The following is a 141,554-nucleotide window of genomic DNA, read 5'->3' as shown; positions in this document are numbered from 1 at the left end:
TTCTTTTTCTCTCCCCTTTGTAATGCATCAGCGCTTCCCAGAAGTTTTCTTCTCCTCGTGGGCGACCAGCTTCCACCAAGACACCAGGGTGTTTCTTACTCAGGGCTTCCAGTCAGCGCTGCTTCCACTTCCCCTGCCTCCCTGCGATGCCTCAACAGCCCCACCAGCTCCCTCCCGGTCGCTCGCTGATCCCAGCCACCACTTTCCCCCCAGCACCTCCTTCCGCCTTTCCCCTCAGCCCTTTCCCAGCGATTCCTCTCCCCCCCGCCCCGGTGCTGCCAGCCCCAGCTGTGCTGCTCCTTCCTCGACCCTTTCAGCAGCTTTCTGTTTTCCTTTTCTTCAGCTGCTCCTTCCAGGGGACATCTCTCCATTCACCCTTTGCCCCAGGGCTCCTCCTACCCCACCAGCCTTGTGCGCTGCCAACCATCAGTCCTCAAATTTTCCAGCCTCACCCCCACCGATGCCCCCCAGCCTTTAACCACCTCAGACCTCCCACAAACCAGCCAGGCTCTGTATCTGGCCAAGATCTCCAGGGCTTTCCAGGCTCCTGTGGGGGGGCCAGGAGGAGGGGGCATAGGGAAAGGCACGGGGAAGGACACAGGCAGGCGAGTGCCAGTGCTGGCTCACCCACTTACTGTGGGACTGTCGCAGCTCTGCTGAGCAGCAGGGCTTTTGCCAGAACTGCAGCCTCAAAGCAAATCTGTTTTTTCAACACATTCCTTAAAAATAAACACAGGATTGCACTTTTCGTTCCATTTATTTATTGTTGTTCTTTGAACAGCGGGTTGGAAACAGATTGTGAGAGAAACACTCACACACTTCAGTGAAATGACTCTGCTCCACCACACCATCACCCGCTCTGTCATTGGGACCCCGCAGCTGTCCACAGCAGATCACCGGGTGTGAATCACAGGAGTCACCAGCTGGGAGGGTGACACACGTCCCTCTGCACCACTAGCGCCTGGGAGGTGGGCAGGGAGCAGGGAGCATGCCGTGGGTGCAGCGGAACCACACATTCTCCTCTGATGCACTCCAAGCCAACTGCTCACAAGATGGGATAACACTGCAACATGGCACAGCCAGGCTCTGGTGACCTTGCACATCATCTGTCAAGCACCAAGGTACCCAGATCTTCCTAAGAAGCTGAACAGCAGGAACTATCGATCATCTATTGCTTGCCAGCTTTTTGCAGCAGAAACCAGTACAGCAGGTGGCTGCAAGGCAGGACTTTATTAATCATGTTTTCCTTGAGAAATTTCCATATTTTTGATAGGGACCTCAGATGTTGACCTTTCTGTAAGTTTATACTCAGGAACCACTTGGCTTTACTCCTTTGGAGTGTGATATCGGAGTGATTTAAAGCACTGCTGGGCAGGAGCACAGACTCTGCAAAGACTCTGCTCTGTAGAAACCCTGTTGGGCTAGGAGCTGGGAACATTGTTCTCCCAGGGGACTTGATCGGGATGCTGCAGTCCTCCAACCAGCCCAAAGCCTTGTGCTTTCCAGGAGCAGGAGCTTGGGTCGGGAGGCTTCACTTGAAGCTTTAATGGAAAGCAGAATTTGTAATGGTGCTGTGCCACGAGTGCTTCATTAGTGGGAACAGCCAGCCCTGGCTCACAGACACAGGTATCCCTATGCCACTCACAGACTTTATCTCTTGTCATTCCAAACTCTTTTCAGTGTCTCACATGGAAAACAAACCTAAAAGACAGATATATTTTTCCTCCAGTTTGGGACCCTCAATTTTTGCCAAGTTTAAGCCAAGTTTAAAGAAATTGCCACGTCTGACACCTGCACAGCTAAGTGAGAGCTTGCTCTCAATAATAACCACCTTTCAAGTCAAGATGTTAACAAATATAAAATATGGGCCAGACACCATGAGGCAGATACCTTGGCTGCTCTGAGCCAGTGCAGAGAAGACACCCAGCTGAGGCCTTTGCGCAAAGGGAATTTGCCTTCACAACAATGATAATTGCTCTTTGATGGACTTATGTAATTATGAGACTTTTGAATCTGGTCTTGTTTACACCCAGTGCAAATCAGGAAGAAAAAAATTCATCATATGTGGCAGTGTGTACTTAATTGCTTATAAATCCTGGACTAGCTATTTCCTCACTTTACTCTATTTTTGTTTTCTTTTCTTAAATAAACCTGCCATAAGAATGAAAGAAAGGAAAATACAAAACAGGGCTGAAGTGGTTTTTAGTGGCTCACTCCGACCTGAATGACTTTCTTAAGGGTTAGATTTCCTGCCTTAACAAAAACCAGGAAAGACAAAATTAACCCCTTCCTCTGAAAAAAAATCCCTGTTTGCACTCCTGCCACAATGTCATTGTAAGGGTAATAATAGAAACAAGAGCGTGAAGCGTGGGGGTGGGAGGTGGTGCTTTGATTTGAGCAGATGGGACCCACTGCCAGCATTGGTCCCCCTTTATCCCCTGGGCTTTACAGTTCCCACGTTGCTCTGCCAAAATACCTACAAGTCCATAACAACACAAGAGCCCGGTGAGTGTGAGCCCTCGCTCGTGGCATTAGGGACTTCTTGGGAAAATGACTTCATGGCAATTTCATCATGTCACGGCTGAGTGTGTTGTCTTTGTCTCAGCGGGACCAGAGACCTGTCTGGCTTTCTCCAGGGACCTTGGGTCTTCCAGAGCAGCCTGGTTGATGTTTATCTCAGAAGGTAACACAGCGCTGCAGACAGCTTCTGCATGGCCTGACTGATGCCAATTTGTTAGCAACTGGGTGACAAGCATAGATAAACCCTGGCCTGGAACTGGCCCATTGCACAAACCCAGTAATACTGGTTATTCAGGCTTTTTAACTAGTCACTCATGGCCAAAATCAGTCCGGAACCGCTCCAGCAAAGCCAGAATTACAGCACCATTGGACCTGACTGGAGCTCGGGTCTTGCTGCCTTCAGTGCAAGCTTTGTCTGAATAAAGATACAAAGGCTCAAGCCTCAACACTTGAGACACAGAACAAAAATGCATGTGGGAACATTTGGAAACAGCGCTGGATGCATTTCTTCAGCATGTGTAACATTTTCTCCGAATTCAGTTTCACAACCCAGCATTTCCTTTTGTAAATATTTGGACAGATTTTATAGAGACACAGATTCACAAGAAACAGATGAAAACAGAAATGAAAGGGGGGTGTCAGAAAAGGAAGGGAGGAAGGGAGGAAGGAAGAAAGGAAGGAAGGAAGGAAGAAAGGAAGAAAGAAAGAAAAAGAAAGAAAAAGAAAGAGAAAGAAAGAAAGAAAGAAAGAAAGAAAGAAAGAAAGAAAGAAAGAAAGAAAGAAAGAAAGAAAGAAAGAAAGAAAGAAAGAAAGAAAGAAAGAAAGAAAGAAAGAAAGAAAGAAAGAAAGAAAGAAAGAAAGAAAAAAAGATTCAGCGATGAAAGAAATATCCCAGATACAAACAATGTAGAATCACTGATGACTCATACTACAACAAAACCATTATTTTTTATGCATTTAAATCCTGAGATTTAACCCCTTTTTGCCAGGGTTTGGCTGAGCCCAGACTGCCTCAGATTCTTCATGTTGGAGGTGATGAGGTGGGGGAATGGAGAGGCAGAAGGGTCAGTCCTGACAGCACGAAAACCAGCTCTGGGCTGGGCTCTCACTCCTGGAAAGACAGGCTAGAAATGCTGATGTGGCCTTAGTTCTGTGTGCCATGTCCAACGTGTTCCTGCTTCTTGCTGAGTTGGTGTAGTGGCTCAGGTGTTTCAACCGCAGACACATCCTGGATACAGATACACACCAAGGAACAAGGAAAGCCCCGTTCTCCCAGCCCTACCTAAGGACATCTCAGCTCACAGCTTGCCTGCCTGCCTGTCCCAGACTGCTCGCTGCCTCCTGCTCCCCGGCCGTGGGACAACAGGCCCTGGCAGCTGTGGGTGCCTTTCCTGCACACGCAGGGACCATGGTGGTCACTCCTTGGACTCTGTGCTCCTCACCGCCACCTTTTCTCTGCTATATTTTTAATGAAGACCCATGAGCTCCCCGTCACTTTGTGATGCCACAGGCAGCACGTCACTCGCTGCCGGCTCCAAAATGTGACAGCCCCCACAGCCAGCCCCACGCCACAGCTGGGGGCTTGACACCAGCTCTGCATCTGACACTCAGTCCCATGACCCCCGGCGCCCAGACAGCATGCCTGGCACCATACGACCCCGTACATGTGTGTGTGCCTGTCACAAGGCCCGACAAATGGCATCCCATGGCCAGAAACCCAAGTCATTTGAGAAGTCTGCAACATGGACGGTCCTTCAGCATAAATTTGCAAGTGGCTCCATGTCTGCTTGAGCAGCTAATGCAAGTCAGGAGTTCTGCTTTCTCTTCCAGTGACTCACCGAGCTGCCTCAGGCAAGTTGCTTAGTGCTGCGTTTTAACATGATTATAGGCATTAGCCAGCCAGTCTGGGATACCATGGATTTGATATTCAAAATCATTACATACCTGCCTCCAAAGGAAAATCTCTGGGAATTAGTGGCACTGATACAGTTCACGGCACTAGGATCAGCTTAGTAGGGCAAATGGTTTAGGCAATTTAATCTTACATTTAATTGCCTCTATTAATCTGCTATGAATCATGCCATGGACTAGGCATAAGGGTATTTATTCAATAAAATCGCTGTATTTTTAAAGTTCTCATATTTCAAGATGAAAGGTATTAGATATGGAATAAAATATACTTATGGGAAATTATTCTTCCTACTGCTTCAACGTGTATTTTCTCAATAACATCCTCTAATGGCTAGTATGGTAAGGCAAGGCTTCCGTGGGAGGAGGGTGAATCTGAATAGAAAACAAATGACGTACCTCACACCAAGAAGCAGGGAGAGGCGTGCTCTCCTATCCAGAAACATGAGAGCTGGGTTTATTGCTAGTCATGTGATGTTAGTGCTTGCTGGGTGCAGTGAGGATGTATGAGCTTCATATTCCCAGAACCATCAGCTCTCATAAAGATTGAGATAAGAGCTGCGGGGGCACGGCCATTTGCAGGTTGTTCTTCTGTTCTTATCTTTACAGAGAGATGAAGGCGTCCTAAACGTGCATGACACATAGCAACCAGCAGAAAGGTGGAGGGGCTGATTGGGAGCCATGGATTTCTCCTGCTTGCACCCATTAGGATGGAGCAGGGCTGGAAGGGGTACGGTTGGAGCCTGGCATCTTGTTACCTGTCCCAGAGGGACTGCAAACTTGTTCACCATTAGCTATAGCCACATCTCTTCCCACCAGCTTGTGGTTGCGAGGGTCAGCACAAACAGCTACAGTGGGATTTCCCCAGCGTAAAGACCCGGTCTGTGAAAGAGTTTCATAGTAACTGCTGCCTACTGAAGGATTGCTATGGGTGGGTGTAGGCAGCATGGAATAGTTTAGGTCTGTGAAGGCTAGAAAGCTGCGGAGGTGATGGGAAGGTACTTCTGCCTCCTTGGGAAGTCCCGTGCTAAGGGCTGGAATCAAGGGCCCAGAAGTCAGGACGTCCTGGTGTACACACTGCTCATCTGCACCGTTTCACCCACCCAACAGCTCTAAATCTGTCTCACCATCTGATGGTGCTGAGAGGGGTTTTTCACTGAGGGGACAGAAGGGGAGGGTGTACCAGCAAAAGCGATTGTCGAATGTCTGAAATAACGTGAGGTTTCTGTTATCAAAAGACAGAATTCCCTCATTCTTGAGCTGTGGAGAAACCCAAAAGGGACACCCGAGAGGATGTAAAAAAAAACCAAAGCAACTTTTAAGGGAAGCAAAGCACAAAGGAATTCCAAGATGTCACACTGCACGCACTCCATCCGAGTTCCGTGTTATTCACCTACCTCTTTCTGCGCTTTCTTAGTATGAGCTTCCAAGGTGTTTATAGACGTCTTTGGATTTCGTTTGTAACTGTTAAAAAATACCCCCGTATTGGTAAATACAGAACTGCTTATTCATTTTCTGCTGTGCAGTTTGTTAAAATATTTGCAATATGACATGATTCTCTCATGTGATAGAGTGAGGTGATGTTTGTGTGTAATAGTGGTTAGTGAAAACACTGTATTAGTCATAGGAGAGAATAACACTTGACTGTTGAATATGAAAAACTTTAGGCTGTGGAAAAAGCCAAACTTCGTCCCACTGTGTTGTTTTCAAAAGTATATGAGAACATACGGAGCAGAGTGACTCACAGTGTAGTGTCCTCTGTCACCTCGAGCGGGACAGGACACAATATCCAGGAGAGGGATGTAATGACCCTTAACATCCATTTCATAGATGATCTTTGTCTATGAAATGCCTTTTCCTGGTCACCCATGACTTGTCCACATTGCTCATGCCCCATTTGACGTGATAAAAATCAGCGCTGAGCTGATCTCATTGCCTCGCTGTGAAACCTTCAGGTGAGTCTAGCAAGGATTCATGCTGTCCTTCTCCGAAGCGCTGGACAAACTGTTTCTTGATGGGGATGAATGAGGAGTGAAGTCATACAGCAGTGCTGGCTCAAACGAATTTGCCCAAACATGGGACGTTTCTCCCGGCGGTGGCCACACGCGTGGCCAGACGCCCTGCGGCTCTTGGAGCCCGTCGCAAGCTGTGATTTCACCTCGGGCGCCACACGAAATGCTGAGCACTGTTTAGATAGAGGCCCAACTGAAGGGATGCTTCTTACATGAATACACTTCTTAGAGAGTTGCTTTTTACAGTGGCTGTGGTGTAAAGACCTCACTTCCCAATAAAGGGAGAAGGCATCCCATAAAAGCTGCGGGATGAGGGGACCCCTACCATGGAAGGGGTTGAATGTTGAGGAAAGACTTTCCTTCAAGTAGATGTTCCTGGATGGCACAAGCAGCTGGACAGACCCATGATGGACGGGGACCCTGCCGAACCCCCACCCAGCTCAAGAGCTGGGGAACCTTGGGTCTGATGAGGGGCTGTATTGGCAGTGACAGGGGGAAGGCAGAGACACTCTCGGGTGTTAAACTGATCTATTACCCCAAGGTTAGGCTGCGAAGCTCTGTGTCTCAGATGGAAAGTGAAGACACGAGTCTGGGTGTTTTCCCAAGGCCACCACAAAGATTTCCTTATGTTCTTATATATCTTATGGCCATCTCTCAGAACAGCTCTTGTGTGTAATCAGGTAAATCAGTAACGAAGCCAGCCACCCCCCCCTACCAATTAAGTGGCAGACGAGTTACAACCAAATCAACTTTCAGAAAAAAAAATTAGAATTTAATAGCTAAATTAAATATTTTTGGTTTTAAACAAGCAAAAAAGAAGATCATTATACTGGAGTTATATTTAAACACAACCTCTCACTTGAACACTCAGAATCTCAAAACTATGTGAAATATGAGCCAGGGGCTGAATTTCTCGGCTTGGGCTCTGACCAATTTAATAATTCAAGGTATTTTCTTTCTTTTTTATCCCTCTATCCAGTTCAGGTTTACTTCACATGCCAGGTCCACCAGTGGGATATGTCACATCACTCAGCAATCACTTTGCTTTTCTCAGCGCTCATTGTTTCTTTCTTGAAAAAGAAGAACAAGAAGTGAAATTAGCTAAAGGAATCGGGCATATTCTCAGATGGTAAATACAAGAGGAGCATGAATCATCCTCTTATAGAAATGACGAGAGAGGATGGAAAAGGTAGCGGTTTGGGAGAAGCAAGTTATGTTCTACATGGCTGATTCAGCTCTCTGGACTGAAAATGAATCATCAGAATATTTAAATCATATTACCAGTATTAACACACACAAAACCCCCAAGTTCAGGAAACCTTTGTTATGAAACAAATTTGATAACGGCTTTAAAAAAAAAAAAGAACAAAAGGACAGTTTCCTAAAACCTGTGTACTCACTGAGCTCTGCTCTGTGTCCCAGGAGTTTGCTGCAGTTGCAATCGCAGTGCTGTAGCCCCAGCAGAGCACTGTGGAGCCTTACAAACCCAAATCCCCCAGAAAAAACCAACCGAACAAAAAGACTCTCCTTTACCCTCTAGAGCTTTTCCACTTCAAGAGTGACCTGAGGTTTTTAAAACAAAGGAATTACCCACCAGAGAGTACACGTCAAATAATTCATTACTCCTGAGGAGCATCCCGTTAGCTCAGGGTACACGCTGTGTTGGAGACCTGAGTAGGAGGTTTGACATGGAGAGCACAGCTCTTCTCATCTAAATGTACCTGAGCCCAAGTTAATGAAGCTGTAATACATCAGAGATAACAGGCAGAGATAACAGAAAGGTTAAAGGATGGTTTAAAATCCCTTCATTTTCCTTCCTCCACTCTGGCTCAGTTTAGCTCAGCTGGGATGAAAAAGGGACCCATGTGTCCAGAGATGTTTTCCTTCGCATAGGAAAGGCAGTCACGGCCAGGGTATAGCACAGCAAAGCAAACAACAAGACTCCTTTACGTAATGAGTTGCAAAGCTTTTGTAGGGAACTATCTTGTTCCTATGAGATACATCTGTATCTTCCATACAAATTTGTCTCATTAAAGCTCTCAATACCATCATCGATGTGTCTGTTCAGTAGCCGGAGTCCACAGGGGGATCAAAAAGAGGTAGAAATCCATCTCCGACTGATTTTTTGGGGTGTGTTTTTTGTCCAAATTTTTCAGCTTCCTTCTCAAATCTCCCATTTAGTGTTTCAGCACTGACACTAAGGAATGAAAGCTTTCAGTCTCTGCTAGCAAGCAAGGACCAAAACGAAGATTAGCCAAAATCCTGACAGCCTATTTTTAACAAAAGCTGTTTCAAGAAAAGAATGTATATTCCTGAAGTAAACATGGACAGGAAAGGCAGAAAGGGAGAATGACAGGCAGGGAGACAAACGCTTCTTCGCAAAGAAGCCTTTGAAACATCTGGAATGTTGCAGAAAGGTTATTTACCAGGAACGTCAGCCAGTCCCAGCGCAGATGGTTCCCATTAGTGCAAGATCAAGAGACCAGCAAGGCTAAAAATATGTGTTTGCTTTTTTAGAAACTGGTCTTCGTTTTCAGTGCTGTAAAAATAATATTCACTCTTACGCAATTTCTGTAACTTAGAAATATTTTCTTGGAATATTGTTTGGCATGCTGGCTGGGTTGCAGGCTCCGTGCCATTGCTGTTGCCAACAGCCCTTCCCCCTGAGGACTTTGTGATGCGTCTTTTACTTAGAAATAGGAGGATGGCACGTTACACTGAAACCAATGACTTCTCTTTACAAAGTGCCAGTCACAAAATACCCGAGTTGTTGCTCTGGGCCAGGCTCCTGCCTGGTGTAAACATGCACAGCTCCCCCAGCACCCAGCAGAGCAGCGTACAGAGCCATCGTGGGACCACAGGCACCACAGAGCCAGAGACCAGCTCTCCTGCCATACCAAGCAGCGCAGTTGGGGAGGGTTGGGTGTGAAGTGCTGGTAGTATTCCTGGTAAATTTGGGAACAGTGGATTAGAGTCAATAGAAAAATGTTGATTTACAGGAGGCAGGAGTCTGGCTCAGTTGGAAGGAGAGCAGGCAGCTACAGGAACAGATCCTTGCCTCTGTGAGTCTAAGTGGATGTGAGAGGTTCTGATTGCTGCTGGCATTGCTTACAAGGCACATGGTCACCTACCCAGAAATACACCAGCCTTGGAGGCATTTGGGTCTTTAAAAAGTAAAGCAGATCTAGCATTACCCATAATAACCCATTTTATGCTGAAAGCCCTGATGGTCAACCAGCAGTGTCCAGCTCCATCCAGAGCACAGGGAGAGAAAAATACCATTCCACGGGGAAAGGACCAAAGGTTCTCATTGCCACCACTGCTTTTGCAGCTTCAGTTCAGACTTTGAAACCAAGTCAAAGTTTAGCCTTCTCCCTCTTAGGGTAACGTTGGCACCTGTCACCTCCAAAAGCAATGCATGGTGTGGTGAGAAGTGTGGCTCAGTGGTGTGTGGTGGAGGCACCGTGGGCCACTATAATAACATAAGAAGAGCAAGCAGAGAAATGCTGCCCTGACTGCACCTATTTGAATGCCCTGTCACATTCCTCACTGCTGGCTTAGCTCGGCTATTGAGAGCTCACAGCTTAGAGAAGAAACATGCCCACGGTCTGCACAGCAAGTAGAAGTGGACTTCTGGTCTCCTCTCCTCTCCCTTTCCTCTCTCTCCTCTTCCCTTCACACCTCTATGCTCAACAGCCCACTGGTACACGGAACCCTGATCGACACTGCAGCCCTCTAAGGAAAGGGAAATCTTTCTAGTGAACCATGTTACTATGTCTTTAAGAAAACTTCAGTATTTGCTGTCACAGAGGGAAGCCTCACTGAATAGATGGGGTTTATTTCCTTTTACACACTTTTCTTGTCAAGGTATTGCCTTTCCAATCATAAAACACGCTTGTGCTTTGCTGCCTCAGCATGGGGTTAGCCCAGTGTAAGGAGGAAGGGAAGGGAAATATGAATGTGGTCTAATGAACAATTCTTAACTGAAAGAGTTGAACTCTCAGCAGAAATAATGAAGGAAACTGTTCACGTCGTTCCTGTGGAACCCAACTGAAAAACAGGGTTTGGAAGAATGCATTTGATAAAGTGTTTCCCACTGTCAGTGGTCTTCCAGTGGTAAGCAACCCTAAGCAGAAGAAAAGCAACAGGAATGAGTTTGGTTTACTGGAACTTGCTACTAAAGTCAATGTTTTCGGTTGGGAAAGAGAATTTCAGAGAGTGTCTAAGCAGGAGCAGCAGCACAGCCTGTCCACCAGCCCTCTCTGCCATCTGTATTGTGTTCTGTCCACAACTGACAGCAGACCCACAGGAGCCCACAGGAGCCCGGACACCTCAACTGTGACCTGATGGCTCAGAAACCTTCTCCAACAAGCCAGCAACTTTCAGTCTGCACACTGGGCCGCTCACAAAGCATCACCTGCTGATGTCTGAGGTAGGGTATTGCCAGGGATCCAGGCAAATGAACGAGCCAGTAAATCACAGTCATTGCCCAAAGACTTTTAAGCCAGGGTTCAGCAAGGTAGTGTGACAATCAGCAAAAAGGCTAATCGGATATTAGCTGAGTGCACTGTTGGTTCATTTTGAATCATTTCCGTTTTGTCGTTTGTTTTTTTACGGTCAGTGCTGACAAAAAAACCTAATGCTTCAAAGGGGAAATGTGTGATCAGTATTTGTCTCATAGAAACTTTAATATGTGGAAGATGATTTCTCGGAGAGGCCAGCTGCTGAGTGAGATGCTGTTCGGATCTTTCCTCTCAGACAGGTAATCTACAAAAATGAGTTTGTGGGTATTTATTAGGGGGTTGTTGCTGTCTTTTTTTTTTTTTTTTTTTTTCCTTGAGTGGGACAGCAGAAAAAGCACCCGCTGGTGTCTTTGTGTCAGTGAAGTAACCAAGTCCAAGCAGGCTGTGATGAGAGCAGGGAACTCTCTTGTCTCCTTAAGAAAAACCAGAGGCAGCCTCAGCAGGCAGAGGGAGGCAAACCTGCCACTGCCCATGCTGAACCTCCTGCGCAGAGAAAGCATTTGAGAGTGTGGGGATGATTTATGGAGCCTTTCAACAGCATCAAATTCACCACGGGAAAAGAACAGCAGCAGATGCAAAAACACCCGCAGAAGAGTGGTGCAGAATGAGTAAATAACCCCCAAAATACTCAGGGACAAATCCCGAGTCCTCTCATACACAGAACTGTTTCTTTTTGAACCCAGCACTAACCATTTCTTGCAATAACATCAGCCCTCCTCACCCAGCCCCCAGCCAGGGCCACGCACCCTTCAGCAGGGCTGTCAGCTTGGCAAGTGGGCGACCTTCTGTGTAATGTATAATTCAAGTATCCAATACACAAATGATTGCAGCAGAGTCAGAGAACATGCAAATTATGTCCCACATCCTGCTGTTAGTCATCCTCTGGGGGGAACTCACCCCTACAAAGCCAGTATCCCAGAACACACTGTATGTTTGCTAATCCTCACTTTCTAAATGTTTCAACAGCAGCAGAAATCTCACAGCTCTTGAAAATGACTGTAACTGAAAACTGCTGGAGTAAAATACTCAGTTCTTTCCCTAAAAATAGCAAATGAATTATCTGTATTTCATTTTCCTGCTGCATAACAATTAGAGGTATTACTTTAAAATATGATAGCTAGTTACACAGAATCTTTCATCAAAGGGGATCAAAGCACTTTGCATATTAATTAAATCTCAAAATAAGACTCTGAGCTGAGCTTTATTATAGGAGATAGTGAGTTCTAGGGATTCAGATGGGTGAGAGGAAATCAGGACACCGGTGATTTGCTGCCCGTGACTTGCTACATAACCTTGCACAAGCCCTTCAGATCCTCTGTGCCTCAGTTTCTCTGTCTGTATGAAAGGGACAGTTATATTTAACTTTGTTTTCAAAGGCTGAAAAAAATATAATCTTCTGGCAAAAGTGATGCTTGATGGTTTATGTGGCAATTACAGTGCCAGGGCATTATGCGTAGGTAGATACAGAGATGAGCTGAAAGACGTGCCCTCTGACTGCCAGGCAGCTTCCCTCTGCGGGTGAGGGCTAATTCAGGGGTGCCAACAGCACTCCTCCTCCTTTTTCTTCCCAGTGCTCCTGAAGGCAGAATGGAGGGCTTGCCCCAGGCCACCTGAGCAGCACTTGCTGTCACATCCCCCAGCATCTCGCAGCCGCTTCCACTGTGACCTTCTAAGATCTACTGTTTCTGTTGTTGATTCAATGCAGTCTGAGGATAAGATTGTCAAGGTTTTCAGGAGCTACCAACAGGAATTAGGTAATAAGTTTCCTTTAAAAATTTGTTCACAAGTAATCTACTGACTCAGGCTTCACCCGTGCTGCCCTGCAAGTGCTCTTTGCGCTCAAGAAACCTTCTTCCCTTTCAGGAGAGATCGGAGGAGTAGGTCCTGCTTGTTTCTTGGTGTAGCTGGAGCAGAGCTCTTCATGAGGAATGGATCTAGAATCAATCTATAGCATTATAGTCATCCCATTTTACAACTTATTAACAGAGTCTTATAAAAACAATAATCAATAGCAAATACCTTGAGCAAAGGTTATTTTCAGTTGTTTAAACAAGTTACGTAGAGTGATAAATGCACCTATGACTAAACCTGAATAGCCCAATGTCACGAGTCCAATGATAAACTGATGAAAATCAGCAACAGAAAATGACCCCAAGAGTCAGAGAGGATGGGCCAGGCAGCATTTGCTTCTTCATTATCAAATACGTGAAGAGTAAACTAAAACGTGCACTCAGTCCAGCTGCAGGTGAGTACGTGATGAGACAGGAGTGAGCGGAAGTACATTCTAATCCCAAATTATAGGGCAAATACCAACTTCCATTTGCCTTTTAGCAGATGAATGAATATTTTTGAGTGATACCTGAGTGCACTGAGATGTGTTGAATTTTGTTTGCTCTCACACACCAGTGTTCTTGGTCCACATGTTGGGAACGGTCTGTCCTGCTATTGCCAAAGCCTATCGATCTTCTCTAATGACTTACTGCAATTAAACTAGGTTTCCCCTGCAACAGCAAAGAAGGTGTTTATGTAGATGTGCCAGTGCACTGAGAAGCTCTGTGGTCTTTTGGAAACCAGAATGGCCCGTACAGCAGCTGGGAGGAAGGGGAATGCAGCTGGTCCCATTTTACTGTGGGAGAAATGGAGCCAGCAGAAGCTGAACGGCTGGGGAGAAGAGTGGCGGTCTGGGGTGATACCAGCCTTTGTGCCAGCGCTCCCCCACAGGGCTGCCTTTCTTCTGTTCCACCTGAAGCAGTGTGGCATTGCAGGGCCAACAGAAAAGCCACAAACGCCATTGTGGCCTCGCTGCAGTTAAGTTTGGTAATTGGCAGGAAGCCACTTCCCCAGACAACATCTGTGCACCGTTGTGGCAGGTGCTATCTGCCATGTTTCTAGAGAATCCCTCAGTAATATGCTCTTCCAGACCCCCAGTCCCTTCTGGAAGCAAAGGAGATATATTCTGTGTTCCCATCTATTACCGGTGTGATGCGACAGGGGCCTCTCCCCGTCCTGTCTCATCCTCATGCAAACAAGGTACAGGATGATGGGCAAAAGTAGAAGCCTCCTGGGCTGCTCGGTTGCCACTGCCACCACTGTCAGCACTTGACAGAGTTGCACTGAGATTTGGCTTGCTAATGTCTGAGAAGTTGAGATGAGAACGATTATGGAAATCAGAGACAGAAGTCTGGGACAAATGCTGCTGGATTGCTTCTTATGGTGCATGTTCTCATCTGCAGTCCTTTGTAATTGCAAAAAATGGTGCCTTGCAGATACCTTGAAGAGACTGGAGACAGACATATGCATCTCATCATCAGGAAGTCTGTCTTGATAGTCAGCCAAGATCCAAGGGGAGCGTGCATTATTTATTATTATCATCATCTCTGCAACTAACCTAATTTCCCTAGAGATTTGACTCCAGTATAAATGCATGAAGCCATATCCTAGGGTTGTTCCTCCATTTTTGTTAACTGCACTGTCATACAAGTTCCCCCCACCTTCTCTGGGAACTTTCTGCATAAAGAATGGGTTAGACAATGACAAAAGTCTTCAGGACACTGCCCTATCTTCTTTATTGCAAGCTGCACTTGAAAGCCATACGATAGGAAAGCAAAAACTGGATGCACAGCCAAGTGTCTGCAGAGGCTGCATGACTACCTGGCTCCTGCGGGCATCAAGTTTACTGGTGAAAAGCAGAACAGCAGAAAATCAATAGCAACAAGCAATGCTGCTTTACTGTGCCAACACTGAATTACAATCCCAGAGATTTTTACATATTGCATGTGCAGGAACATGATGTCGACACCACTGTGCTGCAACAGGAAGCAGAAGATAAGACTTGGTGAACCACCAGCTCTTCCTGAGCACTGGCCTGTCACTATGTTTTTTGTTTATGCTATGCTTTACAAAGCAGAGATCACCAATACAAATGACCTTTTTGGCAACTTTACCCTTTTTTTTCTCTCACAAGCTGGTTTTAAGCTATTGTCAAACACCTGCTATTTGTAAACGCTTCCCTAATTTTTAGCAAGGGGCATGTACACAAATGCAACAGTGTCTGTGGTTTGCGGCGTACGGTCACGATGTAGAACTTCTGTCCCTTGATGGGTTGACAAAGAGGAATCAGAAAACGAAAAAAAAAAGTGCTAGTCATAATTAGTAGGCATTTCAGAAGGTATTTCTGGAGAAGTGATTTATCCTACAGATTCCTAGGCCACCTTTGCAATTGCCGGATGACTATGCAAATATTAGCAGCGACATGACAACAAATGACATTACCCCACGTATGGAAATGAAACAAAATCTAAATTTACCAACTCTTCGTTTTCATTATTCATCTAAGCCCAATCACAAACACTGGGAAATCTCACTGTAAAACCCAGCCAGGGCTTGTTTTTTCTAAACTGAAAATCTGGGGGCTGTTTCCATACTCTGGCAACAACCTGAAATTAGCTCACAGCGCTGCTGGTATTCTCTCATCCATGGCAGCTGAACTGAAACATCTGAGTTTCTGAGGCACTGATGCTTGGCAGCGCAGAGAACGATGCCCCATGACGAGCACGGCCAGATCCTCCGCGCTGCTCTCCGACAGGAACAGAAGCCGGCACAATGGAGCCACTGATTAAGGAGAACAATCATGGAGGATTTCCTATTATTCCAAGCTTCAGAGGGAAACAGTAAGCAACGTAAAGGAAATGAGGGCATTTGCTCACAGTGAAAAGGTCAGCCAACCACAATTTTCAGCTTTGATATACATGCAACATTTTACCTCCCATTTTTATCACAAATTATAGCTTCCCAAGGTCTTCAGGAAGTCCACGGAGAGATTGTAAGGTTATTGGGTGTTGTGAGAATGGAGCTAACTCTGATTTACAAACTCATCATTGCAGCATATCCACTTTTGTCTAATGCAGAACAAGGCAACATCCTTTTGCATCTTCATCATAGAGTTTTAAATAACAGCTTCTGTCAGTATCAGAGAGATTCAGGCCTCCCCCCTCAAAACACCCCTCAAAGCCCTTTTAACAGATACAACAAGGATAGGCAACAGCTGGTACCCTCCTGTGAACTGCAGACTACGTTGCAACTCCACACAGATCCTGCCATCAATCATAGTTAACTAGCAGTGACTGTAAGCACAGCAAAATCCTTGATACAAAATATTGTTGCATTAGGAAGAACAAAAAAAAAGGTACAGGACTCCTGGGTTGCATCCACAATACTTCCATTGTTTCCCTATCACAACTTAATCTTTCCCCAACCTTAGTTTCCCTGTTTATAAAACAGAAATAAAAACATCCAGCTTTGTCATGGGCCAGCGTGAGGACTGGTGAATCTTCACTGTGTCTGCAAGATCACCAAATTAGTGTCACCCAAACAAAAGGACTATTTCTATTACTGCAGTGGTATCAATGGGATTTGTAGCATTTCACTTTTGTCCCAGCCTCCTCAGCTCTCACACTGCTCTGAAAAACCTCAGGATGCAGGTGTAAGGGGAGTTCTGTGGGGTTTTAGCTAGGGAAACACACAGCACACAAAGAGTGAAACCATGGTGCTACTGGAGTTAATGGGAATATTCACAGCACAGAGTACAAACCAGCTCCTTTCACAGCATCTACTGCATCTCACGGAATCTCGCTGAGACATAACTAAAATACCAACTGAAAAACACTTCCAAACACTACCTCAGGACTAGGCTGGTAGGACAAAATTTCAGCCTATGGTACTTGAATGCATAATGAAAAATCCATTAGTGACTCACTTTTTCTAAGGATAGAAAGAAGCATATACCTTGTGAGTCAGCTTTCTGCTGAGAAAAAAAGTCCTACCTTCAATGGACCAGGAGACACACCATTGAAAAAAGTGTAATTATCAGCTATTACATTGTGGGACAGAATGGAGAACAGGCGATGAGAAGAGAAAAACTATATGAAGGACTTGGCTCATGGAGGAACTCTCAGCATCATAAGACCGACCTTTTAAGCTCAGTAGGAAATGAGAGTCACATCAATTCATCACCTGCCTGGGAAGTTTACTGCAGACTTCTCTGGAAGTCAAAGCACACATTAATTCTGTGGCTGCAACGCTAACAAGAGTAGGGTTAAAATAGGTAGGACTGGTTACCACAGACAGATGTCTGAATCAATCAGAAAAGGAAAAAATGAGACAAAGGTAAATAAACGAAATGTACTGAGCATTGTCAAGTGAGGGTAACTGTCACGGGTGAGAAAAAAATTGTCAGATAATATCTACAGATAAAGGAAAGAATCATATGTAAGAAGAAACATGCTGAATTCTGAGAAAAAGTCATGTGGGCTCTGAAGGGATCGGAGGGAAGTTACTTGCATCTGTCTGAAGAGAATTACATAGCGTAAATAAAGGGAGTCACTCTTCTATGTGCTCTGGGTAGATTCAGGGTAGATTTTTTTTTCCATCTCTCATTTCAGCTCCTAAGTCGTTACTCAAACACAACTCCCACTGGAGTCAATTAAATCCTCCCTCTGATTTTAAACAACATAACTAACGCAAGGCAAATCCTTTCTAGTTTGTCAACTTTTTCCATACCTTTTGGCTCTCCACTGTTATCTGCAGTAGCCAGACTGTGCTGTATCTGCTAGCAGTACACATGCACAAGCATCATGGCACCCAAGAAATAAGATAGCTAAGGAGATCCAGATTTTGGAGGCTGGCATGCTTCTCTCTCATACTAGTTTTACGCTAGATTAATTCCATTGTCTCCAGCAAATTTCAGCGTGATTTTTGTGTGGGTGAGTCAGAGAATTTGGCCCTCCACCTGGAATAATATTTGCTGTGGCTTTGGATAGACACGATTCAACTGCACTGCTTTTTCACGCTTCCACTCCTCCTCGTTGCTCTCGCCGAGGATACGCTGCCTACGCCAGGCCATTAGGAGAGCACATGCAGTATTATGCCACCGAGCAGCAGGACTTCTTCTTGCGCTTTGGATAAGCTAAACAAGTTTATTAGCTATGTCACAGATGACCCATAAATCTTACTAAAAGTGATTAACTCCCAGAGCATCGCCTAAATTCACTACTTCCCCCTTATCTGGCTCCCCCTCAAAAATTTACAGTCAGTGACAAGAGGCTCGATCACTTATGCAACAGCAAAAAGTAACGGCAAACTTTCTCCAGGCAGTGTTGCTGGGAAGGAACCTTCAGCCTGATGTTCCGGGGGTTTCACATTCAGATTCACTCCCAGTTGTGACCTATTGGCCTCTCCGGGGGAACCACACCTATGTTACCCCATTTCCCTGCCCTGCCTCAAAGACAGAAGGGGACATGGGAACGCAACGTCACTGACGTGAACTTTACGTGGCCTCATTGGTACAACGGAACGCAACAGAAGAGGTTCCTCATTTACATAAAGCTCCAGTTGTGAGTCATCTGAATCTTCTGCAGCTCCAACTTGTCGCTGTGACGAGTCTCCGGATGGCGAGTGATCATACTGTACTGTTCGTCAGTCATATGCTCACAACCGCCTGCCCGGCTGTTCCAGTGCCTGCAGTGGGGAAAGAGAAAAGTGTAAAATGTGCACAGAAAATTTCCCCACAGTGTGGGAAAGCTGTGGGCCCAGCTTCTCAGGCAGTGGAAGGGAGCTGCTCAGTTAATTGTTAACCCACATTATCACAAGCCAATGTCTCGACTCTAAGCCTTTGCTAGCTACAGTTGAATGTCCATCACATCTCTGTTCTCCTGGAGAAAAGTATTATATTAATTAACACAATGATTTATACGATTTCCCATGCAGAAAACTAAAGCCAGAGGGCTTCCTGCTCAGAACTGCTTAGAAAACCTCCTGCAAAGCTGGGAAGATAACTGAGGGATGTTGTCCCGTACAATAAACCAGCAGATACCAAATCAAGAGCATCTTTCTCCATGTCAACACAAGAGGCAACACATCTACAACAGTGGGACTAAGTGTAGCTCCACTGAGACAAAAGTGGCTTTCAACCTTTTTAAGCTTTCAAGTTTTATTCTCAAGGAGTTGAACTCTCTGGACACACTATATTCTCCATTGAAGGAGGTTACTGCTCTGAACTGCCTCTGGAGGAAACCTTTCCCTGCACATAGGGTTGAGAGGGAATCTAGGAAAGTTAGTTTGATTAGGCTAACATTAGACTTTGTAAATGGGCTTGTAATGGAAGTTTTCACCCTCCTTACACTGTTCATGCTACTGTCACTAGCAAAAAGCATCCACTGATACGGAAAAAAGGCAGCAGGGAAATTCCATTGAAATAAGTAGAATTGGAAACTTCTCCCTTTTTTCGCACAGGGTTGTTCCCATGAAGACTTCAGGGAAGAGTGTATGAGTAAGAAGATGAGGAAGGGGCAGGGAAACACCAAGTATTTTGAGTGTACATCCTCAAAGACTGGGTAAAATTTGAAAATAGTTACTGGAGAATGGAAATGTTTGGGAAAGAGAATGGAACAGAGTGAAACACAAACGATGAGAGACTCACGTTTCAGTGCTGGAAAATTTCATGATGAACTGGGACAGTCATCTCTGTGTTTGTTATACCCATGCTACAGAGCAAACCAAAAGGGAAGGGGCTAAATATCGTACCACTGAACACAACCTAATACACCAACATTTATTAACTTGGGGACAATACTGTGATAACCAAAACCTGTATATAAATTTCAGAGTCAGCACAGGCCAAAGAATTGCCCTGGACATTATCATTTTGACAACCAATATTGCAAGCATAAAATATGAATTTCAGGAGAACAGAATATGGATGTTTTCTAGGCCGTGTCTTACTCATAGAACCTCATCAAATGCCTGATGTCACGCAATCACAATCTGCCCATGTCTCTGACATATTCCTTTTAGTAGCCTCTGACACCGGAGATGAAAGCACACAGACATCTTTCTTTGCACCATAGGATGCAGCAGTGCCAAACTACATTAACATATGGCAGCTAAGATTAATGTTTGGAAGTAGCCCAGTCTCTGAGTCAGACTGATCCTTTCCGTTCATAAACTTTAAAATGCCAGGAAAATAGTAAAAAAGTCCAATTAAAATAAACCCCAGCTAACTCCACTGCAGGCGTATCGACATGGCGTGGGGAGAGCAGTATTTTGCTTTTCTTTCACGAGAAGCTTGAGCAAAGAACCTTGAAGTGGTCTCACAGGAGACAGGGTGAAAGGGGTGTCCTTTGGTGAGGGTGAAGTCTGGAGACTGCTAAGCCTGGCTTTCTCTAAAGGCAGGAGGAGTTTTCTGAAAGTGTTTATCTGTTGCTTTATTCAGGTCACTTGAGTGATTTCCGATTCAGTACACTGTCATTTGAAAGGGACCTTTCACTTGAGCTTTGTTTCTGATCAATGAGTTCCCCAGATACATCTGCTCATAGCTTCTGCCGTAGGCTGAAACTTCTTATCCTCATCTCTAATCCCTGTACAAGTCTGCCTGCATATCTGCTCTCATTTATTCCCAATTCCCTTCTGCTGAGCATTCACGTCTCAAGCAGTTTCTCTCTTAATTCTTTTGTATCTTTACACACTTCTTTGTGTGCTCTCTGTATTTACTCTGTCTCATATAAGCTCTCTCCATCTCATATAACCTAGAGCCAAGACTTTGAGATAATCCGGTTTGTTTGGAGTCTATGTTTGGCCAAATGGCAGATTGCTGAAGTCAGCAACAAGAATAGATGCTAGATCAGACTGCAAGCCATCTATAGTTGACTACCCAGAACTAACCCCACTCCAAATCAGAAGCCAGATACTGAAAAATCATACTGTAACAATCAGAAATACCGAGTCCATGAGCTCCAGGTGAAACCAACACAAGGCCAGAGACAGCAACCTCTGGCTTTGTTCATTTAGAGGGTTAATAAAATAGCTTTTTAAATTATTTTCTCTAGTCACACCCTGACTTTAGCACTGAGAAAGTCCCCCAATCCACTGGCCATCATAGTGCTACCAAGCAACCAACCAAGAATGATGAGAACACAAGTGTCATTCACAGCAGAGAGAGCCTGCTAGCAAATCACAGCACCAGCAACTAAAAATCAGTATCTTCACTATGGAAAATATTTAAAAAGGAGTATGTATCTCTTGTCTGAAATTGTCCCACTGGACTTACTCAGCTCCCTGAACACTACACAATGTCTAGAGGAAACCACTGAGAAAGCTGATAAGGCAGCACAGATGAGCATGCCAAAAGTAAGTCAGTGAAGTATTATTCAACATCTCACGCAACAGCAGGTTCTAGTGGCTCAAATGATGGGTGAGAACCTGCTAAGCTGCAGTAGTGTGACTGGCTGCCCACACACTGCTGTGGTAGGATTTGGCAAGTCTTCCAACAAAGCTTCCAGTGCCTTCTTTGCAAAATTCCTCCTTGTCAAGGTTTTGGTTTGGTCAACTTGTTTACTGCTTGAGGGCCTTTGTGATGACCAGTGCTATTAAATCCTCACATACTAATTCTGCTGAAAACACTGGTTTTCATGTATTGTTGGCCACAGAAAAGCCTTCTCTCTTGCTAGACAGAGACCTGAGCATAGCCTGACCTTGCATTTGGATGAGTGAGCTGGCTTCCAGAGCTCATACCTACGAAGGACCTACTCATTCTGAGAAAGTCAGTCTTGATGCAGCAAGCCAGGCACTTAGCATCCCCAGCCCCTACCAAGCTCTCGCACTGACTCCCCACTGAGAGCTTGCTGGTGCAAGGTCTCTGGGAGAGATCCAAAATAGCACTCAGGCACCGAAGTGCAACTTATGCAGACTGCTGGCGCCTGGGCTTGTGAGAGCAACCCAGGAAAGCCTTGCCTCCCCTCCTCAGCAACGTCAGATGCCATAAGTGCCTACAGTTTCTGGCAAAAGCTTCTTTAGGCGCCAAAAGGTCTGGCGCCTTTTAGTGCCCAGCAGCCCCACTGCTCTAGGGGGGGCTGAATGCTGTCACTGACTGCTTGCCTAAATCCAGCCAGCAATTGGGTGGGGGGTTTTGCCAGTAAGGTCTTAAGGACCCAATTTCCTAGGCATGCTGTGACTTAATAGGGCTCAAAGTACCCAGCAGAAGGGAACTGTCAGGGGTGATATGTGCTTATAGATATTTAACTTTGCTAAGTCATAAAACCAGTATCCCAGTCCCAGTATCACATCTGTTTCCCAGATATGAGCCCTAACCAGGCACTCTATTCTGACACAGGAAATCTTGCCCTCCTGGTTACACTGTGGCTTGGTTTTCAGAAGCTGGCCAGGGCACATTTTCCTCCCTTCCCCCAAACACCCTTCCCCTGAACACCCTAAAGTTTCTCACAGCACTACTCCCTGCTTAAAGATCCAGAAACAGCTTTCAGGGCTGTGCTCTTCAGCGTTGTGTCAGTATTTAAGGGAGTTACTCAGCTCCCTGGGGTATTTCCACTGAGAAGACTGATTCAGGTGTCCATGCCAAATATGTTATTTAAACCCAAAAGCAAACACTTTTGGGTCCTGTATCGGAGTTTTACAGTGAGATATTCAGATGTTCCCTTCTCCTAAGTATTTCCTACTGGCTGACGTAGGCATCTCACCACTCAGTGTACTAGCTAAGGGCACTCACTTCAAGTACTCAGGTTTCTAACTATTCCTCTCCAGTACAGGGGGAATTTAAGCATTTAACTTACTAAAGAGCATTATCTCTTTGAGAATTGGTTGCCAAATCCCAATTTGCTGCTAATCCCAAATCTTTTTGAGATTTACCCCTCTGTTTTAGTGTTCAAAGTCCTTTACCACCGGACTTTGTCCTAGTTAACTGTTAACTTGCATTTCCATTGGGCCATGACCTTTCATGTGTTTGCAGTTTCCTGAACTACACTAAACACTAATCGATACAGGGATGCTGCGAAAAGATGAGGTAAACCTGTGACAAGAGCTGAAACTTCTTTGTGGAGTTCATTTCCACAGCGCAAAAGGAAACCAAATACAAAAACATTCTGCTCGCTGTGACTTTCTCACAGCAAATTCCTGGCACCCAAAAGCAAAGCAAAGAAGCAAAGAAAAATCATATTAAAACCAAGGTAAATTTTCTAGGGACTTTAAGAGTGGTAGATTCCCCTTAGCATTGCCCAAAGATGTGTTTGAGTACTGTCACAGGGCAAGAGGCCACGTGGCTGCGCAGAACCCCTTCTCCATACTCAAACATACAGGAGCTGTACACAGCCCTGTGATCTATCAAGTAATCAGATTATTTCTTCTGCATGTTGAGGTGGTGGTTACTATGTCTTCTTAAGGAAAAAGCTCAGGTATTCAATAAAGAAGGACCTTACGCAGTGAATTGCACAGACACTAATTCATCCTATTGTCCATTTAAAGTCCAGTCTCACCATAGTAGATGGACAACACAGCATATGTGATAATGATAAACACATACTATACTCAATAAGACTTAAAGCTTGCTTTTTTGTGTTTCCTGGTATTTGTATTGTACATAGCTTACTAAAAACCCAGGAGGAAGGGCTGAGCTTTCATTACTGATTACACTTAGCACAGCACTTATATTCGAATTCTTCACCAACATGCGCATCCTGTTCCTTGAGAAAGATTTCCTCACATGCTGTTATTTATATTTTTAAATGCTTTATAACATTTTCTCTTCATTCTCTCCAATGTTTTTTCCTTTTCCTGAACGGCAGTTGTGTTTAATGCTTCATGCAGCCAGCGACACACCCTGCAGAATACAACACATAATGAAGTAAACACGCCCTGCAAAGCAATGCGCTCACTTCAGTCCCCAACCCACCCTGACACAAGTGCTGTGAACGCAGGGGTAAAATGTCACAGTGCATACATACCCTGTACACAGCATCCCAAACAAATAAAACCCTCCAGTTCAGCTGGCAGCAAACACACCTCAATAGGAGAAGGGGCATGAGTGAATAAGCACTGCACCTTCCGTAAGTCACTGCACCTTCCCAACCGATGAACAAACCCGAAATGACCTAAACGATGACTGTATGTACCCAACTTTACCTTTAGCAAACAGTGCTGCTCATGACCCAGTCACAGCACTTACAATACATTCCCAAGTGCAAGAGCCGTAGCACAAACCAGAGGGTAGCATAAAACTCAGCCATGGGTAAGGAATCACAAACAAAACAAAAGAGGAAGTCACACATGAGTGTCACAGGATGTTATATTACTAAAACCATGCTGAACTGGTAAGGATCAAGGTTAACTTCCCTGGGAAAGAGGAAATTTTGAGATTACAAAATAGAGATAATCAAAATTATGAAGGATTAATGTAAACCCGCTTAATGTGGAGTTAAAAATAGAGAGTAGTGTATCATCTTGAAATTAGGACTATCTAGGAAACCTGGAGACAAAACATTTTGCCTGTATGAACAAATTTACAGAATGAATACTCAGGAAGATGATTCAAATAAAGTGGGGTTTTGGTCACTTTTTTTTTAACTGGAAGGAGAGACCGGTTTTGTCGCTGTGAGGCATTAGTTAGGAATCCAGATAGAGTCATCAATGATCTGAATTATCTACAAGAAAGTGAACTGGAATGAGGAAAATTATCTCTTTTTTTTTTGTAAGAAAATCACAGGACTGGGAATGAAGGGATTCGCTTGCTAATTTGAGAGCTGAAGCTGGTCTTATTCTGTAGTCTTAGGTGAGTCAGTTCATCCCTCCACTTCAGTTTCTTCATTGATAAAAGAGTTCTGAAAATATTTACTTACTGATTTCAGAGTAGCAGTTCGGCTCAGTTAATGTTGCTAATACAATTTCAAGAGAAACTATAGTTTGAGGGTTACTGTTTTCAGGAAAGTGCTAATTTTCTGCTCACAAGAAAAAGAGTTAACCTTAAGTCAGTTGTCAGTATCAGTTTACTCATTCCAGTTCGAATGATGTGACAACCACCTCGAATAAACCCGTGCTTTTAGTAACCATTCTAATACATGATCTAAGCAGCCGCACCCAGCTGGACCGAGGACAAATTCCTGTTCTTATCTTGGGCTCACTAGAAGCCTTATGTAATTAAACAATATTGTGACAAGGGTCTTATCTCAGCACATTAACAACTTCTTCCCTTGGCAAGGATGTAACTGAGCTGGACCCAATTGGAAAGCTGTCCTGGCCCTGCTCTGAGCCCCTTACTTTCTTCAGAGTTTAACCTTTTCATTGCAAATACAACCTTCCCAATGCGAGCTCTTACTGTGTCATGTTCTTGAGCCTCAAGCTCGCAAAAGGAACAACTCCTCAAGGCCACCTCAGAATTTGTCTACCGTACAAGTGAAGTGCTTTTGTAACCACTTCAGCACCTTCCTGGCTTCTGAGAGCGCTGTTGCCTTTGCACAAGGCAGTTAACAGTAGCTAATGATATCGGGGCCTTGGCAGGAGTCTAAACAAGCACTTGGTTGTGCAACTGGAACTTGATAGGTACTGTTTTGTTTTGTTTTTTCCACTACAGACAGTACCCTCTGGCTATGCCCATGTAATTGGTTTGACCTCATGAGAGATGAGAATTGTCTCATTCATTCCAGTGGGCTGTTCGGTTTTGGAGCACAATGTGAAGTGCAGCAGGATTTCGTGGCTGATCAGTTTTAGCAATCTGCTGAATGTGCTTGCACAATGCATTTGGATGATTAAGATGTCTGAGATCAAAAAAACCCAATTAGGTATTTTTATCTGTTCCCTGGGGGCTTCTGAGGGATTGAGCCTTGTTATCTCATCCCAGGGATTCCTCCAGTTTAGTTCTGGATATGCCCGGGATGGATTATCTCTTGCTTTCAAAGTCTACAGCACTGATTAACAGCTCTGACTCTTTGGTAGTTTTTTCTCTGCTTATTTCAGTTTGAATTTCTTTTATTATCCAGGTATGAGACAGGCTTCTGGGTGAAAGATAAAAATGGAAAGTTGTGAATCTCAAAGTACAGAGATGACAGCAGGGAGAAAGCAAGCTGCAGAATCAATTAGAAAAGCACTATGTTGCACACAGCATATTTAGATTGCTCATTTGCTTCTTTCTCTCGCCCTGTTTTTAGACTTAAAAAGCAAGAGTAGTTGAATTTTGTTCCTGCACTGTAATCTAACATGCACTGTATGTGAGTGACAGCACTTCCCTCTGTAATATAGCAGTGGTCACACTTTTCCTGCTGAAAAAAAGTGCCTGCCTGATGTTATTACCCAGCGACATTATTAAGGGAAGGACCCGGGGTGGTGTATGGAGGAGCACTGCGGGGTGAGCCACGTGCATCCGTTAAACCCAGCAGGGACGCAGTCAAGACAAAAGCATCAGTACTTCAGGCAACACGGCAAGACTGGGGAAAGGTCTCGCCTAAATAATAGGGAGCTGTTTCTTATTTTGATTCTTCAGCCTCCCATAAAACCGTAGAAAGATTTTCAAGAGCAAGTGAAGGACCCACGCTGGCACGAAAGGAGTTTGTCGTCTACGAGGGAGGGGTGCGCACCTCCGCAGTGCAGGGGTGCTCTTCCTTCCTTTGTGGGTAGTTTGAAGCCAGAGACTTTCCCCAGTCTGTCACTGTGGCTTGGCTGCCTCCAGACAAAGACTACGCTGCATCCACAAACATAAGGTGTTATTACCACGACGCTGAGGATGCAAGAGACGCCCAACAAAACCTGAAATGCTGCACCCATGTGAGCCGCCATGCTCTAGCCCGCAGGCCCGGGCAGCCCTGCTGGGTCGGCTGACAGGGGAGCTGCAGAGCAGCTGGCAAAGCCCGACGTGCCTTGCTAACACGGCTGCGGCCAGCCAGCCTCACAGGGCCGAGCCATGGCACCAGAGGCCAGGAGCCCTGTGGCCGTGGGGCAGCAGGTGCTGCCAAGGCCTGGACAGGCGCTGAGGGCATAGAGAGGGTCGGCTGAGGGAGCCACCGGGGCCATGGCGGGCTAAAACAGCCTTCGCGGGGCTCTGGCAGGGCCTGCAGAGCCGCGGGGTGCCGTGGCCATCGAGTGAGCCCCTCCGAGCTGCGGGGTGCCGAGGGGGGACCCTGGGAGGCCGCAGGGTCCCGAGGAACTCTGCGGTCCATGGGGCACTGGCGGGCTGGGGAGCGGCGGGGCGGGTGCGGCGAGCGGGGTGCCGCAGGGGCCGGCCGCAGCCCTCAGCCCCGCCGCCACGGGGTCCGCCGCTCCCGCGGCTGCCCGTAACCCGGCGGCGGAAGCGGCGGCCGGCTCCAGCCGCCCAATGGGCTGGTGCTGCGCGGCGGCGGGACCCGTCACTTCCTGGCCCTGCAGCCGGCGGCATCGAGGCGAGAGCCGGGGCCGGGGGCGGCGGGGCCCGCAGCCTGCCCGGCGCCCGCCACCAACATGCCCTTTGACTTCAGGAGGTGAGTGCGGCCGGGTGAGCCGCCCACCCGCTCCGCGGAGACCGGCCGCGCCCGCTCCTCGGCGCCGCCGCCGCCGTTCGCCGCCCGGCCTCCCCCGGCCCCGCCGCCCCCGGCCGGGTCAGGCAGCGCGGGCGGCGGTGGGTGCCTCCCGGCCGGGAGCAACCGCTTGTGTGAGGCCGGCCCGCAGCAGCGAGGCGTGGGCCGGGCCCGTGACCGGCTGCGGGTGAGGTGAAACCCGAGGGAGGAGGGATGCATAGATAGATGGATGGGCGGGCGGATGGATGGATGGATGGAAGAAGTAGGTCTGGGCAGGGACGTGGGAAACTGGGAGGCTCAGCCCAGGCAGCGGCCGTTGTTATATAACCCTGTTGTGCAAAGCAGAAAGGAGGTGTGTGGAGTTTCGGGCTGCCCCGGGCAGGGCGGGTGGAGCAGCGGGGCCTTGAAGGGACCCCAGCTGGCAGAGCATAGGCCCCTGCAGTCGGTGTTGGACTGAAGGTGCTGGGCCTCCTCTCCCACCGGTCCCAGGGCTCCCGGAGCTGCTTCAGGAGGTCACTCGTTGGCACCTCTGAGGGCTGGGAAACAACTTCGGTGCCTTCACCCTGGGTTTTGGCATTTTGAGCAGGTGTGAGCTGTGGGATTTGGCCTTGCAGCCTGTGGGCACCAGCAGTCAGTTTCAGGTATCAAAACAGAAGCAAAAGAGACCCCTGTGACTCAAATGTTGCTGAACTGGGTGGTGGATCCCTTTTCTTTTTTGAGCTATTCCCAAGCCAAAGATTAGTAACTTTCCAAATTCATAGATGCCATGGGAAAGACACATAGATGAGTCTCCTCATTTAGCTTTTACTAGGGCATTGACATTACAATAAATACATACATGTGTTTTGGGGGAATTGAGATACAGTTGTGGCTTGGAGCTCCTCGTGTAGGACCACCATGTACCACACACTCACACGCCTTTATGTTGGCAGGGAAATGGTGATACTGCAGTTTTTTAGTTCTCCCAAACAAAAGTCGTGTGTTTTACTTTTGCTGTAATTCTAAATCAGGCATCTCATTTGTACAGGCTAACAGGATCTTGTATGTGATCCATGGGGCACTTTTGAACATGGAGGCAGTTGCTTCTGAATGAAAACTTACTGAAGCTGGAAACAGCATCTGCTGGATCATGTGGAATGCGGGGCCCAGAGCCCCGTTTCTGCTTTTGTGTAAAATTTGGTAGAAAAACTCTTTCTCGGCTTTGGATGCATTCTGCCAGCTGCAAATCCCATTGCCATCTATTCTCAGATTTGCACAGTTCATGAACAGTAAGGGATCCTGGGCTGTGTCTGTCACTTTGTATTAGCAGATAAAGAAAATGTTATTTCAGATGTCTTTGAAAGTGTACTTTTTGTTGGGTCTCAGAATGTGCATATGAAAACACTGGCTCACCAAGAGTAATCATCTTAAGAGACAGCACTGGTGCTTCTCTGTGGAATGGAACAAAGACATTCAGTAAAGACTGAGTTGTAGAGTTTGTGTTAATGAGTTACAAAAACAGAGGCATCAGTTCAGATTTGGGTCTTAAAGATTCACAATTGCAAATAACTTCTTTGTCACCCAGATTGGAGGATTAGAAATTGACACTTCAAAGCACCTTCTCAAATAATGTAAAGCTTACTGAAGTTCAGCTTTTCTTCAAAGATGAATTTTTTTTAGGGCTGCAATTGATAACAAGAACTTTTAAAGGTACAGAGAAACTGTTGTTGCACTCAACAAACCACTTTCCTGTTTTAGAAGCATGACAGAGTTCAGGACCAAATTTTTTGCAGAGGTTGGAGCCTGTCTCTTGGCTGTTGTGGGTTTTGTTCACTGTGCAGTCAGTGGAACAAGCTCCGCTGAGGTTGGAAAATTCTACTGTCGGAGGTGAAGTCTGATGCATACATTAAAAAAATGTACAGCTGCTTCCTGACAGCGATAGAACTTACAACACTCTTAGACAAAAAGGTTACCACCTGAAGTAAGTTTCTGAATGAAGAGGTGATATTTTTCCCCAGGTAAAATGCGAGGGTTCTATTTCAGAGATCTCAGCTGGATGTTCTCTTTGGCAGGTACAGTTTGGCATCTTCTCTTTAGCACACTCTTCAAAGTGGGTGTTACGCCTGTGTATGACTACAGGGTTGGATTGTTAGGAAACATTTTAAATTACCCCTGTGTATCTTCTAGAGTACAAAATTCAGAGGCTCCAACTTGAAAGATGTTGTGTTCTTCTGGAGGCCACAGATTCTACAGGTCTCTGTTGTTAATGCACCTGAAAAAACCCACTGTCCTTAACTGCTCTACTAGGGCATTTGGGAAGGCAAGTTCTTTTTTGTTGTTCTTGTAGCCTCCCCTCACATTAAGCTTTTGGTTTTGATATTTTAGATTGGCAGGACATTGACAGCTAGCATGAGTTGTAGAGATGGGCATAGCAGACCAGCTAGAAATCTGGGACTTTGATTGACACCAAGTAACTCTAGAATAGGTTGCCACAGTCTCTTCTGGAGAAGCTAGAGATGCCAATGACAAGTAGTGAAAACAGCCTGTGACCAAAACATCCCCATTCTTCACCAACTAAAAGACAAAGAAAGCATTTACATCCATGTAGTTAAATCTCTCCTTTCTCCTAGACTTATAGGTTCATATTTGGCCAGGCTGAAAAACTTGGAAGTGTTTGAACATGTTTCTTGGAAGTTATCTCCATGGGTCGGAGTCTGAGGCGTATTGGTTGGTATTAGATATGGAAGTACCTTGTTTTGTTACTTGTGCTCTTTTGTACTGTACTTTTTTTTCCTGTAGGACTTTTGTTTTCTCAGCTTATCAATGGTTCTCTTTGCTAATATAAAATGCATTTTATTTTATAAATAAAATAATATTTTCACAGTAAATTAATTTCAAGTGAATAATAATTATTCTGTCCCAAGTATCCTTAGAGTTTTAATAGTGCTTAGTACTTACCTAATGCTTTTCATTTCTCAAAGCATTTCATCTGCACTAATCTCTCTAAGTCCTGCTGTGATGTTGGTAAGGAACCAAGTTTTCAGCTTCCAAATTGGAGCCTTCAGTACAGGTCTGTTCAGTGCATGTCACGAGACACCAGCCCTCCTGCAGAACTACTAAATCAGTCTGTGTTTCCGGAAGGCTTGGTTCTTTCTTATTTTTTAAAACCTATTTGGCTGCAAGACAGATACAGACTTTTTCTTTGTTGCTTCTGCCCTTGGTTTGTTAGAACTTGTGTCAGCAAAGCAGCTTCATACCTGTCCGAGGGGTGATTTTGAGCTGTATCACTGGAGCTGAAAGGGTATTTCCCCTCGAGCCTTTAAGACTTGGTATATCACCTGCGTAATTGCAGCATCTGTGGATGGTTAAAATCATGTTTAGATTAAACTGTAAGCCTGGGTCATCTTGAATGGTGGTTGTGGGCAAGAAGGTCTCTCACATGTTGTTTGATCCGGTTAGCAGGGAGGCTTAGCTTCAGCAGCAAATGCCGGTGCTGGACTTTAGGTTGCTCTGGTGTTGAGAGTTACAGAGGTAAACATGATGTGTCTCCTGTATATTGGACGTGGACATGGTAGCGAGAAACAGGCTGCCCAGAGAGGGGGTGGGTGCCCCATCCCTGGGGGTGTTCACAGCCAGGTTGGATGGGGCCCTGGGCAGCCTTGTGTAGCTCCAGGCCTGGAGGTTGGTGGTCCTGCCTGTGGCAGGGGGGTTGGAGCTCTGTGATCCTTGGGGTCCCTTCCAACCCAGACCATTCTGTGATTCTATGAAACACTGCTGCAAATTCTCTTGAATCTGTTGGCTTCTCTTGGCATCTGCCTATTTGCATGGAAGAGTTACCAATGGCTTTGTAGCAGATACTGAAACTTCTGAACTATTTTGGTGGCTTTAACTACTAAGCTGAGAAAAATGAAAATAAACTGCTCTGAAATCAAGTTTTTGTTCTAGTTTTGGGCAATTTTCAGTTGTGCCCTGGCCATGGGGTTGTTTTTTATAGAATGGCCAATTTTTGGCATAGAATGGACAATATTCATGAATCCTTATTTTTATATTCAATTTAGAGATTCAGAGTTTATTTCTCATGATTAATCATCGTAATGTTTTCATTAGAGATTTTTTTTCATTAGCTTTTTTTTCTGTTTTTGTGGGGGTTTTATGGGTTGATAACTGAATGAAGTAACACGTTTTTTGTACCTGGATTTTGGAGGTCATGGGAAAGGAGCTAGGCTTAGAAGGGATTTAGATTTAAATGCTGATTTAGAGTGGAAGTTCTTTGTGGCAAAGGCTCTTAACCCATCAGCACAGTACAACGGGCCCCCACAGTCAGCTGTTCTTTGGCACATCTGTGATAAATGATACTTTTTATTCTGATTCAGATATAAACAACATTTTTGTTGTTTGGGGACATGGGTATGTCTTTGCTTTGGTTCCCATATGTCTTTTTTTAAATGGAATTGTCCAGTCTTGACCAAAGCCACTGTATTTCCAACCTTTTTGCTTTTAGGAAAAGCAGTATGTTTGGTTTTAATTTAGAGCTAAGACTTGTGATGGCTAATAGGCAAACTGATGTTCGAGACACCTGACCTGGCACAGTTGTGAAACTGGTGATGCAGGCTAATTCAGCAACATCAGGGAGGTCTGTTTGTCCATCTTCAATTTCTGGCCAGATTAGTGAGGGCAAACTGGGTGATTGTTGGTGATTTGGAATCTAAGGAGAAAAATCCTTTCCGAACCAAGCAACCCCTTGGACGACAATTTCTCATTCATTTGTGAGCCTGAGGAAAACAGCTTTATTTTAGCCTTCAGGCTTAAGGAAAGAAGGAACAAAGCTGCCTTTTGCAGTCCTGCCATTCATCTTTTGACAGGTCTGTGAGGGTCACAACTCAAAATCTCTCTGTAACCCCTCAAATCTTACTTCAGCTTGTATGGGATTTGTTTAAACATCGGCCAGTTGCTAAGCAGATGTTGTCACTGCACAATGTTTTGGCACTGCCTAATAAATATAAAATATTAGTGGAAAGGTACATGTTTGCTGGGGGGGGGGGGTGTTACATTTGGAGTCTCAACCAGCTCTGTGTTTCTCATCGGATTGGGGTGCTCAGTACTTCATCTACCTGCTTGCTCTCTCCCAGCACGTTGTTTAAGTAGCTTTATTGACACACACTGGTTCATTTGGCAAAACTACTTGCTGAAGAAATGAGCTCCCAGTACCTCTCCTGCAGAAGGTGCACGGTGCTGATAGCAGCAGGTAGGTGTGTTGGCAAAGGGGACGAGAGAAGAATAAACAGTGAAGGCTGGCTGGTACGTCTTCTACTGATTAGATAGTTGTGTGTAGCAAGCCCTGTACTAAACCTTGCGTGGCCACGCTCCCTTCCACAGCAGAGTTGTGGCACTTGTACAACAATTTTGTCTAAAATCTTAACTGCTGTATGTGATTTGAGCTGGTAGCCATCACTTCCTAAATTCATGTCTACATTTACAGCTAGTGGCTCCAACACTGTTCTGTGTTGGTTGGATAGCTGGCTCTCTACACTTTGCAGGGACTGGCACCTTTTCTCTTTAGCTGCTGAAGCAGTAGCTGACTGCTTGAGAGCCTGGTAACTCTGCAAGTGTATCTTCACCCTGAGCTGCAGCCGCATCTGGCAAGCGTGTTCCACTTCACATTGTGCAATGTCGCTGGTAAACAAGCCTTCCAAGTGGTATTGCTGCCACCTGACGTAATTACCAAAGTTGATTTTGGTGCCAGGCAGTGCCATGACTAACTGTTTCAACAATAGCCCTTTGAGGGCACCTGAGAAATTATTCAGCAGTCACAGCAGCCAGATGTGCAAGCAGAGTTGTACAGATGAGTCTGTTGGTGGTTTTGCTACAAATAACTGATTATACACAGTGTGCATGTGTGCAGATATCTCTTCACAAGTGATTAATACATTCCTTAATACATTATTTATCTTAAAATATAATTGGAGTAGAAAACTTTTCCAGACTTAAATTCAAAAAGATTAAATCTGGCTTAATAGGAAAGTTCTATATTGTTCTTTCTGAACTTTAACTGTCCTCCTTTGTTCGCTCGTTGATGACACAGATGCTTTCTTCATGCCATCATAGTTCATTGCTGTGAAAATGACTGAATCACGCTGTAAACAGAGCTGAAGTATCACCAGTGCGGAGTGAGAAGCCATGGAAGTTGTTGAACTTGTATTTGGAAGCATGCATGTGTATTTTTTAGGCATGTCATTCATAGAGTGGAGGTGGTGAGAAACGAATAATCTAGCAATGAAAGAAGAAATGGTGGATTCATCTGGGTTTTTTTTTACTACTGTCCAAGCACAAGCCCTGAAGTGTTGTCTAGGTATTCCTGGCCCGAGCCAGCTGCTTTCAAAATGGAAAGCTTGTTCTGCCAAAGAATTATTAGCCACAATTTTGCCACAGCCTACAAAATCTTCCTTGTAGTGAAAAGTTGGTGTATTTTAGTACCGTTCATGGGCAACACACACACCAGTAGGGATGGCATTCAGCCAGCCAGTGCCATTGGCTGCAGCTGAACTGGGGGTGTTTGGTTGTTTTTTTAAGAATGTTTCTAAATTAGATGTATCTAGTTTAATCCAAAAAGCTAAAAGGATTGGGATTTAATAGAAGAGCCTTCAAAATGCTGTGGTAATACAGACAAGCATAATACAGGTTAATATTACTACTAACAGGATTTCAGGCAGTCGTGGTTGCTTAGTATTTGTTAAACAGTCATATCCTAAGGCAGATCACCTGCCTCCCTAATTGCTGTCTGTTTCTGTAGACCACTGTCTCTGTGAATACAAGAAGGTTGGAGAGCCTGCTAAAACACCAGTACAGCCAGTAATGTAAATACAACTTTGTTTTTTGGATAAAGGTGAAGTTTCAGAGCCTGACTTGGATTCCATGTCACTCCAAATGAAATGTGACTTGACTAAACTGAAATTGGAATCTGGCAGCTGCATTATAACAAGTTATAGCTGGACTACCAAACACTGATAAACCTGCTTCCCAACTACAGGTTGCAGCTCTGTCTCAGGTCTGTATCAGTCATGTTTTTGTAGAGGGGTGGCATCCATATGGATGTTTCTCGGAAACCAAGTCAAAACCAGGAACTTCACTTGGACGCCAGGTGATGCATCCGAGTTGCCTGCAGATAACAGAGTTATATGCAACTAAAGAATAGGACTGTGTGGTAGAAGCACACACAGAAATCATTGTTTCCTTAGATTAGGATGTAAATAGGAGAACCTGAGCTGGTCACTGAAGGTTTATGAGTATTATCAGGTTAGATACTCAAAAAGTGCAATGTATTTGAATCCCTACTGGATGCTCTGGGAAAGGGTATGGGTTTTGCCCCTAAATCTTGTGTATTAAGAATGGCTTATCTCCTACAGAGGTTGCTTTGGAGGAGAAGGAAGACTTTGTTGTGCACACAGCAGTGAACGCCACTGTCTGCTCTCTCAAGTCAGTGTTCTGCTATTCTTAACTCTTCAGCTCAGGCAAGTAGCGATCCTGTTCTGAGCCTCAGGTACTGATTGGTTTCAAGGGGTCCTTACTTTGTTCTCTCACTTCACGGAGTGGTGGCTGGACAGTTTTTCCTTGGAGTGGTTTTCTTGGCCTCCTCCAGCAGGAGATGGTGAGCCTAGCAGAAGTCTAGGTGTTCCCATTATTGAGATGGAGAAATCTCTGTCTTGCAGTCAGGTGTTGATTGGTCTGTGTGTTTTTTAAGGGAGTCTTAGGAAGATGGAGCTATTTTCTCCCCTCCCCTCCTTTTTTTTTTTTTCTTCTCCAGATCTTACACTTGTTTTTGCTGTTTTGTAAAATTCTCTGATTTGTGTGCTGTCCTTGTGCAGCTGGGACTTGAACCTTTCAGAGAGCAACATCCACAAAAAAAATTTACATGGTTCTGATGCTAAACTAATCTTGCCAGATCTTGTTTCAATTTGTTCAGCAGTACAAGGCAGCAACAAGGTCTTAATATTTTATGATTCCTAGAAGCTATGGGAAAGACTATGATACAGCTATTCTTTTCCATACCAAGTCCTTATTTTGCTCTGAGCTGTGTGTAGGTAATTTCCTGGAAATCACAGCCCAAGATTGAATTTTCTGAGGTGTCTGCTAGGGATCAGGACTTTGTATCTGTGGCTACTGAGGCCAGCAACACCAGCAGTAATGGGAACCAGCAGCTGAAAGGAGTGAGATGGAGCCAGAGGAACGTGGCAGGAGGTAGAGGAACCTTCAGCTGGCAGGTCTTGAACTGGGAAAGGAGAGGTATTCAAGACTGGAGGGCTTGCAAAGGAGGGAATGGGTAAGGGACTGGATAAAGTTTTGGTGTTGGGATGTGTTGGGGATTTGATTCTCTTAACTAAAGGGGGATGCAGGCTCTGGGACAAGAAGGGTTACAGTTTACTTATGACATTTAAGTATCTGGACAGTTTACTTAGTTTGAGGAGCAGCCATATGTGTTTAATCCTGGTCCCTGTTCTCTCTGCCTCCAGTCTGTCTTTCTGATCTCCACAATATGGTACTACCACTCAGAAGTCCAATGGCTCATGGTTTCAGTCCAGCGAAGGGCTGGATCCCTTTAAATACCAGTCTCCCTGCTTGAACATTTTTTCTTCATGACATTTTTCTCCTGTTTTGATGAAGCAGAGTATAGTTTGCTCACTTTATTAAAAATACATTTCTCTTCCATCCTTCATTTTGACACCTGCTTTGCTGCCTAAAAGGAAATAAAATGCTTGCTGGCAAGACTCCACCATTGAGTATCTGAGATTATAAATACTTTCCTCCTCCTAATTACCTTTGAAATGTGTTTGAGCCTAACATTTTATTTTGTAAAGAATGTGTCGTGCTACTTCCTCTCTTCCATTCCTCAGTGCCACCTGAAATAGTTTGCACCTTCAGCGTACTTCAGCAGTAGCAATTGCTGAGTATGCCCAGGCAATAGAGAAACAGCTTCTTATGCACTGAAAGAATAAGAGCATAAAATTTAGACCATGGTTGACAAGAAGGTATTATGCAGGACAACACAATGGAGCCGGGGAGGCTGGCAGAAGGGAGAAAACAGGAGAACTAGCTCCTTGGAAAGAAATCAGTTTAAACAGGAGCAGAATGTATTTATGTTTTGTGTCCTCTTTCTGCAAGCGCTGTGAGGATTCATAGGCTTTTGTCCTAGAAATAAATGGGTTTATTTATTTTTTTTCCTATACAAATCCTGTCTCTGCTAAGTAACTAGCAAAGCAGATGACATAATGCCACAGAGGCTGACGCCTCCAGCGTTCTCTCAGCCCCTTTCCCTAAATGTCCAGTTACCCAAAGGCTGGATTATATAATGAATGACAGTCCTCCTGCCTAACCTTGTTTTCTTGTTCTCAGTACTCCTCCTTGTTTCAGAAACTTCCTCTGTTAGTTTCATTATGTTCTTGGAACTAGAATTAAGAGGGAGGAGCTGGCTGGCAAGGAAACCTATTCCTGCTTTTCACTCCTGGGCTTAAGGAGTGGGGAGCCAGCAGTTCCAAAGAATACCATTTGGAGGGTCACACTCTGAAAACCAGTGTGATGTGAGTGAAGAGTCAGTCATACAGAATTTGGAAATTCTGGTCTTCATCTGCTTGCAGGGCAGATAAACGAACTTAAAACTACATTAGTCCTTCCACCTCCTTGTCTGGTCCTTCGCTTATCAGAGCTTGCTCAAAGTGGTTCAGGGTTAAACAGCTTCCAGTGTAATTGTGAAGCCTTAAGAGGCTGTCCATTAAAGCTCAACTTCTGCAGTATGTGTGTTAATACCCTATTGTCTGTAAATAAGGACTGGCTGATTACTTAATGATGTTTGTATATTATCTGCTGTTACGCAGGTGTTAATCTTATAAAATGTGTTAATAACTGCTTGGTATTTACAAGTATCGGTTTATTAGAGCTGCTTTGAATATGTATTTGCATCTTGAACCCACATTCAGGGCCAAGCTGTGGTAGCTGGATATTCAGTGTTTACTTTCTGCGTGAAACTTAGATTCACAGCATCACATATTTTACTTTCCACAGGCTTCAAAGCTTGTGACCCAATTCACAGATGCATTCCTGGTCAACACTGTTCTTAAATGTGCACTCCAGGCACAACCCTCTTATGAACCAAGGCTTAGGTCCTGCAGCACACATCCAGTTTGTTTTCAGCAGCGCATCTTCCTGGAGCTTTCCCTGTACAGACCTCCAAAGAACTTGGGACTTTGTTCAGTAATATTTCCTATTTTTGCCGAGTTTTGCATCTGCAGATCTTGACATCCCTGATGAAAAGCGGGCAAATGTCACCAGGTGCCACTCTGCAAAATGAAGAAGCTGGAGAAGAAAGATGTGATTGAGTGGAACAGAAATTACACAGTGAGTCAGTGCTGGGAGCGGAACAGAATCCAGGTCTGTTGGCTCCCAATGCTGCATCCCATCTGTGGGATCGCAGTGTGGTTGTCCCAGAAGCTGTCCTGAGGTGCTCTCTGCACATTATGTTCTCATCTGCCTGCAGACAGGAAACAGAAATTTAATTTAAACAAAGAATTAACAATGGCAGAATGGAGCGTTCAGAGTCAGGAGTTCCTGTTCTCTTCCCCTGCTGCTGACTTCTAGCCATTGCTTTCCCACTCTCTAACACAGAGTGATGGATGTCACCTACTGTGGTTGGAAGAAGAGTTACCACTTTTTCCATGCTGGACTGTGTAGGAGCTACTTGTTCTTACAGAGTTGTCAGAGCATGTGCTTGCCTTTGGATGGGAAGAAACCAGCATGATAAAGAAATGAACAAAAGAAAAATTAGCACTTCCTATACATAGACTGAAGAAGGCATTAGAATCAGACACCTCTGCTTCCTTTGGACTGTTTGAGTGAATTCACTGGTAGAAATTCTTTCCTTGACAGATCTATGGAAAAGATTTTTATCCAGAACAAGTAGAGCAAGGACCATATGAAGTTGAAAACGCAGAGGGAGTTGGAAGTCAGTGCTTTTTTAAAGTAAGAGGTTTCACTTAAGAAGGCATGCGGTTCTTGATGTTTCCCCAATTAAAAAGAAGGTAAAATAACCCAAGAGAATTAATTCTGATGGAACTCCTACTCTGTAAATCTTGTCATTTTATTTTAATGCTCTTCCCTGTGTCTCTGAGAGAGACCCTCTTGCATTCTGCCATCGCTCTCAGGGGAACATGGGAGTTCAGATAGCTTCCCTCTCTCTGCTCTCTTACCGAGGGGTTGCATCTTCTCTCAAGCCCATGCTTTCCTAGTTCAGAGACTCTGCTCATTCCTCTCCTCTCTCCCAGGGGAGCCTGATGATGTCCAACCCCTCTCTGAGCCACTAAGCAGAGGGGAGCCTTGCCCCATATGTTCCTTTGTCATCGTTGTCCCAGATACTAGCTGTTCTCCAGGGCCATCATCTTCACTGTTTTGATTATTTCAAATATTCTGTCGTTAGGTGCATGAAATGGGGTAACTGGTCTTTCAGGCCACCTCTGCATACCCTAGGAGTCAGCCTGCTGTTACACTGTTGAATAAAATCAATTCAACAAGTAAAGAGGTTAATCTTTTTCTCTCTGGTTCTGGTCACAGTAGTTCTAGGTGTGGTTTTCACAAGCACGAACAATAAAGTGTGTCGTGTCCCCCCCAACGACTTCAAAAGGGTGCCTGGGATTTTATTTTGCATTATTAGGCAGATGGTCTTTTGTTAATGGAGGGAGCACTGTGTGTGCAAACCTGACTCAGCTGTGCTGTTTGTTCTACCTTTTACATTTCCCTCAGCTTGAACAGTCACGTTGAAAACTAAATGGGTGGGTTTAGATTTATCCATTGTACAGAAGTAACAGCTTTGCTTTTAAGGATCTTACTGCGAGTGTCTGATGTGCTCGGTGGGAAGGGACAGAGACAGAAAGGTACGCTCAGTGTCAGAGGTACCTGCCTGTGTTTGGTGCAGTGAGCCTGCTTGGGTTTTAGTTAAATGACCCCTGGAGAGGTTAAAAGCTACCTGGGGCTGAGTGCCTGGCCACCCGGTGCTTGGCCTGCTCCTCCTGCCCAGCCTTGAGAGGCAGTTAGGCAGCTTTGTTGACAAAGTGGGGATGAATTGTCCCAAAGCCATTATTTGAGATCAGTGACCCAAGGAGACACAGGAACAGTTGCTGCCTGTTACACAACCCTTTTTTTTTTTTTTTTTGTAAGTTCTTAGTTAAGTGATTTGATTTTTTTTTTCTTTAAAATAGTTTGTTCTGTAGCATTGGAGTATTTTATATACCTTTCAAGCTTCTCTTACTTTTTCTAGCACCTTGTAACTTAGAGGGTTTTTTAAATCTTTGTCTCAATTAAAGAGTGGAGAGATAAAGTTGAGGGGTAGCAATTTCTTCCCTTCTTAGTCTGGCAACTACAACCTGAGAGTCTGTTTTACTTCCTATTTGTGTTGAGCAGCGTGGGGGGTGCTAGTTCCTGGGCATTTCAGTGGGTGGCCTCTGTAAGCCAGCTCTTTTGCCGAGTTGCTTCGTAAAACATGTTGGTGAACACAGACCCTGACGTACCTTGAGGTGTTGGGGAGGCAGCCTTCCTGTTGGGCACTTTGTGCTTCTGATTCTGAAACGTTGGTAGGGTGATGGACATCTTTTGCCTGAGCAGTGAGCGCATCACAAAGACGGAGAGGCTCCTTGTCACAAACCAACATGCCTTTGGTGGGAAGGTTTCCCTAGAAATACCACTGGGTACTAAAGGAAGGGTGTTACCCTTTTGCCATTAGCCTCAGCCTGAGTGATCTTGCTCTGGTGACAGTCTCTACACTTTGTATTCACACAGACCATACCCATTATAGCCTTTTTTTCTTCTTCCTCTTTTTTTCCCCTTCTGCCTCTGAGCTACACTGCTTTTGGGGAGCAGAAGGAAGTTTCTGAGGCAGATGTCATGATGAAATCCTGGTGACCCCTTTGTAATATCAACCTCCACTAAAGTTTTCCTGAAGAGAGAAGATGGAATTAATTTGTTCACAGTTGTCTTTGAATGTTAGATGGACTTAATCCAACTTATATTTATTATGGCTGAGTTTCTTCTTGCTTGCTGTGTCTTCCTTTATAAATGATGAAGTATTTTATGCAAAGTAAGTTGCTGGATTCTCAACTGTAAGTGGTGACTCTAAGAGCCTTGATAGCAGCAAGTGTGGAATGAATCATAGTCCATAAACACTTCTGCTCTCTCTGGGGATGTTCCTTCCGGAGGTAGTAGCAGCAGTGATATGAGGAGAGAAAGTTGTGCAGTAGCCCACACTGTGGACTGGTTGAAAACTCTCCAGAGCCATCATTCAAGCTCTTCCAACTCACGTGCACTTAAGCACGTTTCCTGAAGTGGGGTTGAGGTCGCTCATTCTTCTCTCCCCACTTCACATCTGCTTTGGTTTCCTGAACTGCTGATGCACCTCTTCATCGTGAAATGACAGAATCAAAAATAGATGCAGCTATACAAATCTTGTGGGAAGAGCTGGTTGTCTGTCTCTGCATCATATCTATAGCTCCCGTGGGGACCTAAATAAAGGTAACTGAACGAACCATCTCTGATCTCTGAATCATATCTGTAATACAGCAGTAAAGCAGAAGTGTTCGAGGAGGCAGATAGGAAATGGTAAGAGGAAGAATGAAAGTGTGTAGGGTGACGAATCCCAAGGTTATGTCCTTGTCCCCTGGGAAAATGAATCCTTCTCGAAGTCAAGGATGATTTGTCTCTTCATTGGCAACTCGAGAGAAATAGTTAGTTGTCTGGATTCACTGATGCCTACCTGAAGTAATGAAAGAGTCTGGTATAATTCAGAACAATGTGGCCTAAAATGAATTTATTTAGAATGTCTAAATGATAGATGCTTTCAAAGAAGGCACTAGATGTTTTCTAACCTGTTATCAGACAGAGCTGCCTCAAGATGACTCTTATGGAAGATGAAACGGATGCCTGCCTAGGCTTGACTGTCCAAGGTTGGGTTTGGCAGCTGCCTTACTCTTTGTGTACCTTCCACAGTGTGTATAGTTTTCATCAAAAACAGTCTGAGGTGGTTGTTTGGAATGAATATACATTCCTAGAAATGCACCGTGGGGCAGAGGTTTTTTCTATCCATCTGAAAGGAAAAAAACCTCAAGAGAAATAGAGTGCTTTATCTTCTTTTTACAAAAAGCACCCATTTTTGGAAGAATGAGTGTCTTAAAAGCTACTGTGTCTGATCTGCATGGGGTACCTCTGTTGTCTTTCTTGAATGTGGCAAGTTCAGTGTGTTGCGGTAGAAATTCTCCTTTCCCTGTAACTCCATTTACTGGTGAGTATGTAATGAATGGACTTTGTAAGGAACAGTCAAGCTCTTTGTTATGTTAGTCAGGAATTGGCATGTTTGTGGAGAAACACTGACATCAAGCCTTCATGAATTCTTGATATTTGAGGCCTGCAGCCACACTCTGATTCACTTTTCTTTGGTTTGCAAGGAGGGCTTGGCAGATGGGGAAAAAACCCAACTATAGTGCACTTGAACGTGCCTCAGTTTGCAGGAGCTGTGCTACTGGCTGTTAAACTGGGTAAGGGCATTGCCAGCACATGGGCAGAAGCACAAGGGGAAACAAATTTTGAAAGGTTCTTTAACCATCTTGCATTCCCATGTGCAGTGGCAAGGAAGCATTTCTTGCATGAAATAGTTCTTAAAGGGCCAGCCTAATCTTGTTTTGCTTTGTCATGCAGAGAGCTTGGCCCACAAATTCAGTGTTAGCTGGCATGCCAGCTATTAGAGCTTGCTCTCTTGGTATATGAAAGGGTTGGTGGGTTTAGTGTGACACAGCCATGTTTTGGAAAAGGTTCTGAAAAGACAGACTTACTCCTGCTTTCTGATCAACATATTATCTTGGGAGTCAATGAACTGTACTGCAGATACGCAAATACTGTCTAAGAAGAGGGGGTCTCAGAAATTGGAGTGGTACAGCCCACATCAATGCCCCACAGCCTCCCACTGAAGTGCCTGCTGCCACTGGAAATAGTTTCTTTGCTTCTTTGTGCTGTGATTTAAACTTCAGCCCTTGACCAAGGGCTTTTGTTGATGCAGAAAACCATCTGAGCTCAGGAATGGGTCTTATTTTTAATTTCTTCAGACAAAACCTGGCCCTCCATGTCATAGGCCTTTCTCTTTTTCAACCTGCAGCTCCTCTCTTTCCCAGAGCAGTTGGGTTTCTTACCAAGAAACAATTGGGGATAGAGTTTCCACTGAACCAAAAAGCCTTTTGGGGGACAGGCTGTGAGGCATCACCAGTTGGCTTTTTCTTAACTGGGTTTTCCCCTGTATTTTGGAAAAGCAAGGGAGATCTCTGCAACACCCTTTTTCTTGACTTCAGGAGACATTGTGATACCTGATAGACTGTGATGGAGATGCTCCCTACTGAAAATGAATGAGCCCTTCTCCAGCACTAAGTCTCCAACGTGCAGCATGCTGGAATACAAACACACTCCACAGCTCTTCAAATTTCTTATTGCAATAGCAACATGATTTTTACAGTGTTTTTGAAGCTAACCTTTTGTATTTGTATTTGATAATCCTCTAGTGTAGTCAATTCTGCTGTAAAGTTTTCAGTTGTTTGGTTACCTTAATAATGAAGTTACATTTCTGCTGTCAAATGTGGTGTTCTTACAAGTCACCTCAAGTCAGGTTATTTGTTAATGAAGCCAATTGGTTCAGCAGCACCAGGCCACCCCTTTTTACAATCAGATCTCAAAGCTACTGTTGTATAATAAAATTAAGGTAGTTGTTCACTGTGCACTGGACTCCTTATTGTGAGTGAGTAATGTCACCAGGAATTAGTGACCTCAACTTCAAATGTGGTATCTGCTGAAAAATAGATGCCACTTCTAAACGCAGGTTAATAGGGGAGGTGGAGGATCAAGCATGTTTCAACACCCACATTCTTCCATGTGAATCACAGCCATGGACCCTTGCTGCTAAGACAAGATGACATGATGTATTTACACCACCATTGACCTGCTAAAGGTGGAATGTCAGCCACAATACTGATTTTTTTTTTAATTTTTTTAATCATCTTTGACATCAGAAATGTAATTTGCTGTAATGAATGATTGTGTCCCCTAAACACCATCCTGTTTCCATGTGTGCTGCAGAAGCACCTACGATAGAGCCAGTATGCTTCAAAAAGGTGACATGTTTAAATAGGCAATTCTACTGGGGAAAAAATAATCTGCCTGAAGAAAAAAACCTTTTCTTTCTGGTCTGTGAGCAGTAAAGCTGGATTTCTGAATCATCTGTGGAGCTGAGAGGGATGAAAATTAATCTCTCTGCTGCTCACTTATGGTGCCTCTGTTCTGTGACCAAGTGCAGCATGTGAATTTGTTGCTCTTTTCCTTGGCTGCTTGATTAGCTGGAATCCAAAATACAGTCCAGGATCTGCAAACCAATCTTTCCTTTGCCTCTTGGTTAAATGGGTAAGAACAGGCCTTGTAGAAGGGTGTGTGGAAACATCCCACTGCTGCTTGCTCCAGAGTTGTGTTTCAGTGCTCACTGGCAGAGCTAAAATACCTGCTGCCTCTTTGCAGTGACCCCCAGCAGGGAGTCAGGACTGCAGGGAGATGCAGGAGCTGTGTCTGGATGTCTGCCCTAGGGACAGGACATCGCTCCTTCCTTTGTGCCAGGGATGGTGGGCACCCCGCTTGAGCATTGCAACAGGTTCTGCAAACTGGAGGAGGAATCAGTGTTCTTCCTTCTCTGGTATGAACTCCTTTAGGTATCAGTGCTTCCCTTTGCTACAAGACACTCAAATTTAACTACTTTAATTGACTCAAGTTTAACTACTTTAATTGACTCAAGTTCTTTGCTTCTTGCCCTGACAGTTAACAGCATCTTATGAGATGTAAGTGTAGTATTAAAGCTCTTTTTAGACTCCAAACATGTCAGAGATGATTTTTCTGTTTGGGGAGGTGGTAACCTTCAGTGAAATAAAGTATTTATTAGTTCATTTCCTGAAATATTTCAGATCCAGACTTGAAACTGTTCAGGTGTATATAACACATGCCCTGGCAGGACGCCCTGCCATGGCAGCTCCTGCTGAGGGAGTGAGCTCATCCCCGTTCTCAGGGCAGGCATTTGAAGTACTGACTCTAGAAAAAACTTGGGTAGACATTGTCTGCCCTCCCTGCCACCCATCTCGTGCTGTCTGTCAGATAGATTTGGTTGGAGAGTCAGACATCACCTCAGGGCTGATGATGTTGACTTGCTCTGTCCTGTTGGGTTTGCCCTGCACAGCCAGCCTTGGACATGGACAGCCTGTGCTGTCCTGCTTAGCTGGGCACTGCTGCACCTGCCTCTGGCTTGTTAAACACCTTGATGGTTTCTGTGGCTCGGTGAGATCCTGAGAAGTGAATGTGAAGAGCATCTACTCGTGCCCAAAGAAAAAAATAACAATGGCCCATATTAGCCCAGACAGAGCTTGTGACGTCCCTCTGCTACTTACGGCACTAGAAATCTGCCAGTCTTCTGTTTGGCTCCACGGGAGGTGCATCCGCCTGCAATTTTACCTCACTGCCCACTTGTGCAACTACAATGAGACCAAACGTGTAATTTCTGTTTCTGAGATGGCTCTTGCACACCTGTCTGTCAGAGGTCTGCCTCAGACCTGGCTTAATCATGCTAAGCTTTGTGAATTCTCAGCTTGATCCTGTGTAGGAATGAACCTTGTGCTGCTCTTTGCAATGCTGGTTTACCAGTTCATTGACGTTCCTGTAAGGGAGGTGAGAAAGTTTTTTTTTATGTCCTTTCAGCACTGGATTGAGAAAAAAGCATTGCAGCCTTCCCTCCTGTTGGTTATGGATGTTGGTTCCTGTGAGACTGACGTTGCCAAACAGCTTTTCTTTCTTTGTCTGCAGCTATGCTCTCCATTGAAAGAAAACATCATCGCTACACTAGATGTGTCAGGAAATGACTTTGTTATACAGATGACAGCCTAGCTCTATCTTTAGCCTCCTATTCTGGTATTGCAAGGTCCAGCCTTCCTTTTACCAGGATACCTATGACCTGGAGAAAGAATTTTCCTAACAAAAACTTTGTTGCTTCCACTCTGTGACTATGTCACTTGATTGACGTGAAAATATTACTTCACCTCAAAGTCTTGCCTTTCTGACCAAAGGAACAAAGGTGCCAAAAGATAGATATATGTGTGTGTATCTATCTATCTATCTATCTATCTATCTATCTATCTATATGTATATCTATCTATGTATATGTGTGTGTATATATACACATATATATAGCTACATAGATAGTGCTGGTTGTCCTGTGTCTATCTATATATATATGTATGTGTATATATACATATATACACATATATAGATACATAGATAGTGCTGGCTGTCCCGTGGAAACTGTAGGTGTGCATGCTTTGTAAAGCTAAAGTAATGTATCCCTGTGGAAAGCCGGGCAAACTGCAGCAGAGCACTGCAGGTTAAGAGAGTTCACTCAGCGGTTACTGCACGGTGGTGAAAATGCTGTAAATCTACACCCTGGTTTCTCATGGTCATTTTGGATATGACTACAAGACAAAGTGGGTATTCACAGTGTAGTACAGTATGTCTCGCTGTGTTATGAGCTGGCTGGTGTAACCTTTCTGAACATCCAGCCTTCCTCCCGTGTTAGTAAGATCTTCCACTGCTTTGAATGTGCCAGTATCGGAAATCTGTAAGGCAGCTTTTGCAATATGTAAAGCACAAGGTTTGTCTCTGTTCCCAGGGCATAAATACTCTTCTAGGTGACCAATGCCTCAGGAACCTGGAGGCTTATTGGAATTTTTACTACAGGTGCTTGCAGGAACATTTGACCCAAGGGCAGGTAAAACCTGTTCCCCTTTACCATGCATACAACTCTGTGGCCTCCTCCCTCATACATTACAAATCATCTGTGGTGTCTAATCCTCATTCTTTTCTCTTCCCAGGACAGTGTAAGTGATCCCCTGAGATTACTTGAAGCTCCATGACTAGGCAAGGGTGGCAAAAGAGGAGGGATTCGTCTACTGGAGTCTAGAAGTTAATCAGATCTTTTACCCTTAGGTCTAATAAGAGCGGTGGCTTCCACAAACCTCTGATTTCTTGGGACTTAGGGTCCTGTTACAATAACTCTTGTCAACTTCATAGATTTGTTTGAGAAGTTTTCTTGATTTACTTATTTATTAGAATTATACATAATTAATAAGGTCTTCTTTGGTTCCATCCTCTACCTGTTGCTGGGACTTCGTATGTCTTTTCAAGTTGTCATTGAATCCTGTGCAATTTTTATTCGCTTTTCACTCAGAATTTAAATGAGAATTATCAGGATAGCTCTGTTCCCTGGCTGTGCCAGCATCTCCCCCATCATTCTCTTCAAAGTTTGATGTTTTGCCGTCCCAACTTGCCTTTCTCAGAATGTATAACCCCAACTACTAATTAAGTTGTGCTTTCTCAAGCTGTGGCCAGTATCAGATACTTTATGATAAGATGCCTGGTATCCTGAAGAGTATTCTTCCTTTACGAGATACAAAGCCTCCTAATCCAGAGCATGTACTCTAAGAAGATGAATGTTCTCCCAGGACACATGCAAATACTGAGTCCTTTTACTTTTGGCTTGGTCGTCTCTTGGACTTACTGCTATCACGTGCCAGTGCACAAAAAGTAGCCAGCAGTGTTTGTCTCGTATTCCAAACCTGTCTCTTTGCAACCCTTGCTGTTAATGTTAATTGCTTTAATCATTTCAGCATCCCTTTGCTAGCTTAAATACACCTCCCCTTGCTTGCCTTCCCTTCTGCTGCTTGAGTCAGGTTCTGGATGTCATCCTTCAAGCTTCTGCGTTCATCCTTAAGATCTCAGCTGCGCTTTCCTCCTTCCCCCTACCATCCAGTCTGCTCTCGTTGCCTCTTTCGCATATGTTGTCCAGTCTTGAGTCTGTGTCACTCCTTAGTGTCTGTCCTTACCTAAAAATGTGATAATCCTACAAAGCAAAGCTGTTAAAGCTTTACGCAGTCCTCCTGGGTTGTTCTGTACTCTTCTTGTACGTGCCTCTGGACTGTAAGTTCAAGGCTGGGATGCTCTTTGCCTGATGTTCCTTGCCTAGCAAGCTGTGTACGCTCACTGTGCTCAGTCATTAAGTGATACTTAAAGTGCTTTGAGGGCCTTGTGTGACAACTGTTGTGAATACGCTGTACTGTGCTTGTAGTGAGGCTCAAGCCTGTACTTGTAGACCCAAGAGTTCTCAGAACTCCAAGCAACTCAGATCCAGAGACTTGCTTGAAGCCCTTTTTAGATGTGTGTCATGGTAGTGGAAGAGGGAGGGAATGTAATGTTCGGTAGAAGAGATGGGAAGCAGGATAGCACAGAGGGTGGACTGCCTTTTAAAGCCAGGTGATAAATGTGGCTGGGAGCCACTGATCGCTTTTTGTAGTGTCTTTGCCTAATCCGAGCTTACTTACGCCATGTAAAACTTAATTTGTGGGGCTTGGGTGTGATTAAGGTGGCAGTATGAAAGAGAACCCTGCCATGACATCAACTTTCCACTGAGTTATTTTAAAAGCTAGATTTTTTTTAATTTTTATTTTTAGTCCTGTGGTGGGTCATCATTTTAAAGCTAGTAAATACTTCTCATTCTAAGAAGAAACTTCCTTTTATAGTATCCACATGCTGCTGGTTTTACCGAATCCAGCATAGAGCTATTTCCTATTTCTAATCGTTCACTCACAGTCAGCAGCTCTTGTGTGTTCACATGTGTGCTCTCATTTTCTTTCTCTCTCAGCTTTTTTAGACTTGTTGATCTGTTGCTGTGACTTTGACGAGACAACACCAGCTTTCAGCATTTAATAGGCTCTGAGCAGGAGTGATCGGCCACTTCCTCTGCCTGTGAGATCATGATGTCATCAGCTGCTCTGGGTTGCTTTACCATCTGCTGCTGTTGCTTTGGTGTATGTGGAAAGAATGTAAACAACACTTCCCAGATGTTCTCAGGGCAGCTGGACAGCCATAAATGGACTCCTTGCTACAGAAATATTACTGATCTGTTTGGGAGATGGTGATGAATAGAGTCTGAACCATACAGCTCTGTGCACACCCTGTGCAGCACGGGCTGAGTGTATCACAGTGTCTTGTCAGAACAGTTAAGTGGTTACATAGCTTGATGTGATTACACAGGACTAGAGCTGAGCAGGTGAACTATCGTTATATCTGCTCTCCTTCCCTCTTACCCCTCCTTTCTCCAGCTTCAACTCGCACAATCTCAATGTCCTGTTAATCTCATGCAAGGTGAAAGCCGTTTTCTTCAGTCAGGGTGCTTCCGAGTTCTAAGTGATCTCAACAGAAAAGAAAGCTGATCTCATTTTTAAACTCTCAGTGTAATATTTGGTTTAATAGGAACTACTGAATAAACATGGGGTGGTTTATCTTTGTGCAGTGTGGAAGAGGAATTTGGAAGCTGGTGTCTCTCATGCCTCCCCAGGGCTGGAAAAAGCATCAAATCTCACCAACTTGTGGTATATCCAAAAAAAGTCTATTTTGGGGGAGAACCAGTCACTTCCTTCTTTAGGGGGTGTGTGTGTGTGTTTTTAATGCATTAATTAATTTTTATTGAGTGGTGGAAAAACTGATGTCAGGGCTGCATTGCGGCTGGACGTGCAGAAACACAAGGTTGTAGGAAATAATACAGCTAACATCATAAGGGCAGTGAAAGTTTAAACGGGGAGAGTTTAAAATAGCAAAGCTGAGCCATATGGATATTAAAAGATATGACTGAATCAAAACAACGGTCTAATATTAAACTGGATTTTGTTGGGAGGATGGCAAACTCCTGGAGTTAATTGCTGTTGTGTACCCAGTGTCCAAGGGTAGGTTTCTTGTCTCAACACCTTGATTTCGACTTCGGTATTGCCAGGTTTTGGCTATGGCAGGATACAAACTACAAGGGGCAATATGGGTTGTGTCTCACTGTGTTTTTGTCAGGCTTCTTTATTCATGAGTCTGTAAGGTATCTGTTTCCTTTTACGGTGGTCTGTAAACTTGTCTAGCATGACTTCTCTGGCACCTCTCACAGTTCAGATTTCGCAGATCCATGACAGCAAGGCGGAGGGGGGTGGAGGGAAGTACTTTGGAAATTGGAGCCAAGAAGGAGCACAGTTACATAATCATACAAAAGAAAAAGGAAATTTTTTTTGGTGGTGATGGTTTTGTGGGTTTTTTCCTTCTCATATCCTTCTGCAAACTGAAAAAAAATGTTGCTGGAAAGCTGGATGGAAAAACTTCAGCATCATTCATTCCTGTTGGGACATGAAATGTATTGAAATATTCCACCTGTTTTATGGCTGTTGCTTTTCCTCTTTCAGGTTTGACATCTACAGGAAGGTGCCAAAAGACCTTACACAGCCAACCTACACAGGGGCTATTAGTAAGTAACGCTTCTTTGTGATGTCCTTGTATACCCCTGGTCTAAAATTAAAGTTCGTTTGGCTTCTCTGTCTCCAGGGAATTTTGAAAGGGATATTAAACACTGGAAAATATATCCTTTGTTGCTGAGACAGTTCATCTTGCCCTGTCTGTCAGGTCATACTAAACTGCAGAGTAGTTTGCATGGATTTAGAATCCCAACAAGAAAGATTAGTAAAGATATATTGCCATGAAAGGGAACTCCTAAAAGCTGCCACTGAAATACCCACTCTGCCAGCTACTTAAGTAGCTAAAGAGCTTTTTACTACTGTTTTCCCATGAACAGAAGCTGTGAGTGTGCTCCAAACACTGGTGGGGGGATGACTGTGGCCTTTTTAACTTCTTTCTGATGGGCATCCTCCAGTCAGTGTGAAACCCAGTTGGTAACAGTCACAGTAAGTGTCCTCAGGCATTTGCTTGCTGAAGGGCTTGAGGAACCAACTACTGCAAAGAGGGAACCCAGTTTCTGGATCAGTAAGGAGCCGTGTGGGTGGCAATATGCAGTAGCCAGCCGTCAAAGTGATTTGGGAAACACATATTTCTTTCACAACATACTCAGGGGAGTCGTCTCATGTTGTAGGCGGGACCCATGAGCAGGGATCTTATTTTGTTGTTATTTGTTATGTTTTTAGAGAAGAAAAACTGCATGGTCAGAAACCACCGATACCAATCCACTCTCGCTCCCGTGTATCAATACATACAGACTTTGGCTGATGTGAATCTCTTGCCTTGGGGCCCTTTTCCTTCCTTCCTTCTCCTGAGGGAGGCTGTAGGCTGAGTAATGCAATTTCACACAATTATATGCAGTGAGCGCACTGTGCGGAGTGGTAAACATTGATCAGGTTGATCCTGCCAGGCCTGTAATTAGGCGCCTAATGCCGCTTTCCTGTTCCATTGAACAGTGACTTCCTTTGATCACGGAGCTGTGCTCCATTCATCCGTTCTTGTAGATGGGTCAGTAGCCTTGTATGTCATTGCTGACGTGAATGATGTCATATCCCTTGGTGACAGCGGGCATCAAATAGAACTGAGTCAGTAGCAATGAATCAATGGACACAAAGGAAGGCCCTTTGTGAGCTAAAGAAACGCCTCCCTCCTTGCTGTGAGAATGGTCTAAGACTGGAACAGGTTGTCCAGGGTGGTGTGGAGTCTCCAACCTTGAAGAAACTCAAAACAACCTGAGCTGGCCCTGAGCTATCTGCTTGAGCTGACCCTGCTTTGAGCAGAGGAGTTGGACAGGATGATCTGCAGAGATGCCTGCCAGTCTCAACTATTCTGTGCTTCTGTGAAGATAGCACATTACTCTAAATATTTACTTTCACAGAGTCCTTGTCTTCCATGTTCTCCTGAGCACTGAATTACTAGTATGTTGACTCCCTTTTAGGTTTGCTGAAACTGTGAACAAAGGACTCGAATAAAGCTGTTTGCTAATTTAGAGGCGTGTGAGATTTAGTGTTTTGAAAGAACACTTTGAACTTGTTAGTGATCCTGCCTTCTCTTCTGTTTTGGAAACTAAGAGTTCCCACACTATAACTGGGCTCCCTTTGAGAATCTGTCTTGGTATGAATCACCTGCAAAAGGGTATGTTTTAGAAACAAAAAAAAAACATCAAAGGCCATCCAGTGTTGGGCTTTCTGATCTGCAGTAAACAGCTCAAGTGATAAGTCTGTTGTGGGAAGGCTTGAAGGCTGTGACTCTTACTTAAAATTATTAGCTGAGTTATTTCTCTCTATTGTTATTTGCAGCTTCTCAGGCTTTGATTTTCTTCTCAAACTGGTTCTCCTTCTTTTTGTCAGAGTGCTTTTAGACAGGTTGATATAAGGTTTTGAACCACGCAGGCAGCCAACAAACTGGGGTGGCTTTCCAAGGGAGGATTTTGTGTGCAGCTTTCCTAATGGGCTTTCAGTCTGACCAAGCCTGTGACTTGTAATTTGAAAGGCAGTAATCTTCTGTGTTGTAGGAGGCCATGAATGAGACCAGCCCATCACCATGCCAGTGTGAAGCCTGGGAAGGTTGCATGATTTCATGATAAATGCTATAGGGAAGTAAGCTTGTAATAATATTTGGGACCTTGAGGGTAGGGGAAGGTTCTGCCACTGAAAAAATCTTTTAGGATCTAATAGATATGTGAAATGACTATGACTGCAACCATATTTTGGCTTTCTTGAGCCCATAGTAGCCAGCTATTAATTTAAGCCCTTCCCATGTGATTTCTGCTGAAACTTTAGTTCAGTATGGCTTCTGGTGCTGAAGGCTTTCTGGAATAGAGAGATTTACTGCAGGATTCCTTCCTTTGCTTTTGGATTGTAACAAAGGCCTTTTTTTTAAAAAAAAAAGAAAAGTTTGTTTTCTTAGGGAAGAAGGCATAGGTCAGATTACAAAAGAAAAGATGATGAGAGATGGAACCAGCTCTGCTGCTGACCACCAGGACTAAAGCAGTCAGCTCCTCTAAGGAGGAAGCAGCTCAGGAAGTGTGTGTCTTAAGGTATTTTGGTAGAGAAGAGCAGGAGATCTCAAATGCAAGCAAGTCCAGGAGCCAACTGGAGGGTTATCGAGGCTCTCTGTTAGGTATGGGTTTGTAATTTCAAAAGTTGCCATGAACATAAGCATAAGCCAGCGATGTGCCTGCGTGGCTAAGAAGGCCAGTGGCATCCTGGGGTGTATTAGAAGGTGTCAGGTTAGTAGGTCAAGAGAGGTCTTTCTCTCCCTCTACTCTGCCCTGGTGAGACCACACCTGGAATATTGTGTCCAGTTCTGGGCCCCTCAGTTCAAGAAAGACATAGAACTCCTTGAAAGAGTCCAGCACAGGGCCACCAAGATGATTAGGGGAGTGGAACACCATCCTTATGAGGAGAGGCTGAGGGAGCTGGGCCTGTTTAACTTGGAGAAGAGGAGACTGAGGGGTGACCTTATTAATGTTTATAAATATGTGAAGGGCAAGACTCAGGAGGACAGAGCCAGGCTCTTCTCAGTGATGGCAGCAGTAGGACAAGGAGCAATGGGTGCAAGCTGGAGCAGAGGAAGTTCCATGTGAATATAAGGAGAAACTTTGTCACTATGAGGGTGACAGAACACTGGAACAGACTGCCCAGAGAGGTGGTGGAGTCTCCTCTGGAGACACTCAAACCCTACCTGGATGTGTTCCTGTGTGATTTAGTCTGGGTGATCTTGCTCTGGCAGGGAGGTTGGACTAGATGAGCTTTCAAGGTCCCTTCTGACTCCTAACATTCTGTGATTCTGTGAACATGGGATATAAGGTATTTCAGATGTGTGTAGCAGTCTTTCCAGCTACTAAATATCAGTAGGAATGAAGGAACCAAGAACAGTCCACTGATATTTACTGGAGTGAAGTTTGTATAGAACAACAGGCCCACTGCTGTGGACTTCTCTGAAAAGTGTACAGAAGTTACTCATTCCTTTTTCTCTATAAAAATCTTCTTTCAGGCAGCATTATGGTTGCTGTGCCACGTAGCCAGTCATGCCTCTTCCACTAGATACTTGTGCCACTCTTTCCAGACCTTCCCAGCCCTGTGCAGGGTGCCTGCGATGCCAGCACACGGCCATTCTAACAGACCTGCCTAACGTGGTGACAACTTGGCCATGTTTGGGTATGTAGGCAGCAGCAGCACATGCCCTGGCTGGCTGACAGTTGGCATCTGGCTGGACAGGAGCAGTCCTGACTTCTGGAGAGAGGGGCCTGCAAGTCAGACAGCTGCTGTAGCAACGCTGCTATTTAACAGACAGTGTGGATGCATAGTTTGAATGCACATGTTGTATGCACACATGGTAATGTTATCCAGAAATACTCTGTGCAGTTTGGAGGCTGGAGTTTTAAATACACATCAGGAAATATCAAAGTTATGATTCACATGGCATCTGTAACAAGACCCATTCCTTGCACTTCATAGCAGTTTGCTCCATTGAACAATAAATACTATTAGTTTTATGCCTTAATATAGACATGGATCCATGTTCTCAGTCTGTGTGATGTGTTAAACATTTGCTTTTTTTTTTTTCATGTGGGGTGGGGAGGAAGAGTCAGGAATGTACGTAGATGAGGTATGTATCAGGAGGGATGTGTCTGAAAAGGTTAGGTTATCAAAACTTAGTGTAGGAAAAAAAGCCTTGGGAGAATTTCCCATGCTTTTGGGATTACTGGTTAGGCAATAGCAGCATGTTCCAGTGTGTCTGACACCAGCAACCTTTGATACATTGATCATGTTATCATATTAGTGTTTTAAGAAACCTGTCTTAGATGGTCCTTCAAGCTCTGTGGGAACATCATAGTGCTTTTGCAGTTAAGCTAAGCTTTATGCATGAATTGCTTTATTCTGTCTGATCCTAGCCTTTAATCTGCTTTCCCAAATATAATACGTTGTCAAATGTGGGTGGCAGGAACTGCACATTTGCATGGAAGCAAGCAAAGGCCTTCACTGTGAAATCAGTTCTGAAGCACTGTGTGTAAATCCTTACGCTGGGAACGTGGTACATGCCTGCAGCTCCATGCTAAGGAGAGGAGAGCACATTCTGTGTCTGAAAAAACCACCAGCTCAGGAGACAGTTTAATACGTAAGACTGTCACATGCCAAAGACAACCCCCACCCTGACAAGAAGAGCTCAAAACAACAGTGGCCATGCTAGCTAAATCAGTGCAAGTGGCCATGTAGCCAAGTATCCTCTTGCCAGGAGCAGCCAGCAGCAGGTGCCTGAGAAAGAGCATGAGGTCAGGATAAACACATCGCCCGGCATTTGTACATTGGCAGTTCTCAGCTTCTCTGGCCAGAGGTGGTTCCTGTGTATTTAGTAGCCCTCAATAGATTTCTTCTTCAGGCCATGTCTGCTGCCTTCCTGAAATCTTACAGACTTTTTTTAAAAGCATCCCAAACAAGAAAAGCAATTTTTCAGAGTTTAGTGAAGTATTGTGTAAAGGAAAACCTTACCTTGTTTTTCACCTCCCCCTTCCCTCCCATTCCCATATTGGAAGAGAGAGTGAGTGGTTGTTCCCCATTCATCTCCTCCAGGCTGCTCACGTTTTTATACACCCCTCTCATGTCTACCCTCAGTAATCTCTCTTACAGGTTGAAAACTGACTATGTAGTTTGAAGATTGGCAAAAGCATTGAGGAGCTTTGTAAGTCAATCCCTGCCAGGTGTTCCAGGGCATTCTTACAGGAATTTTTACATACAGATTAGTGGAATTTTACTGAACTGCATTTGATAAGTATTGTCACAAGCCTTCACTGCAAGAGCTGGATTGGAAGATGGGCTTGAGGGCACAAATACTTTGTATCCTGGAAAAGAAGATAATTTTAAGATGAAAATCACAAAAGAAGTTAAAAATTGGAAGACAGAGAAAGCTCCAGGAAAGAATTCAGAGTTAGTAATACCAGGCTTGCATAGAAGGGCAGGAGAGCAGAGAGGTCTAGCTGATGCTGTGGAAAGCTTTTACAGGATGAATATGAGAGGGATATGGGGAACCATTAAAGAAGAAAGGGTAGTCTTTGTGTGAAACACTTTCTTCTGCATGCTCCAAAGATCCAAGATCTTCTGTCTCTGCTGTTTGGTGATTAACAGTAAGAAGCACTGGATCAACTGGTCTTGTGCATAGGTTGCTTTTTTGTGCTCTTATGTAGGTGTAAATGTTCTCATAAGAATTTGCTGCTGTGCTTTAAGTTGTCCTTTCTTCTCCCACATGCTGCCTGGTGCACCGTGCCAGTGGTTTAGCTGGGTTATAGCAGTGGTGGTCTTCTGTGTCTTGATAACCAAGTCTTAGAAGCAAGTCTTAGCCATCTGAGGTTTCTCTTCAGAAATTAATATCCCCTCTTCCTTCCCATTTTCCTACTGGTCTTTGATTCTGTTTTTCCCTTCTCTCTTTTTTCATCCTAGCTAATGGATTATTTGGCATCCTTTGTAATCCCTTGCACTTTTCAGAGGGTCAGTAAATTAATCCGCCCTTGAAATGCCTCTGATGAGGAAGGGGAAGCAATGCATTTCTCTTTCCTCAGAACTATAAACTGACTAATCTGAAGAATGAGGCACAAGGCTTTAGGTCACCCAAGGGTCTGTCTTGGTATTTGGCTTAAGTATCTCCCCTTTCTTTCCCTTGCCTGTCACACTGTCTACCAAGGGAGTTTGAGCAGGCTCAATTGTAGGATAAAATTGCTCCCCAGACAGTTGCTGCTTGAACTTCCCAAAGGAACGGGTACTCAGGCTGTGTATGTCATGTGGGATAAAGTTGAGGAACAGAGTTTTTCTTCTGTGTTTCTCAATCCTAATTAGCAGCTATAGTAAAGTGGTCATTTCCAAAGAGTGCTTTGTAACTCTGCTGGTCATTGTAACTGCTGGGATTGAGGGTGAGCCAGACTGGGCTCCTGGTGTCACAGCCCTGGAATAGCATGCCATTTCCTGGTTTACTCTTTCATATAGTGATTCATGATGAACTTGGGTATTTTATTTAATACAAATACACATTGTAGCCCTATCTCTGTAAGTTGGCACATCCTTGTGTACTCCAGTCATCCCTGCTCAGTAGGATTTGCAGCTGTCCTTCCAGCCACTCCTGTGTGGGTCAATGACTCTGTTGCTGCTTCATGAATGTCACTGTACAATGTTTTGAATAGTTTCCTGATGAAGAGTAACCAGTGATATGCCAGTGCCCTCCTTTAACTCTAGATTGGCATTCTTAGGAAAGACATGGGACTTCTTGTCCAGGTTCTCTGCAATTCCTTCACTGGAAAGTTTCCCTCTCTGAAGAGTCAGTGTATCAGCAAATGGAGATATTAGAGAACTATCAGACATTGTCTAGACTAGTCCATTATTGGCATGTCTCTGCTGTACCAGCTGTGTCTGGTGGGTAGTGTAGTCTCTGGGATGTGCTGCTCATAGCCTTAGAACTTGACAAAAACCCAAAATGTTTCCTAACCCTGTATGCTTTGGAAGCAAGGAGATGCTGATTTGTTTTCCTTTCTGGAGGTTTTAGTAGTAGTAAAATTTTATTTGGGGCAAAGGCTCCAAAGAAGTTACATTGTCAAGCAGCTTCATGATGAAGGAAGGAGAGCTGGCAGGCCAACATTTTGTGCCAGAGGTGGAGAATGCAGGAGCCATGGGGAAATGGAAATCATGATGGAAGAGGTGGTCCAAGAATTAGAATACCCAGCAGGGTGTTGGGTATTGACGTGCCACTGGAGTCACTGCTTGATGGCCACATCTGGGTCATTGTGTCTGGTGTTGGTTCTCACATGTGTCTGAGTGCCATATCCATGGGGGGAATGATACACCTGAGTGAAAACAGTTTGTCTTTGTTAGAGGTATGAAACTAACCTTTGCCTCTCCGTGCTTCTTTTCCAGTCTCTGTCTGCTGCTGTCTCTTCATACTGTTCCTCTTCCTGTCTGAGCTCACCGGATTCATAGCCACTGAAATGTAAGTAAAAGTCATGTTTTCCTTTGTTTAAATGCATGTGCATACATGATTCTGTACAGCTTTACTCTGTTTTCTTGGAAAAACGTCCCTGTCATTTCCCTGGGTCAGTTAGTTGTCTAATGGCTTTTGAATTCCTTTTGGTTGAGTCCAAAGTCTCAGTCATTCATTCAGCTTTTTAATTTACTGAAGTATTCTAGGCAAACTTGATTCTGTAATACTTCTGATAGAAAAGACAGTTCCAGACCTGCTTGATCCTTTATTAGCTGCATACTGGAATTCTCTTTTGAGCACAGTGGGTATTTTTCATGTGCCCACAGATCACACCAGTAACTTCTGACCATTCTCAGTTCCCCAGTGGTCAGGCATAAGGTAGTGTGAGTGCTAAGATCACCAGTATCAGTCAGTTGCAGTCTCCCTCTTCCTCCTTAGGCTGTTGATTTCTTACCTGAGGTTTGTTTCTCCTCTCCTCCTGAATAGGCACTTTCCTCTGTACACTTTTGATTCAAAGTAATTCTCAAAAACTAATGTCCTTTTCATCAGTGATACAGTTTGTGCAAATGTGTGGTGCCTACTGGTTGAATGTGATGTGTGATGTGTGCTCTGGGACTGTGCGGTCCCACTGCAGATAGGGTGGGACCTCTGGCAAGATGTTTTCTTCTCCCTTCACTTCCCTGTGGATAAAACGGGTATCACATTCTGCCAGTCTTCTCTGGATGTTTTTGGAGATGCTTTTTGGGAAAATGAATTGCATAAAATACAAGTGATTATTAGTTTAATGTTAAAAATACCATTTTTCAATGCCAGAGCTGAGTCTGTGATACACACAGCTCGCTTTACTCACGCATGAGTTGTATCTTCTTTCTTTTCACCATTTGAGCCTTCCTTGGGAGGTTATTTAACTATTTTTGTGCCTGAAGACGAGTTGTCCCAGGTAACCTCTTTGAGACTTGAATTTGAGCAAAATGGAAGTAATTTCCACTTTAAAAATCTGCTCACAGAACAAGTACTTCAGTTAAGCAGATTTGTTTTTTTTTCCCATTCTCATGTTCCTCCTGCCTTGAAGTAAACTTTTCTTAGTCACTATTAACACAGGTACCTTTGTTTTGGGTTCTAGGAAACATTCTCCATCATCCTACTGATGTGTCAGTGAGCTCACTAGACTGTGATGCACAGTTCCTGGATAGTTAGGAAGGGTGGAACTTTGTCAGACTTACGCGATGGGTCAGATAGCAACGCATGTCACTGCTGGGCAGAAAAGCTCTGAAGCGCATTGGGTCATGGGCTGTGTTTAGATTGACCACATTTTACGTGGCTTCTGTGGCTTTTTCATTGTTTTTCTGCACTCTGACTTGGGTCAAGAATATAATTTGAAGAATAATTTTAACCTTGAGTAATGTTTAACCTTAAGACAGTAGTGTAATCTAACTGTAGCTATTTTTCTTAATGCCCATTGCACGTAGAGATGGTATCTCAGCTTTCTTACTCGCTCCCTTTTTCTTTGAATTCAGTTCTGTGCATTTAGCTTGCAGAATACTAGGCTCACCTTATCAACCCAGTTCTCTCAGGACCTGAGGTTTTTTGGTTTTCTTGTTGTAAAAAATAGAGGAAAGCTAGCCAAATTGCTTCAATTACCCCAGTCCCTTTCCTCTCTCTCCTCTTAGATATCATTTGCTCATCTGGTTTTCTTTTTTCTTTTAGTTAATGCTTTACCAGAGGAATTAGTAATACTTACCTAAATTTCATCCAATTATTTGAGTGCACGTGCCTTTATGTAGCAGTAATTTCCTGATGAGAGATTTTTTTCTGAACAGCAAAATTGTGTGATGCTCTGAGGCCTCCTCACACTTCTTTCTTAACAAGATGATGCATTTTCCGCAAAGATACTGGCGGTGCTCTAAGTCCCTGCAGTCAGCTGACAAGTTTCTCATTAAAACCTCAGAGAGAGATGGTAAACTGCCTTTCCTAGCAGGAACTGTGTGGCGAGGAGGTGTTTGTAAGCAATAATGCAGTAAAATTTTAGAGAGGATGTCATGGAAGACACTGAGACGAATGAATGCAGGAAACTGATTCGTCATGGACCATCCAACACAATAGCTCGGGGTATATGAAAACCTCCTTCTGATGAGTTACAGGTCATCAAAATCTCTTCTGCTGGGAATAGATCACCCATAGTATTTGTGAACAGGCTCCCTCTGCAACAACGGAAATAGTGCAGAAAGTCACACAACAAAAGTGCTTCCCAGTTCAGCAACTTTTTAAGTAGAAGTAAACTTTTCTTTTTCCATTTCTTGCTCATTGCTTTCTCTGCTGGGAAACCCAGTACCCTAACAGTGTTAAAAGATGTTGCTAACCTCTTGTGCTTGCCTTTCAAGTGTGTATTGCTGGCAGTGTGTTGCGAGGCAGTGTAGTCTCGTGGTTCAGAATAAGGGTGCAGAAGTGTGGAGCTCTACGTGTTCTGGAGCAAACAGCTTGAAAAGTCTGTGCCAGCATTTGCACTGGGTGATGGCAAATAACAGGGGAGAGAATCTCTCACGAAGGTACTTTGAGCCTTCTTTGTCCATGAATTTAATACTTTTTGAAGATATGGGAGATTCCTTATGTGCAAACTGTTCAATTCCCATCAGCTTTTATTGCAAACTTCAAGTTTCTTTCGAATTAAGACTCTTCTACAGCAGATGTCTCTGCCAACCTGAAGTTTCTTGGTGTCAGCCAGGATCTGAATGATTGAGTGTGCACTTGGCGTGGGGCAAGCTTTCCTGCTTCACCAGTGCTGACTGTGAGACTGCATCAGTCTTTCTGCTCTTGTGTAATATTGCCCTTAAAGCAGTCATGTGCTTGCCAAAAGCAGGATTGCATGGGGGTAGGTGAGCATTTTTGATGGCCAGGTGAAACTGAGAGCACTTTGGCCTGGTGCCTTACATCAGAGACGTACCAGGTTCACTGATGGGGACTCATGCTTACCTCACAGCCCTGTTATGCCAAGTAATTGTGCGTGGTGTGTGTGCATTGACAGCCTGCTTCAGGGCAAGTCAGCAGCAACCTCAACAGCAGCGGTACCCACAGGACTGTCTAGCTCTCACCAAGAGGAGGTTTCTTTGGTATCTGCATCTGAAGTGAGGGGTTGGTGTGGTTTGTTGAACTCATGCTGTAACGTGATAGAATAAGCTCTGCTCCACACCACACTAACCCTTAATACTTGCCGGCTTCTGCCCACCGTTGGACTTGCTTCTGCATTCATATGACTCTAGCAACTTAAATTCCTGGTATTACTAGAAATCTCAGTTTGGTCACTCTTGCCCAACTTCAAAGCTGTTTTCCCTTGACCAGCCCATTGTTTTAGCATTTGTAGTCTCAACTGCTAAAGACAGTGGCAGAAGGCCAAGAAATTACACCCTCATCTTGAGGATAACAGTCATAACACTATAACCAAACAGATTACCTATGTAGGGAAGATAGTGTGCATAACAGTGGCTGTGTCATAACGTGTGTGAGCGTTTCTAATGAGCAGTGAGATTGCATCCCTGCACAGAGCTTACTTCAGCTAGGAAGTCGAGCTAAGACACCGTGCGCACTGCAGCGGACACGCAGGAAGTTTGTGTGGCGTAGGTAGCACACTGCAGATGCACATCCTATGTTGCTGCTGACCAGCTTCCTGTGTAGATGTGCCCTGAGTAGGGCAGAAAACTCCTAGTTTCTCATCTTCTGGATTTATTTTGGGACCTGAACAAGCAGTCCTCTGAGCAGCCCTGAAGGGAATCAAAGCTTGGTTCTTAGGTGGGGCTATATCCTTTTCAGGAAGAGCATGTGAAGGGCTGGTGAGGGAAGAGGTTTTTCTTTCTTTGCTCAGCTACAACCCATCATTGCAGTTAAAGGGAGGGTGAGTTTAATTCTGGAAACCAAGGATCTTCCTTTTTTCAATTATTATTTTTTTCCTTTCCATCCAGACTTAGAGTGACTGAAGAGTTAACCTAAATCTAGAACCTAGTTCAACCCTCTTAATTCTGTAAAAGACAGATAAAGGAAATGAGGTCCGTGCTCCACATTTGGACTGCTGCAAAACTGACAGCATTGAACACAGTTGTCCCACTGTGCAAATGACTCAAATGGCTCAAGAAGCGAAGCTAAAGTGTTAAATGTGTCTGGCATTTCCTGGGCAGGATTGGCAGTAGGTTAAGAGTTGAGAGTAGATTGAGGGCTAGAAATTGCTTGACATACCTTTAACAGCCTTCCACATTCATCTTGTTGTTATGTTGCAAATCAAGAATGTAGGAATCACCTATCTCTTTTCTAATTATCTCAGATCAGTGCTCGAAGTTAATAGCTGGCGAGATGATAATCCTGCAGTTTTATCACCGTAATTAGGTCATGAATTATGTTCTGTAGGATCAATATGAGTTTTCGAAGTATTCCATCATTAAGAAGGAAAGATGTAATTAACTAAGCTAGTCTGCCTTGAAGTGACAGCCAGGGGAAGGGGTAGGAGGGTATGAATGTGGTACTTGTGGTATGAATGTAGCTGCTCAACAGTCATTGCTCCGCCGCAGCGCGCTGCAGAAAGCACCAGATCACTGGCAGTGTTTTCTTTTTCTTTCTTTTTGTTTAATGAAGTAACAGTCAGTGAACAGGCCAGTGACAAATTTGCCACTTGGAAGGCTGTGCCCCCCCTGTGAGACAATTAATTACTTAAGCAGAATATCTACAATTTCCTAATCATACAGTGTGTTATCTACGGTCCTAATCATGTGATCATTTAAGGTGAGCGGATCATTCTTTGGGGACACGTGATTGCTTTAATCTTTGTAAAATTACCTTGGCCAGTCTGAATATCACACAGCCCATCTCTGATGCCAGACTGGTATCATGTGCAGCACAACTTGATGGTTCATGCAGCCTGTCAGGTACCCTGAATGTGGGAAGAAGCAGAATGCCAGGAGCTACTGAGACCAATGCTGGGTTTTGACATTGGGTTCATTTGCATGCCCGAGACCAATCCTGCAGTGAAGCAGAATTGTTATCATTCCTGCCTTCAGAGGGCTTTTCTCCCTTAGCTCTCCAGGGTACGTGAAATGTGTCTTGTGGCTCTTGGCCCATGAAAATTTCACATAACACCCTGCAGGAACAAGCAGCACCTTCTGTAAGCAGCAGAGTGTGATCCTGGTGCAACAAGTTCTTTCAGCTGGAAACTCTTAACATTGGAGCATCAGCTGTCTGCACTGGGAGTGCGATGCTGCAGCTCCTGTGTTCAGATCCAGGTTCCAGACACAAAGTTGGTGATGCTTCTCCAACTCCACTAGCTCATCCAGTTGAGGCAGATGAAATGCTGGAGCAAGCTAGACCAGCACAGGGAATACAGCCTGGTAGTCAGAGAGGAACAGAGTTGTAATCTTGCTCTCGCTATGGACTGACATTGAGGCAGACACTTTTCTGCAGAAGGATGTAATACTCAGCTGCCTACCTCTCAGGGGTGCTAAGAAGCTTAATTAATGTTTGTGCAGTAACTTGGAGATTACCTAATAAAAGGTGTTAGATATTTGTGAAGTGTTGTTGTGCCACTTGCCCTAATGTACCTGTGTGGGTTAGCAGGAAGCGGAAAGTCGTGTCATGATGTCATTGGCAATTTCTGACTCAAGTCTACATTGACGTCTTTCAAACCCTTCTCCTTCTTCCTGCCTCCTGGAGAACTATAATTCCTTCCTTTCTAGGACAGTGTGTTTTGTGCTTCACAGCTGAGCCAAGACCTAATCTGGCACAAAGACCTTCTCATTGAAGAACTGATTGGGATTCACATTACAAATGGCAGAGCCACAGACATATGCACAATTTATTATGTGCTAGAGATACTGCTGACCTGCTTGTTGTTTCTTCACACACATTGAGAAGAAAATGGGTTGTCTGTCCTATGTTGGGCCTTCTCTGGGCTGGCACAGCTGAGAAGGAGGTAGTGCAGGAATCTCAGCTTTGAATGGTTGTGTTGCTGGAAGGTGGTTGATTAGAGATGAAATGGCAAATGGAGTCAAGACAGTTGAGAAAGTCTTTTAAGAAGTTTTGAGTTCCCTCAAGAAAGAGTAATTATTTTCCCTCTTAGGCTAGGGTCCTGGAGGACCAGAGAGTTGTGAGACGAGGTAAAATGGGGCTTGCCTGGAGTAAGTGGTTGTATCTTGTATATGGCTGATGACTAGGGAGGAAGGTGCCTGGTTGTTTGCTCTGGAAGAGGAAGAAGAAGAGCTAAAACTTGAAGCCAAGACTTGGACAAGGAAGTTTAGAAGGTGCCCAGGCAGCGTGTGAATCTCTGAAAGGTTAACACAGCGTGTCTCCTCTTGTATTCAGAGGGCTGCAGGCTCTTCAGCTGTTGAAGTGCTGAAGTGTCTAATGTTAGTGGCCAGGGCTGCTGACTGGGGAAGTTTTGTTTCTCGGAATCTTAAGTCTAAATGTGTGGGGAACATGTCTGCCTTTCTATGGATAAAATCTTAAAGAGATGCTGAGCCCTCTTGCTGCCATCCCCCCTTTCATTCTCTCACATGCCATTTGCATGAGCTGCAGTCTTAGCCAAGGAGTTCTCCAACTTTTTCTGTGTAATGCTACAAGTTAGTAAGCAAACGGGATAAGGAATGGTGAATGTGAAGCCCAACAGCACTGCTCAGGAATGTGGAGTATTTTGAAGTGGCTCTTTCTAGAAGTGAAGTGGATTCTTTCTGTGTGGATCAGAGCTCCTGCTGCGTGGAGAAACTTTCTGCCCTTTCCTTGAATCAGTGGCATGAGGCCCTGTGGTGGAAAAGATCCACCCTCTCCAGTCCTGTTGCCCTCGTTGTACTTTCAGAGCCCTGCACCTCACCCCTGCTTTATTGTGACACTTTTTTTTCAAATAGTCCTTCACAGCAACCAGTAAAATACCAACCTCTGCATGCTTTGGGCACTCTGAGGAGGTGCATACCATCTGTGAAGTCACTGTACCACCCTATACGCTGCATCTCAAAGCAGCTGCATTTTCAGTGTGTTTCTGCTTGACGTCTAGTTTTATTTCACTGTTAAGCACTGTTACTCCTGATATGATTTATGTTCCAGGAGGGACAGCTATAAATTTCTTCTACTGGAGATGTTATCCCTTCAGGGAGAGTTGCCAGAGGTGGTAAATAGTTCTTTTCTGAACATTAAATAGTGGGAAGGCTGTGTGCAGTTTGGTTTCTTGGCCCAGGGGGGGAAGGATAGCAGGGGAGGCATGAGCACCAGTGCTCTGCCAGCCCCATCCAGACTTAGGTGGAAGTGGTTCATGGGGGAATCCTGGAAGGAAGAGCTTTGACCCTGGAAGTTTCCTTTACTTACAAGGTTTCCAGAATGTATTTGGGGAGTGAAATGTCCAGTTTGTTGAAAATGGTGATGTTTCTTCTGAGGTTTGCCCCAGCAAGCATAGCCTGTGGCATGTAGTCATTGTGCCTTTGGCTCTCCATAGTGAGAGGGAACCTCAGTAACAGCACTAAGGGTGCACAGGGGAGCCCCAATAGGAAACCTTGTTGGGTTTGTTAGCTTGAGCCCTCTGCTGCCATGAGGAGGCTGTGGCCAGAGCTGTGAGGATTCAGCGGGCAGGGTGCTCTACGCAAGGTGCTGTGGTTCCAAGGGAGGGGAAGGAGGAACAAAACGAGCTGTCTGATGTCTAAGGAGCGATAGAGAGGGTTATGAAATTGGGAACATGAGTAGGAGAGGGGCAGAGGGCTAGTTGGTCAAGAGGAGGAGGAGGAAATGGCTGTGAACCTTGCCCAAGGGACAGGTTGGGAACCATTGGTCCAGTGACCGGAGTGCAGAACAGGAAACCAGTTTCCTTTATCTGCCACTAATGGGCTGTGTGACGTGGACAAACTGGCCTACTTCTCTTTGTCTCAGTGATCCAGTCTGCAACTGAGTGACCTCATCGCTTGCCTTCCTATGTAAGAGCTTCCATAGGATCCCCATGCAGTTTATCCTTCGACTTCTACCAGCAGCCACTTCTCTCTCACCCATCGCTGAAAGGTCCATTCGCCTTCGCTTACACACCACCCCTGACCACACGTTTCCTGACAGGTTCAGCACTGGAAATCAGCAAATACAAATACCAACCTCTCCTAGACCTTTCCTCCAGAGAGCTGGGGTGTCCAGCTGCACTGCTCAACCTGACGTGCATCTCTGCCAGCCCTGGTGTGAATGCTCCCTTTTGCCAGCACCGTCAAGATGCCTACAGCAATGGCTGGGCATGGTCCCCATCTCAGACAGCACAGAGCTAGAAAGAAGCCAGGTGCTGTTATGAAACAGGTTGGCTGGCAACTGGGATCTTGATGGGAGGACTTGGGAAGCGCAGAGAGGTGCATTGCTTTGGGGGATTAATGACTCTCCTGGCTGGAGCTGCTCCTCACAACCGTATTTGGACATATGACTTAATCCCGCTCGCTACCCAATCTGCCAGTAATAAACACATAGAAGATTTAATGCATTCCTCCCAGGAGGAGAGAGCTCAGCCAAGAAGCTTCTAACTAGGTCACTGATGAGCAATCTTTCCCCTCCCTCTGTGTCATTTTTATTAATCACTTGAAAAATACGTTGAGTAATGATTGCAAGCAACTTGTCAAGCCAATTAAAAACAGAGAAAGGTAGGGCTGTGAAGCTGAAGACAAATGCTGTGCTGGTTTTAAATGAGTGTCTATAAACCCCACTGACCTGTGAGTAATTACCTCAAAAAAAAATTGGTAGCTCTGTGTTTCTCAGTGTGAAGGCTTGTTTCTTTTGAATCCACAGGGCAAACAGGTCATTATGGGCCAGAGATGTATCACGAGAGCAAAATCACTTTGAATCTCTCTTGTAGCTACTCTTAGTCTGGTTTGCCTATTAGCATATAGACTCTTCAGCAAGGGCTTGTCAAAGGGTTTTGTTCACTTTGAGCATTAAATAAAAATAATACAGAGCACTTACTAGGGAAGAAGGTAATTTATTTTATGTAGCTTGAACATAAGTTCCCATAGCTTTGTAATCAGCCCAACTGGAAGAGAAATTGTGAAATCTTGTGCGATGTGGCTGAACAGTGTTGGACTTTGAGGGAGAAAGAGCTGCTGGGTAACCATGCCGTTTTCTCAGATCTGGGTGGTGGGAGGGTTCCCTGGAGTCTCTAGGGCTGTTCAGCTCAGTCGGCTGTGCTTGCGTTGGGCTTTTTGGTTTATATTTGACATGTCGGATTGTACGTGCCAACAGTAAATATTTATACTCTTGTATTTCTTTTTCTCCATATCTGTATTTTGTCTTTGTGAAATATGTGCCAGCAGCGTGGGTGCTATGAAACAACATTACTCCTTGGGAGACTGTTGCTTAGTGTGTTAGATCCTGCTGTCCAGGATGTTTTTTCCCATCTGTTCCTGGCTCAAATCCTCTTGTCTTCAATTTTAGTCGTTGCTTTTGGTTACCATTCACAGATTGAAATGAGATTAACGAAAGAGATACAAATATGCCACCCTGCCTTCTCTTGCCGCCTCTCTGTCAACTGGGTGGCAATAACAAATGGCTATTAGTTACACAAATAAGCTTTCCTTTGTGATTGCTGAGAGTGTCTTTCTCTAAAACTATGAAATGAGTTGAAAAGCACATGCTTCCCTCTTTCCTAAAAGGAGTAGTGGCAGCCTAGGTATGCAGAGGGCTAGCGTGCTGGGCTGCCACTTCGTCAGCATTAGGCTCTTGTCTTGTGTCACCCCCAGACTCTCACAAAATTGTAGGGGCTGGAAGGGACCTCCAGAGATCATCGAGTCCAGCCCCCCAACTCGAGTTAGGGAAGGGCACAGGAAGCATAAATCACACCAGGAGTTTTGTTTTCTGCTGGTGCAAGGGACTTGTTTAAAGCCTCCTGCACTTGCCCAGCTAGAAGTAAAATTAAGTTGTGATTTGCCCCCATGCAGTTGTGTCACACAGTCAACCCCCCCAGCTTCAAAGTCTCCTTTTTTCCCTTCCCCTGTGTTGTTGTTGTTTTCCCATGGAAAGTAGCTATGTGCCTGAACCCACCTGTGTTTTGTGCCCTCCAGAGTTAATGAGCTCTATGTGGATGACCCAGACAAAGACAGTGGAGGTAAAATAGAAGTGAATCTGAACATCAGTTTGCCAAACCTGCATTGTGAATGTGAGTACCCCTTTTCACTTTGCTTTTTTTTTTTTTGTATTTTAAGTAATAGTTGAAATGAGCCCAACCTGGTACACTGGCCCTTCTTCTGTAACAGGGTGGATGGAGATCCAATTGCCATTGCCAATACCCCATCACTTTCTGTTCCAGGCCAGGATACCTGTTTTCTTGGACCCTGTCCTCACTCTGCAGCCTGTGTTAGTGGCTCACTTACCTCACTGGCTTCTTTCTAAGCCTTGTTTCCTTTCTTCATAGTGACCTTTTTGTCTCTGGGAACAAGGAACCTCCCGAGTATCATTTGTAACTCTGAACAACGTACCAGCTAGTTATTGGCTTCCCACAAATCACCTGCCTTGTCCACCTGTATTTTTTTATTGGCATAATTGAGATGGCAGTCACTGCCAGGGTATGGGAGATTCTATTTGTGTCACATAAACAGTCTGAAAAGTTTGGTTACAAATTTCTTTCTGAAGAGCTGGTATAACAATTAGTATTTGACAAATGACGTTACTACCATGGTCTAGTCAAATGTCAGGAAAAGAAAGAAGTGGATGCTTTTCCTATGCAACCTTCCTGTTATTTCTTTTGTTTTGATTTTTGTCTCCTCCCCTCCTACCCACGCAGTAGTTGGACTGGACATCCAAGATGAAATGGGAAGGCATGAAGTGGGTCATATTGACAACTCGATGAAGATACCTCTCAATAATGGGGATGGCTGCAGGTTTGAGGGCCATTTCAGCATCAACAAGGTGAGTAGGAATGACAGTGTGTGCTGGCTGGGGAAGTGCTGGCAAGATCCATTTGGAAAATGCTCGTGAAAATCTCTGTGGCAGTGTCTCTCCTGTAGAGTCTGAAGCCATGCCCCTAATCAGTGGAAAGGTTAAGGAGTCTCTCGGTGCTGCAGGACAGCGTGGGCAGAGGTTGCTGTGTAGTTAGACCCACAGAAAATATGTTAGATAGGGCTTTTAATTCATTCTCCAGACCAGGTCACAGGGAGAGCACTGCTCAGCAGCAGAGAGCTCTGCGTTGCGGCCAGTGCTGCTTCTTCCAGCACAGCAACCTAATGTTTGGGGGATGTATGAGCTCCCTACAGATGCCGAATGGCTTCTGTGTTTACTTGTCAGGACTTTTGCACCTCCAAAATGTGACTCACTGTGCAGAGGTCTTTGGCAACGTCTCTATCCAAGTGCTCTTTTGTTCCGAGAGCCGCAGAATGACAGGAATGTTCCCTACTAGAGGGTGCCAGCAGAACAGAAGCGGCTCCGTGCTGAGATATTTGGAATACATGCAGGAGGCCTCTGCGCATGCTTTGTTGGGACGCTCCGATTCTGTCTCAAAGAATGAAAATCCAGGCCTGGAGGAGGCTCCTCTCTGGGATGGGTGTGTTCAGAATTGAATAACCTTGCTATGTAATGCTGGAGATGACTAGCTGGGGTGGGGGAGGCAGTGGTGGGGCCCACTGATGTCCTAAGAAGGGCACACCCTTTATTCACGCCTCCTCATGTACCACAGGCTACAAAATCCTACTTCCTTCTTTTCCTCCCAGGTCATGTTAAATCGCATCTAAAAATAACAGACAGAACCTCTTACTGATTCTGTGGCATGGAAAGGATTAGGGACTTAAAAAGAGGACGTTTCTTTCCTCACCTCTAAGCCACCAAGATTATTGGCAGCTGATAGTCCACAAAATTTAGGAAAGGGTTTCTTGAAAGGTCATTCTTGGGGTTTTTAATTCCTAAAGCACAGGACTTAAATACTTGGGGGTTTGTCTGCTAGATGTGTGTTCTGCTCACCAAAGCAACTCAAAGCTGGGGGGGTCTGTATGTGTCTGTAGGAGCTCCCTTCCCTGCTTCAGCTGTGAGAGGCCACTGATTGCACAGTCTCACATAGTGGTTGGAACTGCTGTTAGTGGTAGGGGACATGTCCCAGGACTTCTGGCTCAAAAAACATGAACCTCTTGTGTATGAGCCTTCAGTCCCTTGGCAGAAATTGGCTTCTGTGTGAGCTGGTACCTGAAGTGGGACGTGGCCAGGTTTGAAACTTGACCGAGGGTTGCACTTGGGTGTTATTCTCAAACCTGAAGAGGGAGGACAGCGTAACAGTGAGATGATTGTGTGTACGTCTTACTGCAGAGTCTGCCACCCTGTTTACTGAGCTTCTGTATGACACAGCTTGTGTCCACACCTGAAAGTGTTCCCAGGAGTGCACTGCTGTTCTTCAGGTCATTTAAATTAGCTTTCCTGAAAGCACATGGAACCGGCATGTGGCCTCCCATGGCCCTGCCAGTGAGGTGGCTCTGCAGAGAGCACAATGGGCTCCAGTTGTATAACCGTCCTCCCACTCTTGTCTTAAGCCGTGTCAGATTGCTCCTCAGAGTTGCCAAAGGGTTTGTAAATCAAGACCGCTTCATTTCCCAACCTTTTCTTGCTAGGAAAAAATTCTTGTGCCCTCCATAACAGTGAGTGAGCTCAGTCTGCTGAAAGGCTTCACAGGGTAGGGCTAGTGACCCGAAAATGTGTGCATGCTGGAGTGAGCCCATCAGGATGACACGAGTGCTCTTTTTTTTTTGGTCTCAGAACTGAGTCCTTAGGTGAAAACTGCTTTTCAGAACTTTGTATTTCCTTCTGTTTAAAACATTAAAAACAAAATCCTGTAATTGAAAGAGCTGTTGTCGGGGCTGGGAGCTGAACACCTAGCTTAGTTTGTATAGGAAGCCCCATAGTATTTGGTGAGATTTTTTTCCTCTTTATATGCAACTCATTCTTATACACAACCTTCTCAAAAGTTGGGTTACTCATGACCAGTACTACAATACAAATATACCTACAGCTTTCTTGGGTTGTTCTGCAGCAGTGGGCCCATTTACAACTGTGAGATGTGGGAGTATACATTAAGCAGCTGTTTGTTGCCTGTCACAGACATGTATCTCGTTTTACTAGGGATGAAAGATACAGCCTTAAGTGTTAGGAATCCCTAAAGTTGGGAGTGATCCACTCATCACCTCCTAGTCAGCAGCGATAGCAGTGTGAGGGTGCCAGACTCTTGGGCTGCGGGATGTAACCAGTCTCCACTCCATACAGTAGTGGTGGCATTGGTCAAGTGCCGGAAGGTATTGCAGAGCCCTTCTCTGACATGGCAGTTGTTGTCCATTGCTAAGTAGATAGAGCCTCCCAGGCTGGATGGATCCAGGCATTTCCGCTTCATATCACAGAGCCTAGCAATGCCTTGAGGGGTAAAATGTGAAATCCTGTCTTCCTTGTCTTGACTAATTTTAGGTCCCTGGTAACTTTCACGTGTCAACGCACAGTGCCACCGCGCAGCCGCAGAATCCCGACATGACTCACATCATCCACAAACTCTCATTTGGGGACAAGTTACAGGTGAGTTCTCTTCCCTGAAAATTCCCTGGCTCTAGGGGAATGAATGCAATGAGAGTGACTTTATCATTAAACGCTTTGGCTTTATGGAAGGGTCGTGGGGAGGACATGAGAAAGGGCTGCCTGAGTGAGCAAGCCTGTCCCTTGCTGTCACGCAGTGTACACTCAGTCCAGAAGAGTTTGCAAACTTTATATGCCACGGCTTCAGGATGGAGCAGTGTTCAGTTACATGGTGGCTTTGCTGTCTTCATCTGAAACTGAAAGTGCTTTTGGAACACCACATGGCTGTCTTCCCACTGGGAGTAGAAATGAGGATTCAAGGCTTTGAAAAAATCCTCTGCAGTACTGTATTCACACAAATCTTGACTGCCTTTGCAGAGGAGCAGCGAGTATGCCAAGGGAAGATGTGCACTCACTACTGTCTTTACCATGGCACCAGTCAAGTTCCTTTTAATTCACTTCCCTGCACTTGTCTAGCAGACACCTATTAGTCAAATTTGTTCCATGAAACACAAGTTAGACTTCTAACTACCAGTTCTCTGCTGGGAAGAAGCTGAACATGTGCACTTGCCCTGTGGATAGAGTTTCACCAGGTGTTGTGAGTTATGTAATAACTCTGGATTTCTCAATAAGGACAGATTACAGCACTTCTCTAGCCTACTTCCAAGGACCTAGCATCATAGGTGGGAGTTATATATGTGCACACCCAGTTTGCGACTCACCCTAAACATTGCTTACCTGTAGTCTCTCTGTAATCTTCTTTCCTCAGCACAGACATCTCATTAGTCTGCTTCTTGTACACCCACTTCCAAAACCCTTTTTCATGCTAACAAGTCTAAGCGTTGCTTTGTAGTCTTCTGACTCTGCTCCTGGCTTCTTTTAGGAAATATCTTGTGTGGGAACACTGAAATATTAGCATATAAATAAGCTTGGCTTAATGTCTGTAAAGCACACTGAGATTATGAAAAATATTAGGTAAGTGCTAATGGGGAGTTGTGCAGTTTGCGTGGGAAATCAGCGCTCTGAGGTAGCGTTCCCATTGTTTTATCATGGAGCCAAAGTGAGAATCAGCATGAATGAGATGAGAAACCTGAACGGTTGGGGGTGAAGGAGTGTCTTCAGTTCTGGTGGTAAGAAGCCTGTCTAGCAAACATGTAGTTGGCTCCTGATTTGTGCAAGTTCTGATTAGCATTTTCAGAGCTCAAAATAACTGCTCACTGTCTCCACACACAAGAGTGGGGAATGTAGGTGCAGCTGATTCAGTAGGCAAACATGAGTTCAACAGCACAAATTAAGGTAGGTTACATTCAGTAAACAGGTGCTACCAAGGCTGAACAAGCAGTGTAGAGAGCCAGCAAGTACAGAGAGCTTTAAATCTGTATCTTTAAATATTTGAATATTTTGGGTTGTCGCCATCTGCTTTGATGTAATATGTGCTCATGTCTTAAAGGGAATGAGGAGCTTCTCATACACTTGTATCATGTGCTGGGAGTTAATTCTTTGTAGGTTGCTACCAGCTGTGCCAGAATGATCCACTGACATACATGCTGTGTTCTCCAGAAAAACCAGTCTGGTTGAAATAGAGATTTAAATCTCGTCTGGCATTGAATGAGCTTCAATTCTCCAACAGTAATTCATGCATGATAGTGGCAGACTTTTTGTAGATTTTTCCCTCACGTAGATGAGACCAAAGTTCAAACCAATGAGCGTGTCAGGTCACCTAGCAAAGAGAGAGATGTGGAAAGTAGGAGGTCATATGTTTTTAATCAGAATTCTCTTGAGTGCTACATGGTAGTGTTGAATAATCCTAGTTTTGTCCTTTGTGAGAGGTCTTGTCTTCCCTTGACAGTTGCAAGGTTGGAAGCTGATTAGCTGCTGTTGGACTCTACCTGAGTTCTATGTCCAATTATGTGTCTTCACGTGTGTTTGCAGAGGTTAAAGCCTCGGGTGTTCAAGCCCCCAGCAAGCATCTTTTTGAGGTCCATGGTGCAGGAGGATGAAGTGTTGGCACTGTTAAGCCAACTGGCCGCCTGTGCCACTACTCCAAGCACTAGATTTGGCCTTGGTACTGCAGCAGAGTCCTGAGAGTGTCTGGCTGAACAGGCTTGCTCAAGTTCTCTGTTGCAAAGCAATTTTGTTACTGTGGCCAGAAGCTTACTGCTAGTTGAATTCCTTCCAGGTACTCAACAAGGTCCAAACAAGTAAGTTCCCCCAAGGAGCGCACCTGTGCACTTTGTAGAGCAGAGATTAATTAACGATCTATGGGCAGAGAGTATTGTAATGGGAGTCCAGAATATTCCACAGGGGAAATCATGGCAAAACGTCAGACCAGCAGCCTCAAACACCATCCATGTTGCAAAGACAAGAGAGGCAGATGCACCAAAGCACCTGATGGCACAGAAACAGGCAGGTGTGGAGATGTCCAACGGCTTTGCCTGTGTGGAAGCCCTCTAACTCACAGCTTGACAATCTTGCTGTGTAGAGAGATGCAGAGCAGACAGCTTCAACATATAAATAGAAGTGTGGTTGCTGGGGAGCCAAGGACAAGTATGTAAGTCCAAGTATACAGGTACCTCACGGGATGGATACAGTTGTTTACTGAGCAACCACTCAAATATTTACTGTTAGAGTGAAGTGGACCTTAAAGTCTCTGGCCCAGATATCCTATAAGACACTTGTCAGCTGTATCAAGAATGGAACATAATACTGTAGCCTACTCTGGGGGCTTCTCTTTCTTCACATGCTTTTTGCAAAGTGTAAAGAGTATCCACAGTCTCTGTGTGTAGTTTGCCAGCGGTTGCTGTTGGGTAAAAGATCCTTGTGAAGCCGGCAAACTGACAGTTCTGCTTTTTGTTGCTGTTGCTTTTGTTCTGTGCTTGCTACCAGCACCTTGCCAGTTGAACTTGCTGATGATTTTGTCTCTCTAGAATTCCCTTTTTTGGTAGAGAAGTGGCTTCAGTTGCTTCTTCCTCCAAACCATCACCCAGCATTCTGAATAGGGGAACAGTCATTAGGATGAGACAAATACATCCACATGCTATCGGCTGTTGAGAGGGTCTGGGGAGTAGATTGCATCGCCCTGTTAGTGGTGTGGAACTCTGTCACACCCATGACCACATACTTCTTCCACACTTTTCTTTTGTCTGGCTTAAGGTCAGGAATTTTGAGGTTGTGGAGTTCTTTGTCCTTACTGTATAGCTTACTGTACATCATGTGAGTGATGCAACCTTCAATCTACAGCTGTTGTTGTGGGGTTTCCCTGTCCAGAGAGTTCACAAATTGATTATTCTGTTGGTGGACATCAGACTCCAGATCACAGTGTGTGGAAGGCACTGGATGGAAATCCTGTTATTGTGGGCAAACAGATACTTGCATGCCTGGGGCCAGCTGCAGGGAAAGCTGAATGGCTGGCAGTGTGGGCATGTGTCCAACCCATCTCCAAGGTCATAGTGTGCATGGTGTGAAACCTGGGCTAATGACATGAGCTACCTGTACAAGAGAACTCTTCATTTTAACCTAAATAGAACTCCCATTTCTTTCCCTTTCAGCCTGATAAATTAATTTCACAGTTAGCTATGCAAAGCTCTTAGGAAATATCTCACAATGAAATTTCACAACTGGCCTCTTCCAACTGCAATTCCTTTAGCTTTGGAGTGGTTTTGGAGTTTCATTCAGTAAGACATTGTGAAATCGACTTTTTTACTTGGAACCAGCCTCTGTGGTGTGATGGTCACTGAAACAAGCATCAAGTCATCTTTTACTGGGTTGGAGCTTTGCTTTTGGAAAGGTTGAATCAGGCTGATCTCTTGTTACAGGATAGGATAGGGAAGCAAAGATCAAGAGTGCCGAGTCAGAGAGTGGTTTCTTCATATGCCTTTTTGCTTTCCAGGTCCATAACGTTCATGGAGCATTCAATGCCTTGGAGGGAGCAGACAAACTCAGCTCAAATCGTATGTATTCTTGGTGATTACAGGTCTTAGCCACTTTCTTCAGACAGGAAAACAGGCCCATTCAGGCAACACTGGTGTATCCAGAAGTCTCTGATTTGCCTCTTTAACTAAAATGATCCAGACATTGCTGACTGCCATTTCCATTTTCTCCAGTACCATAGAGAAGGCTGGGCCCAAAAGGTGCTTTGCAGCCCTTCTGCAGCCTGGACATTGTCTCCAGCCCTGTTATGACTGACTCAGATTTACTGAGGTTTTTTCCCATATCCTATTCCTACAACCATTCTGTGATTCTATGAGCTTCCCTTTGCTGCTGTCACCACCACCAGAACTTTTCCTTGTTCTAGTGTTGCAAGTTAGCTCTTAAACCTTAAATTCTACCCTGTGGTTGGAAGGATAGATGTTTTCATGTGAGCAGCAACACAAAAAGAAATTTCCAGTGCATGCCATAATTCAGCATAGTTTTTCTCCTTCAAGTGCTGAGGCTCCCACAGGGTATCAGTCTTGTCCCCTTCTTGGGACAGAATTTCTGTAGCTGCACCTGAATGTGGGGAGTTCTCTGTGTGTGTTGTTTGTTTTCTCCAGGAGCCAGATGTCATTGTGTTACACTTGTCCAAAGGATCCTGCTGAGAAATCACTTAGAATTCTATTTTCAAACTGTTTAAGCAGACACAAACATGGCACAAGCCAATTAAATAATGAAAAAAAATAAATTAAGCAGCTGTAGGAGAAGGAAGAAGAGAAAGGAAGATAGATGGATACACAAGAAATGAGACTACACAGGTTGTGATGCCTAAGCTTTTTCTGTCAAAAGCAGCTCAGTGGGCTGCAGCTGTAACCTTAACTAGTCCTTGACTTAGCCAGGACAGCTTCATGTGGTGCTGATAAGTCTTATCATTTATGTCTGCAAGTGTTAGGAAGGTTCAAGTGACCCAAACTCATCTCTGTGGGTTATGGTACTGCAGAAGGCTTGGAATGGCAGGCAAGTTCTGGTGTCATCCAGCAGTGAGCAGGTTCTGGTGTCGCCCAACTACCTTACAAAGGTTTGTGCAGTGGACATAGATGTGGGCTTTGAAACTGCCACTTTGTCACAGAGCATGAGCTAAGGGAGGGGGGAGATACCTCTTCTGTGACTGACTTGGTTTAGGTGATTTGCACATTTACTCTGAAACGTTGTGTAGGCTGATTCCTTCCTCTGGGTGTTAACATAGACTTTCTTTGCTTTCCTGACCACAGCTCTTGCATCTCACGACTACATACTGAAGATAGTCCCGACGGTGTACGAAGACATGAGTGGCAAGCAGCGATACTCATACCAATATACTGTAGCAAATAAGGTAAAGCAGCAGGTAGCTCAGAGAAAGCCCCTCATTGCAGCCCAGTGGATGCATAGACGATCTCCAGTCATCCTTCCTCCCTCTTGCTCCTCTGCTCTGCAGCCATGTGCATTTGTTTGTAGGTGAGCAGTAGCCTCTGCTGGGAGAAGGAGGAACTGAAGCTCTTCAGAGTGGGGCTTCCTGATGCTCCTGGTGCTGGCGTTTGCCGGGGTTGGCATTGTGAGGGTTTGTCAGAGCAGGTGGTGGTACTGTTTTAATTCTAGAGAAAGGTTTTCTTACTCCTGGCTTTCTCTATGTCAGTTTAACTGATCTGGATTTCTGGAAATCCTGTGGGAGGTTTTTACGTGGCGCAGGAGCTCTTGTGATTAGTGTCAAGATGCATCTGGATGGAAACTGCAATCCAACTGGACATACAAAACAGCACTTATGTGTGGCTTTATTAACAAAACAGTCTCAGCTGTGATGGGTGTATCTCACAAATAAGTTAGCAGAGTTTTTAGCTCTTTACAAATGCTCATTTCAGATACTAAGCCACTGAACCTGCAGCAGCAAATACATAGAGGTTCGCTATTTCACAGAGCCTGCTTCATTATAGTGGATTTAGATGGTTATTTTAACATTATAATTCTTAAATTAATTTACATTAAATGTGAAGATACTTGTCTTTTAATCATACAATGTATTGCACTTTAAAAAACAAACAAAATAAAACAAAACAACAACAAAAAAAAAAAAAAAAAAAAAAAAAAAACAAAAAACCAAACCCTTTACTTTTTAAGGTAAAAAAGGCTCTTTCAGTTTAAAATGATTTGCCAGTCAGGTCCTAAATGAAAGTCTGGAATCAGTTTATGTATCTAATTACTGCTAGTTTGCTCTTACTGCAAATCAAGCATGCACTCTTACAGATCAGTTCTCAGATTAATGTTCCTGTAGCAACTTTTGGCTTTGCTTGTACAGTGCGTCCCAGGGATGTGGATGTCACCCTCTCTTCGGATGACAATGTATTTGTGCTGCCTAATGTCACAACTGTTGTTCTGATAAGACTCCTGCAACACAAGTTCTGAAAGTAATTTGGAAAAGAGACAGCGGGAGCTTTTGACACTTCTGTGAGCCTGGCTGCAGATCGGGGCCTTGGGCCAAGGCTGACTCATTAGGGCAGGATTGCTGGTGGGGAAAAGGGGAGAGGAAGGAAAGAATGAGATCGGTTCTAGCAAAACTGAAGTGCAGAGGAACAGTGCTGCCCCTGCCTTTTCTTCCCTTTAAAGATAAAAATGGTGTTACTGGTGCCTTAGTCCTTGATGCCTGTACTGATTGGTGGGAGACAGGAATTGGAAGCCATAGTCAGGCAGAGATTGAGAGGTAGGAAGGAAAGTCTTAAGTGTTGACTCTCTGTCTCTGTTTCCCTTTCACCTCCCTAGACCCTGTCTTTCCTCACTTCCCCAGACAGCTGCTGTCCCAGAATACACTGCAGAACCGCTACAGTGAGAGACCTGAAAATATTACACCTAGGGAGTTCAGCTGCAGTCCACTTCTCTTGTCATCCATGGGAAAAAAAAACAAATAGAGGGAAATTGGGGGTTTATGAGAGATTGATGAAGGAGACGGGTGCTGTTGCACTAGCGCCCTCTGAGCTCACAGAGAGTAAATTCTCTTTTTTATAGCATGCTCATCTGTGTCTGTTGTTTGTCCTTTCTTCATCTTTCTGAAGTATTTGAGGTTGTCTCTGTGTGAAGGAGGATTAAAACAGAAGAGGTCATCTGCTTTGGCAGGCGTGTCACAGGGCTGGAGAAGGGAAGAGCAGCTGGGTAAAGAGGCCGCGTGTGTGCCGGTGCTGATGGCTCCCATTGGGTTGCTGAGTCTCCAGCCTTATTTTCTTCAGTCTGTCAGGATAAATGTCCTGATCCTTGAGACTTGATATATATATATATACTTCCAGTGGGAACACAGACAAGCTGTTAGCTCCAAAAGATGGGGCTTTAGTTACTAAGTTGATGTCAGCATCTCTTCTACACTGGCATTGTGCAGTGTCTTGTTGGGGTGTTGTCCTGGGGTGGATCGATTACGCTGTGCCTGTTATTAAAGAAATGGATTAAAGGAGATTATCACTGGTAATCTGTAAATGTCTCTCCCAAACCAGTTTGGAATATTTTTTGAACCTTTGCCAGTATTTTTATGTATACAATTTCGTTTTGGCTTTCAGCATGATTTTTAAACACGGTTGAAACGTGGCTCTACGTGATTGATGCTGAGTGGGCAAAGCATTCACATTGTTGGTCCCAGTGTGAAGGGGACCTCACAGGCAGGAGCTGCTGCTTGCTGCCCTGAGTGCATGGGCAAGAAGGGATCTCAGGTTCTTGCAAACTAAATTCTGTTTGTTTGATGAATATCCCAGTATACAATTTACATACTGCCAATACAGAAACTTCACCTGTAACCTTCTGCTCATACTTAGAGCAGATCTCAGGTAGATAAATCAATGACAGCCTTTCTGTTCACTTGTATAACTTCAAAAGAAGGTGCAAGTAAGCACCATCACTCTGTTTCTAGCTTTATCAGACTGCAAAGAACTTATTTACCTGTTTGATAAGGATGGGGAGCAGGGAGTGAGCAGTCAAACAGGAATTAACTGTTGCTTCTTTCAGTCCAATCTTTAGTACAAAACAGGGGAGTAAGGCACAGATCCACAGAAGCAGTTTTATTACAGACACTATCTGGAATGAGGTTGCTCATGTTTCCTTCCATTTCCTCCCCTCTTTCTTTTCTAGGAGTACGTTGCCTACAGTCACACTGGCCGCATTATCCCAGCCATCTGGTTTCGTTACGACTTGAGCCCCATCACAGTGAAATACACAGAGAGGCGACAACCTTTGTACAGGTTTATCACATCGGTGAGTTACTCTAAAGCTCTAATTCTCCCTCCTGCCTACCTTTCATTTCTCTTCCAAGCCTTTCTTGTCCAGGAGAATTGAGTTTCCGTTTCAGAGCATTGTGACATGATTGAAATAAAGCAGCACATCACCGCAATTGTACTGAAGTATAAATGAGGTAACTGGTAAGCCCTGTGCTCTGACAATTTGATTTTAATAGCTGGGCACAAGAAGAAAGAAAATTATCCTATTCTGAAAGTGCCAAACTCCATCTAGGCAGGATGGGCACTATTGCAGTATGTCAGAAATTGGGAAGTAAAGCCAAGGTGCTGTGCAGTAAAGCATGCTGCAGTAAATCGTCACGCTAATGATGATATCTAACTTGCAGAGAATGCAGGGCAGTTGTTTTATCAGTGCTTCTGCTTGGCTTAATTATGGGTATGCCAGTTCTAGGCATTTACTTCTGGGTAGAAGTGAAGTAGAGCTGCATTATCAAATGCCAGAGGTGTTTTCCTGACGAGTTACGTTTTGGTCTATCCAGATAACATCCTGCAGTACTGATCTCAGCATGTATAACAGAGCTGCACTGTCCAAACTGCTAGATAGGCAAAGAGCTATTTAAAGATCTTCCAGAACTTAAAAAAAATGTGTCCTGAGGGAGTTGGCTTAAAATTTAAGCTGCAGTCTGCTCTGCCAGTGAGGCATAGTAGAATGTGAAGTAGTTGATAAATTGGCTGGAATTAAGACCTTGGATTTTGATGTTTAAACTGTTTGAATATTTTAATTGGGAGCAACATAAACAATGTGGCTGTGTTGCACTTAAAGATTTTGATTTTGCAGCTTCTGATAAACACCAAGTTCCCTTCACTTAAGATCAGAAATGCATGTGACCTCTAGGATACACAAATACCAAGAGAAAGGGGCTTGGAGCAAAATCTAAATGTCGTGGTTGAAAGACCTTCCATTCTTACCACGTCTGTTTGGTTTCAAAACATAGTCCTAAAAAAGGCCAAACATCAGTATTTTGTGACTTGGCATCTCATACTGCCTCTACTCCTTCCCTAACAACATGTGCTCAGGTTTCTTACATGTGTTGTTGGGAGTGAGGGTGTTGGAGGTGTTTTTAACAGGAAACAGTGTTTGGAAATGATTGATAGCTGGCATTGCTCTTTGTCGTGTCTGTTGCTAGCATTGATTTACTGTCAGTATGTCATTCTATGCATATAAATAACATCTTTGTTGAATTTCATACTGTCAGAGTTGCTTTAAGCAGTCCACAGGAGAGACTTTCCTCACTGGTGGCCACAGTGACCTTTCGGATTTGCCATGGCCCCAGCTAGAATTTTGCCCCATCCTGTCAGTGAAGTTAGCCAAGTGCTGCTGGCTGCCAGACTGCTGAAGAAGGGGTTTGGAATCGATTTTTGTCTGCTTGGCTCAGTCTTATAAATGGCTGTGGTCTGAAGCAGCTCCCTTGGGGCCACTGCAGGTGAACGTCCTTGCTGTGGAGACGTGCAGATGATGCTGCTGTCTGCAGTAGCTGCTGTGTGGTGCGTCAGACAGGTGTGCCAGACCCTTTTCAAGCTTGTCTACTGAAAGGCAGATCCTTGTTACAGATGCTGTACCACGGCTGTTGGTTGGGACCATCGAGCCTGGGTACAGACAACCTGCTCTTGCTCTCATTGAGGCTACGAATGTTTTACAGTGGGGCAGCTGTGGCTCTGTGTGTGCTGCACTGAAAGCTTTACAGCGTTCAAGGTGGCATTGAAAAGGTTGGAGGAGGAGCACAGTGCTGCAGGGGGTCAAAACACCTTTTGTCCTAGGTTTCCTTGCCCTGTTTTGATGACATGATTTGTTCCGTTGTCCTTTCCACTGCTTTAGCCCCTTCCTGTGTCTCCAGTGTGGCCTTTTGCATCACAGTTGCTCTGGAGACCAGTTAGGGATAATCAGCACTGGGCTGAGGTCCAGACAGAGATTGTGCTGGGGCATCTGGAGTCGTTGCTGAATGGGGCTGGCCATGGAAAACATCAGCTTTCTCTGAGCAGCAGCTGCTTAATTTAAGAGCCACCAGAGGGGCTGTAGGGTAGGGGGAGGATCCCCTGTGCATCCTTTTAGTGACCACATTGCTTACTAGGGCACCCATGTGGCTTGCACTAAAGTGAAACATGTCCTGGGGATGAAGGAGGATCCTGTGGGCTTGAAAGAAACTTTAGCAGAATTAGGGATGTAGCACAGTGTGTGGCTGCATGGAAACGGTGCTGATGTGGAGGGAAGGATATGCTATGGAGGCATGGTCTCAAGTGGAGTGATCAGATGAGAGAGGAGTGTTAACAGGCTGAGAGCCAAAGGAATCTCACTCTGCTGCTGGGAAGGTTATCTGATGCTCTTTGTTAGTAATGAGTTTGCCCAAAAAAAACCCTCAATGACATTGAGAGCAGCATTACACCACTGCAACAGTGTTCCCAGTTTTTCTTTGTTGCCATCAGACCTGCTCTAGCTCATGTCTGCTCCTTGGGTTTGTGGGGGATGAAGAATTATCCTCATTTTCTGTGCAGTGTAAAAAGTGTTTCCCTTGCAGGACTTGACTTTGCATGTCATGCTTCAAAACATTTAGAAAATAAGATTTTGTATTGCTTGTTGGTCAGCACTGTCACTATGCTGCAAATTTGCCCTGGATCCTGGGGTTAACCACAGACACCCAGCACAGTGTTAAACACAGTTGGTTTTCCTGTTAAACCATTTTGCTTAAAATCAAGGCATCTCCCTATAAAGAGAAGCCATTCCTGGCCTCATGGTTTGGGTTGTGGAGCAAGGGGGAAAGTTTCACTGCTGAAAATTTACGAGTTCCTGTAAGTGGCCAAACTGAAAGGTTTTATCATGAGGTCAGTCTAGGGGCTGGAGCAGAGAGCAGGCAGAAAACAAGCCAAAGTTCTGGTGAAGCATCCAAAATAAATAAATAAAAAAAGAATAGAAATTCTTTTCCTGATATGAGAGGACTTGTTTTGCACTATGGGTGTGAAAAAAACTAAACTGGGGATAATGGGGGAGGGGGAAAGTCAGGCTTGGGACCTGTTACCGACAGGTATCAGGTGTCCTGTGGCATCTTTAAGACCAAGACAGTGTTGTTCTAGAAGATGTGCTGCAGGTCAGCCAGAAATCTCTGGGTGGGATGCTGCAGCTTACCTTACTAGGAATTACCTGGAGGTCCCACTGGTCCCTTCTGTCCTGAAGATAAATGTTTTGATTTTACGATGTCCCAGAAGTCCCCAGTCGCGTATCTGACACCTGCCTTCCTGTCGTCTTGCTGGCAGCCTCACCTCCTCCTACACATGCACTCGTGTTTCCTTTAGACTTCAGCCTGAGTCCCAGCCACTATCCTGTTCAAAGCCTTTGTCTGTACCCCACGTTGTGTCTCTCCCACTGATGGAATTACTACATTTCTACATTTCTTTCCCTTCCTCCTTTAACACCACGGCCTGAGTCAAACTGTAACCTCATTTCCAGGGTAAAACTCCATTAAATATAAATGAGTGCAAGATGCCTGACTTCCTCCAGTGCTGCTAAGGAGCACTCCCTCCATACGTACTCGGGCTGTGATGACATAGAAACACGGTGGTGCAGCTTCAGTGCTGACCTAGAGACCAACCCCGGCGCTGCTTTTTTGTGTCGCGAGGAAGCGGGAGGGTTGTGTGCGTGCTGGGAGGCAGGCTCCCAGCACATGCCAGGTGTGTGTGACTCAGACACCCAGCAGCACACAGCTCTGCAGATGAATATACCTCTTTTTTTTTTTTTCCTCCTCCCCACCCCCTTGCACTGAAATCAGATTTTCCTACCATATGATGCAAAACCTTAGCATCGGGGCCTTGCTCTGTTGTTTGCGGTGTAACGTCTCCCATCAGCTGAGCTGCTCTGGGCTGAAATAATCCGACTCCCTTGCAGTCATTTTCCTTGGAAAGTCACCCTGCGTCATGCTCTGAGGGGCAGCAAGGAGGGGGGGTGCAGGGTAGGAGCTGGACTTGACCCCTGAAAATACTGACTTGGCCTCAGGCTGGTGCCCTCCTTTCTGAAGCCTTTACCTGCTGGAATGGCACCTGTCCTGCAAACACTGAGTCTCTGCAGCTCCAGGGAACACAAATACCCTGGTTATAAATACGCAGGGAAATGAGCACTTTATTTCTTGCTGCCCTCGCTCACCATTAATGAACTGTTTGTTCTGCTGCCATTGCTAACTCCCTGCTGAGCTGAACGCTGCTGCTCTTAATGTTACTCTTTTGTCTGTAACTTTGCCCGTGGGGTGTCGTGTTGTGTGGGATAGGAGACATGGCATGGTACATTTAGTGTGGCACCGGTTCCCTTCTGTGCCAGTAGTTTTGCATTTTCCTAATCCCCTGCTACCTTGGCTTACTGATTTTGGGTTCCTCTCTCTCTCTTCTTGGCTTCCAGCTCACGGCAAAATCCCCCTTTCCCTAGTCAGGCCCTTCTCGTAAGATAAAGTCTGTATCATGTCTCCTTCTCACTGACCCAGTGTCTCTTACTCTCAGAGCCACCTAATCCTACACAATGTAAAAGACTGAATTAACAGAGCATCACAGTTATAAAGTCAAAAAATGTGGGAGTTAGGAAATGCCAGGTCATGTGTAATTATAACTTGGCTGTTAAACGTTATTAGGTTGCACTATTGTGTGTCATACTTTCCATGTGAACCCTGCCTTGTTCAGCACACAGGATGGGGTGGCACCCTCCTCTTCCCATCCCACGGTGTGTGAGTGCTGCCGTGTTGCTAGCAGGTGGTTTGTATTAACCCAGTCCTGAGTACAAGGCTCGTGTTTCCACAAGGCCTTGAAACAGCTATTGTCATGGGACTGAACCCTTCAGATGTCTTTTCCCTCACAGTTTCCCTGGGAGGCAAGTTTGGCATTTGCCCCCCTTGCATAGATAAGGGAATTGAAGCAATGTGTTGCCACATCCATAACTGGTGCCCCCTGAGTTCGGATGCTCCAAGCCAAGGCACCTTTGGTTTGACATGTCAGAATACTTCTGCAGTTTTCTAGCACTTGAGAACTGAAGTAAGCTGTTCTGCTCAGCAGGAGAGCAATTCTTTTCCCTAACACTGTTCTTGAAAACAACTGCTATTTAAATAACTACCTGAGACATCTTGCATATGGAAACCTTTGGCCCACGAAGAGTTAAGTTGGCAGTGCTTGTGTAAGCAGCCCGTGTAATGGAAAGTGTAGGTGTCGCTGGTAGCCAGGAGGTTTCTCTGTTAGTCACTGTCCTTCACATGCTGTTTAAGTGTCCTTTGCCTGTTTGCAAAGGCTGTATCTTGTGAAATAGGGAGAAGACCACAAGGTCGTGGTATTTATCATAGAAAACAGTAGTTGGAAGATATGAGCAACTCGGAGCTTCTAGAAAGCTTTCTGAGGTGGAGTTTAGCCCAGAAAGGAACAGTGCTCATGCCGTAGGCTCTTAGGAGCTGGGATTTAACGTTGGCTCAGGCTACGATGAGTTCAGGATAGCACTAAGTTATTCCACTGGAAGGAATGGTTTTCCTGAATGACTGTCATGTAATTACGTCCCCAGTGCTGTTACCCAGTTCTTAGCTGTGCTTCCAGAAAATACCCTCGCAGCAGGCAGTAAAGTCCTTCCCCCCAGTTTCAAGCTGCGTAAATCTTTCCCTCAGGACTGACAAACCTGTTTCCTCTCTCTGTCCGTTTCAGATATGTGCCATCATTGGAGGAACGTTCACTGTGGCTGGGATCCTCGACTCCTGCATTTTCACAGCATCAGAGGCCTGGAAGAAGATCCAGCTGGGGAAAATGCAGTAGCGGTGAAACTCTTCCTTAGTCTCCAAGGACAGGAGCAAAGATTGAGAAATCTACCACTACCTGTTTTTGTCTTTATTTTCTATTTGATCGAATCAGTAAGTTTTTCTCTAATCAGGCTGTTCAGTGAAGACATCTTCAACAAATCAAAGAAATCTCCATGCATTTCAGAGCTCTGAGAGTGAAAGATCAATGGAATCAGGGCGTGGATTTCGATACTCTCCCCCCCCAGAAAGAGAGGTTGAAATGCCATGTATGAAATACACTGTCACATCTAAGTCAGGCTGACAGTCTGTTCTCTGGGAGGTTCCTATGGCAGTGTACAAACTAGGTCGTAGATTGAGAAGAGTTGAGCTGTCTTGTGGCACTTTTTGGGATTCTGTTGGATTTGCATGATTAGACAATCGACTTTTGTATAAGGCAAAATTATACATTAGGAAGAAATTCCATCCGTGGTGCCAAAAAGGTGATGTATCTGTTGGTGAGGAATGGAAAGTGTTAGTCCCCATAGCAAACTTTAGAGACAGAGGGCAGAAATAACATCAGGAAATGTTTTGTACTTTTATTGAAAGCTCTTTTGTTCAGATATGACCTTTCTAATGAAACGAGCAAACAAGAAGAGGAGGAAGCCTTCCCCCAGATACCTTTTCCTGGGTAATCCGTGATCCAGGCAGTGGAGGGCCTTTCTTTTACTCTGGGTGTAAAAGTGGTTTCATTTCTTCCCAGAAACTGAATATCCAGTCTTGTGTTTACAGGTGGCATGAAGTAAAAACCAAACTGAGCAACACAGTTCTATGTGGCCTTTGCTTTGAAAGGGAATAGTTGTCTTACAGCGTTAACTTTTATTCTTTCTTACGTTTTTTAAACACAGACCACCCAACAGTCTGGATTCTGCACTTCTGCTTTATTATTATTATTGTTGTTGTTGTTATTTTGAAAAGGGGTTGTATATTCTCTGTGTTTGGAACAAGGGTGCAGTCTTCTGGGTGGGTGATGAGCACAGCTTACTGTCTTGCTTTGTGTGTGTATATCGAGTACACCTGTCAAACACGGGAAGTCTGTCTTTTCAGGGTTTGTTTGAGGTGCCTCCCTCTTCCTTTAAAATCCAGCCCAGCATCTCTCCTGAGCCCTGGGCTGACACTGTTCACCCACAGGTACACCAGTAGCGGGGCAGGCATTCCCAGAGGTACACCAGTAGTGGGACAGACGTTCCCAGAAGCTGGCCCCTGCCAGGAGTTGTTTTGGTCAATTCCTTAAAATGGTCCCTGAGCTTCCATGCCCATTCATTCAAGCCTTGTCTTCTGAGGCCTCCAGTAGATGGAGGCATGAAGGGGAAACTGCTGCCAGGTGTGGCTTGCATGCAATGGTAAACATGAGGTCACTAAGATTAGACCAGTCCCCACCAGCGCATTTTCCATAGCCTCCCTTTAAATGTTCCTTGAGTAGTAACAGTCTCTGCATGCTTTGTAAATGTCTGAGCTGAGGATATGCAAATTTTAAGTGTTCCAGGATGGATAAAAATCATAAAATAAAATTCTTTAACTCAACCAATGCTGTAACTTCTAAGATAATTCTTGGTTTGTATCTACTGCCCACTGCCCTTTCCTGGAGGCAGAAGTATCCAAACTTTATGCTGTGATACTATGAATTTTTGAATATTCAGTGTTAATGCTAGAGTCAGATGCATTTCAAAAGTATTCCTGATTACATGTCTGTTGAAATTGTCTCATTGCTTTGGAAGTAGGGAAGGTAGCCAGTTTTATCCACACACCAACAAAGAAGAGAAGCCAACCACCCTCCTGCTGCCATCCTCTGCCCCCGTCGTGGCTTTGGACAGATTACAGCATTGGAATTGTTCCTCTGTTCTTATGGACTGATTGCTATTACTTTAGGTGTAAACTGGATTGTGTAACTTCCTGTATCTGTTAATGTATGGATAGATTTTATACTTCTTTTTTTTTTGTTTGTTTCCATTTACAAAAATCAACTTGACAATGAGATGCTTGTCTTCATTTCGGTGTGTGTGTCTGTGTGCCCGCCAGTGGTGCTCGCTGGACGGCGGCAGCTGCCCCTGGGGAAGCTGGGGTTTTTCCATTGCTGCCTGAAGGATTTCCTCTAATCCACTGTGACCAGTTGAAGCTTACAGCAAAAATGTCCTAGTTTCTCCCCTTGAGTTTGTGGAGTCTTTGCTCACAGCTTGTGAAGCCGGTGGGTTACAAGGCTGTGATTTTTGTCATCTTAGCAGTGCATCCTTCTCCTGAGGTGGGCAAGAGAAGGTCGCTGTAGCACAGTGGATGGTGCTGTTAGTTTTCTGAAGCTTCTTCCCTGGTGTAGTTTGTGTAACACAAACAAACAAAGCCGGTTGTAGACTCCTTGTGGGCCCTGGCACGTTATTACAGCCCTTCTCCCCATCCTCTGTCCAAAACGAACACTGCCTTCTGTGCGGTCCAGGCCAGTCCTCTAAACCAGCCCAGTGACATCGTTTAGCTTTTTTTGGAAAGAGCAGATGTGTGCTTCATGCTCCCCTCTGCCCGCTTCCTCTGTCAAAATGGTCACTGCAGCAGCTCCATACATCACTTTTTATTTTCCCTAGATGTGGAAACCAAATTGTACTTCAGTTCTGGCAAAACTCTGCTAAAGAAACATCCTGCACCTTAGTCCTCCAAACCAGATCTAACCCCCTGAGTACTGCCAAGCCAAGGCTGCTTCTGGTCTGCTCTTAAGTTGTGGTGAGCTTGTCGTTCGGGCTGGCTGGGGTCACATCATGATGCTGCACCATGTGTTTACAGAATAATCTGCTCTTCATCTCTTCAAATGTGAAAGGGAGGTAGTGACTGTTACAGCAGCCCTGCCCCATGCACGTGTGTCTCGTTAGATTATGCTTTTCAATCACTTTCTAGAGACAAAATGAGCTTAGTTATGCTTGTAAACATCAATGCAAACAAAGATGATTTCAAGCCATAGTGAGAGGAAAAGCATCAATCATAGGTGCTCATCTGTGTTCACGACTTTGCTCTTTCAGGTCAGTATTTTGGCAGAAGTGTTTGTGGCTTTCCAAGAAAGACATCCCTGTAGGAAGTACAATACCTAGAACTTGTTTAAATTCTGGTTTAAATAAGTCCCACTGAAGCTACACTCCATCATATGGTGAGAACTTGCCATGCAGAATGCTTTGCAACAGTGGAGTTCAGATTTTAGCTCTAGGGAAGGCTGTGCTTAGGTATGTTCTAGGCAGTAGGTGGACTGCTAAAGATTGTTTTTTAAGAAAGAAAATGGAAATGGGGTAAGAAAAAAATTGGAAGATGTGCATTTGTGAATGTTTGCTCAGATGTACCTAATAGTTGCATTCAACTACTGTATAAAAAGTGAAATCTGTAGTGTAGATGGTAATGTCTGTAGTTAATTTCTGAATATTTTGCATTTAAAGTTGCTTTTTGTTTGTGTGATGCACAAGCGGTTCGGGCTGAAAATGACTATGATGAGTATCTGAGCATCTGCTTTAGAAGAGGCATTTGAAGGTTCAGGTGAAGCGTGACAGTCGGGTATTTCTCAACAGTCCTTGGAAGAAGAGAGGGGGAGGGGAGGGCAGGTGTAGTCCTGTGGTGTGTTACAGCGATGTTTAAAGCACAAGTCTTTTGTATTTTTCAGGTGAAGATTAATAAGGAGTTCTGGCATTTCCCTTTTAATTTGCACCCTTCTGTTAATAAATATTAGCCTTTTTTGCTCCATACTTCAAACTGGCGTTTCGATCGGCTTCTTGTTGCACTGCTATTGCAAAATCAATCTAAAAGGGCTTTTTTTCTTTTGTTTTTAGTTCCTATTGCAGTGAACTAAGCGTTATCACACAATGAAATCACTGTGAGCCAGGTCACTGTGTAGAAAGTTACCACGAGGCTCTTTTGTAATCACACTGAGTCACGTCTGGACGGTCAGTGCTTGGTTTTGAACAGCACCAAGTGTCCTGACCTCCCTTTCTGTAAGGAGAGGTGAGTGGACTCTGCTTGGAACTTGCAGGGTTTGGCTTTAGTCACTGTGCCACTTGGTATATAAAATACCCAGGGGCTTGGTGTGTGTCCCCCCTTTAATCTCCTTCCAGCCTTGCTTCACAGAGGATTTAGAAATGAGTTTCTGGAGGTCATTATTAAATAGTACAGGGTTACAACACAGTGAATTTGGGCACTATGTATCTGCACCATATTAAGAAACCAATTGCTTTTAAGTTCTGGTATTGCTTCCTTACGTTGGGGTCTGCTGTGCAACATCTTCATCCCGGCAGAGATGCTGCCAGCATCCAGTTAACCTCCAGTACAGAACCAGGCACAGAACTGTGGGGGTTGGAGGGGACCTCTGGAGATCTTCCAGTCCAACCCCGCTGCTGAAGCAGGTTCCTCAGGTTCCTGCAGGCTGGGACTCAGGTGTCCAGACCCGGCAGGACCGTGCGGAGGTTCTTTACTCTGCATTAAAGTTGAGAAACGAAGAAGAGGAAAGGGCTGGGAAAAGGGGTTTGTCCAGCGCTCTGCCGGCTGCAAACCAAGGGCCCAGAACCTTCTCCAGCCTGTCTTTACGAACCACAGCCCTGCCCAGCGTCCGCGCTGCGCCTCACCCGCTCGGGTGACGCTTCTCCCGCCTTCTGCCATAGGGAATTGCTTGGGAATAAATGGACCCGCGTCCTGAGGGGACACGTGCCCGCCATGCGGGCGCTGCGTGCGGGGACGTTGGTTACGGAGGCGGGGATGCAGGGCCGGCGCCGGAGCGGGTGAAGCCCCGGGAAGCCGGTCCCCGAGCTGGGGCTGGGCTGGGAGCGAAGGAGCTGCTGGTGAACAAGTGGCAGGAGGGGATGCGGGAGGGCGGGTACCGGGTACCGGGTACCGAGACCCCGCGGGCGGCGCCGGCCCCGCCCCGGCCGATGCACCTGTGACCTCCGGCCACCAGGTGGCGCGGGTGAGGGTGCCGTACTGGGCTGTCGGGAGGGCCCGGCGGCCGCGCGAGGAAGCGGAAGTGCGTCGCGTTCCTCTTTCCGGGAGACCGTGAAGGCGGCGGCAGCGGGGTAAGGGTGGCTCGGCCCGGCCGGGCTCCATCCGCCGCCATCCTGCGCGGGCCGGCACCGCGGCCGAGGGGGCGTTCGGGAAAGCGACAGGAAGGGGCTCGGGGCCGCGGGTCCCGCTGGTGCGGCGCTGAGGCGGCGCAGCCCGGGCCCTCCCGGGGCACGGGCAGGGGCTGCCTGGGGAGGGGAGCGGAGCGGGGCCGGCCCGGGCTCGCCGGTCCCGGGGCGGGCTGGCCCCGAGGGTGAAGGCGCTGCCGCTGCTCTGGGTCGGGCAGAGCCGGCGGATGAGCTGGTGCCGCAGCGCGGCTGACCGCAGGGCTGCGGGGCCAGGCCTGCCCCGGAGCTGTGCGCGCTGTGCCGGCGGGACTCGGGTAGAGCTCACGCCGCTTTGGCTTGTTCCATACCGGGTTCGTGGTTACTATAGGCCAGGCAGCGCCCGCTGCTCTGGTTTCCAGCCTGCGCTGGCGTGCCGAGCTGCCCAGGCCAGCGTGCACGGCAGGTGTGAGAGCGCAGGGCCTGAAGGCTGCAGAGTTGAGCACGGCAAAAGTGTTGCTTAATGGCCGTGCCCTTGTCAGTCTGGATGAGTTGTGGTGTGACAGGCAGGCATTTGGCACAGCTGCTGAGGCTTTGGGGAGGGGAGAGGTACCTTGAGTTTACAAATCTGTTACGTACACCAGTCTGGTGTTATGCTTTACTTAAGCATAAGAGCCCTGTTTCTGCAAGCCCAAAACACATGATTGCTTTGTAAATGAAGGCAGGGTATACTATAGTGCACAACTGAGACTAGTCAGTCAGGTGCCCTGATTCCTGAGAGCAGTGACTGCATTGTAAAGAAAGGCCTGATGTGCATGTGTGTAGCACATGCAGCAATCACAGCATCACTGGCAATCCAGGAAGAGGCTTAAACCTTATTTGAAGTCCAGTTTGTAGAGGTATGTGAACTGGGCTTGGGATTAAAAATAGCTAAAGCTGCATTTTTCTGTCCTAGCATACTTTGGACAGGTGGTAACACTCAGTGTGTATAAGCTACAAGCACCTCTTGAACTTCTGTTTTTTCTCCATGCAGCCAAGATGAAGTTCAATCCGTTTGTGACCTCGGACCGCAGCAAGAACCGCAAGCGCCACTTCAATGCACCTTCTCACATCCGAAGGAAAATCATGTCCTCCCCCCTCTCCAAGGAGCTGCGGCAGAAATACAACGTCCGCTCTATGCCCATCCGAAAGGATGACGAAGTCCAGGTAGCTGCCCTGTCTTTTTAAGCTGCATTGGCACACCTGAAGTTCTGTCTGGTTTGTTTTTCGTGCGTAGCCTGTGCAAAAGGGAGGGCTGGGCAAATCCAGAACCGTGTTGGAGGTTCGACGTGAGTCTTACAGAAATAATACAAGTTAATGGGGTCATAGACTTGGCCCCTTGAGTGTTTGTGGAGGTCACATCAGTGAGAAGGAAAATACAAAGGACACAAACATGCTGGCAGTTTCACTGCACTTCAGTTATGTGCACTGGTTGTCACGCTGGCTTAAAGGCTTTTAACAATTAAGTGCAAATCAAAGAATTGTTTCTTTTTTGTGGGCTCTTTGCTAGCAATGATATTTGAAAGACCAGTTTAGAAACTTAATCCCAAGTTAGGTGGGTTTGGTTTTTTTGTTTTAAAATGCAATGATAGGTGAAAACCTGATGAAGAACTGTTGAATTTGACCATTATTATTCTCGTTGAAAAGATACGTAGTTCCTTCACTGGGGTTTACTGCAGGAAGAATGAGGGAAAAGTATATGCTTCTGATCCCCTACACTTTTTGGTTTAGTGACAGCTGACATTGCCCAGTAATTGATGTCTTTGTAGTGTGTAACCCTAACAAGCAGAGTTTAAGGTTTCAACCTGTGCCGGTCTGGTTTTCTGTTTTTTTAAGGGGTGGTTTTGAAATGTGGGACAATGTGCTGCTTGTTCATGTTTAGGTTGTCCGGGGACACTACAAAGGACAGCAGATTGGCAAGGTGGTCCAGGTGTACAGGAAAAAGTACGTCATCTACATTGAACGTGTTCAGCGTGAGAAGGCCAATGGCACAACTGTCCACGTGGGGATCCACCCCAGCAAGGTATGGTGCACGACCTGAGATCTGAAATGCATCAGGACACCTTGTTGGCAACTGAAGACAGTGCTACTGGCACAAGTAGAACCTTGTTACTGCAGATAGAATAGCAGAGTGAGATACCACAGTGTGGGGTGTAATAAAGAAATGATACGGCGTCGCATCGTTAGAGAAGTGACAGTTGAAACAAAAAAATCCTTCATGTTTCTAGGGCTTAGTTGGTGGAGAAGCTGCTACAGACTTTAGGCTCTTGTTAAAATACTTTTTTGAAGACCTTGGTGCTTTTAAAGCACAGAACAGAACATTCAGAACAGTCCTTCACCTGTGCTATGTGGCATTTGCACTGGTTTAGAAATGTTTAGGAGGATGCTCAGAATCGTGATTTGTTCTTGAGGCCATGGTGAACTAAGTTCTTCTGAATCTGGTTTTAGCCTGAAGTGATTTACAGTGTTTAGAGTTTGTGGAAACCAGGCAAAGCCTGTTTAGATCATAACAGGAAAACATTTCAAACTAAACAGAACAACTAGCCAAAACCTGGTCTGAAGCAGATGAAGTGAGTCTGCTTCAGCCTCACCGTGTGGGCATGCATGCATGCTGAAGTGCTGGTAGAAGAAATCCAGTTGTAACAGGTTTTCAGGTCTGAATGTGCACTGTGTTCAGCAGAGGGAGAGCAGAATTACTCCAAAACAACATCATGGCTTGTGTGCAGTAATAACATTTGACGGACAAGGTGACATTGCAGTGGAGCCAGCATGCGTAACGTGTGGTAAATAGCAGCAGAGGAAGCTTGATTTTGTGCTGGTCCTTTGCTTCTGTGACAGTCTCTGCTTGGGAATCAGGCCTTGATAAAGCTTTATGTAAAGATTCTGATTATTAATGCAAAAGGTGCTTGAGAATGTTTTGTTTGTTACAGACTTGCAGTGGGGTGGGTGAACAGTTCCTCTCTTAGGTAGGAACTAGTTACAATTAAGAGAGGCCTAAATGCACACTGGAATGAGGAAGAGTGTGGAGCAAGTCTTTCAGCAACATCAACCCCTGGATTTCTTCGCCAGCTTGAAGGGGCACAGGGAGTGCTGAGGGCTGCCTAGGGGCTGAAAGTCAGAGCTTGGGTTTGCTGCTGCTTTATTAGAAATACCGTTAAGGCTGAGACAGACGATGGTCTGAGCAGTTTACCTGGCAGTGTATCTTTATACAAGTCACTGCAGTGCAGGAGCTTTTACTTCAGCCAGATGCACTGGCTATTCCAGACAGTACAGCAGTGATGTAATGGCCAGCAGCACGGGTTTCCAGCGGCCCAGAATGTAGGTGATAGTGCCCAAAACATGGAGAAATCAAAATGGTGATCCATTGCTTGTCTTTGTGGCAGTGGGATCAGCTATATGCTGTGTTTTACATGTCTTGACGATGTATGTATCCATGTTTGAGCAGCATAATGGAAATCAGATTGAGTTCAGAGTAATATTTTATAATGTAGATAAACAGAAATGTGGCTGCTCTTCAGTTTGTGCAGATGTTTTGGCTGTGCATTGTACCAATTGTCCATATCCTCTGATCCCTGAGTGTACCTGGGAAACTGAAACACGGAGCCAGTTCAGCATCTACATTCCCTTCACACCAGATTAGATCGTCTGTGGGAATACAACCTGGGTGAAGTGGTGCAGCCTGTCAGCAGTGATCTTCCTGGGCAGTGCTGTGTTACAACAGTTGTGTCAGGTACTTCAACACCAAAGAGACACTAAGTTCTTTGTCCTTTCTCTAGGTGGTGATCACCAGGCTAAAACTGGACAAAGACCGCAAGAAGATCCTGGAGCGTAAAGCCAAATCTCGCCAGGTTGGCAAGGAGAAGGGCAAATACAAGGAAGAAACAATTGAAAAGATGCAAGAATAGATGGTTTCCTTTTTGATACCATTAAAGAACTGCTACAATTAAACCTATTGTTATGTCTTCTCCTTTAGGAAGTCCTGATACAGCGTGTCTGGTTGGTGTTTAAATACACTTATTCTCATAGTTTGAGGCTGGCTATGTAAAAAATACTTGCACTAAATTAAAAAGCTTTTTAATTTTTTTTTTCCTTACTTTCAAGAAAACTGAAGACTTTTTTCCCCATGAAGGAATGTTTCATACAATGTTAAAAACAGTAGTGCAGTCCCAAAACCTGCATCTTAAAACCGTGGTACTTGTGTCTCTCCCACTGACATTTAATGCTTGTTTTTAAATGAATTGTTAATTCTGTGCACCCTCAGTGTCTAGTATTTTACCAGGCATGTGGAGCAAGCTGTTTCTGGCCACAAATCTCTTTCTTAATTAATCTTAAATTGTGCTTTTTCAACTGCCTTATGAATTTGTCAGCACAGGACGATACTGGAGAGGTTGTGGCCAAGCCCAGCACTGAATTGGCTGTGCGATGTCTCAGGCTAATGCTGGAGCTTGGAGGAGGGAGGAGTTACCTCACCAGCGCTCCTGGTTTGCTAAGGGCAGGGTGAGGCAGTCTTGGTGCTGTGGGGTGACGCTTCTGATTAACTTTTGAGTAAAGAAAGCAGGTTTTTAGCACTTTATGTGCATGTAACTCAGCCCTGCTGTGAGGTGGCTTTGGGGGCTCGGTGAGGGGCCTCCAGGTGGCCCCTGGCTATCGGGTCGTGAGGAGGGTGTACAGTGTATAATCCCTATAGAGGGAAGACAGGCAGGATTATATTCCCTATAGAGGGAAAGGAAAGGGCTCCTGCCCGAACGCCGTCGCGCTCTGCAGCCCGGGGCGCTGAACGCCGCCCGCGTTTGCGCAGCCCCTGGCGCGAAGGCCGCTCGGTGAGGTGCTCCTGCGGCCCCAGCCTGCGCGGACGGGCCCGGGGCGGCGGTAGCCCTCGGGCAGACGCGTGAGCGCGGCGCGCCGCCCTGCCGCGGGCCTTCCCCGTCGCTGCCCGGCCTCAAACCCCGCGCGGGTTGCCCGCAGCCGCGGCTCCCGGCCCCGCGCTGCCGCTGGCGCCGGGCTCGGGCCGCCGGGCAGACCCGGAGCAGGGGTGGGGCTGAGCGCTGGCGCCCGCCGCGCTGCCAGGTGCGCCAACGCCCGCCGGGCTCCGGTGACGTGGCGAGAGCTGATTGGCGAGCGGGGCAGGGCGGGGCGGGCCCTGCGACCGGCCGTGAGGAAGGGGAGGGGAGGCGCCGCGCCGGGCCGGACCGAACGGAGCAGCTTCCCTCCGCCGCTGCCCCTGCCAGCCCGGCCATGGCGTACGGTGGCCTGACGGTGCCCATCATCGTCATGAGCGTTTTCTGGGGGGTGGTCGGCGGCGTCCTGCCGTGGCTCATCCCTAAGGGGCCCAACCGCGGGTGAGTGGCTGCGGGGCGGCAGGGCCCGCTCTGAGGGGGGCGGCGGCGGGGCCTTTCTTCCCTTCCTCTCCCTCAGGCCTGGAGGGGTGAGTGTGTGAGCAGGGGCCCGGCGAGGCGGGCCCGGTCCGCCGCGGTGGCCTGGCCGAGTAGCGCCGTGCCTCTCGGGCCTGCCGGCCACCAGCGGCCTTGCGGCTCTGGCTCTCTGCAGTTCCCCTTCCCCCCCCGTCGCCGTCGAGGCCCTGCGGCGCCGTATTTGCCGTGCTCGCCGTTCCGCCGGGCCCGGAGCCGCCGCCTCCTGCCGCAGTAGCCCTGCAGGCTCCTGGTCGCCGTGCTGGCGCAGCGCGGAGGGCGGGCGGGCCCAAGGCCCGGGCCCCTGTGCCAGCCGAGATCCGGAGCAACCCGCCGTGAGGCTGCCTGGGCGTGGGGCCGGGGCTGGAGCCAGGAGCGGTGTCTCCGGGTCTTGGTAACCCGTCACGGGTGTGAGTTTTTCCCTCAAGCCCCGTGAATGCCTGCGTCCGGCAGAGCTGTTGTGAAGTTAGACAGCGGTTGAGCAATAACTTCCTTTTCGTTTTCTTGCTTGACCTCTTCTAACGTACTCTGCCATCCTCTAGTTTCACGCTGGGTGGGACTGGAAGACTTGGCTGTGGCAGACCTCTGCTGTGCCTCAGTGCGGCCTCGCAGCTGTGGGGCGTGAGGGCGCACACGGGGCATCTCAGCAGAGGCGTTTTTCCTGCAGTGGTTGTAGCTCCTCGGATTAAAAAGTGGACAAGTCTTTGTCTTTCTCTTTCCCCCAGGAGATAATGACTACTTAATCTCTCTTCCTCTCTCTGACATCCCCTCTACTCCACAGGTACCAACTGTCTTTTTTCTTTGATGTTAATCTAAACTTGGAGGAATTTTCCTCAGGTTTTATTTAGCTGTGAGATTTTACTACCTCAATTTCAAGCCTCAAGTGCGTTTTGCACCTGAAAAATTGCCCATCCTTCAAAGTACCTTGGAAATATATCTTCCAGGCACGTCCTTAAAATATGTGGGAAGTATGTGGGTCACCAGCAGGTGATCTGTAATTATTCTAAAATGCGACTGTTTTAACAAATACAAATAGAGTATGGTTGTCTTGATGATGTAGTACATCTATAGTAATAGTGTGTAGTCTGTTAACTTATCACCTTCTTAACAAATAAAAAAAAAATCCTCTACCCAAAACCTGTTTCAAAGTAGGACTGTGCATTTTCTAGCAAAAGAAGTCAATGCAAACTTTAACTGACCTAGGAATTCACATTGCATGGGCTAAAACTTCCAAACAGTGACTCTGTGAGCGCTTGGGAAGGAAGGGTTCCTGAAGCTTGGTGCAGGTTATGTTTGTGTTTCAAACAGCCTTTGCTTGAAAGTTGACAAAGTGAATGTGTATTGACAGATGAAAAATACTGAACGTTATCCAGGTCACAAAAGAGTTGGAAGTTACTGACCTGGCATGAGTTTCTGTTACTTGGTTTGGGGGGCAAATACATGGAGGGAAATCCCTTTTTACAATTGCAATAAAAACCACTCCACTCTGCTATGAAGTTGCATAGCTCACTTGCTGTTAGAAAATCTCATTTCATTCTCACTTTGTGTGTATATCTCTAGTTTTGCTGTTTTCCTTTATCAAGAACTGCTTGGGTTTTGCTTCTTTTCAGCTGAACTTTGGTTTCTGTCAGAGTTTTCTTTCAGCAAGAAAGGAAAATCTTGTCCTGCGGATAATTTTAAGTGGCTTTGAGATTTTATTTTGTAATCAATCTGCAAAACCTCACTCCTTGCATAAAGCTAAGATTCATTTTGATACTGACACGTTCTCAAAGCAGAATTTTCCAAATGGAGAAAACGTTTATTGTCTACAGTTAATATTAGAACACCCACCTTCAGTACTTTACTGACTTGCTGGTAGCATTGACTGTGAAATGGATCAAGGACACTGAGTGCGTAAGACTTTGCTCCCCTTCAGGGTCAGTGTTGTTAAATGCAGCTGTATTCTTGTGTTTGCCAGAGCTCTGTCAGTTATTTTGCAGAGCCTTAGCTGTGCCTCTGCAGCTTACTCAGCTGGAAGAAGTTAGAGCACTCATTTTGAGTCACTTTCCATACGATTAAAGTTGAACTCATTCTTGTTGGAGTTTTTTTTCCTATGTATCTTGTGGTCAGTCATAACATGACAGCTAATCAGCTGTTTCTCCTTCCTTTTTTGCAGTGTTATCAACACAATGCTGGTGACATGTGCTGTTTGCTGCTACCTGTTGTAAGTATAAATAATGTCTTGCCTCTTAATCAAGACACAGTTCTGCTCTCATCAAACATTCCTTTTTTTTTTTTTAAACCTTGAAGACACTTAGGAAGAAGCTCCAAATGTGTCACAGATTGAGACACATGGTGTTCTTTGGCAGCTCTTGGAGTTCTTGGTTCTAAAGACCCTCAACCTGCTGAAGAAAACAGTTGCTTGTCGGTGGATATTGAATTAAAACAAACCTGAATTCCTCTTGTGTTCTTCTGACATGTAGCTGTTGAATAGAGCTCTGTGTTGACTTGCTGTTACTCCTTTCCAGGTGACTGGCTTGTTCATAAGTATATTGGCAGTTTGTTAATTCAGGAATTTTTGTGATTCACAGTGGAGCAATGGCTTTTTGCCTTTTTCATTCTTTATACCCTTGCATATATTTCTCTATGGCAATAGTAATTTGAACCTGATGAGTTTTTGCTTTACTTGGTTTGGTTGAATATATTCTCAAAATCTGGTAGAGCAATGGGTGGAAAACCTTATATGTTGGGCTTTTTAGGCATGATGTTATTTTTGTGACAAACTTGGAGTGCTTTGATGTATTAAGACTTTTTCTTTTTAAATGCACAGCTGTCCTGGGTTCAGCTAGGATAGAGGCAATGTTCACCACAAGCTGGGGTGGGACACAGCCAGGACAGGTGACCCAAACTAACCAAGGGGATTATATGACATCATGCTCAGCATGAAAGGGGAGGCATTCCAGGGCATGCAGCTCAGAGGTGTCTCCTCAGCATCATGAGGGGATCAGAGTTAACAGTTCAGTGAGAAACTGCACCGTGTAGCACCACTGTTGTATATTTTGTTAACAAATACTGTTGTTTTTCCCCTCCCTTTGCTGTCCCAGTAAACTGTCCTTATCCCAACCCAGGAGGTTTGCCTTTGTATCCCTGTTCTGCACCCCCCCCATCCCACCAGGGCGGGGGGAGCAAGTGTCAGTGTGGTGCTCAGCTGCTGGCTGGGGCTAAACCACAACAAGGCTCTATTTTGAAGGCTGTCTTTACTGTCAGAGAACTAGCAGAAATAACAAAATGACTTGCTGAGGAACTCTCATACCATGTTTGTGGTTTTGGTTTTCTGTCAAGAGGTAAGCCAGCTGTAGCCAGAGTACTCAAGAGAAAGTGTGATTATTGTTTTCTCTCTCTTTTTTTTTATTTTTTTTCTTTTTTTAAGACTCTAGAGGCTGATCTTGTCATAGAAAGTGCTAGGAAGAAATAACTTTGAAAGGTAGTTGGGAAGAATTCACTACAGAGAATGAATTGGTAAAAGTCTGGTTAGACCTTCAGGGTTACCTTGTAATAAAATCATTGTTCAGAGCTCCACTTGAACCTGAGTAGTATTTGTGCTTTCCTGACATACTCAGGCATCACTTACACTACTCTGAGGAGCTCAGAATGAATATTTAGAGAAATGCATCCCTAAACTCAAGACTCATTCTTAAGAACTGGCAGCCAAAAGCGGTTTCATCAGTGCCCGCACGGTCCAGGAGGGTCCCGTGTTGGGTTGGCCTGTGGTACGGGCTTATGCAGGTTGCATCTAGTTTAATTATGTGATACTCAGAGGTTTTGGTTTTGTTCTTTAGAGCATTTGACACATTAATTATTAAGAAATCATTCTTCCAGATAATTGTGAAAATATAGAGAATGTGGTTCCATGTTTTGTATCTATGACAGTTGAAGATTTGCTGAGCAGATGTAGAAGCTCAAAGACCTTTGCTATACCAGCAACTTGAACTGGGGGTGAAATTTGGCACTTCCAATGCTAGGAAAGCCTCCTTCCCTGCAGATAAAGTATGTAGCAGCTCCAGCAAACCTACCTCTTGTGGTAGGTTCCAGGTGCTTGGCTAAGAAAGGGCAACTGGATGCTCATTTTTACTGTTACTGTAAGTGGGGGATGTGTGGTTTGGGTTTTGCTTAAGTTTAAAGTTCTCCCTTAAGCTCTTCCTACTCTGTATTTTAACAGAAATCACATCTTACTGTTCCAAAACCCTGGAAGCTTAGGGGTTTTCTTCATTGTTTGAAGAAGGACTGTTTCCTTGAGGTCAAGGTCACATGGTATCTGTAGAACTGTCTGGATTATGAAAGGAGATGTATTTGTTGTAGAATTTCTTACCCTTGAATGCTGTGAACACTTCAGATATACAGTGGTATTTCACTTGTAAGCTGAGTGATTTTAGGTTGGTTTGTTTTAACTGAAACAGACCTACTACTAATCTAGTGTCATTAATGTGATTTATAATCTGTTCTGCATGTCCAGTGAGGAAGTTCTTTGATGATCTTGTGGGCTCTGATTTGGTTTTTGTATTCCCTTTGGTTTTCTCCAATTACACCTTGAAAAAGAAGCAGCGAACTCATAACTATATTTTAAACCATCGGTAATAATACCCAACCACATAAGTTACATAGATGCTGTCTTTTTGCCAGAACACAATAAAAAGCAGATTTTTCTCCTCATGTGCCAAAGCAGAACGTGCCTCACCACACAGTCCCCTTCTCCCTCCTCCCCTTCTGTATAGAGCCATGGAACAGCCCTGCTTGGAAAGGACATTGAAAGATCATCTAGTCCAAACTTTCTCTGTTTTATTCAAACTTGCCTAAGTTTGTTCTTGCCATATCCTTTTCCCATTTTGGGGAAGGCATTGAACAAATTTCAGACCTTAATTCTTAATTTTGGTGCCTAAAGAGACTAATTTTTCATACCAGTCTTGAAGAAAGCCTGGAAGAATAGTTCTGAGGATTCTTTGTTGGATATGTTAGGGTCAAAAGAAGTTGTGTGGTATGGTCATCTGTATCTATGTGTCCTTAGTAGGTGGCTGGTGCTGTTATCTACATCTTCTTAGAGTTGTTCAGAACTCTGCTAGACCTACTTTCATACTCTGAGTTTCCTTTCCAGTTGAAAATAGGGGAATTAACAATTTCCTGGCTTCATTAAACACCACTTGATTTGCAAATTGTTTTGCATCAAACTGAGTTTGTCAATCCCATTTCAACTTAAAGCTGTTTCTTCTGGCTTTAGGTTTAATAGCAATCATCTTGAATAGCCATATGGATCACGTGGTCTTAATTTGGTTGTTCCATGGAAAATTTTGCATGGGTAAGCACATGATTTGTGTACTGATACTGCACCCAGCAGCCTTTTGAGGGAGAGAGAATACACAAGCCTCAGGAGCCTCATAAAATATAATGCAAAGTACAAGGAGTTACTGCTGCAGAAACTACGGGTTATACTGTGTTGTAAGGGACTGTCAAAGTCTAAATCTGTTTTGCTGTTTACAAAGCAGCTCCTGAAACAGCACCACAGCATTCCTCATAGAGGACAGGGTGCTTGAAAAATGCTATTACATTATTTGCTGCTGATTCTAAAGGGCTTAAAATACAGTTGCCCAAATTGAAGCTTCAACAGAGATAGCAGGACCTTAATTTGTACTGTGCAGCATGGACAGATGGCAGATACGGTAGAAAGACCTTTTAAAAAATCTTCCTGGTAGAACATAAGGGACTTTAATTTCCTTGTCTGAGCTGGGTAATTAACACTAACTGCTGTAAGTGGTATCTGGTAGAATTTAAGGACCCGTGGGTGGCTCGAATGCCATACCTGATTTTAGCAACTGGAGAACATTACATGTTGGCTACAGAGGCTTGCTTTGTTTTACTTTGAATGCCGTGTTTTGTTTTGCGTTGTCATGATAGATTATTGTATAAAGCAGCAGTTGCTTAAGCAAAATGTGGGAAAAGCTTTTCCATGACTTGAATGCAGGGGAGTTGGAGAGCTCGGTGCCCAACCACAGCTCTAAATGATTAGGCCCTAGCAGAGCAAGGAGGAGGAATATACTATTGACCTGTAATGCTACCGTGGCTCAGAGCTTGGGTTTCCAGCGTGGTCCCAACAAATAGCTTTTGAAAACTGCACAGTGCTTGCCTAAAGCATGGTTATACAGCTGGGGCACGTCAATATTTTGAATGTGCTTCCAGCTCATTTAATTCACAGCCATGCTGGGTCTGAACTCAGGAAGCCTAGTGAGGTGAGGTATTTGTGCACAGTTCCTTCCTTCTGTACAGTGAGAGAGAGAATGATGTGCTTGAACAGGCTTTTAGTGTTCCTACCCTCCTCCCACTTGTGTTAGTTTAGGATGCTAAAGGCAGATGGTGCAGTGCTCCATCACCCCTTCTGTCTGTCTGTATCTGAAAATTAACCCTTGCAAAATAAGCCCCATGGTATTTTTAAGAGCTAATTTGCTTTTCCCTTAAGTAAATTTAACATCATGATTAAGGTGGTTTCAGAATACATTGTTGTCATCGCTTTGGATAGCCAAGTGGAAACATGTCAAACTAAAGGTTACTGGCTCTTCTTGGTTGTGTCTTGCTGATGTTTTAATTGCTCTGTAAAGCCTGCGTATTTCAAGGCTTGCATGACTGATACAGTGCTGCAGGCTCAGCACATCGTTTTAACTAGAGTCTGACTCTGTGCAAAACTTAAAGCAGCATTGAAAATAAATATTTGTAGATTGTAAGAGGATTGATGTGTTTTCTTTAAGTCTGGCTTGCATCTTTTGCCCGTGGCTATCCTAGCCATTTTACAGCAGACCTGCACTTCGTTTGCTGGTCAAAGCATCAAGGTTTGTGTGGAATTTTCCATGACTGCCTAAGCACTCTGATACATTTGTGGCAGCTCCCATTACAAAGCTGCTCTGCTTTTTCTCCTCCTTACAAAGCATTCTAGAAATAGCTGACAGATGAGCCAGGGTGTTCACTGAATGTGTTTATATAGTTAGTATTTAACATAGATTTAAATCCATTGCTTTTTCTGAATCTTGTAATATTTACAAAGCAAATACATCTTTTAACAGTGGAATATTTATTTCTGTTTAGCTTTTTCTGGATATTTTCCACAAACTACATTCCTCTTGTTCTGGGTTTGTGAAGTCAGTTTGCGAACTGCTCTGATGACAAGGCTGCTGTTGCTGATGATCTGGGGTTTGCTGTCCTAGGGGTGGTATTATTGTTGTTGGGCTTTTCTTAGTAGCATTATGTCCTTTTGCTTCAGGTCCTGGTCTCTTCACCTCTGTGCTAGGTTTAAATGAACTTTTGTTCAATCTCTGATGAAAAATATACCGTGTCTGCAAGGCTGTGTTGTCATACACTGAGAAGAGCAAATGGGAGTATGTTTCCTAGAGGTTCTTGTTTAAAGGATGCTTCAAAGGCACTGAGAAAATGCTGGTGTCTCCCACGTTCCATCTTCTGAGCCCATGAATACCTGAGTTTCTTACATCTCAAAGCACTCTCCTGTCAAATGAAAAGCACAAGAGAGATACTGTCAGATGATTTTGTGTGGTTTTAAATGGAACAGAACCACTTATTGTTTGAGTTGTGGAATGATTTGGTAGCAGATCTTCATTGCTGGCATCTGGTCTTTGTGTATGAGCTTGAGTAAAATTTTTATTTAATACCAGTCCTTCCTGAAAATCCTCTTTTCTCTGATAATACTTGTGCTTTGGACAAGCCTTTGTGTTACCATAAGCTTTGCAATTTGGCTGATGTTCTCTCTTTTGGGTTGGGGGGTTGTCTTGCAGTTGGCTGATTGCGATTCTGGCTCAACTCAACCCTCTCTTTGGGCCGCAGTTAAGCAATGAAACAATCTGGTACCTTAAATATCACTGGCCTTAAGGATCTCTGTCCTCAGCTGCAATTTATTGACGAGGTGAGTATGATCAGATTTATTAATGTTTGGCATGTTTAAGCTTTGGGAGAAATTGAACAGTCGTGTAAACTGTGTTCAGAACTGTTAGCTGGCTTGCAGGAGAAAATTTATCTTTATATAGGCTGCAACAAAACATTTTGGATGCTAATCTTGACTGGATACTGTGAAAAGCTTGGACTGAATTCTTCTACAGTTACTTTTCTTTGCTATTGTGTCACGTAGGGCTGTGCTCAGTAAGCAGGGTTTGCAAGGAGAATAGCACCCGTTTTTCCTACAAAACCCAAGATTGGGCTGGGGTGTCTTTTAATAGCTACTGTAAGTGCATTTCCTAATCTTTAACAATTGTTAAACCTCTCTGCAAACATTTCATCCAAGGCAATGTACAATTTCCCTTGTTGATCTGGGCAGTCAGAGTGCTGCAATTAGGATGGTTTTTTATCTCCTGTCAGTATATAGCAATAATACTGAACTTACAGATTAATGCAGTGGGGGTTTTTTAATGATAGCCTGTGTCCAGCTTTAATTATAGATGAGCCTGGTGGTGGTTATCTGGGCAGTGCTGTTGGAATGCTGCTGTTGCAGTTCTTGGGCATGTTTTCAGATGTGACCAACAAAAACAAAGTCTCACACTAAAAGTACTGTGACAACTTCAGGTCTTTAGCACAGCACCATTTGGAGTTGAAGGTTCAATGGAAATTCAGAAGAGTAGCTGTGGAAATAAGTATCCATGATTTCATTTTTTATGCTGGTAACTGAATAATTAGACACTCTTAGATTACCTTTTTTTTGACCTTTCTGCAATGTTTTTTGTCCTAGGTTTAACTGCCTACCCCCTTGCTGTCAGTACTCAAACTTCTGTTTACAGAAGTCCAATAGCAGCAGACAGATGACAGTTGATGTTACAGCTCAGTTAAATGCTGTCTGTAAAGCATCCTGAGCATTTACCCTGAAGCAGAGCTCCACTGCTTCAAAGTAGGCTTCATCTGAACTGTGGTGCTGTCAGACTGTGGCATGTGAATGTGTCTGTATCTTCTGTTTTAAGCAGTAAGCAGAAGCTAAAGGTAGACTTGGCCCTGCTTCAAGTAAAGGCCTGTAATTAGCTACGCCAGTCAAGCTGAATTTCCTAGGTGCATTTCTCACTGCTCATGTGTTCACACATAATTAGTTAGTTAAAACAGAGACCAACCTGTTCTGGTAATGGGCATACAGATCCCTGGATCCCACAGGGTAATTCACTTGCCTGGGATCTGAAATTAAAATGTAGTGAGCTGGACAAGTGGATGCCATGGATCTAAAACTGGGATTCCTTCTGAGTGAGAAATGGTCCACCAAGGTCAAATTGGAGATAACATAACTCTTGGACTCAAAGAGTGGAGATTTAGGTTAGACATTAGGAAGAAATCCTTCCCTGTGAGGGAGGTGATGCCCTGACACAAGGTGCCTGGAGAAGCTGTGGCTGCCTCTGGATCTCTGGCAGGGTTCAAGGCCAGGTTGGATGGGGCTCTGGGCACCCTGGGCTAGTGGAGGGTGTCCCTGTCCATGGCAGGGGCTGGGAAGGAGTGGGCTTTGAGATCACTTCCCACCCAAATGCTTCTAGGTGCCTGCTGGAAGAATCAAGGCTTTTCCCCCTCCCCTTCATTGAAGGATTCTTCAGAGATCTGGAGGTACAGTTGTACCAAGGCACTAACGTGTTCCCAGAAAGCTCATGTGAGGAGTTGTCATTTTAAACTTACTAATGGAGAATTTGACACCTGTAGAGCACATTGTTAGATAAAGAAGTTTATTATAACTTTTGATACCTTTTTTTATTGACTTCATTTTGGGATAAAATTAAGGTTCTTGTCTTTGTGGAAAATAATGCTTTAAAGAGGTAAAAGCATGTAATAATCCTCAAATATCATAGCTGAATGTCGTGTTCTTTTTTACCCTTAGATAGAAGTGTGCTATTACAGCACATACCACTCCCTGATATTGCTTGAATTACTCTTAGTGTTGAGTGATCCAAGCTGCAGGGTGACTACCTTGATCAGGCTGCAGTGTTCTGTCTGTTGCTGTTGTGTGCCTCTGCACTCAGTCTCCTGTTGACTTTCTTGCTAGACACAAGCTGTGGATTAGATTCCATCTGAAAGAATTGGGATATATCTCTCTGATGCTGCAGGGAATCCCATAAATATAGCTACTGTTTCTTGTTTGACAAGGTTTTGGGTTTTTTAGCTGTAAGATGTGCTTTTTCAGCACACATTATCCTTTTTTCTGCCTTGTATTTCTCTTTCATTTGAGGTTTGGATGGATTAGTACAGATAATGCAGAGAATGAAATACTGACTCCCAGAGTGGAGAGATCTTACTTAAAAATTAGGATAGTCTAAGCAAACCTGTTTACTTAACCAATGGAGCAGGGTTAAAATGCATGCAGAAAGCTACTGCATTCTAGTGAGGAGCTTCTCCTGATGGGAGCTTGATTGAAATTACACAAGTTTGGTCTCTTTTTTTGGTGAGTATCCCTCCAGTTTGAGTGATAAAGTATCAGATGACTTGTCTGTTATAGTAAAGTTAATGGCTTTGGTGATAGTATGTAAGAACATGCTGTAGCTGTGGTAAATATGGGCTGTAGCTTCTGTGGACCAACCGTGTTTTCTCTTTAAATTCATCTCAGACCAGGAACTTTCTGTGTGCAAGAAGGGTTGTTGTCCAGAGTTCTGGATGCTGCCACAGCATTTGAAACTTTCTAGAAAAAGAGTTGTTCTACCAGGTTATAATGTAACTAAAACTACTTGCTGTAACTTCAGAAATGAAACCGCTAAGAAAGTGGGGAAGTCAAGATTATTCTTCAAGCTCCATAAAGATGAATTCTCTCCAGTTACTGACCATTTCTCAGTGCATTTGTGGAATGGAAAGATAGTTGTGGTTAACAGCAAGGTCTTCAATTAGTAAATTGTCTCCATGGAAAGGAATAATTAACTTGCCTCTTGCTTTGCAGGTAAAGAAGAGATTTCCTCCAGATGAAAAACTCCACTGACCCAAAGATGCCCTTAACATAGGTGGTTGGATACCAAGCCTGCATTAATGCCTTAACTTTTCTGTTGTGCTTCAAACGGCTTGTTCAGAGCCCTATGTTTTTTTCCTACTCTACCCTTTAACACTGTGCCTAATGCAGTTTATACTCTTCTTTGGTGCTGTACATTTTTGTCTGTTAACTTTGGATTTGATGAAAATTTCTAAAATTTTTATGGGTCATAGTCAGCCCTCTGGTTCACTTTACTCACTCTGTAGGGGTGATGTATGCATCTTACAGGCCTCTGTTGCTGTTCCATTCACCTCTGTTCTGTTTGACTGCACTTGAGAAAGATGTGTGCAATGAAACTGTAGAGGAGAAACAGTGGTGCCACATGTTGATGGCACTTATTTTTTAAATGAGTTGTGTTCTGGGGAAATTTGGTCTTAAATTTCTCATGCATGGAAATAAAACTAATCCTCTGCTTTATACAAAATGTTCTTGTGCCATGTTTAACTTAAAATGTGCTTTTCTGTGGTTTTATTCAGACTAGTTAGCCAGAGTTGAGCTGAGGAGACCTAAGTGAGGTGGATAAACTCTAATGTGAAGTCATGAGTGACGCTTTCTGCCTGTAAAACTACCTCTCAGGTAGCTCTAAAATAGGACTAAGTTTGCAGTCTAAAATTGCTGAAAGGTCTGCAGGAAGAAGTCAGCTCTTAGCCTGAGAACCTCTTCTCTGTGAACTTCCCATTGCCTGATACTAAGGGGACCAAGTAGCAGAGATCACGTGGTTACTTTGAATGAAGCGTAAATAGTAACCCTAATAGGGGATTGATTTACTCCCTAGCCTTTTTGGAGGGTACATACAGTAATGAGCAGTTTGAACTGAAAACAGGGATTGTTTTGTACTGACTTGATAATTGCACGTGGAATTGCAGACCTGATAAAGCACACGACAACGTAGGCCAGAGATGAAAGGTTGCTGAGGCTCCTCGACTTCAGCTGAGCCCATGGGGTTGGGAATGAATCTAGCAAGTCGTTTGCTAAGGAATAGCTTTGAAGGATGTAAATACTGCTGCATGTGCAGGAGTCTTCATGTATACTTTACCTCCTTACCTCATGCCCAGGTAAATTGTGGTTATCCCTTACTGTGTGGTGGTGTTATGCACAAGTGCGTGGTGGAGCAGTTAATTATTATTTTTCCTTTCATTTCTGTTGGGTAGCACTTAACTTGTTGGGTGGGATAGTGCTCATTACTGGGCAGGAACTTCTGAGATCCTGACAAAACACTGTAAGTTGCAGGGATGAAAAACCTTGACAGTGTCAATCCTGGAACAAATAAGAATGTGTCTGTCCTTACAGATTAGAATAGTGACTTTTGGGACTGGAATAGTGGATTTATTTTTCAAGTTGATGACCACTGAGAGCTCTGTTTTATCATGCAAGAAGTTGTACACTATGATGCTGTATGTGACAAGTAGTTCCTAAGAAGATGGGAAACCAAATGATCTTTTAAAAGCTTAGGTTGTTGGTCGGTGGTTGTTTTTAAAAGTGTGTGGAGGATAATATCTGTTGACATCATGTGAAGAGGGGAAGAGAAATGCTTCATGACATTGTTGGCAACTTTGAATACGTAACCATTTTTAAAATACATTGATCTGCCTCTCACATTTGGCCTAAAATGAGATGTCAAAGAAGAAAATACCCTGTGACAAATAGTGGTATTAGTACATTGGTGTTATCACTTTCTTTAACAAGCTTTCTGTTTCAGGTTCTGAGCTGTCACTCGTCATCAAAGATACAGCAGAAGTAAAGCAGAGGTCGCACAGCGTGGTGTTCACTGCTGGTGAACTTAATGTAAAGAGATACTCAAAACTTGGACAAGCCAGCCAGAGTTCAAGTACTATTTAGGTGCTTTCCTAAGAAATTCCCCTTTATCTGAACCATTCATCTTATTTCTTGAGACAGATGCCTGCTAGCAGCATGGTTGGAGAAACTGAACAAAATTAATGTTTCCATTCTCCTGAACGTTGTGTGACCTGCTGTCAGCATTGTGAGTGTGGAGTGGTCTGCTCCTTGTGTGCCAGGAATTAACACTGCTGCCCATAATAACTTGGTTTTTGCATGATTGCAGACAGGTTCAACCCTTGGTTTTAAACAAGACAGGTAGGAAAGGCTTTAACAGTTCCTCTTGCTTCATGGCTACAGAAGAGAACACAAAATGGTAAGAGATATATAAAGGAAGCCCAGCAGTGCCTGGGGAGAGATGGGAAGCCTGGGGCTGCAGGGGAAGTCTGGTCTCCCTGGGTGCACTGGTATTTTGGGGGGAGATCAAGGAAGCTGACTCTGTAGGCGAGTCTTGAAGTCTTCAAGCTGTACATGGTGGCAGTTTGTAGATCAAACGTTAGGTCAGGGTCAGGAAATGCTTTTAACTTGGTTCTGTGCTGCTCTGGGAATCCCCATTACCTGCAGCTGTGTCCCTCAGAGGAAGCCGTGCTGAAGAGGTGAGGGAGGCTTTGCTTGTCCTGCTGGGGGGCACCAGGGGCGCGTTGTGCTTGTGCCAACGGCTTTAAGTTCGCGGGGGGAGAGGGAGGAGGGGGCTTTTGCTGCGGGAACCGCGTACCGCCAGCGTGCTGTCCGTGTAGCGCCGCGCAGGCGGGGGTCGGGCCGGGCTTCTGTCCGAGGGGTAAGGCGAGGCCGGGCCGAGTTCCTTCCGGGCAGTGCGGCGGCAGGGGCGGCGTCTGAGAGTCATTCCTGGGGTGCCGCAGACCCCTCCCCGGGCCGGGGGCGGCGGGCAGGCAGGCGGCCCCACCGCCCTTCATTAAATACCCCCCGCGCGCCTCTCCGCCCTCACGTGACGGGGGAGGCCCCGCCGGGGCGGCACCCTATTGGCCGGCTGCGCGCCGGCTGGCGATTGGCCGATACTGCTTCCCCCCCCCCCCCCCCGCCTTTCCCTCTCCCGCCCGCCCTTCCCACGTGAGGGGGGCGAGTCACGCGATTTCCGGGAACCCGTCAGGAAGGGACATAAACAAAACAAACCCCGAAGCCGCATGGAGGGTCCGGGCCGGAGCGCGCGGGGCGGCGCCCCCTGCTGAGCCCCAGCCGCCCGGTGAGTGCGGGCCGCGGGGGGCGGCCTCGGCCGGCGGCTGCGCCCCGGGGAGGCGGGAAGGCGGCGCGGGGGGCTGCGGGGCGCCCCGGGGCCGCCCGCGGGGCCGCGGCTGCCGGCCCGCTGCCCCGCCGGAGGGGCGGTGGCGGGCGGAGGGCGTCCCGGCGGGGAGGAGGCGGTGTTGGCGTGTGCGCGCCGGGCGGGGGGCTGCAGGGTGCGGGAAGGGGTGTGTCTGCCTGGCTGCCGGGCGCCGAGAAGGGGACGGTGCCCGGCGGACGGCGGGCTCCTCTCGCTCTTCTGGGGGGTGTGGCTGCCGGTGCTGCGGGAGAGCAGCTGTGCGCGGGGGGTGTCCGGCTCCGGGGTTTTGGGCCCGATGGCTGTGGGGGCAGCTCCGATGTGGCCCGAGGCAGCGGCGAGAGGGGCTGCGCGGGGGACGGAGCGCGGGTTTAGTAGCGAGTTGTCAGCGCCCCTTCCAACCTCCATCCGTCAGGAGCGGCCCGTGCCTTTACAAGGAAAGTGAGTCTCGCAGCGAGCGCCAGGGAAACGAAAGCGCCGTCCTGCCGGAGGAGACCGGTCGTGCTGGTTGTGCGGGTGGAGGGGGCTGCTTGTCTGCCCTGCTACAGGCGCTGGTGCGGGCAGCGCTGCCGGGTCGTGTGCAGAACGGCTTGGCGGTTCCCGTGCTCTTTTGCTTTTCGGGCTCGCAGCCGCCTTGCTCGCTTCCGACCTGTTTGAATGCTCGGGACGGCCGGGGGGGGACCCGTGGGGGTGTGGGGGTTTTCTTCCTGGGGCGGGCCGTGCCCAGCGCGGCGGCTCCCGCCTGTGGGGAAGGCTGCGGGGCCAGAGTGGGGGGTCGGCGAGCGGCTGGGGCAATACGGCGACAGGACTCTGCCCGCTCCGCCACGGCGTTTTATGTAACTGGCCGAGGGCCGTGGAGGTTCGCCGGGGAACGGTGAGCGGCAGACCCGGCTGGTCGGGAAGGGGCTTCCCCCGGGCGCCGTGGAGTGCGCTCCGGGGCGGGCTGCGCCGGCCGCCTCCGACGGGGCCACGGGGCGGGGGCTGCCTCCCCCAGGGGCAGGGGAAGCCTCGGAACCCTTTCTACCACGTCGGGGGGAAGGCTGGGGCGGCGTCCCGGTACCCTGCGGGCGGCCGCGGCTCGGCTGCGCTCGGGGCGGCCTGAGGGGGGCCCGGGGCCGCGGCTGGTCCCCCTCTGGAGCAGCGGAAGGGGGTTTGTTTACATGTCGCCTCACCCGAGCTTGAAAGGGCCGCTGGGTGGGTGAGTGGCGTGCGCGGCGGCGAATGGCAGTGCGCGTGGCGGAGAAGCCAGCCAGTGAGCGGGCGGGGAGGGCGGGACAGGGTGGTGGCGGCCGGGCTAGGCTGCGCTCCGCGCTGGCTGGCAGGGCGGCCATGTTGGCCGGGAGGTGTGTTAGTGGGTCAGGGGCGGGGGCGCGTTGTGGGCCGGGGCCGCCCGGGCCGGCCGAGAGTTGTCCCGCCGAGAGCTGCCCGCGGGAGGGGCGGCAGCGGTGCCGCTGGCTGCGGCGGGTGCCAGCTGACTCCGTCCCTCCGGAGCGCTTTGCCTCAGGGACTCCCGTCTCTCCGGGGGGTCGGCCCCCAGCGATCTGAAGGCGCGGCCGAAGCCGCCCGGCACACAGCTGGAGGGGGGAGGCGATAGCCCTACGGCGGCGGTCCCGCTACCCCCTCCGAGGGCAGGACGGGGCGCGTTCCCACCCGTCCCCCCCAGACTTTACTAATAAAACAGTGGTAACTCTGCGGGCCGCCTCAGGGGATGCCTGCGGGCGTGTCTCCAGCTTCCAGCGGCTCCCCGCCCGCGGCTCCCACACATCTCCGTCTCCGGGTTCGCTCCCGCCGGCGTCGGGCGGGGGGGGGTCAGCGTGCCGAGAGCCCCTCATGTCACTGGGGTCCCTGCCTTCTCCCCGGCCCGACGCTCCGCAGCCCGGGCGCTGCTGAAGGTAACGGTGCCCGCGGCAGCGCCTGCATGGGCTCGGCTGGGCTGAACGCGAGGTGCGCTCGGCCGGGCCAGCCCGCGGTGTCTCTGAGGCACCGGCCGGTATAACCCACCAGGTAGCAGCGAGGGTTCAGACCCCACCGTGTCACGCTCCAGCACCAAACACAGGCACCAGGCTGAGCAGTTGCGGTTCGGCCGTGCCCGCTGAGACGCCCCTCCGTTAAAGATGCTTCACCTTTACGTTGCTGAGGGTGACCTGTTGACAGTGTGCGATACACAACCCGCCAAACAGACTCCGAGTCCGACTGTACCTCTCAAACGCTTTAAAATACATTTGATGATGATGAGAAGGTGGGCTGGCCTCTGTCCTGAGGTCACTTAACCAGGCGCCTCTGAGCATCCTTGTGGGGAGGGCTAATTGTTATTGATACGTGTATCTTTTCACAGAAGTATAGAGGGGCCGACACGGGAATTTTAGAAGCTTGGTCGGTTTTTATTGTTCAGAACCGAAATGAGAAGGCAGGATTTCTGTGGGAGATGCATCGGGTGATTGTTTCAGCAGGAAAGGTTTCTTGTGAAAACATCAGTGCTCAGCGGTGGTACTTTTTAGCGGTGTGAATAGTAACTCGGAGACCTCACACAGCGCTTTGTAGCCAGTAGTTCACCTGAGGAAGGGAGAGTTGTTCTGTGTTCAGTGGGAGTATTTAACGAGAGGAACAGCCTGCAGCAGAGGCATCAAGCCACTGAGCATCCTTGCCATGGTTTTTTAAATAATGAGAGTGGCAAAACAGGGGGGGGGTGTTTTAAGGACTAGGGTTTGAAGTCCTTTCAGAATTGGCAGGAATTAATTGGGAATAAATAGAAGCTTCTGTCCAACTAATAGACTCATATTGTGTTATAAATAAGGGAGTGCACTGGTTTAGATCGCAGTGACTTGCGTGTCTGTGCTGTGCAGCTTGTGAAGCATAATTAAATCATACTTCAAAAGTTTGATGATGTTTGGCACTTCATAAGAAGTGCTTGAAAGTCATAGACTTTAAGGTCCAGATCTTGCTATAATTCCGTGCTCCTATTATTTATTTATTTTTAAATCCTCTTTCTGTTTTTCAACATGATGATTTTTTTTCTTATTTTTACTTTTTGGACAGTTTTGACTGATAGGTTTCTGTGATTTGTTGCTGCCTTTGCAGTGTGCTGTAACCCATTTCTAACAAAAGTAAAACAAAACATAATTTCACAGTGTGAAGAGTAGACAAGATTGTGCTGTTCCCTTCATCGTAAGAGGTTATTTTCTGGGAACTATGGAATTAATTTCTTTCTTACCCAGAAAGACTTTTTACTATCAGGAAAGTAAAAAAAAAAAGAGAGAAACAAGCACCATGTAGGAATCTAGAATATTGCTGGAGATTGTAAGCTAAACTGTTGTCTAGTTTTGCTTTTGTTTTCTGTTGTTGCTTTGGCCGCACTCTGCTTCAGGGGAAATCTCTGGCTCAGAAAAAAAAACTTTGAATGGTAGTCTTGCTGTTAATACTCTTGTGCACAAAGCTCTCCAAAGGCTACAGTGGTGATGGTTTATGCAATTCATATTTTAACTATAAGAAGTTTTTTAAATTAAGTGTGCTAGTACAGTTCTAATTAAGTCTTAACATGCTGTACATCCCATTCTTGACACTAAAATAATAAAATCTCAGTTCCAGAATGTACAGAAAAGCCAGTGCTTTCAGTAGGAGCGTATTATTCTGGGCATAGTTGTTACAAAATTCATAAATGAGAGTTGTTTATTGGTTTAAAACAAAAAACAACACCACTTTTTTTTTTTTCTCCTGCCTCTTGCACGATGATCAGTTATTGGCATCTCTTTGCTTACGCAGTTGTGCTGAAGTGGAATGTCCCTCCAAACTTGGGCAGCTCTCAGTGATGGGTGGGTATAACTCAAACAAGGAATGCAGTGCTGTGTCCTTCTTCATAACTGATCAGCTCTTTTACCTGAGATGTGTGTGTGACTGGAGAAGAGAGCTTCTGTTCAGCAGTATCACTTCCAAATCTTGAAGTCTATCTGCTGTGGACAAGTCAGATTAGCAAAATAATATTGGGGGGGAAGGGAAGGTCAGCAGAGAAAAAGGAACAAGGACAATGAAGCAGCAGTTTCCCTATCCTGAAGGGAAGAGGTTTAAAAGAAGTGAAACAGTTCTTTTAAATGGCAGTGCTCCATCAAACTTAGGATCTGGGTGTCTTAAGCAGATGTTGTTTGCTCTCCAGGATAAAGTGAAGGGCATAATGTCTTAAATACTCATGCTGGCATTTCAGGACATCGCTGAGAAGTAGAGGGAATTGGCTTCTTTGGAGGAGCAGGTGAATGAGGCTGGGCTGTTGTGGGCAGAAGCAGAGGCAGACCTTTTATGAGAGTGTCTTTGCTCATCTGCTATGACAAGAAATCACCCCAGAAGTCTTAGTATCTTTGCAGTGGGAGAGAAAAGTAAAAGAATTTTTTTTAAGTCTGGATAATAATTAAGGAATCCTGTAGAAAGGGAAGAGAAAAAAAAACCCAAACATTAGCAACATTACACTCAGAAACAAAACTAAGAGAAAAAGCTTTTGTGCTTGAAGATCTCACTGAGCAGAGTATGTTCTGTAATGGGAAGCAAACTGGCACAAACTGAGGAAGGAAAAAGAGTGCCAAGAGGAGCACAGGAAAACTTGTTGCATCTCTAATTGTAGTACTTCATTAAATGTCCAGGTACAGCAAGCACTGCATAGCACGTACTGGTTCTTTTAAAATACATGGCACAGTGTTTGTGCATCCTCCAGAATTCAGAGTTGGGCATTTCCAGCATCTCAGCCCTTGTCTGTAGGTTTGGTACTGACAGGCTCTCCTGACGTGCTGGGTTTTTACGTAACTTTGACAAACTGCTGTATGGTGGAGTCACCATCGTGAGAAGTGGAATTGTTCATGTAATGGATTTAGAACAGGCATTTAGCTGCTGGGATAATAAGCACTGTACAGTCAGCAGAATGGTATAGCAACGCGCAGGGTGCTTTTCAGATTGTACCAAATCCACATCGGAATTGAGACAGAAATAGAAACTTTACTTACAGCTACAGTACAAATGATTCATACAGGTGACTGAGGAAGACTCTCAGAGTTACCCAGCTGAAGGCTAGCAGTTTAGGGTTTTCTCTTATAGAACCTTCTTTAAGGGTGATGTTTTGTCGCAGAAAGGTGTTTTTCCTGGTCTAGGGAAGCAGCACACGCATGGTAACTGCCATGTTTCTCCTCAGTGCTGCATGTTTTGAGTTTAGGTCCTGCTGCCTGCCAGTTTCAATGTGCTGCTGCATCAGTAATGTCACATAATAAGCCTGACATTAGATTGTTTGAAGTTCAGTCTTCCAAGGTGTCTGATATAAACCTATTCTAAATACACATTTTTGAAAAGCAAATATAAAGGCAGAGGATTTTTCTTAGCATTTGTCATTATAGTAATGAATTTTTAAGTCTGTAGAACAGGTTTTGATTACTGACTGATGGAGATTTTAACCCATGTATGATTTTAACCAATGTGATTTATGTATGCCTCCATCAGTACCCCGAATTCTTAAATATTGGATGGATATCACAGTTCGTAAGATATCTTGCCCTTCTTCAGGTCCATGTGAAAGAGGGCACCTTCTGCCTGGAGCAGGGGTACAGCTCCATGCTGATGTGACTCAAGAATCTGCAGACACAGAACCAACTCAGGGACCAGCTCCTTAATCACCTTAATCTGATTTAACTCCAGAAGGAGTGGCAGCACCCTGCCCGGTGCCCCAGGCTCTGTATTCCACCTGCAATTGAGTTGCTGTGAAGCAACTGCAGGATTTCACCTCTCTATCTCTGCATTTGGGAAGGGCTGATGTCAGGCAGTAATGAAAATGGTCCTGAAGCAGGAAATCCTGCTGCCTTGAGTAATCCTCACAGTGCTGCTCTTGAGCTCTGCCACCCATCTTTCAGTTAGTTCCAATCCGTATTCGTTATATAGATAAGGTAACAACTGTAACTATTCTGCTCTCAGTCTTGGGCTGAGAGTGCCAGTAATGAGAAATTCTGCAAAACCAGACTTGAGCTGCAGACTACAGTGTTAGTTTCCCTCACAGAGAGTACAGATGTACATCTGGGCGTCTGTACGCCTCGCTGGCTTCTGCGAATCATCTTTATTTACCAGTTCAGGAAAAAAATACTGGCAGTTCCGTGTGAACACCGGGATTCTTTTAATCTTGATGATTCTGGGAAATGTAGAATGTAGTTGGGAGTAGGTCTGCTTTGTTGGGAGCATGAAGTATGTGCCTATTGTACAGCTCCCCAAGGCCTTTTTAGGGCCTCACCATGTTTCCCCCCCTACATAGAACTACCAAGAAAAATCGTAAGTTGTAGAATATTTGAATAGATCCTAATGGGATTCAAATCATATTTAAGCATTAATGTTATAAAATGTCAAGAATGAAATCTAAAGAGAGTTATGGGAACAATCAGGTCAGCTGATACGCTGCTTTGACAGTGTATGTCCTCTCAGGTCATTCTTAAATGGTGCTATAAGTTTATAGCTAAAAAAGATCACTCCAGTCTTGGAGATGGTAAAAGTATTTTGACTGTTTCATGTCTGTTTTGAGGATTTGTAAACGATCCAAAAGCTCCCAGGTCCTGACCCTTGGAAGCAGTAGTTGGTTGTTACTGAAATCTGTGTTGGTGCAGGTTAAGTTTCAGCCCCTTTTCTACTTGTGTATGAAAGGCAGTGGAACAGCCTGAGGTACGTGTCCTAACAAAGACAGAGCACAGCAGCAGCAGTCTCCGTTTTCCCCCTTCATATCACTCAGTGGCAGAACTCTGACAGTCTCCCATGTGAGTGCAGATGGTGCTGGTGGTGTTCTGGTGTTGACGTCAGAGTATTAATCTGATGTTCTGTTGAAAAAGACATCGGTCTCTGCCACTCTGTGGAAGGAAAGATACTGCTCAGGTGCAGGTTGGTGTTAAAGACAACATCCTTCTCACATCTTCCTTTGCGTATGAGAACACTGGTTATTTATTTTAAAGAACAGGTCCTTTCTCCAGTGTCAGGCCAGGTTGAAAAGTGAGTTAGATGTTCATGCCACGTTTAACAGTGTATTAAGGACTGGTTCTGCTGAAAGTGGCCTTTTCTGGGTGAAGGGGGATGGGGGTTGTTGAGTCCTGTCATCTGGGACACAAGCGTAAGTTTAAATGCCACTTGAAGGTAGGTAAAAAGAGTTCCCTGGAGTTTTTAGAGTATAGATTACCCCAGAAAGAGCTGTCTCTTCCTTGACACAGGACCCTAGATGGAATAGCTTGCTTTGGCAGTGGTGGCGTGGTTTTACTGACAGCTTGTATATAATTTGACTCGTAATTGTTGTTCTTTATATTCTAGCCCATGTTTGAAAGCAGTATGTAGTCACATTAGATGCTAAGGTTTGGTACCATGAGGGATTTTTTCATTATTGATTTTGATACAACACTCCCTGTTCTTTACTTGCTGTTACTTGTTTTACGAGTCTGGATGCAGTTATTGATGTTTGTGCTAGGGTCCTTGCTTGTCTATGCTTCAGTTTTTCCTTGCATTGTTAAAAAATGTAGGATTAAGCAGTATATGAGGCTCGGAAAAGTCTTCAGGTTCACCTCTGAAGTAGCATTGGGTCTACAGAAACTGCTAAACTAGTGCCGAGGTTTAACCCCAGCCAGCAGCTGAGCACCGTGCAGCTGCTCACTCACCCCCTGTGCAGTGGGATGGGTGACAGAATAGGAAAGGAAACAAAAAGAAGAAAACTTGTGGGTTGAGTTAAAGACAGTTTAATAGGACAGGGAAAAAATATTAGAAGAACACCATACAAAACAAGTGATACACAGCACAGTTGCTCACCTCCTGGAGCTGATGCTCAGCTGGTTCCTGAGCCTTGTCACCTCCCGACCCTCACCCCCAGTTATATATGGGACGTGAGATGTCACGTGGTGTGGAATATCCCGTTGGTCAGTTTGGGTCAGCTGTCCTGGCTGTGCCCCCTCCCAGTTTCTTGGGCACCTCCGCCTTCTTGTTGGCAGGCCACTATGAGAAGCTGAAAAGTCCTTTACTGCTTGGCAACAACTAAAATATTAGTGTGTTATCAACATGATTCTCATCCTAAATCCAAAACACAGCACTGTACCAGCCGTGGGGAAGTGGAGTAACTCGATCTCAGCCGAAACCCGTACAACTGGTAAAATTAATGGGAGATAAATTGAACCAATTTCAATGTGTTCCTTACTTGAAATGACTAAGAGAATAGATGTATTAGGCAACTCTGAATTTGGCACAATTTTTAATTAGTTCTGATAGGGAAGTCCATCTCTTCCCTTCCTACTGTGGACGGTGAGCACGCCTGCTGTAATCCCTCTGCCACTAGATGTTGCTGTATGAGTGATTGATATCTGAAGCTGGATGGATTAACTAGTAAGGAAAAGAGGAGATATCACTGGGACAGTATCTCTGTCTATTCTGGAATTGGTATTTTGAGATGTTTGAGACCTTTTTAGAATTTATTTGCTCTGTTACACTAGCCGTAAAGACGGTTTCTCTCTTGCATACCCAGCTGTGTGCTTCTCATCATTTCCAATTGGGCAGGCTTTTCTTTGCACATGTCTACAGAGCTCAGGGTCTTAGCAGTGAAGAAAAAAGGCAACAAAATGTAACTCAGCCAGAAAGTTTTTTGCAGGAACTCTGTTCTGTAGCATCTGTGGGTTTTCGCTCGATGAAAGATGCCAGGGAAGAAAATTACTGTACATTCCAGCATGAGAAAGAATCACTTTCCAGGGGAAATTTTTTCATCACTTTGGCTGTTTACCTTTTTGGTGAAGGATTACTTACCTCCTTTGGGGTTTGCTGTGTTTATTCTACACAGAAGCCTACAAATAGAAGAGCTCCATCAGGGTGAACTGAAGTTATCCTAAGAAAAAATTCATTACATGGATTGTGTAAACTCACTGAGACTGAAGTAAAGCTGGAAAGGAATCGACAAGTGAATAAAACAAGAAGTTTGGAATTGGATTTGGGGAATCTGGGCTTGGAAATGCCTCAGGTAAATCTGTTATGGTTTCATTTGTTTCTGTAGATAATTTTGCTTATTTAAAAAAAAAAAGTTTGAGAGAAAATGTGTTTGGCATAAGCAGGGAGAATTTAGAAGAGATTAAATGGTGTGTATTTTTAATTGGGGTCCCAGTAGCATCAGTGGCAAAGCTGTGTTGCTGCTGTATTTGTTCACACAGCAAGATTCAGCGAAGTTGTTGTCCAGATGAGGGTGGATGCCAGGAGAACAGCCTTTTATTACTGCAGTGATTCACACATCAGCACACTGAATGACTTTCAGCAGTACAGTTTCTCCCTTCCCAACCCTCAGGGCGAGTGTGTCTAGAAGAGGAATAGAGGTCTGGAATTAAATGTAGCAGAAAGCCCTGCTGCCTATTCCCTGCATGCCCAGTCATCCTGCATAATGTTTTTCTGCAAAGTTCCACTTTGTTCTCAAGAGATGTCACATTCTTGATTTAATTGTAATAAATTTTTCTATTGCTACATTCTCAGGTGGATTCTTCATGAGTTCTAATGGTTCTGAAAACAATGCCTACTGCTTTAGTACAAAACAGCCTGTATCAGGGTGAAGGCCCCGCGAGCGTGTAGTGCCTGTTGGCACTCACAGATCTTGCCAGGACTCGCTCTCCTCTTCTACAAATGCTGACATATTCTTAAACTTGGCAAACACATGAGAATTTCCAACCAACAAAAAAGAATGGATGAGCAATGCTCTTGCAGCTATAAGATGAATACAAATGCCTCCTTTCAGTAGAGCTGCAGGTTGTTAACTGCTCTTAAAGCATGCTCTCCACTGAGACACCACATGCTTATCTGTGTAGGTGAAAACCTTCCAGATCCAAGTATAGCACACGTTCAGAGATTTGGATGGGATGGCAATGCCCTTTTTGTTGTGTTGAATAAGAGAATATGCCTTTTTATAGCATGCTTCAAACGTCAGTATCAATTTTGTTGTAGCCCAGTGTGAGTGGAATGGACCCTCCTTTTGGGGATGCCTTTCGGAGCCATGTGTTTTCAGAGCAGACTCTGATGAGCACGGATCTCTTGGCAAGCAGTTCAGATCCAGACTTCATGTATGAACTGGTAGGTCATCTTTGTACATAGATTCCTCTCCTTGACTGATACCCTGAGTTTGTGTAGTAATAAAGCAGTATTTGTTGAAGAATGCAAGCAGGTTATTCATTCCTGCTAGCTGCTGATGAGGGAAGAGCCTAACTGCTTGTCCTGCAAATGTGATGCTTCCTCAATTGATGCTTGTTAAAGCTGGCCATCAGGAGAGGCTTGATATTCGAGTTTCAAATAGAGCTGTGTTGACATTATGTAATGGTGCTTGAGACTCTTCCTTGGAGTATTTTCTGCTAGAGCAGCTATATGCTACTTCACCCAAGCTGTGAATGCAGGCAAAGGAAAATAAATTGACTCATTAGCTACTTATACTAGCATTCTTTTCTTCTTTTTTTAATTTTTCTTCCTTCTTCCCCTTTGCAGCAAAGGAGAAACATAGCTCATAGTTATTAATTGATCATGTTAGAATGAGTTTTTCCAGGGACTGGTAAATTTAGGCATATTCTGTTCAGCACACAGCAGCAAAGATTGACCTAGGTTAATCAAGACTAGAACAGCTTGCCTGTGATGTCTTTAAATACATGGATATTGATACTAGTCTAGTCCCTGATGACCAAATGCATTTGTAATAGCAGGAAAAGAATCTGGCAGAGTTTGACTTGTATCTTCTGAAGCACAGAAGCTGGACTTTGGTCTGACCCCCTACAGAAACTTTTAGTTGGAAGTTGAACTATCTTCATATGTTACCTTTCTCCTACCTTCTCTGGACTTGAGCTCACCATACTAGATTAGGTAGAGAACAGAGATGATTGCTATATTAATTTTTAACTTGTCGTCCTATGCACAGGACCGAGAAATGGACTATCAGCAAAGCTCCAGAGACAACTTACTTTCAATGGAGGACTGCAAAGACCTTGAGAACTTGGAGTCTTTTACGGACATCCTGGACAAAGAAGCTGCTCTCACCTCAAAATGGGAGCAGTGGGACACCTACTGTGAAGACCTAACTAAGTACACTAAGTTAACCAGCTGTGACATCTGGGGAACAAAAGAGGTGGATTACCTGGGGCTTGATGACTTTTCAAGCCCATACCAAGATGAAGAGGTGATAAGCAAAACACCGACACTGGCTCAGCTTAACAGTGAGGACTCCCAGCCTGTTTCTGATTCTCTCTACTACCCTGATTTGCTCTTCAGTGTAAAACAAAACCCTTTAAGTTCTTTGTTACCCGGTAAAAAAATTGCAACCAGAGCAGCAGCCCCAGTCTGTTCCTCCAAGAACGTTCAGGCTGAGGCACCTTTGTCAGACTATGTCCAGAAGGCAAGCAAACCTGCGACCCAGCCTGCTTCCAGTACACAAATCATGGTGAAGACCAATGTGTACAGTAACGACAAGGTGAACATTCACGTTGAATGTAAAGACTATGTTAAAAAGGCAAAAGTAAAGATCAATCCTTTACCACAGAGCAGACCGGTGCTGAGCCAGACACATGCTGATGCAGCAAAGGAAAACACCTGCTATTGTGGTGCTGTAGCAAAGAGACAGGAAAGAAAAGGAATAGAGTCCCCACATAGTCACAATACGCCTCCGATTTTGCCTTTCAAAGAAACTCAAGAACTGCTCCTCAGTCCACCCCAGGAAACCCCAGGGCTTGTTGTGGGGGAGAGCAGTCTTTCTGCCAGCACATCCGTGTCAGATTCTTCACAGAAGAAAGAAGAGCACAACTATTCGCTTTTTGTAACAGACAGTTTGGGTGAACAGTCAGCCAAAGGAGACCCTGAGGAAGATGAGGATGATGAGGATGATATTGAGGATGAGGACCATGATGAAGGATTTGGCAGCGAGCACGAGCTGTCTGAAAACGACGATGAGGAGGAAGATTATGAGGATGATAAAGATGATGACATCAGCGATACGTTCTCAGAACCAGGTACCGGCAGTGTTGGGGTTTGTTAACGTGAGGTTAATGGATTTGTGTGCCCAGCAGGAAGGAATGCTTTTGAATGCTTTATAGTTACAGATGAGCAACACTGATCTTAAATGATGAACTTTCATCCCAGATTTTCTAAGTGCTTTGCAAAATGTAACTGATGAAAACTAAATGAGGTCTTTGTTGCCCTGTTTTGAGAAAAACTATATTAACTGTGGTCATGCAGCATGCAAAAATAGTAGCACAGAACACAGGAAACCTAGCTTGTAGCCTGAGGTTGTAGAGCAACTACCTGCAGTTGTTGTTGTCTTTTGCCGTGGCGTGATGCTGGATGTGCAGAGCTTTCTAGTGCTTCAGTAGGTTGCTGCTTTGAATTTATACAGAGCTGTATCTCTTGCTAGCTGGTATGAAATCATAGCCTGAGTGGAATAATGGCATAGTTAGCTAAATTCTACTGTAGGAAGTTTTCCACAGAATCCAAAGAATCTCTACCACTGAAACTCATAGAACCATTTCTTGGTGGTTTTCAGCAGTAACTTTTAGTGGGTCTTCTAAGGATACTGAATTCCTGTCTTCTGCATGGAAAACTGGAGCCTTAACAACAGAAATAAGAACTAACCTTCACCTAGAAGGTAACAAAGGGGTAGCATTGTATGAAAACAACATCTGAAGGGAAAGGGACACGACTGTAAGCAAGTATTAGTTTAATTGTAAAAAGAGTTACAATATTCACATTACAGATGCTTTCTAGCAGAGGATCAGGATTAGAGTGCTCAGGCAATATGTAACTGGGTGGGGGAAGCAGCTGAAATTCTTCCTTTTTGAGTACAGCAACTTCCCACAAGCTTGTCAGTGTTTGTCATAATGAGCTCTCAGATTAAATTATTTCCTAAATAGATTTCCTGAGTTGGCATTAAACTTGTTAAGCATTATGTCCTTTATGTTGCTTTTACATGTGCGCAGCACATTTTCATTAGCATTTTAAAACCTTTTCCTCCCTTCTGAATTGAATTCCCTCAGCTTTCTGGGGCTGGGGGCAGCTGTTGCTGCTCTGATGACTGCTGTGCTGCATGGGGTTTCGTAGTCCACGGAGGCAAAAATAGGTATGGCACAGGAAGATTTAACCACCTGTAGTACTGAAACCAAAGTCAGTTGATAAATTTAAAGCAAGGATGTAATTTACTGAAAAGACAAAACCATGCTAGTTATTGATGACCCTCTGGTGTATTCTATACACAGTTCACTCTGTGTATCCTTTTCACGTGTGTTTTTGGAGCACGTGGATTGCTTTCTTAAAGTGTTGGTGTTGTCTGAGGAAATGCTTTTAGATACAGTGAACTTCAGGAACTTGGAGAATGTTACTGTCTGCTGGGCATGTTTAGGCAACAATGGTTTTATTTTCACCATGATACAGATTCAGCAATTTTGGTCACCTACAAAGGCAGGTGGAGAGTTGGGGTGGTTCAGCCTGGAGAAGAGAAGGCTCCAGCAAGACCTTATTGCAGCCTTCCAGTACCTGAAGGGGTAGGGGGAAAGCTGGAGAGGGACTGGTTACAGGGGCAGGGAGTGATAGAACAGGGAGTAGTGGGTTTAAACTAAAAGAGGGAAGATTTAGATTAGGCATTAAGAAACAATTCATCCCTGTGCAGATGAGGAGGCTTTGGCACAAGGTGCCTGGAGAAGCTGTGGCTGTCCCTAGATCCCTGGCGGGGTTCAAGGCCAGGTTGGATGGGGCTTTGGGCAACCTGGGCTAGTGGAGGGTGTCCCTGCCATGGCAGGGGGTGGGACTGGGTGGGCTTCCCACCCAAACAGTCTGAGATTCTATGAAATATTATCTCAGGCCTCTTCTAGCACTTAAACTTCTTTTTTTTCCTGTGGTTAGTATTTTTTACTTACTAGGAGTATTTGTAAATGACTGCTGCTCTCATCAAGTAGTCGAGAGATTCCAGGAATGGGAGATGCAACAACTGATTCAGTTTCAGTAGCACTGAAATAGAAGAAATATCTGAAAGGGAGAAGTGCTTGTAGAAACATGGAGATTGTTTAATGAACTTAGGCTGCATCTGCTCTGAGCACGTGGATCGTTAGCTGGGGGACAAAGACTCTCAAATGGTTTGATAGAAGTCAGTATGATTAAATGTTAAAGAGGAGAGGTTTATGGAGTGGGGTTGGTTGGTTGGTTTGGGGGGGGAGTGTTGAGGGGAGGTATTTTTGCATTTAATCTGGTAAAATTCAGAAATCATGTCTATCCTGCTCTCTGTTTTACTCAATTTAAACCTGGTGAATTTAAACCTAAAATAGTAGTAAGGGATGTGAACAAAGATTTTTAGGAGAGACTTGTGCCAGGCTTGAAAGGTTAATACAAAAACCCTTTCAGTTTTCTTAGAAGCCTGGCAAAGAACATGGGGCTGCCATATGATCTTTGCTAGGAGGAGAATTCAAGGAAGATGAAAACAGTGCAGAAAAGCTAAACAGATCTGTTGCACTCTTGTATGCCACAGACTCACAGAATTGTAGGGGTTGGAAAGGACCTCAAGATGTACCAGGTTAGGACATCATGCACAAGATTATTGTATATAACTTCAAAATGATAGCAGGTCAGTTTTAGAGTTGCAAGGCAGGATGCATTAAGTCAACACAATTTGAGCTGCTAACTTAATTACAGTTTAAATAAGCAAACAGGAAGTCTTGATTTTAACCTCCTTGTACATTTGTACACATCAGCTCTTAAAGGGATTTGTGTTCATCAGTTGGCTTAATTCTGTGTTACCATGAAGATGGGCTAAATTTATACATATCTATATAATGACTTACATAGCTGGACATGTTTTCTCAAGTGGAAAGTAAGTGGGGGTTTAAGAGTATTTTGATACTTATGTCAAACAGCGTTTGGGTAAAATGGAAGTACAGTTAAAATATTTATGGTATTTGAATGTAAATTGTCATAATCATTTTGGCTATACAAGAAAAATGTTTTATAAAGCTTATTTCATTGTTTGATTTGCCTTTGAAATACTGTCTTTTGAATAAACTAGAGAATAAAAGTAAATGAGTTGATGAAATGATTACAGAAACAGAACTCCAGCACTGATTTCATCCTTCTGCACACCTAACATTTATTCATACTTTGGCTTAGGAGGTGAGAGTCAGACCAAAGCAAGAAAGTTTGTTTTTCATCTTTCAACTGGTTTTTCAAGTGCAAACAGACTCATTGAATGGACTGTTTTAAGAAGAAGAAAGTGTTCCTTGTGCTACTGCTAAAAGATGAAGCAGAGCTCAGGCGGATGGGGTCAGGGCCTGCTCAGCCACCATCCCTGCGCTGGCTTTTCCTTGGGCTCTGTCAGTGTTCCTGCTGTTTTGAAATGCATTCTTTTTAAAGTAAACTATTAAATAGTATTTTAGTACAAAAGGCGTTGCAGTGGTTTGGGGGTTTGTAACCTTAGTATATAGGTTGTCTTTATTTCCTAAGGCATAAGCAGGGTTTCACAGCCTGTGGTTTGTATTTACATAATTATGGTATAAATATTTATGTGATAGGGATAAGGGCATTACAGTGCCATGTATTTCACAAACAGTTCACCATGTCATGTGCATCATAATATACCTCTAAAATACTGTGTAGCTTTACTGTGGATGATTTCTCTTTATCCCATTGAAGAGGTGAGGAAAAGATAGAACAGGTTGTGCCCAGATGCCTTCAATTTAGATGGTCTTTTCTTACCAGCTTTAGGTCATTGCCCTGGTAGCAGAGACCCCTTCCTCTGGTCTGATAGAGATGAGTGGTTCAACTTACTTCCAGAAGGTATTCAAACTCAAGAGCATGAGTTGAACTCAGTATTCCTAATGGGTTCCTTCCAACTCAGAATATTCTGTGATTGAATAATTCTGCTTTCTTTATTAGTGTTTTGCTAATCCATCTTTATTACCTGCTTCTCTTTCCATCCTTTTTGATTAGAGATAAATTAAAACATAGAGGCAAGTTAGGATTATGTTCCTGCAAATCCATAAAGCAAACTGTAAGGATGGCAGAACGTTCTCCGACAGCTGTTGTCTGTACTCTGCAGTGGTAGGCTTGTGGGGGAGAAGAGCAATAGAGCTTAAGGGGTCAGAGAAGAGAAGGGGGCTTTCAGTGCATAAATAATTTGTCTCTGTTCAACTGATGAAGTACCATCACTGGCTCAATGTCTGTCCCCAAATTAGGCTAGTACCCAGTTTTAGTTGGCACTGAAAACCAAATGCGTTAGATAATGTAAAACAGGCCTTGCCTGTGGTTTTGCTCTTAACTTGAGTACTCATTCCACTGTTAAAGGGCTAGAAACAGTATTGTCAACTGTATATAAACAATGCAATGCATCCTTTTAGGGTATGAAAATGATTCTGTGGAGGATTTAAAAGAAATGACTTCAATATCCTCTCGGAAAAGAGGCAAGAGAAGATACTTCTGGGAGTACAGCGAGCAGCTGACACCATCCCAGCAGGAAAGAATGCTGAGGCCATCCGAGTGGAATCGAGACACGTTACCAAGTAACATGTACCAGAAGAACGGTCTCCATCACGGTAAGAAGAGAGTCCTACTCACAAGTTAATGTCTGTGGTTCTGACACCTTCAGTAACCAAAGCTGAGAGGTTGTGCTTTGGCCACGAAAATAAATCGTTAATACACTGCAAATCTGTTGCTCAATTAGCAGAGTTCTTAGCGGTGTCCAAGGAAGACACAGTGAGTGTGGTTTCTTCTAGGGGAGGCTGGATGAATTGAGAATTGTAACTTCCAAGGGCTTTCAGTAGAAACTCCAGGAGTTCAGAATTTTCTCAGTGTGATACTCTAAACATCATGGATGGGTCCTTGACTGACACTTGCTCCTCGTAGCATTAGTTTCAGTCTTGCTTGTGTTAGAAGTAAGCTGGAAGTGATCTGAGATGCAAAGTTCACACTAACTGTAGTACAAACTCTAGGACTAGCAATAACTCTCTTCTTGTTCTTCCCTACTTGCTCTTCCCACCTGTGTAAATGCAACCCAGTGAAGCAGTTACTCCTCTATGAATAAACTATTTCTTTAAAATACCCTCTTAGAAGCTTAAACCAGTCAGTCAAATAACTCTGGTTTATTCCTGCAACTTCTTAATTAGCGATTTGTTGAACCACACACACAACCAACATCTCCCAGGACACTCTTAGGAGTAATGTTTATTTTCTTGTCACAGGACCACTGCTCCATTTCAGTTTGGCTTTGAAGGAGAGTATGACACCAGTTTCATTGTTTGTAATGTTAATGTTCCCTTACAAGTGGAAATTACTCTCTTTAATGTGTCGATTTATTTGTTGTTGCTACTTGCAAATTTATTCAGGGAAGAAGACTTTGTGTTTCTTTTTTCAAACTTAATCTCGGTGGGGGTTTTATGCTTGCTTATCTTTTGGTGAAAATTCAGTACCTCAGGCCCCTCGCACTGCTCCTTCTTACCAAGTTTTATATCTATACTTGTTACTAAACAACAAATAACCAAACATGCCCTAAGGACTCTCCTACCAGACACCTGGAGGAATAAGTGGCTTCTAAGTGAGGTGTGCATGCAAGAGATTTGTGGGCTCAAACACTGCTGGATATCTAAAAGCTACAGAATATAATACATGCAGGATTTTTTTGGTTTTAATTTTCATATACAGACATGGACCAAGGTCATCTGCTACCTCAGATAAATCATGCTAAGTTATCAGCTCTCTGATAAGTCCTTCTAGAGCAGGTTTTATTAACATTTTCATGCAAGTACCTGTAACAACTGGTGGTTTTAAGAGAAATCTAGAAGAAGACACCTAGCAGTGGCAAGAATCTGAAGGAATTGAGATTTTTGTCTTGAATGTGTATTGCCTCAGAAAAAACAGACCTTGGATAGCTTCAAATACATGTAAGGGGTTGGCTGGCCTTTAGCTGGATCATTTAAGCTTAGTATCACTGAAGATGATTTCAGTCCCAGGCCCCAACACACTTCCTTAATACAGAAGTTTAGCACTAGGATTGTTTAGGAATTTAATCAACGTGAGTGTGCAGGAGGTTATACTGGCTGAACACCTGAGTTAGCAAGTTACAGCTGGGGCAAAACAACTGGGTTTGAACTTGTGACATACATTTTTCAGCTCAGTTCTGTGTATATTGTCTATTGCATCAGTAGCCTGGCCAGCAGTATTTGCTCTTATCTGATCTGGATGTAATATGAATTGTACAAAGCAATTTGTCTGGAAATGTTCTTTCTGTTGTGAAAGGGCAAAGGGAGCACATGATTCCAGTCCATTCTCTTGTAGGGAACAAAGGAGCTTAAACACCAAAAAACCCCACTGTATTTAAGACTTTTTTGTCCAGGTTTCTGTGTGTATTGTATCACTTCCCAACTCCATTTTCTGCATATTTAAAACAGGAAAATACGCAGCGAAGAAGTCACGGAGGACTGATGTAGAAGACCTGACTCCCAACCCCAGAAAACTTCTACAGATCGGTAATGAACTAAGGAAGCTGAATAAGGTGATCAGTGACCTGACTCCAGTCAGTGAACTTCCCTTAACTGCCAGACCAAGGTCAAGAAAAGAAAAGAACAAGCTGGCTTCCAGGTACATATTAGATAACTCTACATGGATGAGTACATCAGCTGTATGATTAAGGTCTAACTAATTTTTGCCTCAAGAGATCCTTCTTCATTGTGGCAGTTCCTGTGGTGGGCTAATTACCAGTTTATCAAACAGCAGGGCAGCTGGCACTTTGGAGAAAGTATTTCCAGTGGAAGCTGGCTTGCTTAGCCACAGGGTAAATGATTGACAGTGAACATCCAAAAATGTGAAATGTAAGCAAATACAGGTAGCAGAGTGCTGTCAGCAAAGGTGAGTAGCTAGGTGATACAGTAGGTCACAGCTCTGGAGTGTTGGTTGTCAGTTTGTGTGGCAAACGAACAGATGCTCGTAGAACTCTGGAATTTTTGTTAGTGTTCTAATTCTTCCCCTCTTCTTACTATAGGGCTTGTAGACTAAAAAAGAAAGCCCAGTATGAAGCCAATAAAGTAAAACTCTGGGGTCTCAACACGGAATATGGTAAATACAACTCTTCACGTCTTAATTTTTCTTTTGTTCAGGCAAGTCTGTGTTTTGCACCATCGTGTAACCTGGGTCATACCTGGCAGCTTATAGAGAAACGGGGTTGGTACAAACCCAGTAATTTTGTGGTACAAAAACAGTCTGCTCCATAAAGTGTACATAAATGGGGTTACCTGCAGTGTTGAGCTAATTTACTGATGCAAATTATGTAAATGTGTGCATATAATGTAAACATATTTTCAAATATTTTCAATATTGAATGATTTTCAATATTTTCAAATATGTTTACAGATGTAAACCATTGCATCTTAGTTTCACAGTAAGTGCAGTGTGACACCTTTGACGCTTAAGCATGACAGTGTGCGGACAGGTGTGGATCGCTCTTGCTCTGGGGCAGTGGGCTGTGAATCTAATCTAGGTGGGTTTTTTTCTTTGCAGATAACTTGCTGTTCGTCATCAATTCCATTAAACAAGAAATTGTTAATCGGGTGCAGGTACCTAAAGATGATAGAGGAGTCAACATGGAGCAAAAGTTGAACGTACTTATTAAAGACACTCTTGGTAAGCAGTGAACTTAATGTGTTCGCATGTATGTGAAGGGACCTGTAATCTGTGAGATGTTACATTGCAAATGCTTTCTGGGATAGAGAAAAAGTTGGTCTGTGCCTTTTGGCTGGCTATTAAGCAGAGCATTCATTGGCTTTGCATCACTTACAGGGGCGTACAGATACATGCAAAGAATAGTAACTTCACAGCACCTTTTCTTACCCTCCCTTTTTAGGACTGCCTGTAGCTGGACAGACATCAGAATTTGTGAATCAAGTTTTAGAGAAGACAGCAGAAGGAGACCCCACCGGTGGCCTCGTAGGGCTACGAATACCGGTGTCAAAAGTGTAAGAGGTGGCTGTTGTCATGGGTCAGGTTTTACCTGTGTTGTTACTTCGTTGTAAATCGCATTCTGGTCTGCATGTCAGTTCCGCGTTGTGTAAACACTTACCATTAGGTTCCATTGTTTTTTAATAACAATGTAGTAAAACAAATCAAAGCATGATTATAAAATGCTTAATAGGATTTTTGGAGCATAAACCAGATAGTTTCAAAGCTGCTTTAAGCTTAAATGCAGAGAGGAGGAATCTTTAAAATTCTAGGACCAGACTATATCACTCTTGTGTTAGAAGCGAAACCGTGTTTTTGCTAGTGAAAAATAGTAGCACACGCCAGACATTGTGACAGGTTTATGCTCCAAGTAAAATAAGAGGAAGCATTTTTTTTGTAAAGCTTGTCAATTTAGGGGTGTTCTTTTGTTCTTTTTTATTTTAATAATTGGATTTTCTTTATTCTTAAAAACCAGTAAGCTTTCTTTGCAACCATTAACTTGTACATAGCACACATGGCATTAGAGCTAGTGTGCCATATAAGACTTTAATTTTCTGAGCTTAATATAGTATTTAAATGTCTGTGCAAGCAAGAGAAAAAAAAAAGTATATTCTTTGTGCCTTGTATTTTGGGGGGAGAGCTATCAGTATAAGCTGGTAAAGTTTTGTACGAAGAAAACCCTGAGGGGAAAAACCAAGATGTATAGATGGTTGAGATTATAGGTTTTAATGTATTTGTTCCAGCTCTTAAAATTTTTGAATGTATATAGGAATATGTTGAAAATGTAGATATATGCCACAGAGTCTATGTATTGTATAAAAGATGGCTCTAGAAAACTCAATTTCGGTACTTTGGCCGGAAGAAAACAAATACTTGCACATTAATGCGATTGTTTATTTTTGTACCAAAGACAAATGCAACTGATATGGCGAACTGCCAGTCTAAGTAAAGTTTTGCACAGCTTATATGATACTGTACTGAATGTAAAAACAAATGAAAAAAAAAAAAAAGAAAAAAATTAAAGGTCAGGGTTAGGGATCTTACTGAACTGTGAATTTTTTTGTTTGGGTCCAATTATCTACAGAAGGAGCATTCATACATAACAATATTATTTTGCTGTTCTTGTAGTTCGCTTCCATGGTAGATAAGTTGGTGGCCGTCTCAGAGTCTTTAAATCTTTTTTCTCTGCACTTACTGTAGGAGATTTTAATATATTTGGATTTTAGTAAGCTATTGGTAAAAAAATAGTTTTCAACTTTGAGAATTTAAAAAAAATATTTAGCTTGTTGTAGTATACTTCCACCAAACAACCAAAATAAAATTATTTTTATTGTAATGTGTATATATGTAAAGAGAAAAAAGAGCTACAGATATCTAATTCCTTAGTTGCCACTTTTCCAGTTGATGTATTATTATTATTATTATGCATGTGATGTTTCCAAGGATCAACACAGGCTTCAAACAAAACAAACAAAAAAAAATTTATAGACTTTTATATTTTTGTACAGGTATTTCGAAACTAGCTTCTTCAAACTTATATGTGACTTATTCTTGTCAATTAAGTAGTTTCTATGATTGAGGAATATTAACACACAGTTCTTATTTGCTCTTCTGCTAATAAGAGTTGGCTTTGTAGTCAGTGTTAACGTACAGATTAAAAGCTTTAGCCTTTGATGAGAAAGTCCTTTATCTCAAGGCAAGATCATTCTCTGGTTTCATGGACCCCCCCCCACCTTTTCCTCCCTGTTCTTTCTCTCCCTATTTAAAGATGACAAAACACTGTTTACTGAAAATAGAAATACCAAATATTTTCAAATGTAGCTGCTGAAAAAGAAAATGCAAAAGTCCATGAAGGCTCTCTCCCCGCTCCCTTTGGGGAATTTCTCCACTTCATTTCTAGTTTGTCTAAGTTTGTTTGTACTGTGATTCCTTTTTGTTTATAAGTAGATTATTTTTATATCCAAGCTTGTACTATATAAAAAAGGTCTGAATTGGTAATAGCGCAGTAAGAGTGGCCAATGAAGGTGGCGGTCCTGCCACATGCTTGTGAGTGTGCACACAGCCTACTTTGTCTCTAAATATTTTGGAAAACTCAAAAGGGAGGAGGAGGCCAAAATACCACTACTGAGCTGTACAGAAAGTCTTTCCTACAAGAGACTGAACAAATACCCAGGGCAATTTAGGCAAAACTTTGTAAATCCACTTAAGACTTGCAAAATCTGAGTGGAATGTGGGCGAGTTTGTTTCAGGTGGGTTTGCTGGTGGTGTTAGGGTGACGTGAGAGTTGGCTGCTGCTTTACACAGAGGGTCAGATGTATTCCTGTTGTGATTATTGCTGATGTTCCAGTTACTCTGGAGGTGCATATGGCCCGTAAAACCCCGACAAAGAATGTCTCTTCTGAAGTTAAGGCCATGTCTGTACCGAGGTTTGAATACTGTTGTTCCTTTCTGGTGGCTGATGTTACCGCACTGCTCAGACACGAGAGGTCCTTAGGCTGTAGCCAAACCGTGTAGACAAGGCAGCATTTCTAAACATTGAGAGAGCAGTTTTGCAATCAGGTCAGAACTTCTGTGACAAATTGAACTGACAAGGTATTAAAAAGCCCCTTTTTTACTGCTCAGAAATACTGGGCAGATGTAACTTTATAGCTTTTTATTTTGTCTGAAAACCAGAATATGATTTTGGTCTAGCATTTCAAAGTAGACTTTGAATCCTTAGTGAATTCCATACCCTTGCATTTCAGTGTTTTCTATGTATTATTTTAAGTTAAAGCTTTTAAATAGTTGAGCTTTTTAATGTCGACACTTTATTTTGTACCTATTTATATGTATGTATATCTTAGAAAAGCACTTTGTTTAAAAAGGAAAAAAAAAAAAAAAAGAAACTGCGTTTTATATGATTCCTGCCACTTGCTGCTAACTCTGGGCTGGTCAGAATGCTGCAGCGATACTTGATATAAATAAAACCTGGCAGTAAAATGTAGAGTAAAGATAAGACCTTTTGCTGGTTTAACTTTATCATAAAGGTGACATAGGCAAGCTGTGCAGCTTTACATTTTAACCAGGGGACTCTGTGGCATTTAAACCGTCTAGAAATGGTTGTACTTTAATGCCAGTAACAATCTGCTTCCTCTAGTGTCATTAAAATATATACATTTAGTGTATACTTATCACAAACAGAAATCTTATAAGGGTATAAAAACCTACAAATGTACATGTTCTGTTTTTGGCAATTGTGGCATGCATTTTTGGCTGATCTTTAGAGAAGACCCTTTTCTAAAGATTCTCAGTGTTCATACATGGTATGTGGATCTTAATGAAGTCCTGGATTTTTCTGTTTGTTTTTGAGTGTAGGCATTGTGAATATTCACTTTTAATCCTATATCCAAAAACAATTACACGTTTTTGATTTAATACAAACGAAAGCTCTTCCTTTTTTTCTGATACACTGGATTCTCTAGACCTTGTTTCCATATTAAACGCATGCTGTCATAACTGCTCTTGTCGAGATCTCGTCAGTCTGAACGTAGGTGCCACACTTCGAATTGATGGACTGCTTGTTCTACTGTACCATGTATGATTCTCGTCCTTTCCTACTTCCCTCATGACAGATGATGACGTGGCTTTATATTGTGCCTTACTTGTACATCTAGAACTAAGTGTTTTTCATTCCCTCTGAACTCTCCGAACCTAACCCTTTGGAAATTGAATCAGAACTGGTAAAAGCGTCCTGAGGAAAGTCTGGGTAGGTCTGATTTCAGTTTCTCTCAGTAGTAGTCCTTTTGTATTTATATGGAAGACCAGTTTTTGAATGGCCTTGCAAAACGTGGGGGTGCTCATGGAGGGTGTTTTTTAGCCCTAGACCCCTTTTGCTAACACTTTCTTTTACGGTTTATTGAACACATTTACTGATACTTGGTGAGTACTTTTTTTGGATGAGAGAGACTTACTGCTAAAGCTACGTTTACGTGTGGATGGGCTGGATTTTCTTACTGTACCAGTTGAAACAGTTGTGATTTAATGAAGTTGCATTGCTGTAAAGCTGATGTGAGAGGCTCAGCTGTGTTCAGTTCCTAATTCTTTATAGGTAGCAGGCTTTTTTTGCATACTAAGAGGGCCAGGAAAGTGGGGTTTTTTTAAAAAAAAATCCCAGCACAAAAAAAAAAACAAACCACCACAAAAAACCAACCAAACAACTAAACAAACAAACAAAAAAAAGCAACCAGACGCTTCCGAAATGCAGAGGTAGCTTTTGATTTTATTTGAGAAAGATTCCCCCCCCGCCCCCCCAATATTTATGAGATACTTGCCTTCATTAATAAAACTGTTAGCTTATTCACAGAATATAAAGACTGGATGTGCTTTTTCTTTTTTCCATACACCATTTAAACATAGCTATTTTTTTAAAGCTCGAAAAGGCTCTATCAGGAGAATTTCAAAGCGTTGTATACAAGTTGCCTTCAGCAGAAATAGCAAATGCAATTCTGTTCCCTCAAACGTGCTTGCTAGTCTTCCTGAAACTCTGTTGAGGTGTAACCCAGTTATGTACCGTGAATGTTCGGATCTGTATTTGGCCTTGAGAACTGAGTTTTAAGAACGCGTCTAACCATGATTTCATTTTCTTTTTAAAGCTGGAGGCTTCAGTTGGAATCATCTAGTTAAGTGTGCTGCTAGATGTGGTCTTGGCTTATTGACACAGCCTTGCGCACAGCTGAGGTTTATTTTGTTTACCCCAGGGATCGTGTGAAGTACATTTCAAACAGTTGCTGCTTCAGTGACTGATTCTTCTTGTAACTGTATTAAGGGCATTAGTACGTTGAGAAAACACCACTCTAGACTATCTCCCAATGTAAATTGGGATTCTTAAATGTCATTAATGAATGATGGCACTTTCTGGTTGTATCTTTGCAGCATACAAAAATGTCTCTATCTGACTACAATTTATACCATATGCCATGTTTTTCCCCCCCCAGTGCTTCTAGCATCAGGAGCGTGTGCGCATGTGCACTGGTTTGTCATCCTCAGCCTCTTAAGACATTCATGAACTTCCACAAGGGCGAATACTGACGCTGTATTTATTGTCTTTCTAATGAGCTGTGCAGCTAAAAGTGACACCAGGGCTATTTTATACCATGGTTTGGGGTTTTTTTTTCCCACATAAATTTCCATTTTAAAACTCCAGACTTTTTAGATAACGTCTGTGTTCAGAGTTTTTCTTAAGAATACTTTGTAGTCTGATATCTGTGTAAGCCAAATTTGGGTGAGTTAACTACTCTAAGGAAAACTTCTGGATTGGATTTGGTACTAGCAAAAGCGTGTTCTGCCCTATCAGAATCTTCTGATGAAGAACCAAAACCTGGTCAGGGCACTTAATTTTATAAATCTTCTGGTATTCACACACTCTGGTCTGAATTGTATCTATCCCAGAACGTTGTGTCCGAGTTACACATACTGCTCAGCGTCTGTGGTTGGGTGAACTCTCGGGGCTGAGGGATGAAGGGGGTCGGCCAACACACACAACATGGCGTGGTGCCCGCCTGCGCCAGGGGCCGGGGCTGTGATGCTGCCCTTGATCCGCCATCATCGCCTTCCAACTGGAGCTCAGAAAACCTTACTGAAAAAGTCTCGTCTGTTAGAAAACAAATCTACTTTGTTACAAGCATGAGCTGTTCCGCGTTGCGGTGTTCAATGTTGGTTTATAGTTGTGTGGTTTTATTTCTCTTCTCCGGAAAGAGGCACAATGGAACTATGGACTCTGTTTACTCTGTCACCCGCGCTCCCTCGCACTTCTGTTCGATACCGACTCATCGATGTATGCAACGTCCTTTGTAATTTAAAATAAAAATTGTGGAGGAAAAGTGGCCTGGAATCATTGTGTGCGGGGGGGGCGGGCGGTGAAGAGGGGCCGGGCAGGGCCGGGCGGCTGCTTCCTCCTCAGGGGCAGGCCACGTCCCGCTCCCCGGCGGGCGGGACACCGGCCTTGGCCCGCGGCGCTCCGGCGCGGCCCGGGGGCGGGCGGGGGAAAAGCAACGGGGCCGCAGCGCCCCCGGCGCGGGCGGGGAAGGCGGCTGGGGCCAGAAGGGGGCGCCCGCGGGTGGAAGGCGGGGCCTCGGCCAGCACCCTCCTCTGCCAAGATGGCGGCGGCCGCCAGCGTCCCGGTGCGGGTTTGTCACCAGGAGATCGTCAAGTTCGACCTGGAGATCAAGGCGGCCGTGCAGGTACCGCCACCCATCTCCGCGGCGGGGCCCCTTTGACAGGGCTGCGGGGCGGCTGCCGCCTTGCGCGGGGAGCCTGGGCCGGGCGATGGTGGCCGCGCTGACCTGGCCGTTGTCTTCCAGGATATCCGGGACTGCCCGGGGCCGCTCAGCGCTCTCACGGAGCTCAACGCCGCCGTGAAGGAGAAGTTCCGCCACCTGCGCGGCCGCATCCAGGTGAGTCGCCCGGCTGGGGCCCACACACCTGTGGCCGGCCTTTGCCGCAGGCCCGCCGGGAGCGGCTCGCTCGGGGACAGCGGGCAGGCCCGGCCGTGCGGCCCTTGGTTCGTCGCGCCTCCTCCCGCTGCGGACTCGCTGCTGGCCGCGGCTTTGGCGCTCGCCGTGCGGGCGGCAGCACCGGCTGATCAGGTTCCTCTGTTTCTGGTTGCCGTCCAAGGAGCTCGAACAGATGGCGAAGGAGCAAGATAAGGAGTCGGAGAAACAGTCCTTGCTGCGGGAGGTGGAAAACCACAAGAAACAAATGCTGAGGTGAGTCGGGTGGCCGGTGTAACCAGGGGTCATCCAACAGCATCTTTCAGATCCTGTTCTGCAAGTGCAGTTGGGGTTTTGCTGAAGACCAAGAGAGGATCAGGGCAGAAAGAGTAGAACCCCCTTCTCCTGCTCATGTTCTTCTTCCCTAGCCAGGGTCTGACCCTTTGAGTATGTGAGCACACAGCCTGAGAGCATCGTTTGGCAGCTGGCAGGGTGTGCTTCTTCCCATGCTCCCTACATGATGCACTTAGGAGAAATGAGGGGATGTGTATTGTTACTGTATGGGGTAATACAGAGAAAGTCCACGTGCGTGTCTCAGTTACAGGGCTTACTGCTTTGTGAAAGCTGTTTTGTTTTGCAGGGTGTTACCGTCATGTTACAAGCCTGTACTCTTGTGATTTCAGCAATCAGGCAGCGTGGAGAAAGGCCAATCTGGCATGTAAAATTGCTATTGACAACTCTGAGAAAGATCAGCTGCTCCAAGGAAGAGACTCCCTAAGACAAAGGTATTAGACCATCCCACCTGATTTGAGGTTTGCAGAGTGCATGCGTTGTTCACCAGTTGTAAATGGAAGTGACATGTGGGTTTGAGATTCTTAATTGTATCTGGAACATAGCTATTCTTTTATGAGTGCATTTAACTTCTGTGGCAGTTTAAACTGTTAAGGATTGTGACAATTTCGTGTTTTCTTGGCATTGGCAAGTCTGAGCAGAGAAAGAGGTGAGATACAGCCTTCACAGTTTTTCTGACCATCCTTTACAAATCAGGGTCATAAACAAGTAATGGATCACTGCACAAGCTGTTTTCACGTGCAGAACAGGTTGTAAGGTCGTATAGTGTCTGTATGGAAAAGTTGGTTTATTCAGTTATCGTGAAGCAACAAATGGAATGCCCAGGATAGTTCATGTCTGTGTCTGTGCCACTGTGTCTGTGCCATCTCATGAAGGTGTGCAGTCATGGCTGAATAACTGGTGAAATCTGGGCCCCGTGAGATTCTGAGCCTGACTTTAGTATGTTGTGATTATTTTTTTAAACTGTCTAGTGAAGGTAATGTGAGTTTCTCATGCAGTAGAAGCTGATGGTATCTCTTATACATTGGCAGGGATGTTTGGTACCAAACATGGGTCCCAGCTCCCTGCCAGCGCTGTTTTCCTGCAGCACCCAGATGTAACTTTGTCCCTTCCTGCTTTCTTTTTCCTCTCTCCTTTTCAGGAAGACCACAAAAGAAAGCCTGGCAGAGAGTGCAAGTAACATCACAGAGAGCCTGATGGGCATTAGCAGGATGATGTCACAGCAAGTGCAGCAGAGTGAGGAGACTGTGCAAACCCTAGGTACAGCCCTTAGTCCAGTGCTTGGGTATGGGTTGGGTGATGAATCAGTTTGTTCGGATGGATGGGGGGAGGCAAACTGACAGTGGCTTGGAGCACAGGAGGAACCTGCTTTGCTGTAGAAGAACATGCTGTGGTGACAACTAAAGGACTGTCCAGCAGATCCTGTAACAGTTGGACATAAAGAGAAAATAGCCTGTGTTGTGTGGAGCTAGAGTTTCTGTTTCACAATTATGAGTAAACAAGGGAAAGGGAGCGGGATGAGGAGCTCTTGGTTTGGCTTCACGTAGAAGTAATTGTAACAGCAGTGTGAGCTCAGGCGGTGCTGAGAGCGTTTGGTGTGTCTCCACACTGCTGTCCTGCCATGCATTTGGAAAAAGCACAGCAGTACAAAGCGTGGGTAGGAGTCCATGCCCAGAGGAAATCCAGTACGGCTGGAAGGCTGTTGTCGCCCAGTCTGCAGCTGGGGTGACTAAGAGACGAGATCAAGTGACGTGAACCCAAGGTCACCTGCTCTGTCAGCAGTGCATCAGGGACTGTGAAACCGAGATTTCACCCAGTTCCTTGGCTTAGACTCCTAGGACTATAAATCAAGCGACCTGTCAGAACATGATTCATGAAGCATTTAGAAGTCTGTGTTGCCTGGGCCTCTTACTAGCTGTGCTTTTGGGCAGGGGAGAGAAGGGTTTGAAGGCACCGATAAATAATGCTTTTGCCCTCCTTGTTTTCTGCCCCCATCTGGGGATGGCAGCTGGACGCAGTTTGTTCGTGCAAACGTCGCGTGTTTCTTCTCCCACTAAACAGACAGTTTGGCAGACACTTTTTCACCCTGCTTCTGACTGAACAGCACTCTGAGTTCATCAAGGGAAAGACTATTAAAGGTCATTTACAAAACCCAGCTGCAAAGTCTGAATCAGGAGTTAGAATTTCCTTTTTTCTGAGCACATCCTTTCCTGGTGTGCAGTGAATACAGGGGAGCTCTGCTTCGTCATTAGTGGTGGGAAACAAGTTCTCTGTTTTCACTTGGATCAGAATGCCCCTTCAAGATAGGATGTAGTGGTTTGCAAAGCACAATAGACAGGTTTATTGTTTTTGTGAACGACACAACATCCTTGGAGTCTGATCTTTAATTAATCACTTCAGTATAGAATGATATACCAGCATTCACTGTCATACAGGGTATGTGTTGTGTAATATAAGAATAAGGGGACTCTGGGCTTTTGCTTTAATTTAATAATTTGAAAGGAGGAAGGCTGAGAAGTTCGGGGCATTTATTTACTTGTTTTTTTTACAGGAGAAAATGTTCCATTTCATGGTTTTGACAGATTCCCAAATTCTGTCCTTAGTTCAGACTGATCAAGATACTTTTCCTCCAGCTGATTTTCTCTTTTTAAGTAGGAAAAAAAAAAGTGTGTCAAAAAAACTATTGAAATTGTTTGAGCTGAAGAATTAAGCAGCATGCAGTAGTAGGAGACACTTCTGCAACACCATCTGAATCGCATGGATCTACTGCTCTGGCTTGGGGAAACAGTTTCAGCTGTGCAGTTAATGTATTCAAGTATTGACCTGCCCTGCTGCTGATGGTGATGGTGGTTGCTCTTTCTTAATTTAGTGGTTCTAGCACCATTCTTATTTCACTCTGCTGCCAGCAAGCTCCCAACTAGCACTGGCTTTATTCATAAAAATGATGAACCAGATTCAATCTGGTAACCTATAAATTAAAAATCCAGGAACAGGACATAGTGCCTTTAGACCGTTTGGTGCTCTTGTTTTGATTTGGGTTGTTCCTTGGTACATCAGGACTACAGAGTTCTGAAAGCTTCTGCGAGAACATGGTCTGCATTTGTCTCACCTAGAAGTTACATGTCACAAATATAACGGTTGGACTTCATCTTAAACGCCCTTTCTAACCAAAACAATTGTGTGGTTCCATGTATTGCATGCTTATGGCCTTTGACATGTATTCTCAAAGCACAACCAGATGATTTCTTTTTTTTCTTTCCCCTTAATTTCAGCCAATTCTTCACGAACCATCCTGGAAGCAAACGAGGAGTTTAAATCCATGTCTGGGACAATTCAGTTGGGGCGAAAGCTGATAACCAAGTACAATCGCAGGGAGCTGACGGACAAGCTGCTCATCTTCCTCGCCCTTGCCTTATTCCTGGCCACAGTGCTCTATATTTTGAAAAAAAGACTCTTTCCATTTTTGTAACATTCCAGAGGTTAACTGAACTCTTACAAAAGATCAGAAGGAGATGGCATGGTAACGGTAGGGCATTTGAATAATATAATAAAGGGGTATTGCAATAGCTGAAAGAGCGTTAGAGCAGGCATGACTTTATGCTGTCCCCATAGAGCATGCAGCCTGCCTAAGAGCTTAAATGAGCATGAATCGGGAAGGAAGAGATCAATGAAGGTATGGAAAGAAGATATAGCAATTTGCCTGGAGGTTTGGGGAACCAGACAAACATCTGAGGAACTAGGCACTCAAAGGTGCTGGTCTTAAGTTCAGCCTCTTCGGTTTTGCCTTGTTCTTGGCCTGGACTGGAAGCTGCTTTGCCATCTCTGTGTGAGGTGCTGAGAGTAAGAGGAAGGATGGGGGAGAGAAACTCAAATACATTCCGTTAATAAACTATTTATTGTATCCATGTAAACAGAGTTTTGTTTAAAAACAAAAGTCTAATGGATTGAAAGAGCCTGAATAGCTTCCGGTGCAAAAATTCTGCTTAATACTTAATGGCAGTGCTTGCTTATGGATTGGTTTTTAATAGAGGCATAGCACGTGTGCAGTCTGGCTCCGTTCCTCTGGCCATGGGAAGGCTCTGACCAAAGCAAAAACCAGAGCCCCATTTGCTACTATTAATTTGCACAAGCTATTTGAGAAGCAGATTGCCAGTCTAGTTAAATCAAAAGCCTTTTCATCCTTTTCTTTATAAAGTTCCACTTAATACTTTATATTTGCAAAATGCTGTCCAGTTGTGTGTTCAAAAAGTTTTTCCTTTCTCACATAGTTGATCATTTCTCAGTAAAACATTTTACAATTACCTTCCCCCTCTCTTGTGCTTTAGTAATAGGAGCTTATTTACTTCAGTAACATAGATCCCAACCTGCCCCACTCCTTGTAGCACCTTGAAGTAACAACTGCACTGTTCTTACAACCTTCCCCTCTGGAAATTGCTTTGTTGTTTGTTCATAGCAGGCTGGTAAGGGTGATGTTGTGTTTAGGAGATTCTCCCAGCATGGTTAAGTGCTGCCTTGTTTAAAAGGCGTAGGTCTGCATCTGTCCTAAGAACTGCAGCATCCAGTAAAGTGCAGTATACAAGTTTACATTAAATCAGAGGCTGGGTTACTGTTGTGAGTAGTGCTCAATAATATGTTTAGAGGGAAGAGAGGAGCAGTATCTTGTCACTGTCGTACTTGCTGGGTCTCATCAGTGGGCATGATTCACCAGCAGCTGCTACAAGCTCAGCTACAGCCATAAGCCACCGTGACTCTAATTCCCCAGCCCGGTGTATGGTACAAATCGCCTGTGTGTGTTAACAACAAAAACTGGAATTTCTGATCTAGTTGAAAATCAAGGGCTGCTGCTCCATGAGCCTTCCCGGGGCTGTAAGAAGGGGTTGGGAAACTCAGCAGCGGGAGTGGAGCATCCCGCAGAGGGCACTACGGCACGGGAGTCCTGCCAGGCCGGCCGGGAGGGATGTGGCTCTCTCCATACTGCCGGTTCCTCGCAGTTCAGCGCAGCCTCCGCAGCCTTTCCTGAGCGGAATAAACCGGCGCTGTGCACGTTGTGAATGAGGGAGAGATTATTTGGCTTTAAAAAGAGGTTGTGCAAAGTCCGTGCGTGCCTGCTTTGAGGACTAATAGAAGCCTTGCTTTGGAAGGAGCGTGGTGGCTGCTGACGGAGGAGAAACGTCGTGTAGCCTGGGAGTTGGGGCTGCAACAGAGCAAGTTCCGTCCGGCGCAGCGAGGCGGCTGCTGCGTTCCCACGGCTCATGGGCAGTGCCAGGCTGCTGCCCTCTCGGGAGCCCGCCCGCCCCTGTGCCCCTCTGCGCAGAGGTGTACAAACACACACAGGGGTCAACGTGTGTCCACCTGTCCCCCAGGCTTGGAAAATGTGCCTATAAATACAAATAACAGATGATGAGGTTGTACAGGTTATAAATACGTTTCAAATGAGCTCCTGTGCTGCAGTTCCTGTGCACAGCAGCGGTGCTGAGCCGGTTTATGCAACCCCAGTCAACATAACTCTTGTCTTTGCAGAGCCCTTACTGCTCCCAGGCCAGATG

At 44.9% G+C, this 141,554-nt stretch overlaps 5 protein-coding genes across 5 annotated transcripts; all 5 read left to right on the top strand.

Moving 5' to 3' along the window:
• Positions 1 to 27,189: 27,189 nt before the first annotated feature.
• On the top strand, positions 27,190 to 86,618 carry ERGIC1 (endoplasmic reticulum-golgi intermediate compartment 1). The gene is made up of 10 exons (XM_084268630.1): positions 27,190 to 27,249; positions 49,632 to 49,693; positions 57,078 to 57,150; positions 67,179 to 67,273; positions 67,898 to 68,022; positions 70,549 to 70,653; positions 74,540 to 74,600; positions 75,834 to 75,934; positions 78,700 to 78,822; positions 84,516 to 86,618. The coding sequence occupies exons 1-10, from the start codon at positions 27,230 to 27,232 to the stop codon at positions 84,621 to 84,623; spliced, it is 873 nt and encodes a 290-aa protein (XP_084124756.1). The 5' UTR covers positions 27,190 to 27,229; the 3' UTR covers positions 84,624 to 86,618.
• Positions 86,619 to 89,612: 2,994 nt separating this feature from the next.
• On the top strand, positions 89,613 to 93,684 carry RPL26L1 (ribosomal protein L26 like 1). The gene is made up of 4 exons (XM_084268781.1): positions 89,613 to 89,667; positions 90,731 to 90,903; positions 91,619 to 91,759; positions 93,513 to 93,684. Exons 2-4 carry the CDS (start codon positions 90,736 to 90,738, stop codon positions 93,639 to 93,641), a joined length of 438 nt encoding a protein of 145 aa, XP_084124907.1. The 5' UTR covers positions 89,613 to 89,667; positions 90,731 to 90,735; the 3' UTR covers positions 93,642 to 93,684.
• Positions 93,685 to 94,888: 1,204 nt separating this feature from the next.
• ATP6V0E1 (ATPase H+ transporting V0 subunit e1) lies at positions 94,889 to 106,561 on the top strand. The gene is made up of 4 exons (XM_084268464.1): positions 94,889 to 95,075; positions 97,300 to 97,347; positions 102,950 to 103,077; positions 106,057 to 106,561. Exons 1-3 carry the CDS (start codon positions 94,972 to 94,974, stop codon positions 103,041 to 103,043), a joined length of 246 nt encoding a protein of 81 aa, XP_084124590.1. The 5' UTR covers positions 94,889 to 94,971; the 3' UTR covers positions 103,044 to 103,077; positions 106,057 to 106,561.
• An 11,618-nt stretch (positions 106,562 to 118,179) lies between these two features.
• CREBRF (CREB3 regulatory factor) lies at positions 118,180 to 129,211 on the top strand (the record flags this gene model as incomplete). The annotated part of the gene is made up of 9 exons (XM_084268522.1): positions 118,180 to 118,235; positions 119,201 to 119,326; positions 120,156 to 121,239; positions 121,770 to 121,871; positions 125,602 to 125,796; positions 127,648 to 127,837; positions 128,238 to 128,311; positions 128,753 to 128,875; positions 129,096 to 129,211. Exons 1-9 carry the CDS (start codon positions 118,227 to 118,229, stop codon positions 129,209 to 129,211), a joined length of 2,019 nt encoding a protein of 672 aa, XP_084124648.1. The 5' UTR covers positions 118,180 to 118,226.
• Positions 129,212 to 135,324: 6,113 nt separating this feature from the next.
• BNIP1 (BCL2 interacting protein 1) lies at positions 135,325 to 140,284 on the top strand (the record flags this gene model as incomplete). Its single annotated transcript, XM_084268727.1, has 6 exons — positions 135,325 to 135,408; positions 135,529 to 135,621; positions 135,842 to 135,933; positions 136,341 to 136,442; positions 137,150 to 137,268; positions 139,281 to 140,284. The coding sequence occupies 6 exons, from the start codon at positions 135,325 to 135,327 to the stop codon at positions 139,475 to 139,477; spliced, it is 687 nt and encodes a 228-aa protein (XP_084124853.1). The 3' UTR covers positions 139,478 to 140,284.
• Positions 140,285 to 141,554: the final 1,270 nt, after the last annotated feature.

This window comes from Gallinula chloropus, assembly GCF_964237585.1.
Source record: "Gallinula chloropus genome assembly, chromosome: 10".
NCBI lineage: Eukaryota > Metazoa > Chordata > Aves > Gruiformes > Rallidae > Gallinula > Gallinula chloropus.
This window is presented reverse-complemented; position numbering and strand designations above follow the sequence as displayed.

What these genes read in the sequence shown, in the direction of transcription:
- ERGIC1 (XM_084268630.1), top strand. Translation starts at nt 27,230, where the DNA reads ATGCCCTTTGACTTCAGGAG. An exon ending in GCCATTTCAGCATCAACAAG is followed by an intron (nt 68,023 to 70,548) that starts GTGAGTAGGAAT and finishes GACTAATTTTAG; the next exon opens with GTCCCTGGTAACTTTCACGT. An exon ending in CATTTGGGGACAAGTTACAG is followed by an intron (nt 70,654 to 74,539) that starts GTGAGTTCTCTT and finishes TTTGCTTTCCAG; the next exon opens with GTCCATAACGTTCATGGAGC.
- RPL26L1 (XM_084268781.1), top strand. Translation starts at nt 90,736, where the DNA reads ATGAAGTTCAATCCGTTTGTGACCTCGGACCGCAGCAAGAACCGCAAG. An exon ending in GAAAGGATGACGAAGTCCAG is followed by an intron (nt 90,904 to 91,618) that starts GTAGCTGCCCTG and finishes GTTCATGTTTAG; the next exon opens with GTTGTCCGGGGACACTACAA. An exon ending in TGGGGATCCACCCCAGCAAG is followed by an intron (nt 91,760 to 93,512) that starts GTATGGTGCACG and finishes TCCTTTCTCTAG; the next exon opens with GTGGTGATCACCAGGCTAAA.
- ATP6V0E1 (XM_084268464.1), top strand. Translation starts at nt 94,972, where the DNA reads ATGGCGTACGGTGGCCTGACGGTGCCCATCATCGTCATGAGCGTTTTC. An exon ending in CCTAAGGGGCCCAACCGCGG is followed by an intron (nt 95,076 to 97,299) that starts GTGAGTGGCTGC and finishes CCTTTTTTGCAG; the next exon opens with TGTTATCAACACAATGCTGG. An exon ending in GCTGTTTGCTGCTACCTGTT is followed by an intron (nt 97,348 to 102,949) that starts GTAAGTATAAAT and finishes GTTGTCTTGCAG; the next exon opens with TTGGCTGATTGCGATTCTGG.